General features: G+C 33.5%; 20 protein-coding genes and 1 non-coding gene across 37 annotated transcripts in view; 7 read left to right on the plus strand and 14 right to left on the minus strand.

The window, feature by feature from the left end:
- Positions 1–209: 209 nt before the first annotated feature.
- On the minus strand, positions 210–3180 carry LOC105966530 (Stress responsive alpha-beta barrel domain protein). 2 transcript variants are annotated; one of them, XM_012991090.2, is made up of 9 exons: positions 2920–3180; positions 2673–2790; positions 2133–2260; positions 1430–1566; positions 1244–1312; positions 1005–1143; positions 803–865; positions 659–702; positions 210–534 (listed from the first exon to the last, which is right to left on the minus strand). In XM_012991090.2, exons 1-9 carry the CDS (start codon positions 3047–3049, stop codon positions 448–450), a joined length of 915 nt encoding a protein of 304 aa, XP_012846544.2. In that variant the 5' UTR covers positions 3050–3180; the 3' UTR covers positions 210–447. The 2 variants fall into 2 exon arrangements, with proteins under 2 accessions (XP_012846544.2, XP_088674215.1); XM_088818089.1 differs by having other exon boundaries at positions 2909–3047.
- Positions 3181–3691: 511 nt separating this feature from the next.
- LOC105966522 (transcription initiation factor IIE subunit beta) lies at positions 3692–6796 on the minus strand. Of its 2 annotated transcripts, none has more exons than XM_012991082.2 (5): positions 6736–6796; positions 5882–6142; positions 4942–5073; positions 4680–4796; positions 3692–4227 (listed from the first exon to the last, which is right to left on the minus strand). In XM_012991082.2, exons 2-5 carry the CDS (start codon positions 6140–6142, stop codon positions 3880–3882), a joined length of 858 nt encoding a protein of 285 aa, XP_012846536.2. In that variant the 5' UTR covers positions 6736–6796; the 3' UTR covers positions 3692–3879. The 2 variants fall into 2 exon arrangements, with proteins under 2 accessions (XP_012846536.2, XP_012846535.2); XM_012991081.2 differs by having other exon boundaries at positions 6671–6785.
- Positions 6797–8881: 2085 nt separating this feature from the next.
- On the minus strand, positions 8882–9880 carry LOC105966523 (protein P21). The gene has a single exon (XM_012991083.2). It carries the CDS (start codon positions 9781–9783, stop codon positions 9100–9102), a length of 684 nt encoding a protein of 227 aa, XP_012846537.1. The 5' UTR covers positions 9784–9880; the 3' UTR covers positions 8882–9099.
- Positions 9881–15119: 5239 nt separating this feature from the next.
- On the plus strand, positions 15120–20491 carry LOC105966531 (transcription factor MYB3R-3). The gene is made up of 11 exons (XM_088818109.1): positions 15120–15219; positions 15361–15477; positions 16123–16274; positions 16355–16421; positions 16908–16965; positions 17460–17554; positions 17631–17734; positions 18071–18199; positions 18359–19424; positions 20026–20084; positions 20261–20491. The coding sequence occupies exons 3-9, from the start codon at positions 16150–16152 to the stop codon at positions 19413–19415; spliced, it is 1635 nt and encodes a 544-aa protein (XP_088674235.1). The 5' UTR covers positions 15120–15219; positions 15361–15477; positions 16123–16149; the 3' UTR covers positions 19416–19424; positions 20026–20084; positions 20261–20491.
- A 588-nt stretch (positions 20492–21079) lies between these two features.
- On the plus strand, positions 21080–23037 carry LOC105966519 (CASP-like protein 4A4). The gene is made up of 3 exons (XM_012991078.2): positions 21080–21320; positions 21414–21549; positions 21653–23037. The coding sequence occupies exons 1-3, from the start codon at positions 21085–21087 to the stop codon at positions 21836–21838; spliced, it is 558 nt and encodes a 185-aa protein (XP_012846532.2). The 5' UTR covers positions 21080–21084; the 3' UTR covers positions 21839–23037.
- On the minus strand, positions 21869–24383 carry EMB1586 (P-loop containing nucleoside triphosphate hydrolases superfamily protein). Of its 3 annotated transcripts, none has more exons than XM_012991077.2 (2): positions 24245–24383; positions 21869–23898 (listed from the first exon to the last, which is right to left on the minus strand). In XM_012991077.2, the coding sequence occupies exon 2, from the start codon at positions 23733–23735 to the stop codon at positions 22056–22058; it is 1680 nt and encodes a 559-aa protein (XP_012846531.2). In that variant the 5' UTR covers positions 23736–23898; positions 24245–24383; the 3' UTR covers positions 21869–22055. The 3 variants fall into 3 exon arrangements, with proteins under 3 accessions (XP_012846531.2, XP_088674226.1, XP_088674223.1); XM_088818100.1 differs by lacking the exon at positions 24245–24383 and adding an exon at positions 24132–24235; XM_088818097.1 differs by lacking the exon at positions 24245–24383 and adding an exon at positions 24100–24221.
- Positions 24384–26738: 2355 nt separating this feature from the next.
- Positions 26739–28527, plus strand: AT-HSFB2B (winged-helix DNA-binding transcription factor family protein). 3 transcript variants are annotated; one of them, XM_088818131.1, is made up of 3 exons: positions 26739–27047; positions 27309–27595; positions 27705–28527. In XM_088818131.1, the coding sequence occupies exons 2-3, from the start codon at positions 27329–27331 to the stop codon at positions 28386–28388; spliced, it is 951 nt and encodes a 316-aa protein (XP_088674257.1). In that variant the 5' UTR covers positions 26739–27047; positions 27309–27328; the 3' UTR covers positions 28389–28527. The 3 variants fall into 3 exon arrangements, with proteins under 3 accessions (XP_088674257.1, XP_088674263.1, XP_012846526.2); XM_088818137.1 differs by having other exon boundaries at positions 26739–27019; XM_012991072.2 differs by lacking the exon at positions 26739–27047 and having other exon boundaries at positions 27078–27595.
- Positions 28528–34836: 6309 nt separating this feature from the next.
- On the plus strand, positions 34837–36075 carry LOC148772639 (uncharacterized). The gene is made up of 4 exons (XM_088820596.1): positions 34837–35127; positions 35215–35352; positions 35447–35656; positions 35738–36075. Exons 1-4 carry the CDS (start codon positions 34837–34839, stop codon positions 36017–36019), a joined length of 921 nt encoding a protein of 306 aa, XP_088676722.1. The 3' UTR covers positions 36020–36075.
- A 118-nt stretch (positions 36076–36193) lies between these two features.
- LOC105966529 (uncharacterized) lies at positions 36194–37520 on the minus strand. 3 transcript variants are annotated; one of them, XM_088818148.1, is made up of 4 exons: positions 37127–37520; positions 36785–37014; positions 36337–36376; positions 36194–36290 (listed from the first exon to the last, which is right to left on the minus strand). In XM_088818148.1, exons 1-2 carry the CDS (start codon positions 37460–37462, stop codon positions 36793–36795), a joined length of 558 nt encoding a protein of 185 aa, XP_088674274.1. In that variant the 5' UTR covers positions 37463–37520; the 3' UTR covers positions 36194–36290; positions 36337–36376; positions 36785–36792. The 3 variants fall into 3 exon arrangements, with proteins under 3 accessions (XP_088674274.1, XP_088674278.1, XP_012846543.2); XM_088818152.1 differs by lacking the exons at positions 36194–36290; positions 36337–36376 and having other exon boundaries at positions 36576–36889; positions 36920–37014; XM_012991089.2 differs by lacking the exons at positions 36194–36290; positions 36337–36376 and having other exon boundaries at positions 36576–37014.
- A 17212-nt stretch (positions 37521–54732) lies between these two features.
- On the minus strand, positions 54733–55553 carry LOC105966528 (uncharacterized). Its single transcript, XM_088818157.1, has 2 exons — positions 55145–55553; positions 54733–55041 (listed from the first exon to the last, which is right to left on the minus strand). The coding sequence occupies exons 1-2, from the start codon at positions 55478–55480 to the stop codon at positions 54838–54840; spliced, it is 540 nt and encodes a 179-aa protein (XP_088674283.1). The 5' UTR covers positions 55481–55553; the 3' UTR covers positions 54733–54837.
- Positions 55554–55585: 32 nt separating this feature from the next.
- Positions 55586–58221, minus strand: LOC148772640 (protein FAR-RED ELONGATED HYPOCOTYL 3-like). Its single transcript, XM_088820600.1, has 5 exons — positions 58180–58221; positions 57823–57928; positions 56718–57720; positions 55885–56632; positions 55586–55591 (listed from the first exon to the last, which is right to left on the minus strand). Exons 1-5 carry the CDS (start codon positions 58219–58221, stop codon positions 55586–55588), a joined length of 1905 nt encoding a protein of 634 aa, XP_088676726.1.
- A 5582-nt stretch (positions 58222–63803) lies between these two features.
- LOC105956166 (F-box protein At3g07870-like) lies at positions 63804–68481 on the minus strand. Its single transcript, XM_088818163.1, has 3 exons — positions 68356–68481; positions 64170–66983; positions 63804–64040 (listed from the first exon to the last, which is right to left on the minus strand). Exons 2-3 carry the CDS (start codon positions 65380–65382, stop codon positions 64012–64014), a joined length of 1242 nt encoding a protein of 413 aa, XP_088674289.1. The 5' UTR covers positions 65383–66983; positions 68356–68481; the 3' UTR covers positions 63804–64011.
- Positions 68482–69811: 1330 nt separating this feature from the next.
- LOC105956176 (DNA topoisomerase 4 subunit B (DUF810)) lies at positions 69812–86500 on the minus strand. Of its 2 annotated transcripts, none has more exons than XM_088818176.1 (26): positions 86090–86500; positions 85600–85664; positions 83873–84101; positions 82900–82977; positions 82566–82713; positions 80779–80946; positions 80207–80299; positions 79861–80070; positions 79674–79775; positions 78746–78976; positions 78544–78624; positions 78124–78210; positions 77863–78048; positions 77621–77773; positions 76266–76358; positions 76015–76086; positions 74967–75084; positions 74073–74245; positions 73433–73517; positions 73200–73334; positions 72606–72712; positions 72052–72129; positions 71860–71955; positions 71022–71117; positions 70750–70933; positions 69812–70324 (listed from the first exon to the last, which is right to left on the minus strand). In XM_088818176.1, the coding sequence occupies exons 3-26, from the start codon at positions 83953–83955 to the stop codon at positions 70173–70175; spliced, it is 3009 nt and encodes a 1002-aa protein (XP_088674302.1). In that variant the 5' UTR covers positions 83956–84101; positions 85600–85664; positions 86090–86500; the 3' UTR covers positions 69812–70172. The 2 variants fall into 2 exon arrangements, with proteins under 2 accessions (XP_088674302.1, XP_012835467.2); XM_012980013.2 differs by having other exon boundaries at positions 82900–82966; positions 86090–86490.
- A 968-nt stretch (positions 86501–87468) lies between these two features.
- On the minus strand, positions 87469–92168 carry PES1 (Esterase/lipase/thioesterase family protein). Its single transcript, XM_012980015.2, has 14 exons — positions 91308–92168; positions 91167–91218; positions 90967–91022; positions 90716–90874; positions 90525–90629; positions 90329–90435; positions 90053–90174; positions 89755–89863; positions 89378–89508; positions 88919–89288; positions 88699–88812; positions 88215–88306; positions 87811–88123; positions 87469–87724 (listed from the first exon to the last, which is right to left on the minus strand). Exons 1-13 carry the CDS (start codon positions 91735–91737, stop codon positions 87820–87822), a joined length of 2151 nt encoding a protein of 716 aa, XP_012835469.2. The 5' UTR covers positions 91738–92168; the 3' UTR covers positions 87469–87724; positions 87811–87819.
- A 4553-nt stretch (positions 92169–96721) lies between these two features.
- On the plus strand, positions 96722–99872 carry RFC2 (replication factor C 2). Its single transcript, XM_012979989.2, has 7 exons — positions 96722–97022; positions 97773–97879; positions 97964–98065; positions 98254–98449; positions 99076–99204; positions 99300–99494; positions 99585–99872. The coding sequence occupies exons 1-7, from the start codon at positions 96858–96860 to the stop codon at positions 99693–99695; spliced, it is 1005 nt and encodes a 334-aa protein (XP_012835443.2). The 5' UTR covers positions 96722–96857; the 3' UTR covers positions 99696–99872.
- An 867-nt stretch (positions 99873–100739) lies between these two features.
- Positions 100740–103506, plus strand: LOC105956178 (RHOMBOID-like protein 2). The gene is made up of 5 exons (XM_012980016.2): positions 100740–101283; positions 101778–101941; positions 102185–102348; positions 102859–103109; positions 103206–103506. The coding sequence occupies exons 1-5, from the start codon at positions 100970–100972 to the stop codon at positions 103315–103317; spliced, it is 1005 nt and encodes a 334-aa protein (XP_012835470.2). The 5' UTR covers positions 100740–100969; the 3' UTR covers positions 103318–103506.
- Positions 103507–104080: 574 nt separating this feature from the next.
- On the minus strand, positions 104081–106669 carry LOC105956151 (uncharacterized). The gene is made up of 2 exons (XM_012979990.2): positions 106033–106669; positions 104081–105166 (listed from the first exon to the last, which is right to left on the minus strand). The coding sequence occupies exons 1-2, from the start codon at positions 106639–106641 to the stop codon at positions 104348–104350; spliced, it is 1428 nt and encodes a 475-aa protein (XP_012835444.2). The 5' UTR covers positions 106642–106669; the 3' UTR covers positions 104081–104347.
- A 13024-nt stretch (positions 106670–119693) lies between these two features.
- On the minus strand, positions 119694–123365 carry LOC105956180 (protein IQ-DOMAIN 22). The gene is made up of 4 exons (XM_012980017.2): positions 122777–123365; positions 121186–121386; positions 120857–120940; positions 119694–120526 (listed from the first exon to the last, which is right to left on the minus strand). The coding sequence occupies exons 1-4, from the start codon at positions 123194–123196 to the stop codon at positions 119936–119938; spliced, it is 1296 nt and encodes a 431-aa protein (XP_012835471.2). The 5' UTR covers positions 123197–123365; the 3' UTR covers positions 119694–119935.
- Positions 123366–128177: 4812 nt separating this feature from the next.
- LOC105956181 (PAS domain-containing protein tyrosine kinase family protein) lies at positions 128178–133334 on the minus strand. 5 transcript variants are annotated; one of them, XR_016031214.1, is made up of 15 exons: positions 132774–133334; positions 132211–132574; positions 132007–132105; positions 131627–131731; positions 130714–131086; positions 130578–130618; positions 130416–130484; positions 130219–130319; positions 130060–130138; positions 129859–129957; positions 129695–129763; positions 129511–129580; positions 129331–129412; positions 128819–128913; positions 128178–128701 (listed from the first exon to the last, which is right to left on the minus strand). XR_016031214.1 is itself a non-coding variant. In XM_088818202.1 (15 exons), the coding sequence occupies exons 1-15, from the start codon at positions 133079–133081 to the stop codon at positions 128599–128601; spliced, it is 2037 nt and encodes a 678-aa protein (XP_088674328.1). In that variant the 5' UTR covers positions 133082–133177; the 3' UTR covers positions 128178–128598. The 5 variants fall into 5 exon arrangements, 3 of the variants coding, with proteins under 3 accessions (XP_088674328.1, XP_088674326.1, XP_088674332.1); XR_016031213.1 differs by having other exon boundaries at positions 131627–131740; positions 132774–133177; XM_088818202.1 differs by having other exon boundaries at positions 129531–129580; positions 132774–133177.
- A 1208-nt stretch (positions 133335–134542) lies between these two features.
- Positions 134543–140356, plus strand: part of LOC105956182 (putative NOT transcription complex subunit VIP2) — a 5865-nt gene continuing 51 nt past the window's right edge. Inside the window, exons 1-15 of one of the 4 annotated variants that reach the window (XM_012980019.2) lie at positions 134543–134950; positions 136310–136405; positions 136640–136751; positions 136853–137031; positions 137182–137230; positions 137326–137472; positions 137923–138132; positions 138228–138320; positions 138664–138770; positions 138853–138993; positions 139093–139413; positions 139535–139587; positions 139670–139711; positions 139948–140092; positions 140173–140356. The exon at positions 140173–140356 is cut by the window's right edge and continues 51 nt beyond it. In XM_012980019.2, the coding sequence (XP_012835473.2) occupies positions 136388–136405; positions 136640–136751; positions 136853–137031; positions 137182–137230; positions 137326–137472; positions 137923–138132; positions 138228–138320; positions 138664–138770; positions 138853–138993; positions 139093–139413; positions 139535–139587; positions 139670–139711; positions 139948–140092; positions 140173–140241 (1686 nt within the window). In that variant the 5' untranslated portion in view covers positions 134543–134950; positions 136310–136387 and the 3' untranslated portion in view covers positions 140242–140356. The remainder of the gene's footprint in view (positions 134951–136309; positions 136406–136639; positions 136752–136852; positions 137032–137181; positions 137231–137325; positions 137473–137922; positions 138133–138227; positions 138321–138663; positions 138771–138852; positions 138994–139092; positions 139414–139534; positions 139588–139669; positions 139712–139947; positions 140093–140172) is intronic. The other 3 variants (XM_012980021.2, XM_012980022.2, XM_088818223.1) reach the window with 3 other exon arrangements.
- Positions 136668–136748, minus strand: LOC148772641 (small nucleolar RNA snoR35). The gene has a single exon (XR_016033005.1). It is a non-coding gene; the product is annotated as a small nucleolar RNA snoR35 (small nucleolar RNA).

The raw sequence follows: 140356 nt of genomic DNA on the forward strand, positions 1-140356 counted from the left end.
TATTAATGCAGCAAAACCAATACATCAAAGTACAATTAACAACTAATCGAGTTGGTTTAAGACACCGACTTAACGTAAAATTATATTAACTTAAGCTGATCTAAACAAGTCAAACAACCATATTATATAACTAATATAGTAGTAGCTAATCTTTCTTTAATATCTTCTTATATAATTTTTTTTTATTTTTTTTAATAATGCAACCAGGCTCAACAGTCAACTGCAGGTTATATTATTATCAATTCTTGTCATTAAAAAAGTAATTAATCATACAGACAATAATACAATGTCTTGTGTCTACTGTCTGAAAGTCAAATTTAGGTATAGGGGTGTAGATTATAACATAAATTTTGAGTTCTACTTACTTTGATCCGAAAATTTTGCGATTTTTGCAATATTTTTTTATTTGAAAATAATTGAAGTGCATATGAAAGAACCTGACCTCAGCTACATAAGCTCTTTGCCGACAGGGTCGACGGAAAAATGCAGGGACAACGCCTTTTGGACAATGGGCTCGAATTTAGATTTCCATATCTGCTTTTTTTTCAAAAATAATAAAACAAGCAGAAAAAATCGTATATATTAGTAGTTTCTCAATGACAAAAAAAATAAATAATAAGTAATGATAGTAAATAAATAAAATCATATATGTTATTACAGTATTGTATTCTGAACTGCTCATGAACATCTTGAATGCCTCCGCTGTTATAAAGCAACAAAAGGTTAAAAAAAAGTAAAATCGTTAAATGAAATTGCTTTTCGGCACAATGCTGAACAGACAGGACACACGCATGTAACTCACATGACCGAAATCGTATTACTACGCCATGCGTATATTCCGAATTGCCCGTATTCACAATTGGACCTGCAAATAATGATAATCACGCCATGATTATGAAAACAATATATTATCCTATAAAGTAATGCATTGAACTTCAATTGCATCGAGCAATTAACGAGTTAATTTCTATGAGATGGAATATTGATTCAAAATACACCACCACCTTTAGTAGCTTGAACAATTAAAGAAGGGAACTCCATTGTTAGGTTTGCCAGCGAAGCCATCGCATTTTCTGTGGGACCATCCAAAGAACTCCCATTAAATTGTAAAAGAAGCACAAGCTCGACTCCATAGTTAAACTCCTGCCAGAAAAAAAAAAGTATTTCATCTTCAAAATGCATTTCACACGTATCACAAAATCTTTTCTTTAACAGATGCATGTATATTTTTTCAGCTTCGAACCTCTCCCTTACGAAATATTGCTAGGATATCGTCTTCTACTTCAGATTCATAGTCAAAATTGACAAACCCCTGTGAGCCAACAACAAAAATCCAAAAATTTGAGAAACATTAAAGGTAGGCTCTATCGGCAGAAACTTTAAAGAAACAAATGACTCGAGATATTGGTGTTTACATGTCAGAGCATACATGGCAGTAAGGGTTCACATGTTCCTCAAGAACTCTCAAATAAAAAGGGTTCTCGTAGAACTTGGCAAGTTCCTCTTTTGTCTGGAAACGCATAAAGATCGCGTGGGTATATTGTTCGGGATTTTCAGAAAGACGTCCTACAGTAATCAGAAGATTCCATATCGATACTTCAGAAGAAGAAAAAATCAGATAATGCATCGCATAATGAGTTTGGTAAATAATATATCAGAGCTGAGGAACTGAGAAGTAAACTGAATAACGTTATTAAAAAGATACCAAATTGACAATGAGCAATTATGTAAGAACCGAAATATCCTTTTTACTTTTACCTTCCAATGATCACCTTATCCCAATTGTTGAATTACACGTGGAAAATAACAAATTGGAGGAGATTAGTCGTCAATCATAATAACGAATTGGAGTATACCATTGGTGATATTGCATTATTAAATCAAAGCATTGATATGGCGCATTCAGTTATATATGATTCTTTTTCTCTCAAAAAAAAAATTAAAAAATCGAAGCATCAACTTTTATTTCTTAGTATGCCAAAAACAATGTAAACAAATTTGCAGTCAGAAGATTGGATTTCATAATAGCAAATTAACTAGGTTTACTGTAATAAACCATCAAGCAGAGTTAAAAGTCAATCATATAGAGTAGAAAACCTAGGATTTTCTATACTACAAATTAAAATGGTCACCTAATGATATGGCAATGATGCCACGCATCTGATATTGCGTCGTATAAAGGTAATCCAGCATGTCGTTCTCTTGCTCTTCAGACAAATCTTCTTTTGCTTTGACTAGGCATATATGTTCAATAACTTTTCTGCAAAAAACGTCCGTATAAGGTCGGTATTACTGCTAATATATGATTTATTAATTCTTGCAATACAAATTCTTATGTATTTGTACACAAACCAAGGTAGAAAAATATTATCAGAAACAGGGGGAAAATATAGTCCTAGCAAATCACGAATTTTATTAAAAACTTTTGCCAAATAGTAAGAAGAAAAAGTATTTGCCTAAATAAACATCGACAGATATTCATGCAAAGTCCTCAATTAGCTGCTAATAATTTATTTATTAAACTAAAAAAAACAACTTTTTATTAAACTACATGAATGCCCAAATGATATCATATACAGAAATATTCTCCCAATCCCTTTTTGATTTTAAAACACCATGAAAATGAAAGAATTAAATCGAGTAAAAGAAAGGGGGAAAAAAAAAAAAAGGACCTCTTTTTTTGCACGCCAGTACCCAAATTTCCTTCCCCAGCAGCTGAAACTACAGCCATCTTCTCCTTTTTACCCCAATGGCATAATTTATTTCTCGAATCGACAAACAACAAGGAACCTGATAAAACAATTGTTAAATTGATTAATTCTGAAATTTAACCCATCAATTCACCAAATAGAAACGACAACAAAATAATAAAATTCAAATATAAAAATAAAATAAAAAAATGATCGACCGATTTCTCACCACCGGCGATCCATCTTCTCTTCGTATTTAACCCCAACCGTGTTCTCGAAAATGCTAGGGTTTTGTAGAGAGAGCAACTGCGGATTAGAGGAAAAGCAAAAGGAGTGAAAATCTGATTCAGTATCTGCATTTTAGTTACTTCACTGAATTTTCTTCTCCGATTTTTCAGTGTGTGTGTGTGTGTTTTGTGGGCGTCGGAAAATCGCAGAGATACCTTTTGTAGGTGTGGAATGGGTGGACTGCGTGAAACTGCTATTTTAAATGGAGGTGCTTATGTTGGCGCCTAATTATGTTTCTTATTTTACCTAAATGCCCTTTTGTTTTTTTGTTTTTTTAAACTTTTTTTAAGTAGATTGGCATTTTTTCGATGCACGGGATAACATTTCAAAAGTGAAAATAATGATTAGTTTAATATATGACTAATAAATTTATTAGTGATATAGGTAAGGTAACAACATTAATATTTATACAAATTTAATATAAATTTAATAGCTGCAAAATAGAATATATATATACATATATACAAAAAATATTATTTTTGTACAAATGTGTCATTCGAGTTTTTTAGGTTATCTTAGCGTTTCTTTCTTTTATATATAAAGATTTTTGATTTTTAATATTTTTTGGTAATTCGGTAATTAGCAAACCGAATATTTCGGTTCGTTATTGGGTGCGAAATTTAGTCATCACTTTCTAGTAACTAGAGAAGTGGTAAATTATTTCATTGCATAAAGCTAGTAAATTACTTAATTAGATGACAAAATCAAGAATATAAAGTCACAACAAATTCCATGTATAAACTATAAAGGTAATGTTATAAGAATTACTTGAGCCCACTTCTTGATAAGTTCTTTCTATTCGAAGAGATTAGCCAACCGGCACAAAACGAACTCTCCATAATTTTTTATAACACACAAGACACCGTTTAATACGAATAAAAGACTTGCAAATCGAGCATTTTCAAGAACCGGAGGGCTTAAGATGTTGGAAAAGTTCCGGAAGATGAGCATTAGTGAGCTTAGTCCTCTTGCTAATCTCGTTCTTCTTCTTCTTTGTCTTGGGCTTAGTATCGATGCCGTGAATCTGCGCCATAGCCCTCCTCTTGGCAGTGTTCGTAGCAGGTTTCATTCCGTTCTTCTGAAGATCCCTCTCGATGTCAAGCATATCGCGGGGGAGTTCAATCCCGCGAAACAGCTGTTTCAGATCATCGTCCACTTTAATTACAGCCCTTGGATCGTTCGGGTATGCTATGTCCTCTTGCGAGTCGAAGTTCGATAGCAGCCAAATTTGTCCAGATGCTTTCAAAGCCTGCAAAAAAAAAAAGTATTCTTGAATTCGTCTTATGTTTCAGATTTGTAATTATACAATTCTAGTATTTGGTAATATTAGTTGTCGGATTAGGAGTGTGTAACAATTGGGTTGAGTTTGGACTAAATATCCTTCATATGTTTGATCAAAATCCGGGTCGATTTTTTTTTTTTTTTTTTTTTCATGGGATGTGTAACATAAATCCCAAACATTTGAAAAATCTTGATTATATTGTCTATCAAGCTTAATCATAATTTCCAGACAATGGGGTTTTTCGGTTTGGACCTAATATTCATTATATGCATGATTAAATTTCGAGCACTTTTTCTATCATGGGATTGAAATCTAAACCTCGGACATTTGACAAGGCTTTAATTATATTCTGTACAAGGCTAATCATAATTCCTGAACAAGGGCCTCGAGAATTTAATATACGGGAACAAACAAGTTACCTGTAAGTCATCCATAACTGCTGGGTACGAGTCCTTGAGATCAATGACAGCAATACCCTCCGGAAACTTCCGGATTAAGACAAGAAGTTGGCCCTTGTCTTTCAAGTCGTGTTTGGACTGCAAACATATCGTAAAACAAGGTAAAATTATCCTAGGAAACAAAAATTAAATGAAGATGAAAAGTCGTCATTTAATTAGATTAGGTGATTTACATAGTAGCCCACTAAACTGCTCGGTGGTTTTACTCGAGTACCAATATTACCTTGTAGGTGAACCGTTTCCCGTCATATCTCACTTTCGGGTTGTTCCTTAAACTGTCGAATACGGATTTGTTTGCATTTATATCCACGTAGCATGCTTCGTTTATCTGCTCGGGAGTGTAGAATTGCCTTGTCTGGATACGAGAATTTATTAAGTTAGGAGATGCTCTAAATACGCTTTTAAGGTATAGAATACCATGAAATCGAAATGACAAATGTAACATGATAAGGCATGTATATTTATTATTTAATGACAATAGTATGGCAGGAAAAATATCCGTCGAGTGAGTTTAATAGAGCCAAAATTATAGAGAAAAATTTAACTCGAGAAATTCAGCTGAAGGAAGTACTATCCAATTCAATACATCAGCATAACATGAACCATCTTCTTCTATTCTGCTCGTTAGGTCTTATCCAAACAAATTGAGACAGAGAGATTATTTCGTTGTCTCGAGCAGGTTACCATATCATTACATATACTGGAATTTAAACCTCAGCCAACACAGCTAATCTATTCATCCAGTTAAGAAATATTTGACGTCAATCGAGCACCAGGTGTAAATAGATTACCTTCTATACATGGCTTTTTCAATACATAAAAATAGCATAAAACGTGGCCACGTAATGAAATAGCAAGGAGAAAGATTCTTTTTTTTTCTTTGTAATAGACACTCACGAAACGATGACAAAGCTGAAAATCGAGAGACGTGGCAAAGAAAAAGAGCATGTAAAACCCCTCTCTAATAGCGATCTGCAAAATGCTTCACAAGATTCGCTTTGTTTCCGATTAAACAAAAACACCATACACTATATGCGGAATAACACCTTACATTCCCCATTTATTGATACTGTTACCAAATTTCTCACCGAGATCAAGAATCAATGCATTTAGTTCGTAAGTGCCGTTAATAAATATACAAGTAATAACGAGACATGTGGTACCTCGAAGAGCAAATTAATAACACGTTTGATTTGAGCCCCCACGGGAGCTTTCCTTATGCTATTTATATGTTGAAGCCTTTCTGTATCGTTCGAGAATTTAACTTGTGGTGCAGCTGACTTTGCATTTGCTATGCTCGAGTGCGCAGATTTAGAAGCATTTGCTTTCGAAGATCCCGCCTTAGCTGCAATGCTCGTAAGCGTCGACTGGCATTTCTCTTGCTGTTTCTTGAATTCCGACAGCTTTTCTTGCAATGACGCCATCTAAACAAAACAAGCGAAACGTATCGTAAGTTATTTTTTAAATAATGCAAACATCGGAAACAATAATCAACTCAAAATTCCACCTTTCCACCATCCCCACACCACACAAACATGAATTGGTGGCTACTAAGTTCTAAATTTGTAATTGCAGATGAATGAAATGAATCTTAATAATTGAATTATATATCTATTTCAATCAGGGGAAAAAAAAATACCCAAATCCAAAATGCAATAGGATAGAAATAAAAACCCTCGATTCGAAAATTGAAATCTAGACAAATTGGAAGATGATCGCCCTCAATTCAAAATCGAGACAATCGCCATTCCCCAACTGTAATTACTCGAAACAATTATTCATAAACGATTTTTTTTTTTAAATACAAATCAGAAAAAAAATTCAGATTGATTCAGAAAAGGGCGATTGAATCGAATTACAGAACTTTGATCGTTAAAATTCGATACCCAATTTTCAATTTTGATAACCAAAAAAAAAAAATTATATTTATATTCCAGAAATTGGATTTATACTTCGATCAACGGCAATTTTTTCGAATCGAGTTGGTTCGATTCTTTCTTCTTAGTGATTCTCTTACCTCAGGCAACAATTCTGGAAGAGCACCTGATAATTTTTAGGAAGATTTTCAGGAGAGAGAAGAGAGAGAGAGAGAGATCTCCTATTGCTTTTACACCGTCGAGACAAGCGATATTATATTGTTCTCACTTTGCACTCACTCCGGTTCACTTAGACCGGCTGCAAGAACCGGACCTACACTCTTTGGGTCTCTATGCCAAAATCCTAATTTGGGCCGCCTACTATTTCTTAACAAATTTAACAATAAGTAATCTGGAAAGGAATTGGGCCCGTTGAGACAAAAGACCACTGAAGAAAGGCCCAAATGGAGGAAGCCAAAGATCCGGCCCTCTTCGCAAGGACCAAGTCAGCCGGAAGATTAGCACCCGAGGGGTCCGAGCGGGCTACTCGCTCGGGTGAGGGGGCGCAAGGGCCCCACCATGGATGTTCATGGCGACCGATGTTGAGGTTGCATTGATGGAAGACTGACAATCATTCTTAATGCCCTCATCGGCGCATTAAATGCTCTGACATCATCATTAAATGATCTGACATCAGCATTTAATGGTCGAATAATCAGAGACTGCCGCTAACAAGGGAGACGTACGGGCCAAGCTACTCCTGGTAACTCGGTAGAGAACGGCTGTAGTTGTCCCGAAGGTAATGATGAATCGAGTTGCCCGGTAAAGGTATGAGAGCGGCGAGTTACGCCTTATTTACGCAGAGCTTATGTCAAGGTATTATAAACACGGGTTCACACACTTCAACATTAATGTTCCATCTATCTATCTCTTTTAAATCAATATAACGAATTCCACCTTAAAAATATCTTCGATTCGTTGACTTGACCGTCAGAGTGCTAACTCCGACGTCAGTCCGATTCTCTTTTCATTCAGAGTAAAACGGACCAGGTTACTCGCTAAGTCCCCCATTCACACTCAAATTGCAAGCAGTCAAGGCGGTTTTAGGGCGGATCAATAAGCTTTCTTCTATTTATATATATATATATATATATATATATATATATATATATATATATATATATATATATATATATATATATATATATATATATATATATATATATATATATATATATAATACTGAATATTAAGTGCCACAATTGGGGTGGAAAACGTTCTTTTACATTTAAGTATTTTATGTAGTATATTTGGGAAGGGCCGGGCCGGGCCTTGTCGGCTGCAACTCGAATGTATATATTATGTTATGTCGTTTAACCATTTCACATCGGTTGTAAAATTTCGAACATTGTTTAGGCCTTAGGGGATTTAAAATCCTTCGTAAGCTACGTAGAACAGCCGATACGATGAAATGAAGAAACGGACTCGGTGAAAAGACATATCCCAAAGATCGGGAGATGGGAACTTGGGGGGAAACGTGTAAATATTAAAAGCACAGGGGTATATTTATAAATTTACTATATATACATATATAAGTTTTTATTTATGTGTGCATTCGATTCAAATATATTCAAAATAAATATTATTATCAACTATCAATTTGCAATTGTTCATTAAATCATGTAAATAATTAAGGAAACAACAAAAATATTTAAAAATTTGTTATTCAGACATATTTCTAAGTTTCATAAATTACAAAATGATCCATAAGCTGTCCGACAGGTGTCCTAGAGTATCAACGAAACATGTTCGAAACGCGAATATGTAAAGAAGTTGAAGTTTTCGTGCTACATAATTGATAACTTAAAAAGACATGCTTTAAATTATTTCTCATCTTACGATTCTAGTGAATCATTATCTCTAAAACATATTATATTTTTACCATTCATAATTTTTAATTAATTGAAAAATCAATTAATGGCATGAGCAATTAATGATATGTAATATATTTTTTATGTTATAAATTATATATAATCCATATATATTAATCGAATTTCCTAATACGTACGCAACTAACAACTAATATGGGACGAAGAGAATAATGAATTTCTTAGTTTCGATAGAATTTCATCGTTTCTTTTTCTTCTTACAAATAATTAATATTTCTTAAAATTAATGATTGGTATTTCAAGCATTTCCTACAATTTTCTAATTATTTAAAATATATATATATATATATATATATATATATATATATATATATATATATATATATATATATATATATATATAGACACACACTCACCATAGCAATTTATACTCATCAAAATTGAAATAGTGCACAAATACAAAATAAAAATTACCAAGAAAATCCGATACACGTCACAAATACATTAGTGACGTGATCAAAGGCTTATTGATTATGCACGCAAAAAGAAAAAAGAAAAACAACCACATAAAAACAAAATCAAGAGTAATTAATTAAAATAAAAATAAAAATAAAAATAAAAATATTATTAATTAATTTAAGGACAGAAAACAACTCTATAACTGGTGGCCGGCGGGCAAAGGAAAGTGCTAGTTGGTTCATCCTCGGGAAACGTAAACGCGTCTTTGCATCTAGTCTTGAAAAAGCGCGAAAGATCCGTTGGGTGGCATGGTCCAGAGTGGCAGCAATACTGCGTCGTTTTGAACACCGTGCACGGGTTGTGGCACCCGCCCGGGGTCTTCAGCTGGGTCGGGCACTGACCCGTTATATCGCCCGCGCACCTCACGGGTCGGGTGCACCCGTTGTTCGTCGGGGTGAACTCGATCGGCACGTTGAACCCCTCCATCACGGACACGTCGTAGTAGTCGTGGTGGTTGAACGAGTTCAGCCCGTACTCCGCCAGCGTGTGCGGCGGCGACCCGTAGGATTTGCACTGGAGATCGCCGTTGCAGTCGCCGGTGAGGCATTTCCCACGGCCGGAGGTGTCGAAGGTGCAGTTGGTTCGGGCCCAGATTTTGGCGAGCTTGCACCGGCTGGGGAAGCCGAGTGTCCACGTCTGGCCGGAGTCGAGGCGGCGGCCGCCGCCGGGGACGGCGGCTGGCCAGATGGTGTAGGGGCAGTTGTTCTTGATGTTGAAGATGATTGCGTGGGTGGTTTGGAGGAAGAGGAGCGACGGCAGGAGGAGGAGGGCGGCGGCGGTGAAATAATTCATTTTTTGCATTTTTGTGAATTTTAATTAATAATTATAATCTGTTTGAGGTTGTGATTTGTGGTGTTTATATAATGATGTGATTATTTATTTATTTATTTATTTATTGGGTAAATTACGAAAATACCCCTACATTTAGCCTAAATAATGAAAAACGCTCTCACGTATTCGTAATAACCAAAACCCCCATCTGATCAACTGTTCATTGAGTTTTTTAACTAAAAAATGTGTACAGTCTATACCTTATGTTAAATATGTGAAAATTGAGAAATAAAGAAAATATCTGAAATTGTGTAAAGTTTATCCTTAAATAAAAGGAAAATCCGTGAAAAAATCACATTGTAAGAGGTTGGTGTAAGACGGAAACAAATCTCAGGGGTTTTTTGGGTAATTACGAATAGATGGGGTGTTCCTCGTTATTTAATCTAAGTTAAGGGGTTTTTTCGTAATTTACGCATATTTATTGTGCTTTTGAGTGGACTAGTCAAGAGTTGGGGACGATGCCATTAAGTCATTAACTATAGGTTTTATTATTTTTTTATTATATACTTATTTTTTATATTAATAATTAATTTTGGTATCGAGAAGCTTAATCATATCTTTTGTTTGGTAAATTATTCATTATATTGGTGATCAACAATAATTATGAGCATCTGTCGTACTTCTAATAATAATTATGGTTGCAATTGGAAAACTAATTGATTATATAATTATATTTACCTGTCCACGTGAACTATTTTATGCAACTATGTTTTATACTAATTAATATTTACTAGCATTTTTCCCCCGTGCGATGCACGGGATAGGATATTATTTTAAAAGTGAAAAAAAAATCAATTTAATACATAATAAGAAACTATATTACACTAAAATAGTAAAATTTAATAATGTAGTATTATTTATATTTTATATAACATTAGTTTTTTTTAAATCTTACATATTAAGATTTATAATTCAAATAGATTTAACAAATCGAATTTCTACCTTTATCTCTTAAGATTTGAGATATATTGATGAAAAATAGTAGATTGATAATTGTTGAACATTATAGTTGGAAAATTAGTAGAGAAAAAATATTACAAATAAATAATTACAGAAGTACCATTATGGTAGGATTCTTCACGGTTAGTTTCAATTTTGATAATTGTTAAAAATTATAGTTAGAAATTAGTAGAGAAAAAATATTAGAAATAAATAATTACAAAAATATCATTGAGGTTTTTTTAGGGTTGCCCAGCGTTTCTTTCTTTTATATATAAGATATATAAATTAATTGCAATATTAATAATGGTGTGAAAAATATTATTGAGTATGTTTTGATTCAGCAAACGGATCATCTTTTTGTAGCAGCCTACGCACACGCAATTGGAGCTTTTCTTCTTTTCATTTATATTTTATTTTATTAAATAATTCACGAGATTTCAACTTTATTTTGTGTACCTAACCATTTCCCTTGTCTGCATCCATATAATTATTAGTTTATAATCCAACCTAAAATTCAATTAATAAAATTTAGGGTAAATTACAACCAACCCTGGAGGTACGGTCAAATTACGAAAACCCTCCTTTTGTTTGAGTAATTACAACTACCCCTTAACTATAAATCTTCTTACACGTCCACCCTTGTTGTTTCAAATTTAGTGGAATCTTCGATATGGAATATTATTACTTTTGCACCCACTTTATCCAATTCGAACTCCACATTTTGAAGCAAGATGATCATAATATGTGTTTTTTGGCTTGTATATATCAGATTGTGGTGCATCAAAAACTGTATTTTTACACACAACGAGTACAAACTAGACCACATTCCATGAAATCTAGATGAATATGTTTCGTTTGACACCATAAGGGTGTACGTGTAAGGAAAAATCATAGTTGAGAAGGTAGTTGTAAATACCCAAACTACATGGGGGTTTTCGTAATTTAACCATACCTCAGGGGTGGTTATAAATTACCCTAAAATTTATCATAAATTGCGGTGACCCTTGATATAAGGTGAAATTACGAAAAAAAAAAAATCATTTTATTTGGATAATTATAACCACGCCTCAACTATGGAACTTCTTACATGTCCATTATTATGGTGTCAAATTCAATAGAATTTTCTAAATTCTATAGAATGTTCTCTAGTTGTAATCGTTTTTTTGCAAAAATTCAGTTTATGATGTACAACAATCTGATATTTACAAGCAAACAGATACTTCTTACGATCATCTTGTTTCAAAATATGGATCTCGAATTGGGTAAAACGGATACAAACTGAAGAATAAACCACTAAATTTAAATACACAAAAGTAAACGTGTAAGAAAATTCATAATTGAAGAGATAATTGTAATTACCCAAACATAGCAAATTTGTTTTCTTATAATTTAACCTTAATTCAGGATAGTAACCATAATTTACCCTAACATTTATTTACTTGAGTCTACTAGTACATATAAACACTAAATAATATCAATAATTAATTTCTCAATTGATATTGATTCAACTTTCTAAACACGTGTGCACTGATCAGTCAATATTCTCAGAAAAAAAAATAATAAAAAAGATGGCTGGTAAAGTAAAGTAGGAAGAAATTAGAAAATAAAACAATTTATTATTAATTTAATCGAACCTAACATAAAACCAGCAGCCATCGTGCATGTTCCATGCATGGACTGGGAACTCCAATTAGCCGCCGTGGGGCCCAATAAGAGAATAAACTACTTTATTTATTCTCTTAAAAATAATAATTCTTTTGAATTATGTATATTTTTAATTTGTCCTCATTTTAATTATTTAAATCCAAATTACTTTATTTCCTTTTTGTCCGGCTATTATTGTATTTATTTCTTTGTATCTATATTTTATTATTGTCGCGTTTGTCAAAATCCCATGTTCGCCAAATCTTGTAATGATTATTTCAATCTCAATTAGACAATAATAAGTAAGATCAACGGTTGATATGCAACATAAAGAAATAGAAAAGTATTTTTTGAAAAAGAAAAACTATATCGTATTATGTAAGTAATAAGTTAAGTCAAAATAAGTAGGACTTTTTAAAATGACGGGACAACCGTGGTCATCTTTTGATCTATGATGGCTGGTCGACAAATCGACGATGACGGTCAAATCAACATGTGTATTTGTATATATTGAATACTATTTATATTTGTGATTGAGTTAATATATGAGCTTGGAATATAATTAAGTTAATTAATTAATTTAAAAATAGGGTAAAACTTGTGAATTAGGCCTCCACTTTATATTTATTTATTTTAATACGTTTCGGATTTCCCCTTTTCAAATACTATCATAGTATCATGTTATATATTTGATTATTTTCTATTGTTTTGCAATAAATTATGTTCTTTTCAAAAGTGTATTTAAAGGTGGGCAACGAACTTTTTTGAAGTTGTTTTCGACCATTTAATTTTCACCGGTCGACAATTGTGCTACTCCTCTAGAAATAAGTTGAAAATGGTAAAAGCTAAAAGCTAAAAGGTAGTTTAAGTAAAACAACTTTATTTTACTTATCATATATAATTACAAATTCCTTTGAAAAAGTGATAATTCAATTAAGGCTCAAATAGTAGATAACATAATTTTGTAATTATCATTACCATACTGTATGGTACTGAATTTTTGGTATTACTTGATTTTGGTATTTTTTGGTAATGCAGGAACCCGCAGCCAACCATATAGGTGCACTGGGTAAACCTACACTCTCGTATAATAGCTTGCAAACCATACGAGAGATGTAAACCACACTAGGCTAACCATGTGTGACAAGCTCGACCTAGCGACCGTTGGCAAGGGGATTCGAACTTGGGTCAATTGACCCAAGCTCTCTTGCTCCAACCGCTAGGCCACCCTTGCGGGTAGCAGCGAGTGTATCTCAATTCTTAGTACGATAACAATATTTAATTTTTTTTTTTTTACTCAAAAAAGAAAAAGAAAAACAATGTTTTATTTTCCAATGCCACAAAATTTGGTTGAAACTAAGTGGACCGAATTAATTGTAAAATCCATTTAATTGGGCCTATCGTGTTGTTGGACTGAGTGGATTGGGCTGGGTTTATGCTTAATTGTTGAATTCTTCTTTTATTTTTTATTTTTTGTTAATTTATTGTTTGGCATATTTATAATTTTTTTTTTTTTAAAATAACACTACCTAGTTGATAAAAACACTATGTTAATGAATGAGAGGTGGAACTTAAACTCTTGAAGTTATTTTAAAATTTAAAATAAACGAATTCATTATTTTACACAATAAATTTTGTATTTTTCGGTGATTCTAGTCATTTTTTAAAGGAAGTCCGATTTACATCATAGTTAACACTTCGAGGAAGTCCGATTTACACCGATTTACATCGATGTGTCTTAGCTTTTAGGAAGAGTATATCAATTTCTATGAACATGAGAAATCTTAGCTTTTCTAGGACGAGGGTTTATCCTATTCATATTATTTTCAACGGAATCCCAAGACTTCCCCAAAATCGGGGTGAGCGCATGCCTATTACTGATTCCGACGCTGTTTTTACCAACTTTCCACCATTCTCGGACAGTCTGGGCCATCATTTATAGCTAATTAGTCGTTCGCCGTCTAATCATGCTCTAGGCCATAGCCTTTATGATATCCGTATCTTTTCCCACTTCCCGATCGTCTCCGGTCATTCGAGCATTAAAAGTTGGTGTCAGTGCATTTAATGCACCTGTTTTGACATTGTCTGAGTCATTGCGGCACCCCTCCTAGCGCCCTATACTCAACTCAGCTCTTGGTGATATACTTTCCTTCTCGATCACTGTGGCGAGAAAATATTTCGTAAATGAATTATCATTTTTAGGCCGTACCTATCGACCAACCTTAGTGGACTGGATCTCTCGATAAATGGGCTTTATTACAGAGCCCTTCACCGTCGGAATCAAATACATTATAAAATATTTATAGTCATTTAATTTAAATTGCCATTCCTTCCAACCTATTATCCATTGATTGGCTTAAAACAAGTTCACTAATTACCACGGTGCACCAATTTAAATTAAATTTAGCTTTGAATAAATAATGACCGGTGCTTCTTTACATTTTCTATCAAATACAATTTATTTTCGAAACCAATAATCACGAACTAACAATCCGAGCTCGTCGCACATAGCTTGACCAGTGCAATTTAAATCTTTTTTTACGAGATTTATAAATTATTGCACGATAATAAGGTAATTATAATTTATTTATTTTTTCCTTTTAAAATTCAATAAATCCTATTTTAGAAAAATAAAAAAAAGGGGTTTAAAATTTAAATAATAAATATAAAAAGGGAGGGCGAGTATTTATAGGAGATTCTGTCAAACATTAGCTGGCTTTACAAATATTTGGATTTTCCCGCTACTTCGTGTCGATCTTTACCTCTTCCCTTCTCTCTCGTCACCGTTTCTTTTTCTCTCATTAAAACCCTAACTCCACAGTCGGTTACTTTCTCTCTCCTCCTCCCATATCTCTCTCTCTCTAAAACGTACATTATTTAATGTATCTATAGCTGCATTTTCCTTTTCCGGTTGTTTTATATACGTTTATTTTTTTTACGCTGTTCGATTGACGGTTACAGACTCGTCTCTGGGGGATTGCGAAGCTCGAATTCAGTTGTCGGTGGGTTGATTCCCATTCGTTTCCAACTGTTACGGCGGAGATACTGGCCGTAAGTGAAGTGGCTGATGGGAGCTAGGTGAATTCCCCTCTTTTCAATCAATTAGTTTTTTTTTTTTTTTTTTTCATTTATTGCTATTTACTTCATTTCTATGTTTTGCCCCTGTTCGTATTTTAATTGATTTATTTATGGAAAGAAGCTTCATTTTTGCTTGTGGATTGGGTGGGTAGGATTTTGCAACGGTTCTGTTTGTGTTTCTTATAAAGATGTAGTCTTTCTTCTAACGTATTGTGTGCAATGGTGAATGAGTGAGGATTGAATTTTAGAGCTGCTTTGTAAGCCGGATCGGTAAATTCAATGAGTTTTTTCACTTTTGTCTTTGCGATTTTGTGTAGATTTTGTATGTTTTGTTGACTCCTGATTTGATCTGGCCTTATCTGTCTAATTTTGTTTTGATTTATTATATACGAATGGCAGCATTAGTAGATAGCTTATTGTTTGGTTCATTTCTTAATACACTGAGAAAATCCTTTTTTTTTTTTCTTTCCCCGGTTATAATTTTGATGTTTTCTTTTGATGGTCTATGCCTTTGGTTTGTGGTTAATTTGCTTGATTATGTGAGTAATACTTATGAATATACTGAACACTTCCAATTCTTACAAAAGACATGGCTAGAGTTCGCTAATGAGAAATATCTTATGTCATAATTTGCTTTTTACGAAGATTGGTTGGTCCATTGGCAAGGAAGTCATGGTCCACGTCAAGAAGGAAATATGTACACCAGAGTCAGCAAAAGAAGTCACATTTGTTTCATATTCCTCGTTTTCCGAGAGCAGTTCTGATATTGTCACTCCGAGATGTTCCTCTGATTCTGGGTATGTATCTCTTGTTTTATATTTTAACCCTATGTGGTATCATCTCTAACACGTTGTTTTTCTTTCTTCTTCAATGTCAGTTTAAGTGTTCACAGACGTACTGGTCCTGCTAGACGTTCATCACAAGCTGGATGGACAATTGAAGAGGTACATATCTAGTTTACAGACTTCAAGAATCAAATAATTTTCTCCGGTGAAACAAAATATCTCACTCCCCCCCTGAAAAAGATTGTTTGCTTCTTTTGTTTGGTTTCCGGACTCTTGTCCAATTTATTGTGTTCGTGGAATCAACTGCATTGTACAACTTTCTGATTCTTTGAACATCTGGATTTCTTTTTTTGGATTAGAAATCTGTTGTTTTTTCGATATATAATAGAATATTTGTGCTTGTTTTCAACATAGAAGTTAATTTGGATAAAAGGCATAAATGTTGTTGTTGTTCTATAAACACTGTGATATAAATTTCCAATTTACCAGTTTGAGTTATATTATGGGCTCTTATGTATCATTTTTTAGGCTGACAAACTGACTTTACCATAAAATTGGATTCTTTGAATACAAAAAGAGGACAAAACATGTTCCACAGTGTTTATTCTTGTTTTCTGTCAGATTCTTATATAATATTTTTGGCAGGATAAGCTGCTCACTGAATTGGTACAGCGGTTCAATGGGAGGAATTGGAAAAAAATAGGTGAGTGTGCACTTTCGTGTCACTATCTGCCCTTTTCGTATCATTTCTTTGATCAGGTGATTTGCAGTAGCTTTTGTAAATATTTGGTTATCCTTCCTTGACAATGTCAATTTTCATTCATCAAATCGGGTTTTTTTATGCTGGGCACTAGTTTGGAAATGTCTTTCTTTCCCTCAGAGATTTTCAATATTCCAATTGGAGTTTGCTTTCTTCTTCATCTTTTCCCTTTGGGATCATTCCTAATAACGTGGATAAAAGAACGATAATATTTGGTGTCTCATATTAATGGACTCTGCTGCCTTGTTTCCTATTGAGTGTCAAAATAAGCTTCTAAGCTTCAAATAGCTTTAGTTTGATATCTCTTATCATGTCTTATCATATTCAGTCCAACATGTGCATGCGTGGTGGACATATCTATTTCGATCCAACCTGTTTCTTTTATTGCTCTGAACTAGCTTTAGGATGTTGACTTATTGACATTTTCTCCTATGCAGCTGAATACATGTCCGAAAGGACAGATGTCCAGTGTTTGCATCGTTGGCAAAAGGTTCTGGATCCAGGCCTGGTCAAAAGCCCTTGGACAAAAGAGGTAAATAATGTTAATTGGTGTGTGTCGTGCCTGTAATCATTCATATTCAAGGATTTGTCTTTTTCTGAAACTTTAGGAGGATGATCGTATTACTGAGTTAGTTGCGGAGTTTGGCTCTAAGAAATGGGCAGCTATTGCAAAGTTTTTACCTGGTCGAATTGGCAAGCAGTGCCGAGAAAGGTGAGTTATACACGCTTGATTAAATTCTTACATGAATTTTAAAATTTCGCATGCAAGAATAAGAAGGGTGTGGTGATGCATATGCTTCACATATAATTTCCAAATTTTCAAATGCAATAGTGTTGGATAGATTATCGAAGATATGTTTTAAGCAGCTTCCTTGTTTAGTTGTTGAATAGATATTTTTATTTAGATTGATTCCCTCTTGTGAACTATGGATGAGGTTAATTTTGCTGTATGTTTGGTTATTGAAACTGTTTTGTTACGTATTCCATGTTCTAATAACAAAGTGAATCTTTTTTGTCGTCTGAAGATATGCTCTACATAATTGTACAGGTGGCATAATCACCTGGATCCAGCAATTAGAAAAGATCCATGGACTAAAGAGGAGGAAGCAATTCTAACTCACTACCATCAAGTACTTGGTAATAAATGGGCAGAAATTGCAAAGTATCTACCTGGAAGGTATCTATTTTAGAGTTTCGTTTCCACACTATATAAATAGCTGGAATATCTACAGAAAAATTATGATTTATTATTGTTTAATTGGGTTGGCTAGCACATTTTTCTTCTTCTCGTTTTACCCACTCTCGTTATTTATTAATCTATTTTTCGCATTGACAGGACTGACAATGCTATAAAAAACCACTGGCATTGCTCGGTGAAGAAGAGACCTGATTTAAATTTGCCTCGAGTCTCTGCGACAGAATTGCAAGGAAGTACATCTCTTCATATCTGCAAAGCTGAAGAAAAAGTGCAACCCAAGCGCTCTGCCCAGAAAAGGGCCCCTCAGAACACCGGTGGTGCCTGTTCAACAAACTTTGCCAATTTTTTTGGGGAAAATTTCGAGACAAAACCCGTTTTCTTGGGTATTGGCAGATCATCTGAGGGAGTGAGGAATCTAATCGAACTCCCAAATCAAAATCAGTGTGACAGATCTTCTCTCATTACAAGTCGCAGTTCTACCAAACCAGAAACCAACTCACTGAATAATACCATGGATCCTTGCTTTTACGTCAAAACAGGTCATGCTAATCTTGATGTTCCTCCAATTACACATGCAAGAACATTGGAGTCTCCTAATAGGTGTAGGTATAATCCATGTGGAACAGGTGACATGTCTGATTGCTCACCTATTGGTACCCTTTTGAGTTTGTCATTGTGTGGATCTACTGACGAGAGTCAACGAGCTGGAAAAAGATTGAAATTTTATGAGCCATCCCAGTTAACTCCATTAGATGTTAAAAATGTCAACAAAAACCAAGAGCTTGCTAGTTCCTATCCCAGTAGTAACCTGTCATTGAGTATCTCTAGTAATGATTGTAGCCCCGAACTTATGCTGAAGACTTCGGCTATGAGTTACAGAAATACGCCTTCAATCATAAGAAAGAAATTTGTTACAGAAGCTGAACAGACGATTGACTTTAGTAGTCTCAGCACGCCTCCATCTGTTATTTCACTTCAGCGTTCTTCTGATGGTAAAGATGTGAATGCTTTAAGCTTGATGAGTGAGAAAAGTTGCTTGCATTCGAAGCTCACGTCGTCTATTAGTGGACAACCTCTGGAAAGACGTCTGGAATATGCGTTTGATTTGGAGTGGGATTCAGCCACTGGTAGACGTTGTACTCCTGGCTCTAAAAGTGGTGCTAAATTTGATGCCAAGACGATGTTGACTCCATGAAGAAGCTTGGTGAGTGAATTCAGTACTCCGTTGAAGTTATTTATTTATTTATTTTGGTTATTTTGTCTGAGATCACTAGCATCGGGAGTACATATCTTAAATCAGCATTCGGATAAATATGCTCCACATTTCAATTCGGTTTTGCAGGACTTTGCATATAACTTTTAGAACATTGCTGTCTGATGTAAAAAAAGAAAAAGTAAATGGAAATGCATGTTTAGCTTCGTGTTTGAAGAAAAGTATTATCGTTCCTTCTTCGGAATATAGTCAAAATGTAAAAAGCTTTGAATATTTGAATTGTTTGCCAATGAATTCAAAATTGAGACTTTCTTCTGTTCTACCCTTGAGATTTTCTGAAAATTATGAATTTCATTCTTTAACTTGTCAATAATTTAATTATTTCAGACTGTAGTACTCAATTTCACCTCCTTCGAAATGTTAGCTTCCATTTGAGGCATTTTATGGTTGACCCGTGACGTATATCAGATGAATTATTGTTATTCTGCTTGTATATATATGTTATTCACTACCTTCTTAAGAGTTTTCGCTTTCGTTCACTTTCATCTGTCAGCTCTGTAAATTTATTTATTTTTGTTTCATTTTTTATCAGGTGTCCTACAAACTATCATTATAGAGCAGATAGACCATCCCGCATGCGCAATAATAAAGGTACGTCATATCGTTTCTTTTCTTACCTACGTGATAAAATAATCGAGCTGCAGACATTTTAAGAATTCGTTATTTCATTGTCACTGGACAAGAAACCATACAGATATTTTGTTTTTGTTAGAACAAAACTCTTGTTTTATATTGTGACAGAACTCGTGTTTATAACCTTTTTTCAGCTATATATATATCAAAGGAGGCGATGAACATAATAAGAGTCGAGACTTGGTGCCGTATACATGAATTTTGAAGTGTTTCATACGAGAGCATTTCTCTAAATAATTCCTGAATGCGTAAGATTCCAGGAGGGTGATCTAATGACTGTATACAGGTTGCTTGTAATTAAACAACAATAAGAACATCTAGTCATTATTATAATAGTCAAAATAATCTTTCGTGGGTTTTCGATATAATTAAACTCGACATTTTTTATGCCAAATGTTTGAATGCTGTTTAATTTGCTTATATGTTTGATAGAACTGATGCAAGTTTGCAATTTCTTTATATAAACAAAAAGGAATTTAAAAGTATGTAACAAAATAAAAGAAGATAGCAATAGTAGAGATACTTGATGTATAAAAATGCCCAGTTTAAGTCGAAATTCATACGTAAAAAAAAACCAAGTCGAATGGCGACCCTTTAGCCTCTTCGGTTTGTTCGAAAATATTACCAATCAATTCTTATGAGAGTTGGTGACCAACTTTAATTGTTAAAGCCAATGGGTTGACACAAATCTCTTCTATTAGTTACTCATTTAGAATAAGACATGAATTTTTATTGCCAGAAAATAGAGTTGCCTAGAAAATTGGCACAATTTAATACTTACTTTTTTTTTCTTAATTTCTTGTTTTGGAGAAACCGTTGACCCTCCTTGTTAGATAAGATAACTAACTGATAATTCACCTAACCAATCTTTACAAAAAGAAAGAAAAATGCAAAGGAAAAACAAATGAAACAAGACAGACAAAACTACCAGTATACTAGCAGAACTGTAGATTAATCAATGTCCAGTGCCGCCGTTTCGCCCTTCTCACAGGCACAGCCACCGCCGCCAACACCATCACCGCTCTCGTTTTCAGTTGCTTCGACACGGCCTCCATTTCTCACAGCCAATCTCTTCCTCCGCTTTCTCACACTCGTCCTCTCTGCCGCCACTCTTCTCTCACTCGCTGCAACTTCACCGACAAATTCAACGCTCAAGAAACACTCCACCACCTTCTGGGATTACTCCCAACTCGTGTAAGAAATCAACAAAAAACTGAAAGTAGATAAAAATCATGTCTTTGAACATATACATATATTCTTCTCGGTTCTAACAATTTCCCCACACAGATACTGCTTCACAGCCAACATACTCGTATTCGTTTACACGCTCTTTCAGCTCTTCAAAGGTATTTGCGACATCGCCCACAGAGGCATTTTCATCTCAGACAAGGCATCTGATTACATCAGCTTTATTCTTGACCAGGTAACTCACTAACTTAACTCTACTCGTGCCCGTGAATTCTTAATAAAAAGAACGAAAAATAAAAAGTAAAAAAAAAAATACGCACCTTATTGCTGGTTGACAGTTGGCAGGATACCTCCTCGTTTCAGCATCTTCTGTAGCTGTACAAGCCATAAAACAGATGCACAACGGTATTCCACTTCGAAAGGCAGCTATAGTCTCTCTATGCACGTCTTTCGCTTCGTTCGTAGTTGTTGCAGCTAGTGCACTCTTATCAGGCTACAGATTTTGTAAGAGGATCATATGGTAATAATGTATAGTTAAAACCAAAAAAAAACAGTTCTACTGAATCGAAATAAATTTCTACCTCAAGAAAATGTTCAAACTACACAAGTACTAGAAAACGGCACAATTATATATTAGCTATTAAATTTAATACGTTGGAGTAATTAAGAAGCTTAAAAAAAGCTCCTTTTTCTTTCAACAAAAAAAGAAAGCAATAAGCAACATAGTAAGTAAAATAAAATCTAGTGTTTTTCATCTTCACCAATGACTAATTTGCCCTCGACGAAATCGCAAGACTGAATAACAACCCCAAGCTGCTTTTCCATCTTCTTCGCAATGAACACTTCAGATTCCTCACATATGGTGACCACAGTTCCTACTCTGCCAAGCCGCCCTGTTCTTCCCGCGCGGTGAGCATAATGAGTCGAATCAGTAGGCAACCCCAAATTAACCACAAGATCGCATTTCGGTATATCCAATCCTCTAGCCGAAAGCTCATTGGTCAGCAAAACCCTCACATCTCCATTTCTGAACTTCTTCAAGATAGTCGATCTCGAAAGCTTGCTAAGATCTCCGTGCAGCTCCGCAGCTTTCATCCCACGAGCCTCCAGCTTAAATACCGCGTCTTTTAGTTGCCTCGTGTTGTTCATGAAAGCTATCACGCAATTCGAATCGAGCGCGTGCACACACCTTCTCAGCATGTCAACCTTGTGCTGTATTCTTGCAACGGTGTAATAGTGCGTCAGAGAAGGTGGAAGGCTCTGAACTGGAGCCTGAGCCTGAGCCTGCGCATTATTTGAAACGGGATTTTCATCAGAAGCCGACACTTGTGACCGCCCGAATCGTGGAGGAGGAGCAGGTATGGATTCGAGCGGGACAATGCTTTTGGCTTGGACAAGAAGGGGGTCGCAGCCCCAACTCCTAGCTGCTCGAATAACCGAAAACGGAACCGTTGCAGACACCATTATAGTCCTACGCTCGGATCGCCTGGCTTTAGGATCATTCGCTACCTTTGGATTTGCACCGGATCTTTTACCAACATGCTCCAATATACGATGAATATCCTCCCTAAAATTAAATGCAAGAAGTTCATCCACCTCATCCAAAACCAAGTAACGGCAGTTATGAGTACGAAGCTTCCCCATCGAACTCATTTCCGCAATCCGACCGGGCGTACCGACAACAATCACTGGCTTATTCTTTTTAAGCGCCTCCTCTTGCCTTGACTTGTTTGCACCTCCAACGAGTTGTTGTACGAATCTCTTATCTACTGGTCCAAGAATCTTTTCGATTTCCCTCACAATCTGCATTGCGAGTTCTCTAGATGGGGCCACAACCATTGCCTCTATATCGGAGCTGGTTCTTGGTTCAATTTCCTTCTTGAGTGGTCCCACTTCGGAGAGTATAGGAAGAAGATACGCCAGTGTTTTTCCGGAACCTGTGTAGGATTGGATCACTACATCACGATCCATGAGTATTGCAGGGATAGCTGCTGCCTGAACATCCGTTGGAACTTTATAGCCTTCATACTCTAACCTGTCAACTAGTGAAGGAGGAAGGCCGAGCTCAGAAAAAGACTCGGCTGCAAATGGACCCAATGTTGCTGCTATGTCCACTCTCTCCTCCTTCTTAACTGGAATTGTTTCTCTTCTAAGGCCAACTTTCTTTTCTTTCTTTTGGGGGAACTCGATTGTGGAAATCCCTTGATTGAGTTTGTTTTTCTCGTTTCCCTCTATCGTCCGTCTTTCGCTCTTGAAACCGAGAGTTGCAAGAGTGAGAGGCTGGCTCTCGTTAGTAACCCGAGTTAGAAACCGCACACTGCCGTACCGTGGAGCTACTACGCGTGAAAATCCGTAGAATTTTCCAGACGATAAAGTATCGGCCACGAAAAGAAGTACTCTGGTTGCAGCTAAAGCAGGCATTTTTTTTTTTTTCGTTAAGAGTTCAATCAGCGGTGAAATAATCAACTCCTTCCAGTTTCAGCTACGAAAAAACCGACCGAAGTTCTTGAAAAATGGCGAAATTAAATTTGCATACTCAGATTCTCAGAGCATCATCTGTGTGGAGTCAATTTCTGCTCTTGCCCTGAAATCAAGATAGAGAAAAACAGATAAAGCAAAACACTGAAACGCGAATCTTCAATCAGGAAAAAAAAAGTGAAACTAATTGGAACAGAATCCAATCAAAGCATTTATTTACTCATAGAGGTTCAGGAAATTCAGAGGTTGAAAATACATTAACTCGTTATTCAGGCATTTTATCAAACAACTAAACTACAAGCCGCACCTCATAAGTAACTCATAACATTTGAGCAGTACATCTATGTGTTCCCCAAACGTAAATGCGTACGAGGGAGTAACCCTCTATGCGCGTCAGTGTGTGTGTTGTGTGTGTGAGAGAGAGAGATGAGAGAGAGAGAGGAGAGAGAAACCTTCAATAGACGATGGCACAAATAGCGGTAGCAGTGAAGAGATGGGAGGGCAGAGCAGAAAAGATAAACCCCAGAATACTAATTTGCACTAAGGCCCCTAAACTTTGTTGCATCTGAACAAATGGTGCAAAACATTGTTGTTCATTGACGTTAAGGACATCGGACACCAATCCAATTTCAATTAGCATTTTTCAAAATAATCGAAATCTATTTATATTTTTTTTTTTGAAAAATGAAAAAGTAATTCCAATTCCGTCGGAAACTAATGTAAATACCATAACATTTGTAAGTTATGGTATACGAAAGTTTCAAAACGTTATCGTAGCAAGAAATACGGTATATCGATTGGTTTACCATTACTTATAGTACTGCATATTGTTGGTACGTGGAACTCTATCGTTTTCTTATATTAAATTAAAGTTGTCAACAATTTCCAGACCATGAATTCGTAAGTGAAATGCTTTTTGGGGTTTGAAAATTGCTATTTGCAGTTCATCCCTCAAAAAGCTCTCTCTCTAAAAAAATTCAAAAAATTCGAATTGAAGCAAAATCAAGTAAAATTCATCGAAAATTTTATAGTATTTTCAACTCCTAAACGTTTTAATTGCATTGGGTAGGAAATTTCGGTTGTAATTGCAAGCAGCCATACAAATCAGATTATAAGGTTGTGTTTTGGGGGAAATAAGCGCTCGGTGAACTGGGCGTTCACCAGCATTTTTCACGCCCGGTTTGGGCGTTCTGTTAGACTATGCGCACCTGGTCTGGGCGTCCGGTTCGAGAATGGGCGCCCGATTTGGGCGTTCGGGTCCGATTTGGGCGTCCGGTTTGTGCGTTAAGCAGTGTTTTTTGTTTGGGTGTCCGGGTCCGCTACTTGCGTTTTGCACACTCGTTTCGGGCGTGGATCGTTGGTTTGCATGTCCAACTTGGGCGTGTGTTACTGCTTCGGGCGTCCGGGTTGGACGTTTGCCCTTTCGGTCCAAATTTTTCGAACAAAATGACGAAATGTTTACCTCGTTGTGATGTGTGTCCCGATCTTCATCCGATGAGCTTATTTATGTTCATATATCACTTCAATAAAAATGATTTTATGTCAAATTAGCTTCTATTGTTAACGAGAGAGATTTTTTCTAGAGAGAATAAGAAAAAAATAGGTTTGAAATCCAAATAACAATTTTCATACTCCAAAAAGTAAGTCCCATTCGTAATGTAACAAATTTATATTGTTTGAATGAGTATTAAATGTTTAACGAGACAAATATTACACATTATTTTTTTTTTTTTGATCAGTATATTACACATTAGTTTCATGAACGTATATTTTTTAATAGCCGAAATACATGAAAAGCCCATTTAGGCCCAAGTTACTAAACCAATTCTAGCTTGAAATCTCCTATAAATACTCCATCAAATGTTCATTTACAAGGTATGTAAATTTGCCTTTCTTGAATTCTCTTGATTGATTATTCATCTTTGCCATACTACACTAACTCGAGCATCGGAGGGATTCGTCGAGCCCACGCTCAATGACGAATCTTAAAAACAAAGTCGAGTTGTTAACCCTATAGTTGAATTGTCCCTTGACCTAACAAAAAAGTCCAAACTCGTTTAAAAAGATGAAATGACGCTGACAGGGTCAAACCGAGCTAAACCACATCACTTACCTAAATTTATTGTGAATACAAAATTTACCAAAAAATAGAAAATAGTGCACAATTTGTTGAAGCCTAGCAGCGTCAAATCACTAAAATATAACGACGCGTTAGTATATAAACTAATGAAATTCTTCCCAATACGTTTTTATGGTTCAAATAAGCTCGACACTGCTTTAATTAGCATAGTTGCAAGAATAACTGAAAAGATCAGTCAAATAATCCTTAGCAAATGAAAATTCGACCGCACATAGACTTTACACGTAACTAAAATTATATATCGCTTTTGCTAATAAGCTATACACTGATACCTATTTGTTCCTCTATTATTTTATTTATGACAAGCTCTTAGATGAAAACTATCATATGCAATATATTAATATTAATTTCTTAATATTTGAAACTCATCTTCTTAATTATAATTTTCTCTTAATTAATACTCCCAATATTCTAATTCGGGCCATATGACATCAGCATTCTTATCCAGTTACACTCCCATAATCCTCATGACACGTAGATAAAAAAGAAATTCCACAGTACAATCACTTAAATTCAATTAAAAAAGATAAAAAAAAAAAAAAAATAATAATCCACTGCCGCAGCTATAACTATATTCCTTTGGTTTGTACTCTTTGAGACGTTGTTCAAGACTAAAGTCAACCTTTTCAATCAAAGGTACAACACTCACGAAGCACAAGTTGCAGATTACTCAACAAGGCGCGACCACACTGAATAATAACCCTACGAAGAAGACCTTCTGGTACCTTCATCGTGGGACCCACTTGGCCCATTTTCCTTCTCGAACTTCCGGCAAAGTTCTATTCTCCCATTATTAATAAATTAAATCACCTTTTTTTAATATTTCTTTTTTCGTTTTTTTTTTTTTTTGAATCAACGGATTTTTCGTAGAGCTTCTCTCTGGAAGAACGTTCTAGAAACATACCACCCCCACCATCACCACCAGCCATTCTCTCACCTCCACTGTGTGTATCTACGTGTTCTTCAGATTTTCGTCCGTCTGTCGTCATTCTTCTGCCGTACTTTTTCATCAACTCTTCTGAAAATCGAAAAGCTGATATTAATCAGCGATTAAATCAGCAGCAACAACAATTGAAGCTCTTTTTTCGTAATCGTCTTTTTTTTTTTTGGCTCAGGTAAATCCAGATTTGTTATATGTATATATATTATATAACGATTTTTTCATGAACTTGAAATTATTCCGGAAGCTTTGGATCCGGCGATTTGAATTGTTATTATCGAAAGAGAATTCGATTATTTTGTATTTTTTAGAAATTTGATCTGATGCAATTTTGTGTTCAGATGATTCGTTGATTCGAATTAATTTCATTTGAATCGTTTGGTTTTGATGTGGAAGACTGAATTTGTTTTTTTTTTTTTTTTGATTTTTAAATCAGCGGCGTTGTGTTTATGCGACATGAGCAGCGAGGGTACGACCGGCGGCGGCGGCGGCGGCGGCGGTGGCGGGAGTAGCGGAGGAGAGTCGCACAGGTCTGTTCCGACGCCGTTTTTGACGAAAACATATCAGCTTGTGGAAGATCCGAGCATTGATGATTTGATCTCGTGGAATGAAGATGGAACAACCTTCATCGTATGGCGGCCGGCGGAATTTGCTCGAGATTTACTGCCTAAATATTTCAAGCATAATAATTTCTCCAGTTTTGTTCGTCAACTCAACACCTATGTAATTTTTTTTCTTCTTCCATCTGTAATTGATTTAACATTTTCCGTAGAGAATTAGCAATTGGTGAATATTAGATTAATTGATGTTTTTTTGGTATGTAATTTTGCAGGGATTTCGGAAAGTAGTTCCAGATAGGTGGGAATTCGCGAACGACGGATTCAAAAGGGGGGAAAAATCGTTGCTCAGAGACATCCAGCGTCGGAAAATCTCCGCCGGCGCCGGCGCCGGCACGCCGCTGAACGCGGCCGTAATAGCCAATGCACAGTCGGTGACGGTCGCACTGGCGCCGGCCGCGGCCATCCAAATCTCGCCGGCAAATTCCGGCGACGAGCAGGTTCTCTCGTCCAATTCATCGCCGGCGGCGATCGCAGTAGTTACCGCCGCCGCTCCGCTGCGAGCGTGCTCGTCGACGACGGCGGAGATATTGGAAGAGAACGAGAGGTTGAGGAGAGAGAATGCCCAGCTGAGTCAGGAACTGAGTCGGTTGAAGAGTTTGTGCGGCAACATATTCACCATGATGTCGAGCTACGCAACAAATCAAGGTGAAAGGGCGTCGCCGGAGGGGAGATCGGCTGAATTGACGCCGGAAGCGGAGACCACGGCGGCGGAGGAGGACGGATGCGCCGCCGTGAATGAGGAGGTGGAGGAGATGTGCCCGAGGATATTCGGAGTCCCGATCGGCGTGAAGCGGTTGAAGAAAAGCAGCGACGATCAGATTCATCCACGTGGATTTGATTGCAAATCAGAGCCGTCGGATCCGGGGAGTAGTCAAGAATTTGATGACAAAATGTGAACTGAAAATGCAAACACGTGTTTGAGAAAGGTTGTAATCTGTACTCAATTAAACGTACACCCACTAACTTTTTTAACATGTTTTTTTGTCATAAATCTAATTGTTAAATTATAAAAGGTGCTAACGTGTTTTAATTTTACTAGTATTTAATTTTGAGTTCACTTGAATTGATTTTCTAATTCAATTTAAATCCGATAGGATGTCGAGAGAAAATTATGTGTAGTAAGCATCAAGAAGAATATTTCAAAAATTTACTCCAAATCTGATTTTGACCATCTTGCGGAAAGTTCAAAAATTGAAGCTTTGTCCCTTTGAATTGACTTTCTTACTCAAATTTGATTTAGTGAGAAAGTTGTGCATAATTTTAGATCTACGGTGATTGTAATTTTGAAACAATATTTTGCATTTCTTATGTGATCTCGCAATTTAGTACGCCTCCTTGGTTTGTCGGAAAAAAACATTCGAAGAGGAGCTTCATGTCGGAGTTAGGGTTTTCTCGAGATAGTTATTGAAAGAGAACGTGTGTCTTCTGTGCATATTTCTGAATGAATAAAACTCTGTTAAGCCGATTATATATATAGGGATAGAGTTTCCTGAGTCCACCGCTAGTATGTCTCCCTTTTCCCTAGTCATGAGATATATTTTCTTTAAATAAAAAGATTTTGCTTATTCGAAATTCCTATTTTACAGACCATTCTAATGTTATAAGATTGGATATCTAATGTTATAAGATTGGATATGCGATATCTTATAAATTTTTCATCGAATAAACTGTTAAAAAATTAATTAATAAACTATCACATCTTATTTGTAGAATTTCATTTTAAAATGTTTGAAAGATGAGCTTTTAGTGATTATAAAATTTTAAACAGAATGATAGAGACACATGTTTTGAAAAAAAACAAATAAAAAAAAAAACTAGAAGAAAATTGCTTGCTACATGAAAACAAGACCCATGATGAAAAAGTCAATTAATTGCAATGTAGTCTTTCCAGTTTATGGTATATAAATTAGCTTGAGCTTTATTTATCATCTTTTCGGATTTTTTAAGTGCACAGTTTCCAAGTTCATACTATATAGAGGATTTATTGAGGAATTACAAAAAAATCCGATGTAATAGTTTATACTATGTGCACAGTTCCTTAGATATAAACCCCTAAGGTATGGTCAAATTATAAAAATATCCCCATGTTTTGATAATTACATTTTACCAACTCAACTATGAATTTTCTTACACCTCGACCTTTATGGTGTCAAATTCAACATAATTATCTGTATTCCGTGGAATGTTCTCTAGTTTGTACTCGTTTTGTGCAAAAATACAGTTTCAGATGCCCCACAATCTAATATATATACAAGCCAAAAAACACATCTTATGATCATCTTGCTTCAAAATGTGGAGCTTGAATGCGATAAAACGGGTACAAAATTGAGAAAATTCCACGAAATTTAAAATCACAAGGGTGGACATGTAAGAAGATTTATAGTCGATGGGTGGTTATAATTACCCAAACATGAGCAGTTTTGGCCATACCTCAAGGGCTTGATTGATATTTACCCATATATATATATATATTCTTGTACATAATTCTCAAGTTGGTAGGTGCACGCTTGATATTTTGATGGTACATTTTGAGTCATTTGAAATCCATAATTCATTAGTAGATGTGAATTTTTAGATAAATTACTTCCCTAAAAGTGTTTTCGGGAGATTTGTTCGCCATGTTAGTAAGTTTCTCAGGATTAATGCATAATAGAACATTCAAAGTAAATGTTGATTATGCAATTAATATCAGATCCACGCTTTATATACATTCTGACCAATCATTAATAATCCTCTGTAGTGTTTAGCACACAAAGTTAATTGTTGATTCTATATGATAATAAATAAAGCTCATCATTATTATTATTATTATTATTATTATATATAATACAATGATAGAGAGGTAGTTGAGGCTGCAGTGTCGTACATAATATGCATTGATTGGTTTGAAGCTGTGAGTTTTGAGGTATTGTTTAGAGAGAGAAAATTAATTACAGAGAGAAAAAAAGAGGGGGATATAGTTGCAGATTTTCAGGTTGTCTTTTTACCTTTCTTTAGGCTGTCGTACGATGTAATTAGGAGACACAAATCAAAATCAATATTTTTATTTGGATTATTTTATTTATTTATATATATATATATATATATATATATATATATATATATATATATATATATATATATATATATATATATATTGATCCGGAACGGAAACCCCTAAGGCCCAAGAAGGCATTTCTTAGCCCAAATCAGAATATCTTGTGGGCCCTCTTACCGTTGGGCCCAATAAAGGATGGGTCAAGGCCCACCCATCTCCTCCAGAGCGTTGACCCCCCGAGGGGATTAGCTCCCGAAGGGCTCGTGGGCCCCTTCCGAGGTCCTTTTAGCGGCGATGGAAAAGACCACATTAATGACGACTGACAGTTTCTCAGTAGACTGGCTCCGGCGCATTAATGGCCCTGTCAAATCGCATTTAATGTTTGAATGACTAAAAGATCCGCCGTTAGGGAAAAGTCCCTCGTTGAGGCTAGTCCGTCCGGTACGTAAGGGAGCCGCTCTAGCCTTCCCGAGGAAATGATGTCCGACGCCGCCCGAAGAAAGGGGAAAAGTAGCCACCTCGGCAGTATATCCGGTTTTCCCGGGAGCACCGGGTTGGAATGCTATAAATAACTGCCCACGTTCAATAGGTAAAGGCAAGTAAGAATCCCAAATCAATACATGCATTATACACCCCTCCAAACCACTGAGTTTTATCACTGACTTGACCGTCGGAGTGCTAACCCCGGCATTCGTCCGGTTAGCCCCCTTTGTGGATACAGGTCAACAGGTCGGTAGCCCACGCAGAAGTCAAACACTTCAAATCGTACTGCCGAGCACCCTAGGTGGTTTCGGACGGATCATATATATATATATATATATATATATATATATATATATACTCATTGACAAATAAATCATAAAGTTTTTTCTATATTAATTAATTAAATCATTAATGAATATGCCAGGTATATTCGCAAAATAATAGTGGATTCATATATATATATATATATACTAGGGAATTGACCGGGTCACAGGCCTGTACACAATGCCCAGAATAAATCAAATTACACAACTTCATATAACAAGCTAAGGGTAAAGAAAGGCAAAAAAAAAAAAAAATATAAGCGCAATTGTCAATTGCAAGATGATGTTAAGAGAATTAGAAACATGTTATTACAAGATGAATTAGAAATTCAGAATTTCACCACCAATGGAAAAATACAACTAATAGATGAAAGTTTAATACTTGAAAATTAATAGCAAATGCTCAGAATTTGGGTAACAGAAATATACAGAAATACAAACTATTAGTTATAAAACAAATATATAAAATTAAATATCAATACAGAGGCTAGGGGTTCGAACCCGTGACCAAATAACAAATGAAAGAACATCTTTACCAACTCAACCAACTGCTTTTCTTGTTAACTTATGTATAACGGTATTATTCAGTTAACATCAAGGGTGTGCAACTGCACACCCTAGACCATAGCTAGGTCCGCCACTGTGAGTACTACAGTACACTCTTCAACTGTAGCTTTATTTTTTCTTTATTTGCTGGTTCTCATTATTAGCCTACATCTTTATAGTTATGTAATATATATATATATATATATATATATATATATATATATATATATATATATATATATATATATATATATATATATATATATATATATATATTTAAACAAGATTCTAATATCCTTGCTCTTTCTTAATTCCATTTAACTTGTTTCATGTTTTGAATAATTTTTCCATGTCCATGTATCATCTCAAATATGATTGACTTATTATTTTAATTTAGTATTTCAGGACCCTTTATAATATATATGATTGACTTCCGATATAATTTAGATTCAAAGTTAATTTTTATTTTTCAGTACTCAAAAGTGATCTTGTTTAATTTTTAATTACATCTCGAAAAAAAAATTTAAAAAATGTATCACTAAATATTGTATTAATATTGCTGTTTTTTTTTTTCATTAAGAAAATACAGGTTTTGTCCCTTACTATTTTAGGAATATAGTGTTTTTTTTTTCAATTTGACCAGGGTTTGGCATCATTAAGTGTCTTGTCTGTGTTTTTTGCCTATATATATATATGCCAGAGCATTTATTAAAAAAAAGAAAGAATTTGCACGCATTTATTAACTCAGACTGTAGTAATGGTTGCTTGTAGTTGTAATGCATATATATATATATATATATATATATATATATATATAAACAAGAAGATGTTTGATGAATACTCTCGGGGCATAACAGTCAGTACGTATGTTCAGCTCACATTGCAGATTTTTGTTTCTCTCTCTACACTAACACACACACACTCTCTCTCTCTCTATATCTCCCTCACTTAAAAACACACACACACTCTCTCTCTCTCTCTCTCTATATCTCCCCCACTTAAAAACACACACACACACACACACACTCTCTCTCTCTCTATCTCCCTAGCTCACTTAAAAACACACACACACACACACTGACACACACACACTTTCTATTAGCTTACACGTTAGAAACCATTAGAGACTTTCGAGATATTTCTTCTATCTACGTAAAATCAATCACGTAAACTTGTTAGGTATAATTTAATCTTTGCTTTTCTCAGTGAGTTTATAATGGATATATATATCCGATCGATCTTATTTTGGTTATGTTTTGTGGCAGGTTATTCATCCTATGGCTGATCCTTGTATTTTGTGATTAGGGCAGCAGGTAATCTTATAGCTTCCTTCCATTCTAATAATTTTTTTTTGTTTTTGTTTTTGGGTAAGGTCATATATTTTTCTTTGTATCTTCTTCTTCTTCCATTTTACTTTTTCTTCTTCTGGGTTTACATAAATATTTATCGAAACAGGTATAGTATAATGTTTTCTTCATTTTCTTTATTCTTCCATTTTACCCCTTTTTCTCTTAGGGTTTTTTATGATTACCTTTTCTTGTTTGATTAATGCTCTAATTTGTGTGTTCTGTATGTTTGTATTACTTTTATATTTTACTCTCATGTGCTAGATTACATTTTCCTGTTTGATTCATGCATGGGCTATTTTTTATATATTTTTTTTTTTACTATTATTATTATTATTATAATTTTTTTAATGTTCGTACGTTTTATGTTTTGCAGAAATTTCTGGGTTAGACCTATCTCTAAAAATTAATTAATCTTTGTGTTGAGGTAATTTTTCTTAATTCTAATTTGCTCCATTTTCATTCTTCTCTTTCTTAATGGGCTACATTTCTCCCATTTGGTCCAAAATTACAGGCCCAAATAGTAGATTACATTTCTCCAATTTGGTCCAAATTTACAGGCCCAAAAAGTAGATTGAATTTCTCCAATTTAGTCAAAAATTACATGCCCAAATAGTAGATTAAATATCTCCAATTTGGTCCAAAATTACAGGCTCAAAAAGTACATGAAATTTCTCCAATTTGGTCCAAAATTACAGGCCCAAATAGTAGATTACATTTCTCCAATTTGGTCCAAATTTACAGGCTCAAAAAGTACATTAAATTTCTCCAATTTGGTCCAAAATTACAGGCCCAAATAGTAGATTACATTTCTCCAATTTGGTCCAAAATTACAGGCCCAAATAGTAGATTACATTTCTCCAATTTAGTCCAAAATTACAGGCCCAAAAAGTAGATTACCTTTATGTTACTACACTTTTCAGAATCGATCGGCATCTTTCGTGTTTATTTAACTAATATAAGAAATACCTTTGATGAATATGGATTATGAGTAATTTATTTTTTCATTGCAATGTCTTTTGTAAAATACATACGTGAATGGTTTTTTTTTTTTTTTTTTTTTATTATATCAGGTTATCATTATGCCGGATATTCCTGAAGATTTTGTCGGTTATACACTCCGTCCGTCAGCTGCCATGTTACGAATTCGATCCCAAAAAGGATTCCGTACGTACTAAATACTGTTCTCTAATATATATATATATATATATATATATATATATATATATATATATATATATATATATTCATTAATAAAAATATTTATTAATTTCAAACTGTAAACAAATAAATGCAGAATACTACTAATTATATTATCAAGAAATGGAAGTTCAGAAAATAATTTAAAATATTATATCTAAACATATTATCTTTTTACGCAAATAATTAAATAAGGCCTCCTCGCCTTATTTTTTAATAATCAATGAAAAAATAACATAACTTTCTACATGTGAGCATCTTATTTTTAAATTTTTATGACCTTTTTAATTAAAAAATTTCAGATATTTTCAAATAATTCATAAAATTTGTTAGATAATTTCTCACATCATCTTATTAATTATTATGAAATTATTATGAAACAGCAACCTGTGCATTTAAAGCAGCAGCTATGGCGTTAAGTTTTGATTTGAGATTTAACAATCCCGACATCAATGATTACGAAGTTTCATCTCAGGAGATGATTAACAATTTTTATTTAGAGTATCCAGGTTATGTTGTGCCTTACAAATTTAAATTTGATGACAATAACTCATCTGAGAAATGTTCAATAGAAAATATGAATTATTATTCTATTAACGGTGCTGATGAACTATTTGAGTATCTTAAGGTTCATGGATCGTGTTTGGAAAAACACCGTAAGTATGTTGGAACTGTGCAGAAAAACCCAAAGATGAGTTGGGTGAGTAATTAATAGCTTAAGTGTCTTTTTATGAGAATAATTTATTTAAAACTTATACTAATAGTTTCTAATGTTTTTCATTACCAGGGTCCAAAAATTAAGATGGATGATTTTATATACACAACTGACACTTCCCCTCTTGAGATTAAGAAGATATTGGAAAATGGACATCCAGTACTAGCTTTAGTCTTTGCACCTCCCAGCTTCCAGAGTCACATAGGAGAGGTAAAGTAATAAAAAATCATTATTTTCAAAATAATTCTTTATACTGCAATGTAATAGTATATTAATTATTTCTTTTTTTGGTTTTGTTATTTAGAATGTTTATAGAGCCGAATGTGCAAAATCAATTGATGGGTTGCACATGGTAATGCTTGTGGGAATTGATGTAGAGACTTACCAGGGTAAGAAAGAATTATACTATGAAATATTAAACTCGTGGGGGAAAAAGTGGGGCTATGGCGGATACGGAAATATTTCAACTGATCTAGTTTACCCTCTTGCTTACTTTGTCGGAACACACCTTCAGGTATGTTTAATAGTCACTTATTCGTATATTTCATTATCTTTTATTTCGTTTATTTGATGATCCATTGTTTGTATTATCGAGGATGAGGATTACGAGGTAGAAAAACACGACTCCGGGAATGAGGACTACGAGAGGGCCAAGGCCCATAATGTTCTGTGGAATTACACATTCGACATGAGTGAAGCCATTAAAGACGAGAAGATAGCATCGAAGCTTGGGGCAGATGATAAGAAGAAAGTGGAGGATTGTATTGAGGCAGCTTTTCAGTGGATGGATGCTAATCAGCTTAGGAGAATTGTTGAGTTTGAAGATAAGCTGGAAGAGCTCAAGGGCATTTGGAACCCCATTATTGCCAAGCGTTGACTGTCTTTTACTTGGAGACTATTCTGTTTTTATTTTTCATTAATCTTAGTTTAAATTTGGACCTATTCTGTTTTTATTTTTCATTAATCTTAGTTTAAATTCGGACAAGTAAAGTGCATTAAAAGTTAATTTGACAACCACAAAACTCGCAAAACTAAACAAAACAAGAACCCGAAAGAGAATAAAATATATAAAAAAAGATTCTAGGTTCATAAAAATAAAGTCACAGCCCCATCACATGTAATTCAACACAACTTAATATTCCACAGGCATATATATATATATATATATATATATATATATATATATATATATATATATATATATATATATATCTTCTCTGAAGATGGAATCACCTGCAATTGAAAAATCCAAAACCGTGTTAAAGTGTGTAAATTTCTATAACAAAAACTGCAAGAAGGTATATACATACTTTCAGACACTCTGCTTCCACTTAATTCTGCCTTTCACATGCTTCATGCTAAATATCATCATATAAATACAGGTACCATGCCCAGAAGCAATGTATCAATCAATACATGGTCAGGAGAAATAGTTGATCCGTGTGTAAAATGCGTGCGACTTTCCCCGACATCAATTCATATAAAACACAATAACTTCGAATTATCAAATTTCCAACAACATATTAAACATCCCAACAACTCAAAAGACTAAATATCCAACATCTAACTTAACTAGTAATTATAATTTTAGTAAGGATTCTTCATCATTGAAACAAACGAGAAAAAACGAAGTAATTACCTTTTTTTTTTTCAAGTAGAGAGCATGGTAACAGCAGTTACTTCAGTGGGTCTGACTCCATAGTAAATATTAGCTTTAAAATTTTTGGCACCTTGTTCATCTTCATCTTCATCTTCATCTTCATCTTCATCTTCATAATCAGCAGGCTTGGCGGTAAACCTCAAATCAACTAAATACCCATCCACCAAAAGTTGCGTTGCTTTCACCAAATCCACCACACAGTATTTGATGGGCTACACAAACATATAACAAATGAATTAACCACTTAACAATCAAAACTCTGACCTAAAAAAAAAAGACAAAATTGAACATAAACAAAGGAAAAAAAAAAGAAAAAAAAATTACCTGTCTCTGATTGAACACATCAATTGACAATTGGGCAAAACCTAGGAGCCTCTGAAATACTTCGGTAGAACAGGAATCGGGGATATCTCGATCATACATTGGCAGAAAACCTGCATAAGCATTCCACATGGCAAGTATCTTCTTTACATGTTCTGGTATCTCTTTACGATTATTCTTCTTCTTCTCCGCTTCTTCCAATTTCTTCTTCTCCTCCGCCGCTTCCAATTGATCGACGGCGGGTTCAGCTATCAGATTCATTCTTCCCGCACAGTTGTTACTCAACGGTTTCATCTCTTGCAATTTATCGACGACGGATTCATAACAAGCCATCTCCATCTCTCTCTCTCTCTCTCTACTACTTTCTCTCTCTACGATCGAATTGAAACCCTAGTCGTTTTTATATATATATATAGAGATTACAGGGTAATGAATGGGCTGGATTATATTAGTGGGTTGGGCTGCAATATCAGATTTTGTTTGGTAAATTCCTCCGCCAATTGACTTCTATTAAATAAAAATTGGGTAAATTACAAACACCCCCTGAGGTATGGTCAAATTACGAAACCCCCTCCTATTTGGATAATTACAGCTATCCCTCAACTATAAATCTTCTTACACGACTCATCCCTGCGGTTTCAAATTTAGTGGATTTTTTTTTATTATATGAAATATTCTTAATTTTGTAGCCGTTTTATCCCATTCGAGCTCCACAATTTGAAGCAAGATGATCATAAGATGTGATTTTTGGCTTGTATATATCAGATTGTGGTGCATCAGAAACTGTATTTTGGCACAAAAACCAGTAAAAACTAGAGAGCATTCCACGAAATCTACATGATTATATTGAATTTGACACCATAAGCATGGAGGTGTAAGAAAAAAATCATAGTTGATGGGTAGATATAGTTATCCAAACAAAAGGAGTTTTTTCGTAAATTGACAAAATCTTGAGGGTGGTTGTAATTTACCCTTGTTTCTTGGGTGTTGCTATTTGCAGCGGACCTTTTATTGAATGCAGCGAAATCTTTTCCAATTTTTTTTTTTTTTGAAATTCTCTCTCCTACTCCCAAACTCTCTCAAGACATTCGAATTTCGGAAATTTTTTCAACTTTGTATCCGTAGCAAACGATGCTCGATTCCGGTAATTTTTCAATATCCCACTACTTTTAATTAGTTTTATCTACAATTTAGGTAAAAACACATGTTAAGGATTAGATAGCCAATTTTCAAAAAATAAAAATAAAAAAAAATTTGAAGCCACCGTTCTAAAGAGCACGAACACTTGAAGAAACTTCAAGTATACGTGCTCTATAGAACGGAGGATTCAAGTTTTTTGAACTCCCCGTTCTGCAGAGCACGAAAACTTGAAGTTTCTTCAAGTGTTCGTGCTCCTAAGAACGGGAAGCTGAAAAAAAAGATTTTTATTTCAAAAAAAAAATAAAAATAAATTAAATATGATTCCCCTGTTCTGCAGAACACTGGAACTTGAATAATCTTTATGTTACCGTGCTCAGCAGAACGGACGACTCAAAAAACATGAAGTTCCCATTCTGCAGAACACGGGAACTTGAAGATTCTTGAAGTTCCCGTGTTCTGGCAGAACGGAACTTCATGTTTTAATTTTCTTTAATATTTTTTTAATTAATTAATTAATATATTTATTTTTTATAGATGGCACATTAGCACAAGAGGAATGGGATTAAGAGTGCTTCTTCAAGTTCAGCAAAAGTCCTGAAGATTAAATTTCGATATGGCGGGAGAGACGGGGAAGCTAAGGCTTTTTTTTAAATATATATATATATATATATATATATATATATATATATATATATATATTATCAGTTTAAATGTCAAATTTTGTAATTATTTTAGGAACATGATAACACATATTGGCATTATTGTACTCGTTTGCATATTCTTCGTCAAAATCACCATCTCCACCCTACCACATAATACTAAAGGAATAAAGTAAAAAAAAAAAAACTAAACTAAAACCTAGGTTTCCGTCCTCTAGGGGACGGGTACTTCAACTTTTTTCTTTTTTTTATCCACGTGCTACACAACACGTTTCCCCCCCAATAGATGACACGTTAGCACAAGAGGAATGGGATTATGGGTGCTTCTTCAAGTTCGGAAAAAGTCCTGAAGATTAAATTTCGATATGGCGGAGGAGACGGGGAAGCTAAGGTTTTTTTTTTTTTTTAATATATATATATATATATATATATATATCTATATATCTACCAAATAATACTAAAGGAATAAAGTAAACCAAAAAAAAAAAAAAAACTAAAACTTAGATTCCCGTCCTCTAGGGGACGGGTACTTCAACTTTTTTCTTTTTTTCTACCCACGTGTTGCACAACACGTTCCCCCCCTCTTCCTTCGTATTTACCTTGTAAAAGTAATATGGATCGGCCATACAAAAAAAATGTTGTTGTTTAGTTTCGAATTTGTCGAACGACCTTCAGATTCTAAGTTTTCGATTTTTTTTAGTTGAGAGAGTTTCGATTTTTAGAAAGTTAGAAAATTGACAAATGAGACTATCGCTGCAAATAAGCCAATTTCAGTAAAGTCCCGATGCAATTAACATTTCAGTTATTTCTTTAAAGTTATTGTATTCATTTTAAATAATATAAGAATTTCTATATTATAATCCATTATTTTAACGATAAAACCGTGTTAGGCAAAAATTACCTTAAAACTTTCTGAAACACGTGAATTATTTCCACGTTTTATTTTTAACTCTCTTATTTTTTAAACTAAATTTTAGTTATTGAAAAAGTAGTGCTTAGTGGGTTAAGTATAGTACTTAGTGGTTAAGTATAGTACTTAGTGGGTTAAGTAGTGCTTAGTGGATTAAATTGTGGATTTTATCTTAACTTCTAAACTAACCCACTAACCCATGTTCTTGAGTGCTCTTGTAGTTGGTTTTCTTGCAGATCATGGGCTGAGGAGTGGAAGCTTGAAATGTCTATAAATACCGATTTCAATACTCAAGGAAATTGATCGATCCCGAAGAAATAAACACCGAGAGCTGAAAAGATTACATAAGTGTTTTAGTGTGTTTCTAGAATCGGTTGGTTGTACTCCTCATGAGTACAATCTTTACGTACTCCTTATGAGTACATTCTTTACGTACTTCTCATAAGTACATTCTTTGTAGTCTAGATTGTTTAGTATATATGTTTCTAGACGTGGTTGTAAGAATGATCAAGATAGTGATACATTCATAAGTTCTTTACGTACTCCTCACGAGTACATCTTTGAAATCTAGAATTTTTAATATTTTTCTTTTAGTATCTAGATTTGATTGTAAGAATGATCATGAGAATGATTCATTCATAAGGAAGAAGTTTTCGCACCTCTTCTGTTTGTATTCTTGGAATACTGTTTTAATATATTTTTCCGTCCTGTAAAGGGCAAGTTCACAAGTCTTTACTTGTGAACATTTTTAATTCTGAGTATTGTCTTTTTATCTTTATATTTCCGCTGCATGTTTTCTCAAGTGTCATAACACTTCAGATAACATCTCTGTATTAAACGAATTCGGGACCATAAATTCTTTCACTTTCAATGAGATTATATTTTTGGGATAATTAGCAAGAACCCCCTCATCTAGGAAAATGAGTTAAGAAAACACCTCATCTAAAAAATAATTAGAGAAAATCCTTTTTGTTGTTAATTTGAATAATTAATAAAGCTAATCTTCCAATTATACCCTTACTCTTAACCCTAAAGTTTAACATGTCCCCGCTGTTATCTCTTTTCTTCTCATTTTCCCTCTTCTCTTCTCTCGTTTTTGTTTTTTCTTCTCGATCTGCTTCTTCTCTTCTCGATCAGATTTCGGCCGACGCCGTTAAATGCTGTTCCGATGAACATTGGCAGACATATTGGGTGAAGAACTGCTACAACCATCATGATTGGACATATTGGGGGTGGAGCTCTGGCCGCGAAGGCTGACGACGACGAGGTTTCGGCTCGACGATATGAAGACCCCGTCAAACAAGTTGTTGCCGATGCGGGTTGTTTTCTTTAACTGATAGATTTGTTTTTATTTTAAATTTATCATCTCCATTAAATTTTGATTTTGAATACTCTGCAACATCACTTTTTGTGAGTAAAAATTGATGGAGTAATTAATTACTGTTTGTTTTATTATGATTTTATTTGTCGAAGAAATCACGTTTCTTAATCAACACGAATACTATTGAGGATTTTCTACAACAGTATGAATAGTGTGATGTGGCGGCAGTGTGGTGACGATGGGGAGACAGATTTAGGATTTTTTGGAGGATCGGGTGGAGGACGGCGCTGGTAGAGAATTTCGCGCATGCTGAGACCTTAATCGAGTATGTACATGTTCATAGTCGGTTAAGCTAATTGACTATGCTATGGCAGTCGATTAAGGTCGATCAACTCCATTTTTTTTTTATTTTTTTTTGAACTTTTTGTTTATTGATTCCAAATTGTATAATCTCATTTCTAATATTTTTATATTTTTTGCTTTGTAATATATAGTTGATTTTGTATTTTTTTCGCAATTGTGATTTGTTATTTTTATTAGCAGATTCTTAATCGACTACGCTTCACATCATAGTCAATTAATATACCTCATATAGAAAAAAAAATATTAAAAAACAAAACATAAATAAAAAAATAAATAATTTCCTTAATCGACTATGAAGCATAGTCTATTAAGGTTAATCGACTATGCTTCATAGTCGATTAAGGAAACTGATACAGAAAAGACGGGAAAAAAAAAGAAAAAAAATAAAAAATTGTTGAGCGCGTGAGCAAGTGTTGATGTGGCGGACGGGGGCAAAGTTGGAAAACATAATGGCTGAAAATGAGTGTGGGCTTTTCTCAAATAGATTAAAATATTTTGGGTCTCCCTCCATTAAAAAAAATAGTGAGGGAGTTTTCTCAAAAAGCCCCTATATTTTAAATAAAAATTGTTATATTTTAAATAAAAATGGTGATAGTTCTCTTTTATTTTATACATTTTTTAAGAATACCAATGGATAATGTTTAATGGCATTATTATTAAAGTTTTCTCACTTCAATATCAAAAAAATAAAAATTGGATAATAAATAGGTAATGACATAAATACCCTTGATGAAAATCAATGCCATAAAAACATTAAAAATCTCATTTTTCTTTCTTCAATACCAAACACACAAAACCCATTAAACTCATTTCCTTCTTCATAAATCCCTTAACCTCCTTCTTCTTCCTCACAACAAACCCTCCTAAAAAATCTCAAAACTAGAAAAATTAAAACCTCACACAACTTACAAAATGGAGTCAAATGACAACAAAATGATAGTTTACGACCAATGAGAATACATTAAAATATGTATCCATGTCGTTTTTTAACTTCGTAGTTTTCTTTTTTGAACCCCGCCGACAATTTTTGATACATACATGTCGAATTTTTGGTTAATTTCCGACACCAACTTGTCGAAAAAAAAAATAATTTCGACACATACCTAATTTCGACAGGTATGTGTCGAAACAACAGTGTTGGTTTACAAATTTTTTTTTGCAGCAGTGATTTTTCGACATGTATATGTCGAGTCGACGGGTTTTAAAAAAAACTTCAAAATCAACTTCGAAGCTAAAAAAAGACATGGACACATACTTTAATGGGGTTTCCTTCCATGTATACTACCATTTTATTGTCTTGTGACTCCATTGTATAAGTTTTGTGAGGTTTTGATATTTTTGAATTTGAAGATTTTTGGAAGAATTTATAAGAAGATGTAGAAGAAGAGAGGGTTTAAGGGGTTTGAGTTTGGAGGAGAACAAGAGAGGATTTGTTTTTCTTTTTTTATCCTTGGTATTGAAATGAGGGAAAAATAATTTTATTTGTATAAATTGTATTTTGTTTGATGAGAGGTATTTTAGTACTTTGCTAATAATTTTTTTTATTTGTAGTATTAAACTAAGAAAACATTGTAAAAACTTTTATAAAAAATGGTTTCAAACTTAGTGGTATTGAAGTATAAAAATTTGGTAATAGTTTTAACCGCCCCTTATAATATATTCTAGGGGCAATTTGCTAGAGGTCCCTCTATATTATAATTTATATTTGTAAATTCAAGCCAAAATTTAATGTTTTAATAAATTAACTAGTACTTCACCCGTGCGTTGCACGGATATCAGTTTTAAAATAAGAAAAATAATAATATTTAAACGAATATCTTTTTATAACAACAGAAATTCAAATAAAACAAAATGGAAGTAAATAAAAAAAATTATCTCTTAATTCAGAGTTATAACATATAAAATTCAATTAAATATTGCAAAGAAAAATACGCGAATGGCGCAAAGCAGGATATGAAGATTAAGTGAAATAATTTAAAACATATGGTATAACTCTATTTCATGGAATGCAATCTATTACACCATTTGATTCCTCTGCAAAATAACTAACTTAACAACAAACACAATAGTATAGAGGTAACACAATAGATATTCAAATAACCTGCAAGTTTATAACTAACAACATTCAATTAGTAATGCACATTACTCAAACAACAAAACAATTTATAAATATTGCAAAAGAGATAAGATGTATACGCCAATACCAATAATAATATCAATACTAATACTTATACTTATACTAATACTAATACTAATACTAATATTAATACTAATACTAATACTAATACTAATACTAATACTAATACTAATACTAATACTAATACTAATACTAATACTAATACTAATACTAATACTAATACTAATAATAATACTAATACTAATACTAATACTAATACTAATACTAATACTAATACTAATACTAATACTAATACTAATACTAATACCAATTCTATACTAATTTTAATACTAATATTAATATTAATACTAATACTAATATTCATAATAATACTTATAATAATACTAATATTGATAGTAATGATAATAGTACTACTGATATTAATATTGATACTAATACTAATACTTATACTCGTACTGATACGGGTACTCATACTGATATTAATTCTAATCCTAATACTAATCTTAATACTAATACTAATACTAATACTAATGCTAATATTAATACTAATACTAATACTAATACTAATACTAATACTAATACTAACACTAGCACTGATACATATTTCTAACGGATATATTTGTTAGAAAATAGTTTTTTTGGTGTAGTGACTACTAATACTAATACTTATTGATATTGATACAAATAGTGATATTGATACTGATATTGATACTGGCACTGATACATATATTGATATTGATACTGATGTTAATACCGATGTTGATAGTCATATTGATACTCATAGTAATATTAATAATATTACAATACTGATATTAATATTGTTACTCATACTGATACTGATGCTAATAAAAATACTAATATTAATACTAATATTATACTAATAATATTGATACTAATATTAATATTGATGTTGATACTGATACTGATATTGAAATTGATACTAATATTGATATTCATATTAATTTTGATACTGAAATTGATACCGATACTGATACATATACTAATATTGATACTGATACCGATACTGATACTAATACTGATACGAATATACTTATACTGATATTAATACGAATGTTATTACTAATACTAATGCTATTACTAATAGTAGTATTAATACTAATATTGATACTAATACTAATTTTAATGTTAATGATATATATATATATATATATATATATATATATATATATATATATATATATATATATATATATATATATATACTAATATCGATATTGATACCGATACTAATAATGATACTGATACTGGTACTAATATTGGTATTGATACATATTGTGGTACTGATACTGATACTTATACTGATACCGATAATAATATTGATACGAAAACTTGTACTTATGTTAATACTAATACTTGTACTAATACTAATACTAATACTAATATTAATACTAATACTAATACTAATACTAATACTAATTATACTAATACTAATACTAATACTAATACTAATACTAATACTAATACTAATACTAATACTAATACTAATACTAATACTAATACTAATACTAATACTAATACTAATACTAATACTAATACTAATACTAATACTAATACTAATACTAATACTAATACTAATACTAATACTAATACTAATACTAATACTAATACCAATACTAATACTATCACTAATACTAATATTAATACTAATACTATTATTAATACTATTACTAATACTAATATGTTAATATTGTTAATGTTAATGCTAATACAAATTTTGATGCTAATGCTAATCTAGATAAGCTAATTATTATGCTAATATTAAATATGATTGTAATTCTAATATTATCCAAATCCTTATCGTATTCCTAATTCTATTCGTCACTAATAATAGTTCTAATCGTAATCCTAACCATAATCCTATTCCTAACACTAATAATAAGCCTAATAATTTTAATACTAATAATGCTAATATTAATTCTAATTCTAATCTTAATTATAATTCTAATCCCAATCCTAATGTTAATCATAATTCTAATACTAATGCATGTCACTAATTCTCGAACTAAGCATAATCATAATCTTAATTATAATTCTAATACTAATATTAATCATAATCCTAATATTATATTAATCATAATTACAACCTGAATCCTATTTCTAGTATTAATACTAATACTAATTCAAACAATCTTAATTATAATTATAATTTAAATTTTAATGCTAATAGTAATCACAAATTCTGATTTTGCAACAATTGTTTTTGCAATGATCTATTATTTAGTATAAAAAATAAGATTTATATTCAATCTCGAACCTTTATATCAAATTTAATTTCTTATGTGTGGTAGTTGAACCATAAAAAAAACACATATGAAATATATTAGAAATTAATATTTAATTATATTATTAAACTGACATTAAAATTATTTAAAATATTATAAGGGTATAGACAAACGTTAAGACGTAAAAGAACAATAATCATTGTTAATAAAATAAATTATGAAAATCCTTCTGAACTTAGGCTAAATTATAGAAAACACCTCCACTTATCGGTGATTATACCAAAACCCCCCTGATATTTGTTTCTGTCTTACACGACCCCCTTATAGTGTGATTTTTTTACAGATTCTTTTTTATTCCATGTAATATCCCAAAAAATATGGAGTCTACCCTTGCAGACGTGACATTTCTTTTATCGTACTTTTTAAACTAAAAAAATACCCTGAGGGTTGTCATGGTAATAATAAAAATTTGTGAAAGTGTTATTTAAGAAGAATAAAGATTTCGTGTAAAGTTCACCTGAGGGTCATTTTTGTCTTTAAAAAGTACCATAAAGAAATGTCGTGTGTGCAGGGTATATATAATAAGCATTATTGGAATATTCCACATAATAAAAAAAAATTCCTTGAAAAATCATACCATAAGGGGGTCGGTGTAAGACGAAAGCAAGCATTAAGGGAATTATTAATATAAACTATTTACAGCAAGAGCACTTCGAGTGGGATTATTAAATGAGCTATCAAAACATTTAACCACCATTTTTATACTCCAAAATAGTAATTTTTAATTATTATAGAGTTATGAAATGTAGTATTTTAATATTTCATCTTTCAGAATGTAAAAATACATTATGCAATCATGCACAATAAAATATCAAACATGAGTTAAATAACATGTGACAATTAGATATATTTAATTAACAACTATTTAATATCTATGCTTGAAGCAAATACATTTAGATAAATATCAAAATAAAATATTAAATAGCACATAAATATTTGCAAACTCATTTTGATACTTTTGAGTTGGAGTTGTTGTATAGATATTTACTTCATTATATTTATTAGAGTTATAATGAAATAGTTATCAGTGGAATACAATATATAGTATATACGATCATTATTTTAAACAAAAGAATTGATATTTTTAATGTTAGCCATTAAATAAAGTGGATAAACGAATTTAATTCCAAATATTTAGAATTATTATATTTTGAAATATATAAAATCAATTCGTTTTTTTTTATTATATTTTTAGGTTATTCAATTTATTAGTATTATCATGATAAAATTTGTATTTTAATTAGTATATAATTTAAAAAGTTAAATCAATTGTAAAATTTATTGTCACTACATTCAGTAAAGAAAAAAATAATTATTTAAATAATAACATGAAATTCATGTAGTATAATTTTTAATACGGTAAATAATTGGGAGTACATTACTCTACACATGGCATAACAAATAGTGTCAATTTTCGCAAGATAGTAAATTCAAACATGTATCTTTCTTTTTTACAGATAATATTAATATATAATATTAAATTAGTAAAAAAATACATATTCTCTGGTCATGTTCATGTAAAATGTATAATATCAAATAATTTATTTTGCAATATGTTTTTTTAATATAAATCCAATTTTATGAATTAAAATTAAAAAAAAAAATCGTAACACTACCAATCATGCAATTATAATAAGGGAAAATTTTAAATCGAATTTAACTAAATTCAAATTAAATTAATTATAAAATTAAATTCATAAATAAATTTATGTAGGGTTTCCAGGAAATTTGATATATTTAGAGCACTTTATAAATGGTAGCATATAAATAGATTAATAAAATAATTAAATATATTTAATTACCTTTAATTTTGGAAAATGATGACATGTTTTTTGATGAATTATTTCCACCAATCAATTCGCCACATAGGATGAAATTAAGGACATGTCATCAATTGAAATTGCCAAATGTCAATCAATTAGCTATGGAATTCAACTTTTATATATTATATAGATATAGATGGTAAATACAATTTTATTTACAATAATAATAAAAATAAACAAATAAATATGATCCAAATTTATTAAAATAAAATTATAGAAACTAATATAAACGTGTAAATTAATAATAATGTATGTACATATGAACAAAATAGATAAAAATAAGCATTACGAATGGACACAAAAATTAATATTTTTACAAAAATATGTAAACGCTAAATAATCTATTACATGCTCATTAATCAAGTTCATTAATCTCAATTTCTTTTTCATCGAAACCAAGCTTACAATCATCTCACGTATAATATACGCGGATCATATTTATACGTGCTATACAACGTCGCAGGGCTTCTCTCTTGCTAATGTCGCCGCGTATAATACAAACGATGATATCCATGGATCTGCAAAAAGAAAAAAAAAAAAAATAATAAAAAAAAAAAAAAATAACATTAGTTAGATTGTTATATGTACGAATAACATCATAAATATTCAACGACAAATAAATGTTTCAAGCGAACACATTGATAAATACTAATTACATTATAAATTTACAAAACAAAAAGAATAAAAAAAAAAGAGTTTTAGATGAGGGCCTTAGTTTAGCATGTTTGAATCACCGATATTGAAAATTTACCAACCAATATGTACATATATATTACTGTATTGACACATGCATGAATTAATTATATACTAAGTATATATACTAATACGAAAAATAAAATGTAAATAAAAAATGCTTGGCCTATACGATGTATAACTCAAATACAAAACATATATATTTTATATATGTTGGTAACAAATCGTTATTCAATAAAAGGCCAAGACTAAACAATAAGTACAAACAAATATGAAAACAACAACACAATTGCAAATTCAATTTTTGTTGCCTTCTTTTTTTCAACTACTTTGAATGCTGGACTGCAATATAATCTCCCTAGGAATTTTAATTTCACTCGATCATTACATTTGATCCATATAATGGTATTTTAAGAAATAACATAAATAGATAATCATTGAGTTAAATAACGTAATGAAATACTAAATAAGTAAGAATAAAGATGATAAAACATGGAGATCATTATTGTCATTCACATTCATATATGGCAAACTATTGTTTATATTTACATAGTAGAACGAACAAACTTTAAACGATTGCTATCAAAAGTAAAAACATAAATATATAATTAATTCAAAAAATATTAATTTTAATCTCATCCAACTTTTAAAATTTGATGAAAGAAGAAATAGTAGTATCATCATTGCATAATTTATGGCCATTATACGTAGAATATTCTGCATTATCAAGATTAATACATTTATGGCAACTTTAAAGTTTAAACGTAACCTTTTGATCAATTAAACCATCAAAACTCACAGGATATTATGTAGGATCTTCACCCTTTACAATAACCACGATGAAAATAAATATATTGACATGTTATAAATATAAATAAAGTATGACGAATCATTAGGAAAACCAAATCAAACTAAAATTAAAATGATATATAACAACATATATGTGCTTAAATAAGAACAATCAAATCATTATATGCAAATAATAAATTAAAAGACATTGAAGCATTAATAATCTAACGAAAATGAAAGGCGAAGAAATCTTTTTGGCGAAAATGTATTAACTCTAACAGAAAAATGGCGAATGTTTGATGGATATAAAAACTGAGGAGGAATGGGGATATTTATACTTGTGAATACTATGTCGTTAAGGAAATACATATTTAATATAATAATCTTATAGAAATAGTGTAATATATTTTGCAAGTGATTGATATTTAAAAGGGGAAAAAATTGACTTACTTGAAATAATTAGAAATTAATATAAACAATTCAATTGATCTATATGGAATAAACTTTAATATGGTGACAGAAGTTAATGTTGATAAATCATTCAAATTTAATTTCCAAATATGTATTAATTAGTATTCAATCATAATTATCTGCAAATAAATAAGTAAAGATGAAAATATTTAAATTTGGTCAAAAAAAAAATTGGCCGTATATAAAGTTGGATTGATTTCATAATAATTGTCGGGTATGGAGTTGATTAACTTATTATTTATGAAACAAAAATCTAAGCCACTTACGGAATAAATAATTAAGGAAAAAATCATTTATTATTATTAATTTTGTATTTATTGAATGTAATGTATATATTGAATAAAATAATGTGCAATGTATATATTCATAAATTGTGCAATCCATTGAAGTAAATATTGTCAAAATCTACATAACTATGTGAGGATATTGTGTACATTGGAAATAAAATATTATGTACCTTCACATACATAAAAATACAAAAATATAAACATAATAGAACAAAAAAATCGAAATTATATATATAACATAAAAAAATTGAATATTCATATAAAATAGTCGGATCGAGAGCTGAAAATTATATTGTTTATAGCATGGTTATTATTATTTAATTTTAGAAATATTTTTAAAATTCAAAATTTGAATTTTAAAATAAGCAGCAATCTAAAATTTTGAAATCATTGATTATATAATTAAATGATTTGATTTGATTTAAATTGATTTGGAAACAGTTAATTGAGCCACCTAATTCGAGAAAAGTTAAGTCACATTAAAATACGTAAGTTACCTTATTTTATGATACATATAATATGGAAAAAAAATATATGGTTATGAGAAAATTTAAAAATTGTTCTTATTTGATAAATACATAATCCGGAACAAAATAAAAATTAATTTGAATTAATTATATCTTAAAATAAAGATAGTTGAATATATCATCTATATATAATATTATTGTTTTAGTTTTGCAAAGAGAAAATAATACTCATACGGAAATTTTATCTCTTGCAAAAAAAATAATTCTATATATTTTTCAGAAAAAAAAATTATATCTATAAAATCTTTTATTTTACATTATTGTATTTTATTAATAGATCATTATATTTTATAAAATAAAATAATAAAATAATATATATGTTGTATTTTAAAAAAATATAATTTATTGAATACATATTCCGAAATTCTATAATTACGATTTATTATTAAAATAAATCGATATTACAAGGAAAAAAAATTGCTAAAATTTATTTGAATATTCATAAAAAATGGACATTCAAACAAATATATTTCAAAAATTAAAACTGTAAATAAGATAAATATTTTTCGAATTTATACATGGATTAAATGTATTAAAGAATATATGTATATGTGGTAATGTTTAGATGATTGTGCAAATAATAAATGGAAATAACTTAAATACATACCAAAAATGAAAAATCAACTCATCAATTTGAGATGCCACATAATCAATTGAACTCCAACTAAACAATTTTGATAAATGACATCATCATTTGCCACATGTCAATCATTGAGGGTATAGATCATCTTTTTATATTATATATAGATAATATTTATTATGGCAAAAATGCCCTTAATTAAATCAAATCAAATCCCCAAAAATCTCTCTATCATAACAAATTCCCAAACATCTCTCTTCCAAATATTAACCAAAACAAATAAATTAATTCATAACAAAAATATACAATTTATTTTACAAACTCATACTCTAAAAATATCACCGCAACCCCACCACCACCTATGATCCGGGAACTACGACGTACTCCGCGAACTGCAAATAGCAAACTGAAAATTAGATTTTATATTATTGAATTGCAAACAACAAAATACCTATGATTTCGCCAAATGCATACAACAAACTGAAAAAACAAAATTCATAATTTGTATTACTAAATTACAAACAAAAAATTACCTATGACTTCGCCAAATGCAAACAGCAAACTGAAGAAAAACATTCAGCAAAACTTGCATTATTGAATTGCAAACAATAAACTACCTATGACTTGGCCAAATGCAAACAGCAAACTGAAAAAAAATAAAAAAAATCAGTATCATTAAAAACATCAACCAAAAAATTGTTTATAGAACAGTTTGCAAACAACAAAAATATTAAACAAAATGTTTGTAAAATGTAACTTAAGACATACCTTGCAAATTGTAAGCCAGATGAATCGAATCTCAACATCAAACGCAATTATTCAAACAACAAACGAAATTAAACCAACTGCAAACGGAAATTGCTAACAACAAACGATGGGAGGTTCTACATACGGAAAACACAATGCGAATTTGGCTAGGATTCTGGATTTCTGATTTTTTTTGGAGGGGATGTTTGTCGTCCTCTTTAATTCTTTCACAAAGAAATCCTCTCATAATCTAAAAAGATCCTTGTTTTTTTTCATCTCTATAATATTTCTTCACTAAAAAAAAAAAACGAAAAAGAAAAAAAAAAGAGAGAGAGAAGCACCAGAGAGAGAGAGAGGCATGAGAATTGAGTTGCAGAAGGAGAGAGATGAGGAATTATATAGGGGGAAAGTAACAGAAGGAGAGAGATGAGGAATTATATAGGGGGAAAGTAACGTGAGATTGGAGAGAAAAGATATATAAGATTTGTTTTCTTATTAATTGAGGGTGTTATGGTCTATATACTAATTATTTTAATTTATTTATATTAATTTATTGGGTCAAAGGACCTATGCCTATATTCATCTAACAACTAGGATCTCTAGCCATATAAGTCTAAAATAAGGGGTGTCTAGCAAATTTCCCCTATATTCTACTTATTTTATATATTTCACAACCTCGAGAGAGTCACTAGTCACGCGCTTTCTTTTGCATTCCATATTAGATCTTGCAGTTTAGTACGCGACCAAGTTTCCTTTTATAAATTATCATTAGAAAAGTTTCCTTTTATTAAAGGCTTTTATAATCATCCCTTTGGTTCGTGGGAGAAGACATATGAAGAGAAGATTCCCGTTGGAGTTAGGGTTTTCTCGAGATAGTTATCAAAAGAGAACGAACGTGTATATTTCAGAATGAATTTAACTCTCTTCAGCCACCGCTAGTAGGTCTCCCCTTTCTCTGATCATAAGATATATTTTCTTTAAATAAAAGGAGTTTGCTTATTCGAAATTCCAATATTACGAGCCATTCTAATGTTATAAGATTGGATATGCGAGATCTTAATAATTTTTTTACATTTAAATATTTAATAAACTATTTAAAAATTAAACAATTGATAAATTATTACGTCTTATTTATAGAATTGTGTTTTAAAATGTTTGATATTATAATTTTTTTTAAGAAGTGGGGACACGTGTAATTATTACCCAAAAGAAATTAGAAACAAGAAAATTGCTTGCTACACGAAGACAAGATCGGCTTTTGAGATCCTACACCGGGTGACAAGATCCATGAGGCTAAAGGTGGTTGGCATGGGGGTGAGGTTCTCGACGACAAGATCCATGAGGCTAAAGGTGGTTGGCATGGGGGTGAGGTTCTCGACGACAACCGGCGCCTCTTTCCCGAGAAGTCGATCAAATCCATCGATGGACGACGAGCTTCATCTTCAACTTATGTTGCATATCAATCAATGGTTTCTCCAGCGGCCTCCGAACATCTTCTTCTTTTTCTTTTTGATCTTCTTCTTGTGTAGCAATTTCAATCAAGGGTAATTTATTCCATCTTCTTGATCTCGCAGTTTAGTACGCAGCCTAATTCCCTTTTATAAATTATCAAAAGAAAAGTTATCTTTTATAATTATCTCTTTTGTTCGTCGGAGTTAGGATTTTCTCGAGATAGTTTTCGAAAGAGAACGTGTGTCTTTTGTACATATTTCTAAATGAATAACTCCTCTCCCTTTTTCCTAATCATAAGATATTTTCTTTAAATACAAATATCTTGCTTATTCGAAATTTCTGTTTTCCGGGCCATTCTAATGATATAAGATTGGATATGCAAGATCTTGATAAATTTTTACATCGAATAAAATCGATTAAAAAACTGATAAACTATTTCGTCTTATTTATAGAATTACATTTTAAAATGTTTGAAATATGAGCTTGTGAGCTACTTTTAGTGATTATAAAATTTTAAACAAAAAGATGGGTACACATGTAATTACCAAAAAAAAAAAAGCTAGAAGAAAATTGCTCGCTACATGAAGACAAGATCCATGAAAAAGTTAATTAATTGCAATGTAGTCCTTCCAGTTTAAGTTATAGAAATTTACACTATTAACAGCTTGAGCATTACTTAACATATTTTCGGATTTTTTATGCAGGCTGATTATAGTTTCCAAGTTCGGAGAAGATAAGGAAAACCTGCGCCAAACCCCTGTTTTTTTTTTCTTGCGCAAGAGCCCTTCTTTCTTGCATGAAATTTCCATTTCCGTTAATAGTTAACACCATTAGTGTTTTTTTGTGACACAGGGGGATTTAGGGCATATCTTCTACAATACAAAGGAGTTTTATGCAAAATTAATTTATTCTTTCAAAATTCAAACTATTTTATTAAATTAAGTTGCATACGTGTGTGTGTGAATATATATATATATATATATATATATATATATATATATATATATATATATATATATATATATTCTATGAACCTGGAATCACCTGCAATTGAAAAATCCGAAAACGTGTTACATGTTAAAGTGTATAAATTTGAAATTTCTATAACAAAAACTCTGGTTCCAATTAATTGAGTTATAGCAAATGTACAGTGTTCAATAAACTAGGGAAAATTCTACCTTTCACATGCTTCATGCTAAATATCATATAAATTTGAGAGACATAAATACATTAAACTTCGAAGGTCACCGAGAAAAGAGTTGATCGGTCTGTATTGCAAGTATATTCACCACATTCAAGAGGAGCAGTATAAATTGCGAGTGACGTTCCCCGACGACATCAATTTCATAGAAAACACGATTAAATAAAAAAAAAAAAAAAAAAAAAAAACGCAAACTAGTAAACTAATTATCCAACATCTAACTTAACTAGTAATTATAAATTTTAGTAAGGATTATTCATCATTGAAACAAACGAGAAAAAACGAAGTAATTACCTTTTTTTTTTTTTTTTTTAAGTAGAGAGCATCGTAACAGCGGTTACTTCCGTAGGTCTGACTCCATAGTAAATATTAGCTTTGAAATTTTTGGCACCTTGTTCATCTTCATCTTCATCTTCATAATCAGCAGACTTGGCAGTAAACCTCAAATCGACTAAATGCCCATCCACGGAAAGTTGCGATGCTTTCACCAAATCCACCACACTGTATTTGATGGGCTACACACACACAAAATTAATAATCAAATCATGAAAAAAACTCTGACCTAAAAAAAAATACAAAATTGAACATAAACAGAGGAAAAAAAGGTAATTTTTTTACCTGTCTCTGATTGAAGACATCAATTGACAATTGGGCAAAACCTAGGAGCCTCTGAAACACTTCGGGAGAACAGGAATTGGGGATATCTCGATCATACATTGGCAGAAAACCTGCACAAGCCTTCCACATGGCAAATAACTTCTTCACACGTTCTGGAATCTCTTTACGATTATTCTTCTTCTTCTCTGCTTCTTCCAATTTCTTCTTCTCCTCCGCCGCTTCCAATTGATCGACGGCGGGTTCAACTGTCAGATTCATTCTTCCCGCACAGTTGTTACTCAACGGTTCCATCTCTTGCAATTTATTGACGACGGATTCATAACAACCCATCTCCATCTCTCTCTCTACTTTCTCTCTCTACGATCGAATTGAAACCCTAGTCGTTTTTCCTCTTCTTATGTGGACTGTCTTTTTATATAGAAAATGCTCTTTACGGTTTAACTATTGCTATTTACCGTTCAAAGCAAAAAACAGTTTATCTCTCTAAAACCCTTAAAATTCGAAATTCTCTCCAAAACCACCCCATTCCAAAATTTTCAGAAATTTTTTTTTTTTTCGAAAAACATCGAATTCAACCAATTTCAGGGCTTGGGCTTCGATTTTTTCAGGTAATTTCAACACATACATGTGTTATATGCAATGGGTAACTCGATTTTGCAACCAATTTCATGTTTAAAAGCCCTACAAATCGATTTGTAGGGCTTTTGAAATTTTCGGAAGTTATAGCCAAACGCCCAAACCGGGCGCTGGCTGCATGAACCGACGCCCAAAGTGGGCGTCCGTTCATGCTGCCAGCGCCCGGTTTGGGCGTGAAATGAGTGCTTGGACGCCCGGTTTGGGCGTTTCCCGGGAAATAATGGAAACTCATGCCCTGACCAATCCCTCTGTGTAGAGTTCGTCCGCGGTCTACCTCTCGGGCAGGCTAGTACTGGTGGCTCATTCATTTCCATAGCCCCGGGATGCATTCGTTCAAAAATGACATCTGTCACGTCCGTGATCTCAATTTCTGACCGCTCACGCAAATCATTCATTAACCCTTCTAGCCTGCCAATAGCCTGTGACCTGTGGTCGGGAACAGAACCAACACTTTCATCTAGGGAATCCCCGAATCCCGAAATAAATGTCCTCCAAAAAATGTGGACATCCTCTGCATAAAACACACCACGTCGTGCATTCATCTTTGCACGAATTTCATGTCTGCATGGGAGTCCAAGACATTTCCTCATATAACAGACGCAACCGTCTATGTCTTCATCCTTCTCATCGTCCAACATCTGCAGAGCATTATGTGTTACAATTCCACTGGACAATATTTTAAATACGGGCACGTTGATCGTCTGGGCCCGAATCCTCTTTGATTTTGCAAAATCGGCTAGTATCTCGTTAAATTGATCTTTCATCATTGAGTGATACTGTGCCCAAAATGTGTCGAAGCCACCCGTCGACGATTCCAACCATCTCTTCAATGCTCTATGGTTGCTCTCCACCCTAATATGTTTAGAATATGCTATGTTTCAATAAACTACATGACAGTAAGTTAAGTATATATATTTAACCACTTATAAATAAATACCTGCTTGTCGATGTATTACCCAAATGGAAAATTAGATCCGTCCATGCTTTTACAAATTTCTCTTTGTATACGAGCCAAGTGTATTGGAGATACTCAATCAAATCTGGATAATTCGCGTACTCGTCCAACAAAGCTGTGTAATTCATGGCGAAATCTTCTTCAGACACTGATTTTACTAAAGTTTGCCACGTACCAAGTACAAAAGTCGTGCCGCGACGCCTACTATTGCCGAGACATCTTGAAGCACGACGCCCCACATTCATGTTAATGTGCCAAAGACATAAGAGATGAGGTACGGTCGGAAATACATTCTCTAGCGCCTTTATGAGCCCTAACTCTCGATCCGTCACGATGGCACTAGGTAGAGTCTGAGGGGGGAAAAGTCTCTTCAGCTTTTGCAACACCCATGTGTAATGGTCTTCATTTTCATGGCGCAAAAATGCGACTGCAACAGTAATTTTTTTCCCGACAGGAGTAACACCAACAATCTCCAACAAAGGCAATTTGTACTGATTGGTTTTGTAAGTACTGTCAAGTAGTAATACGTACGGAAACTTACTTAACAATTCGACAGATTGAGGGTGAGCCCACATCAAATCAGTAACTGCATGTGTTGTTTCATCAGTACGGAACCACTTGTAATAGTTATGCTCCTCAAGCAACCCAATCAAATGTTGCATCACTGTACGGTCACCCCTAGATAGTCTTTTCAATTTCGCCTTCTCATTGTATATTTGTTTCGAATAAGCATCGAGACCCAAACCATTTTGTCTCAAGTTAGCCAAAATCTTCTTGGGCGGCACATGACTTTGTGACAGATCACTAATGATCTTCGCCTCCTCCTGAGACAATGCACTCATCCCATGCCCGGACTTGTATATCGGAACATGATTATGCTTCCCGTATATTACTCTGACCTCCCATCTATCATCCCATCGTAGCTCTCCGACAATATGAAAACCACAGCCTATTTTTTTTCTACCGGTCCTTCTCGGGCGCGCGTCTGGATTAGTTGATGGACATTCTCGTTTTTCCCCGTATAGGTCACAAGTCAAAAAAATCTTTTTTTTAGGACTGCTTCATTTTACTATTTTCACAAAAAGACCTCTAGCAACGAGCCTCACCCAAACCACTACCTCATCCTTCGAGTCAAACAACTGAGTAGTGGTAAAATAATCGGTATGATCAACTTCAATTGTAGACGTATCGTCCTGAAAAAAACGTAAAAAAATTGATTTAAAAAAAAAAAAAATAAGGGTTTAAAACCCAAAAGCCCAACTCGGGCGCCCGACGGTGCAGTGCACGCCCATGTTGGGCGTGCAGTTGGCTGTTACACGCCCAAAATGGGCGTGTAACAGGCAACTGCACGCCCAACATGGGCGTGCACTGCACTGTCGGGCGCCCGAGATGGGCTTTTGAATGTTTAGCCCCGTTTTTTCGATCGAAAAGACGGAATTTTTACCTCGCTGTGTCCGCTATCCAGATCTTCATCCGATGAACTCATTTATGTTCCTATATCACACCAATAAGAATGATTTGTGAAGAAATCGTCTTGAGAGCGATTTTTTTTAGAGAGAGAGAGAAAAAGTATCTTTGAACGGTAAATAGCCTTTTTCAAACGGTAAAAAGCAAATCCCTTTTATATACATATATATATAGAGATTGCAGGGTAATGAATGGGCTGGATTATATTATTGGGTTTGGCTGCAATATCAGATTTTGTTTGGTAAATTCCTCCGTCAGTTGACTGCTATTAAATAAAAATTGGATAAATTACAAACACCCCCTGAGGTATGGTTAAATTACGAAAGCGCCCTCATGTTTGGGTAATTACAACCATCCCTCAACTATAAATCTTCTTACACGACCCATCCCTGCAGTTTCAAATTTAGTGGATTTTTTTTATATATGGAATATTCTCAATTTTGTACCCGTTTTATCCCATTCGAGCTCCACAATTTGAAGCAAGATGATCATAAGATGTGGTTTTTGGCTTGTATATATCAGATTGTGGTGCATCAGAAACTGTATTTTGGCACAAAACCAGTAAAAACTAGAGAACATTCCACGAAATCTACATGATTATGTTGAATTTGACACCATAAGTGTGGAGGTGTAAGAAAAAATCATAGTTGAGAGGTAGATATAATTATCAAAACAAAAGGAGTTTTTTCGTAAATTCACCATACCTTGAGGGTGGTTGTAATTTACCCTTGTTTCTTGGGTGTTGCTATTTGCACCGGGCCTTTTACTGAATGCAGCGAAATCTTTTTCAATTAATTTTTTTTTTGAAATTCTCTCTCCTACTCCCAAACTCTCTCAAGACATTCAAATTTCGGAAATTTTTGCGACTTTGAATCCGTAGCAAACGAGGCTCAATTCCGGTAATTTTTCAATATCCCACTACTTTTAATTAGTTTCATCTACAATTTAGGTAAAAACACATGTTTAGGATTGGATAGCCAATTTTCAAAAAATATTTTTTTTAAGCCACCGTTCTAAAGAGCACGAACACTTGAAGAAACTTCAAGTATCCGTGCTCTATAGAATGAAGGATTCAAGTTTTTTGAACTTCCCGTTCTGCATAGTGTTAAGTGTATATTTTTACACTTTATCTATCTTTTTATTTGAGCTTTTGGTGTGTTTTAACAATAATTGGTGCTTGAAAAGTTGATTTATTGTATTTTAGGTACAAATTGAAGAATTGGAAAAGTATGGGGTCAAAACTGCAATTTTGGCGAAAATATGGGTCAAAAGTGAAAATATCAAAATTCTGAAGGCTCGGACCCCCGTCCCAGTTTTAGTGCAAATTATGGGACCCCCGTCCCATACTCCGAAGTTGCGCAGTAAAGGGATTTTAATTACACAAGGAAACTGCCTTCTTCCCCAAGTTCTTCACCCTATATAAGACCAATCCAAGCACACAATTGAGGATCTTTTTACGCAATTTCAAGAGCAACAAAGCAATAACGAAGACGAAGAATTTGAAGACTTCAAGCATAGATTTATCGTCTATGATTTATTTTATTTGTGTTTTTCCTTTAATCATGAGTAGCTAAATTTCTTATTTCTAGGATTTTATTTGGAACCCTATGTGGGATTTATGAACCCAATTCTATGATTTTATGCAAGTTTTAATTCCAGATTATTTCTTCTACTTGTTTTATTAAGTTCATGAAACTGGCCACTTTATGCGCTTTTATGTTATTGTTAATCGCATGAATCGGAAGATCGGGTTAATAATTAGAACTGTGGTAGAAGAGCCTTTGTGGTATTAACATAGGAATATAGTTAATCTCTTAGGTAGCCATTATTGAGATTTGTGCTTAATGCTGTGTTCTAGAATTAATTGCATAGGAATATAGTAATTGAATCTAGAGTATTAGAATCGTAATACACGCGGAAGCGGGTTATGATTATTTTAGCATCTCAGGTTAATAATCCGGGTTAATTGCTTGCATAATTGAAGGAATTGGGGGAATAATAATCACATAGGGGGAAGAATAAAATCTTAGGCTTGTTTACTCTGATAAATCTTCGTGTTTAATTTGCTTTCTTGCTTTGTCGTTTTAATTTGCCTTTTAATTTAATTTAGTTAATTCTCTCTATAGTCGACTGTGTAGGGTGGGCTTGATAATAATTGGTAGAATTTAGCGTCTAGGATTAGATAATTAAATATTCCATGTGGGTTCGATATCCGGACTTTTAGTCCACTATATTACTTGTACGATACGTGCACTTGCGTGTAGGTTTTCGCCCAACACAGAGCAGGAAAACTTGAAGTTTCTTCAAGTGTTCGTGCTCCGAATAACGGGAAACTAAAAAAAAAAAGATTTTTATTTTCGAAAAAAATAAAAATAAATTAAATATGATTCCTCTGTTATGTAGAACACGGGAACTTTAATAATCTTCATGTTACCGTGCTCAACAGAACGGAGGACTCAAAAAACATGAAGTTCCCATTCTGCAGAACACATTCTTCAAGTTCCCGTGTTCTGGTAGAACGAAACTTCATGTTTCAATTTTTTTTTTTAATATTTTTTTAATTAATTAATTAAGTAATATGTTTATTTTTTATAGATGACACATTAGTAGGGCTGGCAATCGGGCCATGTGAGCCGAGCTTGGGTCGGTTCAAGCTCACATACCATCGGACCTCATTACTATAGGCTCAAGCTCACATGTTATCGGGCCTCATTAGAATAGGCTCAAGCTCGGCTCATGTATTTTTTCGGGTTCCGGGTTTATATCGGGCCCTATTACTATATGATTGTAATGAGTAATTTTTTTTTTTATAAAAATAAGTGATGAAATTATGGCTCAAACTCGGCTCGACTCAATAAAAATTAGGTTCGGCTCAAATATAATCGGGCCGAGCCATCGGGCTTCGGTTAGGCCCGGCTCAATTGCCGGTCCTACACATTAGCACAAGGGTAATGAAATTATGGGAGCTTCTTCGAGTTCGGAAAAAGTCTTGAAGATTAAATTTCGATATGGCGGGGGAGACGGGGAAGCTAAGGCTTTTTTTTAAATATATATATATATATATATATATATATATATATATATATATATATATATATATATATATATATATATATATATATATATATATATATATATATATTAGTTTAAATATCAAATTTTGTAATTATTTGAGGAACATGATAACACATATTGGGATTATGGTACTCGTTTGCATATTCTTTGTCAAAATCACATTACCACCCTACCAAATAATACTAAAGGAATAAAGTAAACAAAAAAAAAAAAGAAAAAAAAACTAAAATCTAGATTCCCTCCCCCACCCTGGTTTTTTTTTTCCTTCGTATTTACCTTGTAAAAGTAATATGGATTGACAAAAAAAAAATGTTGTTGTTTAGTTTCGAATTTAACGAACAACCTTTAGATTCTAAGTTTTCGATTTTTTTTTAGTTGAGAGAGTTCGATTTTTAGAAAGTTAGAAAGTTGACAAATGAGACTACCACTAATAAGCCAATTTCAGTAAAAGTCCCGCTGCAATTAGCATTTCAGTTATTTCTTTAAAGTTACTGTATTCATTTTAAATAGGGATTATTAGCAAGACCCCCCTCATCTAGGAAATGTAGTTAAGGAAACCCCCCTCCTAAAAATAATTAGAGAAAACCCCCTTAGTTAGGATTTCACCAAATGTTATTTTTATAATTCCAAATCTACCCTTATTTGTCAATGTATTATTTTGAAACCCTAATTTCTTTCTTATTTTTTCAGCATCTCAGCCCCTCACACCCACCACTGCCTCTCCCCGCCGTCCACCATCTCTGCCCATCACCACTACCACTATCTCTCCCCCGCCGTCCACCGCCACCTGCCGCCCCCGGCGGCGCTCCGGCGAACGTGGCCATCGCCGTTGCCAGGCTCGGCGGGAAGGCCGCCCTTCTCGGGAAGCTCGGCGACGACGAGTTCGGGCACATGCTCGCCGGAATCCTGAAGGAGAACGGCGTCTTCGCCGACGGCGTGAGATTCGACAAGGGCGCACGCACCGCCATGGCGTTCGTGACCCTACGCGCCGACGGAGAGCGTGACTTTATGTTCTACAAGAACCCCAGTTTTATTTTTTTTGGATTTTTTGTTTATTGCTTTCAATTGTATAAATCATTTATAATATTTGTATATTTTTTTGTTTTTGTTATATATAGTTGATTTTGTTTTTTTTCGCAGTTGTGATTTGTTATTTTTAGTAGCAGATTCTTAATCGACTATGCTTCACATCATAGTCGATTACTATAACTGATATAAAACAAAAATTAAAAACAAAAAAAAAATTAAATAATTAAATAATTTCCTTAATCGACTATGAAGCATAGTCGATTAAGGCTTAATCGACTATGCTTCATAGTCGATTAAGAAAAAAAACGGAAAAAAAAAAAAATTTGCTGAGCGTGACCCAATGATGATGTGGCGGGTGGGGGCAAAGCTGGAAAGCATAATGGCTGAAAATGGGTGTGGACTTTTCTCAAATGGACTAAAATATTTTGGGTCTCCCTCAATTAAAAAAAGGGTAAATTACAAACACCCCCCTGAGGTATGGTCAAATTACAAAAATCCCCCTCTTGTTTGGATAATTACATCTACCCCCTCAACTATGATTTTTTCTTACACCTCCACCCTTATTGTGCCAAATTCAACATAATCATCTAGATTTCGTGGAATGTGCTCTAGTTTGTACTCGTTTTGTGTAAAAATACAGTTTCCGATGCACCACAAACTGATATATACAAGCTAAAAAAAAACACGAAATTAATAAAAGTAGTTATATATTTCGAAAGAAAAGAAATTACAAACCGCGTGCGACGGAGGAAGTCCATGTTGCCTTTATAGAGAGCTCCTAGCACCAAAAGACGGACACGGTCACCCTCTTTGTATTCGATGAAGAAGATTCGGACGCAACAAAGAAACAAATATGCTATTAATTTGTTGCCGGTAGATTTGCCGCCCATTAGAACACGAACCTCCCAGTCGATGTCGTAGGACGTGTAAGGTGTCGTAATATAACTGCACATGAGTTTTTTGGTCTTGTTCGGACCCACACCTGGTGTCTGTATATAATTTGTTGGGTCTCTTGTTCCGTCGTCCACAAATTCGAAATCGATCCTCTTTCCCGTTAGGTTTATCAATTCAGTCATAAAAACAGTCGACAGACTGATCGACATATCGATCTAATATCGATTCTAATACTTCAATCAATTTCTGGATTAAAAAGTTAAGAAGAAGAAGAATGTAATTTTTTTTTTTTGTAAAGATGAGATGATTTTTAGGTCATACAACAAACGTATCATACCATATATATACACACATATAGTTGTAGAGTTGTAGTTCAATTCGTAAATACTGTATCTTGATCGTCTTCTTCTACATATTCTAGGATTCTCTTTTATTCATTCTTTTATTATTATTATTATTATTATTATTATTATTATTATTACTAGTAATAATAATAATAATAAAAAAAAATGAATAAAAGAGAATCCTAGAATATGTAGAAGAAGATAAAGATACAATATTTATTACTAGTAATTATAATAATAATAATAAGTATTATTATTATTAGTATTATTACAATCACAAATTTTATAACAATCACAATCATTCAAACACTGAGACCTCCGAAAAAAAAAGACCGAACATTACATAAACACAGTACCAAATTTAAGACACAATCAAAAGCAACATAGGAACACAAGAAACAGTACAAGATTCAAGACAGAATACCGAAATACATATCGCAGATTAGGCACCGACTTTTGCTCGGAAATTATGGATCTTCACTCGGATGCGGATCCTCTGCCAACAAACAGGACCAACAAATTGTTATATAAAACTCATAAAAATTGTACAAATCTGATATTAACATGAAATGTATATAAGCATATTTATTTTTATGAGTAAATCAAACCATAAAAAAGATCGTACCTCGAGGCATATTCTGCACTACCAAATTGTCGACCATGAGAGATTCCTTGAGAGGAACGAAGGTAGGAGTGTAAGGAACAACCTTACCGACAGTTCTAACCCCACCGAAATCAAGAAACCGAAACTCCTTCTCTTTCGGATCGTAGCAAACCAAATTATCACAATTCCACAACATCAGAATCTTGCCGTTATTAAGAAACTGCAGAGGCTGAAAAGGTCCGTCGATGGGTTCGCCCGTATGAACCGCCGAATCGATAACAAACTCCTTTGTCCAAGAATCTCGATTCCCGAATTCCTTCATGACCCATATATCGAAATGAAAAGTATCGTCAGTCACGCAGAGATTACCTCCAAGAACTCCGATATTCATGCTCTGCCTATTCAACGTCTGGTCCACCCCATAGCTAGGCGGGGGCAAAATCTCGCCGAATTTCTCCGTCTCGAAATCGAAGAAAACTATGAAATTCGATATGTCTGGATATCTGCAGAGCCAACAAACAGTTTCATTCAACAAAACGGAGCACGTATCCCAATCAATGTACCTCGAAGGTGGCCTGGCTTCGATATTTCTCCAAGAAGACGATCCAACGACATGCACTTGTGCCCAAAATTCCTGCACAAAACCAACTTCCCAAGGCCGACCAATAGCAGTGCAGTAAATTCTAAGTACCTTATACTTATTCTCCACCTCGCTGAATCCGAGCCACAAACCCATCGTCAGCTGCTGCCCGTTTTTCTCCTCGTCGTAATCGAGGACCGTAACGTATTCTCTGGTGATGGGGTTGCAAATAAACGAGCGCTCGCACACAGTTTGTTCGGCAAAGTAAACCAACCCCTTGCACGAATTCAGCAGGACGAATTTATTTTTATTTCGACCGCCACCGTACGCACGGAATCTTCTGAAGTACTTGACAGGGTATTTTGGGATCCGAAACATGGGGTTGATTTTGAGTCTCGCGCCGTAACGGGACGAGGTGGCGATTTCGGGATCGACCAAGTGGATTGATCTTGTGGGCTTGTACGTGTCTCCGAATTGGACTAGGAGACATTGGGTTGCGTTTGAAGAGTACAAAGAGTTGAAGTACGGATTAGAGGAGGGTAAATCAAGAAACGTTTTGCAAGCGGATTTGCTTACAAAGATGCTCTTTATAGGGAGCCTCGAAAGGATTTCGGTTAGGATGTTTGGAGGTAGATCAGTGAGAGAGTCTTCCATTGCTTGCAGCAGACGCGCACTGTAACTAATGAACTCGAGGGTCCGATTTATAATAGAGACATTTATTATACAGGAGAGCGTTGGGATTAAAGGAAGGCGGATGAATTAAAAGCAGCTCAACTATAGTTTGGTGCCTGATTTTGAAAGTTTTCGCAGCTTAAATACGGAGAAACAAGGGACTGTAAAGAAGAGAGAGAGAGAGAGAGAAAAAGAAATATTGCTCCGATTGGATTTGGCAATTGAATTGTGGTTTTATGTTCACTCCTCCAGCCCGTATATATACCCGAAGGATAGGCTTGAAATTACTTCTCTATACATTTACATACGACAAAAGAGTCGACGTGTGTCGTGACGTGTTCGGGATTACAAGAATCTTGTATCGAAAATCTGGTGGAGATTCTTGTAATAGTTAGGTAGATTTTGTAAATACTGAACGAACAACGAATAAATTGCGGAGGTTTCTCGTAGCAAAGGGAATTTAATACCACGCGGAAACTTCGTACTCTGTGTGCTCGGAATAAAATTTTCTCAATCTTGAAATTCTCATACTCTCGAGGCTCGTTTACTTTGGGATAATAGATAATATATCTTTTTAATCCAACATATGAAACGTGAAATAAATTGCATTAATAGTCCAATCCTTGCATGTAATCCTAATATTCATTAATACTATCTCATCCCATGCCTAAACGTATCCCATAATACGTTTAAAATTACTTCTCGATAAATTATACACGTCAGAAGAGTAGACGTGTGCTGTGACGTGTTCAAAATTACATAAATCTTGCACGAAAAATCCGATGGTGATTCTGTTATAGTTAGGTAGATTCTGTAGATCTGAACGATTAGCGAATAAATATGAGAGGTTTTGTGAAGGAAATTTCAGAGATTAGCGAATAAATACGAGGGGTTTAACGAATAAATACTATCTCATCTCATGCCAAGTAAACGACCCTTTTGGTGCATTTTGACCTATCCATACTTACAAATCTACGATCATCGATTTAACAAATTGACGAGCACTTCAGATATTACATTTTGCCATGGAATGTCAAACACACGGTGAACGATGTATATTCCTTCGTTTTGTACATACTATTCCATAACATTTCAGTAATACTATCTCGGTATTCTCATACAATAAGTGAGTAATACTACATCCCATTATCTGTACAAAGGAGAATATTGGTCACAAATTGGTTGAGTAAATTTTATGAAGACACAAATGCCGAATTCGAGAGCAGATCGTTACTTCCTGACTAGTCGTATTTGATCTTTTAGACCATTGATAAGAACTAACGCAACGGCAACAAAACAAAATTCCAGAAAATAGTATCGGGAAATAGAAATAAGGATATCGTGGACTAATAAAATATTGTTCTTCAGATAAGCTAGCAAGCAGTCGTAATCGGAGACGAAAATGATTATACTATTCAATTTCGACTCAAGATATCACAAGAACTAAGTACTTAATCAATATATATTGACATTAAATTAAAGTATAATTTAGAACCAGCATACACGTTCGTACCTCGGCCTTACATTCAGCACCTTCTGTTCGGCGACTCATCGGAGCATTCTTCGGCAAACATAGCTAGCTCCTAGAAAAAAAAAAAAAAAAAAAAAAAAAAAAAAAAAAAAAAAAGGAAAATCAATTAATTTCACCACAGTAAACTAATAATGATCGAAAACAATCTTCATTTTTAAAATCACAGGAAAATCAATTACAGTCAAATCTAAATAACCAGTAATTCATCCCTGCTGATAATCAATAATGAATAATCAGTAATCAGTAAGATGAATTTGTTTACTCCTGACATGGTGTATTTTAAAAAATCTAAAACCCTAACAAGCAAAGAAACGGCGTCGTTTTGCAATTATAATTTGGCGAAGAAGAGAAATTCCATAAACACGAATTTAACGAGGAGAAAGAAAATCTTCATTACCAACAAACAGAATTACTTACTTCCACGAGCGCTGTATGAAGTTCGAGTTTGAAAATCAAGTCTTTCGCCATTCTTTTTTTTTTTTTTTTTTTTTTTTGATAATTAAGTCTTTCGCCATTCGTTTAAGAGCCTGTTTGGCTAAGCTTATAAGCTCCTAAAAACATCTTATAAGATGTTTAAGAGCTTATAAGTTGTTAAAAAGTGTTTGGTAAAAAAATTACAAAAGATCTTATTTTTTCTAAAAATAAGCTGTTAGGGAGCTTATAAGATGTTTTTTTAAAAGTACCTCTACCCCACCTTTTTTCTTTAAGATCTTATTTGTTTCTTTACTAAAACACTTAAAATACAAAATTGCCCTCAAATATTTTATTATATTACATGAATACTAATAACATTTATATTTTATCAAAACAACGTATTCTTGTAATCAAGATTAATACTTAATTAAAATATAATTATCATAATAGTAAAAAAAAATATTCTCTATTTATATTTTATGTATATAAAAATATCCGAATATTCTTATTATCACAATAATAAATTATATTTCTTTTGTCTATCAAAAAAAATTATATTTCTTTTACAACCTTTATTTTATATTAATATATTAATGGGACAAAAAAGTAAAACTTTCACGTTTCATTAAAATATTTTATTACACTTCATTTATTTTAAAAAAATAGTCAAATATATCATATCAAAATACATAAAAAATCATTTAGTTTATTTAATATATAATTTAATATTATTATTTTTATTTGAAAAAATAATTTGTAAATATTATAATAATATTTTAGGAATAAAAGTATTTGAGTCAAATAAATTTAACAGTTATAAACTTATAATGACGTCATGTACTTTTTTGTCATTATAGCGATAAACAGATCTTTTATTTCCAAACACCTGAACAACTTATAAAAAATAAAAGTAACTTATAAGCTACATATCCAAACACCTTAAAAAATAATTTTTAAAATAAGATCTAACAGCTTATCAGCTCCTAAAACATCTTATCAGATGTAGGAGCTTATAAGATGTTTTAAATAAGCTTAGCCAAACGGGCTCTAAGTTTTAACTGATGAGAGAGAGAGAGAGAGAGAGAGAGAGAGAGAGAGAGAGAGAGAGAGAGAGAGAGAGAGAGAGGAGAGAGATGCACACGAATAAAATTGTATTATAAATTTGAATATAAACTAGAAAAAATAATGATTAATTTCTATTTTGACTAGCTAATAAAACATGAATGAAACTTTGGAACAAAGTTAAATTACTATTTTGACAAGCTAATAGCATACTTAGAGAGACTGTTTGCCAAAATCTAAAAATTGCTGGCACTATTTATTGACGCCTTCCTCAACGGCATGTTCGTTCCGGTCCCATGCAACAAGTCGTGAAACGACGTTGCTTGCCCCTTCCTTCACCAACTCGAAAGTGGAAATGTAAATAACCAAAGTGTAGGTAACGATTCTTTAAGTTAAAACGGTAGTTAATTTCGTTACATTGCATCCCTCTCTCTTTCTTGAGCAATGATTCGTGGCTTGAAAATTTGGAAATTTCTTCTTCATTACCTCGGTTTTCTCCCATGTAGCTTCTCCTCCTTAAGCAAGTGAGACTAACGAATCAACCATTGAACGAGAACTCTGCATTGTTCTTCTTCATCATTCTTCTTACTACCACTTGCAAAGAACAAGAGCAAAGTCAAGAACACCCCTCCAGTAAGTCGAGCCCTCTTGATGATGAAGATATGTTCTCCGACTATGATTGTATAGCGGAGATTTTATGAAAAATAGTTTTTTGTTCTTTTGTTTTTGTTTTTTTTTTTTTTCCTTAACTTTTTGAACTGGTTTAATTTCTATTTTCTTTTGGGACCGTAATAGTTATGTTATTTTTCTACTTTTGTGTTTTGGATATTTCTTAGCTATCTCATATATTATGCTTTGAGCTTATTTTGATAAGTTTGTGCCCGCATGGAATTTATTGTGTTACAACATTTGTATGTTGCAACTCCATTTGTATGGCGCTTTTATTGAAGAAAAACTTATCAAAATATTCGAACTTTGCTAGGGCATTCCATGGCGCAGTAGTGTGCCCTCGTTGTTGTTGTGGCAACACTGTCATGTTTGTCGTAAAGATCTCGGGAGAAATTATCCGCCATATGAACTTCAAATTATGAAAGGAGTTTTACCTTGAAAAAAGTTCAAGGAAGTACGAACAAAGGAGATGCATGAAGAAACAAAACATTCGAGTTGTGTATCTAAACCAGTGAAATCTTGTTTGCAGCTCCTCGTGGATGTTGTAGGTCACTTTTGTGTCCGAAAAATATTAATTTCTCGCGTTATTTATTCTGCTTTTAGTAGTTGTAATCTGGGTTTACAGAAGAACTATAGTTGCAACATACTATTGTCCTGACAAATAAACTGTTTCAACTAAGATTGATTTATATAGACATATAAATCAACAAGATGAACATCTTCAAGACCATAAAGTTTTTGCTCGTGATATATATATATCACTTTGAATAAATATTTTTTTCTCATATTAAGAAAAATATTTGAAGCAGTTAGTTACACACAATTAACCAATAAGCATACTGAAACAAGATCATTCTACGTGATTAGGAATTCCTTTTTTTTCTTTTGGCTAGTTTCTATGTAAAATGGCGAGATTACCCCCAGCAATTCTCAAAATACCTCCTTCCTTATGTATGCCTTTGTTGCGAGTATGCTTTTCATTGAGTGATCTCGGTATTCACATCGTGTTACTGCTCGTCTCCACGAGTTTTTGTGCTTCACATGAACCAACGGTCTGAATGCTTCCGATTTATAACACAAGAGCTACAATTTATTACTATTTCCAAGTTGCTTCTTGAAATTTCTTCCTCATAGACCTGAAGCTGCTATGACCTTTATCGGACCAGCGAAAAGACATACTTTTTTTCATGATATCTGCAACTAAGGGTGAACTGAAACTCGAATTCTCCACCGAAGTCTCGTCATACTCTGCAATCAATTAATAGGAGGATTAAAAAAAAAGGATACTTACTAAAATGAACGTTCACGAAGGGGTGCAATCGTAAAACAATTAAATTGCAATCATATATCATGGATGCCATCCAACGGTCTAGATTTATTCGAATCAAGGGCCACGGTTTACTACAGATGGACACCAAGAAGTCTATACATAGATTAGCCCTCACTCCATCATTCATGTCCCACGATCGATTGATTCAAATTAATTAATTCTCTCTCTTGCTAAATTGATAACCTTGCTATATTATGGAAACAGATGAATCATTTAACCTTAGAAACATAACATCATAAATCAATAAATACTACAGGCTTGTATTAACTTTCGAATTGCCTTACAAGAAAAAAAATAGATATTACCAATAAAAAGACGAGACAAACAAGGAATGAATAGTTACCGGAAGACGGGGGGAGCCGATAATGCCTTTTCAAGAACTTGGATGCTTCCTTATCTTTCTTGTGGCATAATACTCGTATTAAAGTATGAGCATCTCCTAGATACCGTTGACCATACTTGTAATTATTCACACCTACTGAAATGCGTTCACTGGATGCCATCAGCATCTGGATCAAGGATTCAGTCTGCCCGATATTTTTTGGAAAAAGAAAATATTAGGGATATCGGGAACAATTGAATTTCTAGCAATCTAGAAAATGTGAATCATCAAACCTCGAGGGAAAATAAGCTCAGAATTTTATTGCAAAATTTTGCTTCCTCCTCAACCAGCGAACGAGGAAGGCCTTCCCCATCAGCAACAAACAAGTCCTGTAAGATGACGAACAAAAATGTGCCGCTTACATAAAATTCAATATATCGAGGGATATCTCCATATATATAAGTCAGGATATTTAAATGTTAGTATGAAAATCCATGCATACAATTTTTTAATTGACGAAAGACTAGAATCCATTTAAAGCAGGAATTCAACTAATAACTTCATGAAGAAAAAACAGATGTGATGTTACATGATCTCCACAAACATTTGCATTACTTGATCCATAAATAGATATTTCTATGATGTATTTTATTAACTGCACACTGTAACTGGATTAAAGCCTGTGGTGCAATGAATTAAGATTTTGATTTTGATTTGTGTAATTATAACATCTCCAAGTTACAAAATTGTGCAGTTTGTTCTAGACAAATTGGAGATTACCACAATTAGACAAAACACACTCTCCAAGTCACAAGATCATGTACTTTGGCCATTATTAAGTTCTTGACAAATAAGAGATTACCATAGTTAGACAAATTCCACCTTTGGTGTTTAAGGCTCTCCTTCAATCAGTTTACGATACTTTTTGCAAGCAAAACGAAAACTAAAGAGAAGAATAATCAGCAGATAGTTTCGTTTCTTTGTGATTTTTACTATTTCAAATTTGTGCAGAAGAATTAATTGTTTGCTGATTATGCAACTCGGACTTCTAGTAGAAATATGATATGTATGATATTGAGAAAAGGTTTGCAATACTAATAACATTCTTCGGATGGTGCTACTGGGATTTACCTTTAACATAGTAAAGTCTTCTTCAATCTTTTGAATATCGAAATCGGAAAATGCACGTGAAGGGCCGCCGTCAAGCAACACCCACATCAATCCTTCCTATTGAAACAACATGCAGAATATCAGAAATAAAAGAAAAACAAAAATAAATTAAAAAAGCTGAGATGTATACAGATATCATGAACGAGATCATACCAGTGACGCCTTCCAAATGCTTGACACCACGAGGTCTCTAATTGTACCGTCAATCAAACCACATATATTGTTGAGGACCTATAAACAAGTTTCTGAATGTTAGAGAATCAATAAAATAAAAAAAAATAAACATAAACCATTTGGTTTGCTTCTCCTCTCTATGTTTTAGCAGAGGGGTGGTGCATTATAAGTAAGTAATTAATTGTCATATATTATAAGTTTCAGAACCAATAAGACTATCAATGCTATCTGAAACCAAGTGTCCGACTGTTAGGAACTATCGGTCATTTCAGTGCGTGACTTCGAGATTCATAGTAGTTTCAAATGGATTTCTTTTAGTGGTAATCCTAAAACGATGTCTACGTGAAAATTCAGTTATCAGATAATATGAAGCCACGAACATGGACTAGTTCTGAAAATGGTTCTGAAGAGTAAAAGAGAGGAAAAGGATCATGTCTGCCTAGATTTAAAAGTGTGCATGTGGAGGAATATTTGTATCCAGAAAGAAAACTGATAAAGACAAGAACAGAAGAAGTGATGCTAAATATTCTTACTTTATCAAACTCTGGAAGTACGCCTTCAAAGCGATTTCCTTCAACCCCGCCATGATACAAATAGTACAAGAATGAATCTCTCATATCCCAGAACACAATTTTGGCCCCTGGAAGTTCAATGACAAAGACATAGGTATTGGTTAGGATGTTTTTTAAGTAAATCAAACAAAATGCAATATATATATATATATGTGTGTGTGTGTGTGTGTGCATATGTGTGTGTGTGTCTTTAAGTCCCATACCCAACACTGGAAATGACCCCTCATTTAAAAGTCGAAGTTTTTAAAGGCAACAATAAATATTATTAAATGCTTGCAGCAAAAGCAACAAACAATTGATCAAATGTCACTTGCATAAAGAAAATAACACTCGTAAAGTTCACATATTTTATTTTTGTCATATTCACAAATAGTGTTACACTTCCTAAAACGGTGAATTACCTACAATACTGCTCTGACTTAAAGTAATGATGAGACAGCCACTAACTTTCAGTAATTACTTCGAATCGTAGAGAATAGAGATACAAATTAAAACACACATTTCAGATGATTGGCAAAGGTAAAAGATCAAAAGTCAGATCTCCCCATAACTTACCGAGAAAATCGCTAGTCTTCCTAATAGCATGAGCAGCAGAATCCTTGATGCAATCCAGTGTAGCAACAAAAAGCTCAGAAACTGATTCACCATTCACATCTGTTGTCTCCAATGTCTCGGGAGTTTTTTCTATTGCTGAATGAAATATTAACAAAATAATATTAAATAACGAACAAAACTTTGTTTTAGCTCGATTAAGCTTAGTTGCATGCTTATATTCCTCAAGAACTTACAGTGTCTATCTATCTGATATAATTTCACAGATTCCCACGACTTCCTAATGCCTTCTTCAAGTACATCAATTTGCTTTTGAATATACTGCAAAAGACAAGTAGCAGCATCTGCAGATATTAGTGAAAGTACAATATCAATACAGACAATAGCAGCACCTTCTTCTAACCTATGTATCATATTTTACAAAGATAAATTAACATGAAAGTATACTAAGCACAACAGTGAATAAAAAAAGAGTACATAAAGTTGTGTTTTCCCTTATTAAAGTGGTTCATGAACTTAAGTTTATGCTGCTAACATGACCTTGCTTAAGTTTAATACTTCTTTGAATTTACTCTAGTTTTGTCCCCTTGCTTCAAGCAACATCCCCGTAAGACAATCTCAAAAACCAACATTATCAAGATTTATATTTGACTTCATTCTGATTAGAAAGTATAATATCATGCAAGTTTCATATGAGTACTCTATAGAGCAACAAATTAAATAAGTGTTGAAACTTATAGAAATTGTAATTATTGCAGCTAACAATGATTTAAACCAATTAAACAAACAAGTAAATGAACAAGTCAATAAGGAGAGAATGGTATCTTGAAATTCATTATAAACGAATCAGATACTCAGGATGAGACATGCACTTACTCGATAAGTATTCAATATAATACATAGCTTCGAAGCTGTCAAATTATCCAAGTTTTTATATATATTATCATCGATGATCAAGCTCTCTGCCATCTTTTTCTTCACAATAGGAAATGTCGCTTCCTTGTAACGAGTCAACGGAGGAGTAGGAGGATACAGGTTTTGCTTCTCAACTGCACTAGAAAAAATGCATTGTTATTTTAACCTTATTTTTAAATAGGTCTTCAGCATTCGGCTGCAAAAGTTTAACAAGTGCGCACTCAGAGAATCTTAAGAAATAATTCCTGAGCAGAACTAGCCCCGAAAAAAAAGATCAATTAGGCATGTATGACTGGCACAAATATTTTTTCACTTTTATATTTTGTGGTAATCACTTGTTGCAGCTTTTGTCTCTCCGAGAACGAATATAATTTCATCTACTCACTATAGAGAAGTATTCAAACATAAATTTCAGTACATATCAATACACTGGAAGAATCAATTCTACCTTAGTCCAATTTCCATTTTTTGTCCTTCATCAGAAAGCTGGAATAAATTGCAATTCAACCACAAGCTAGTCACGGAAGGATATGAGCAAATTTAGTAGCCATCGCAACATAATCCTAAGAAGGAAAAATTGAAGTTTCATATTAAGCTCCTTGGAACTTTACTTGTCAAAATTTTCTCACTTGGTTTCTATCTTTTGGCCATTTCCTAAGCCAATTTCTCAGCCCAGACTAGTTATATAGTTGACGGACTGTCATCCAATAGTATATGAAATGTTGTGTTACTTTTCCAACAAAAGGAAAGTAAGAGTCAAATTGTAGAAATAAACTGATTTAACAGCTCATGATAGTTTGCTCTTAGAGCTTTACTGATATCAGTAAAAATTAGCAACTATCAGAAGGTCCTTACCTAACTGGCTAACCACTTTCGACAAATAGGCGTCAAGGCTGTGGAAAATTATGGATAATAGAGCTTGTAAATGAGTGATGTCCATTGGAATACTCCACTCAAAAAATAGATCCACTGTCTGCAAATTAAGTGACATGTTATATCCACAAATAAATTATAAAATCGAATAAGAAGTTTTCAGTAAGTATACGAAAAGACAATATGCCAAGTACATGGTAAAATTACTTCACCACAACTCAACAGTTAACATTGACAAGAAACAAGAATGAAAATTAACAAATACTTCCTCGATTCCATATTATCTGTCACTTTAGACAAAAACAAATTTGTTCCATATTATTTGCCACTTTAGAATTTCAATAATGCATTAAATGCATTTTTTCCTGTTCTACCCTTGTTAATTCAACTCTACTAAGCATTAACTCTCTCATATCACATCATTAAATAGTAAAGGTTATTTTAGTCTTTTTTATGTGTCTTCTTAAAATGCGTAAAAACCTTAAACCACAGTTATTATGGAACAGAGGGTCTAGTAAACAATGAAAAGATCACTCGCTTCGTTTTGAGACCCGTGGTTTTCAATAATCAGTGATGGTTATTTCTACCCCATTTAACTGCATACTGAGTCATGAATCAGACATCAACACCCCAAGAAAAATTGGTCCTTTCAACTTCACTACAGGGGAAGAGCAGGAAAGATGAATGAATCAATGGATAGCCTTAACCCTTTGAAAAAGATAAGGATCTGAACAAAAATTAGCAATAAAGCATCTTGGAGCACTTAAAGTTTACACCCAAATATTGAAATTAGATATGCTGTCAGAATTTAAAACTGATTGAACTGATTATATGAAGCCTGAGAAATGTTGTCTGAAACTTATCTAGCTCTGACAGTTTGCTCACGAAAAAGCTTGTGCTGAAGGTTTCCTCGCGCAACATTACACAAATGATTGCAATGGGCACAAATAAGCATCTAACTCTTAACACTTTAAATCATATGATTATGCCATGCAGAAAGTATCAGTTACATTGTCGAAACAACGCATACCTCCTCTATGATCCTAAACACTTCGACAGCTGAAGCTGCCTGCTTTCGCTGAGATGATAAAGGTTCCCAGTCCTGTAAACAGGGAAAACGTAAATAGTTTCAGACCCATGTGAAAAGATCCAAAATAGTGCCATGTTTACATTTCATGTATGCCCATGAAAAACTGAAATGGTGCGACATACTTCATGTATTTGCTATATCATAGTACTGTAAGTGCAGATCGCATTGTCATAAGCAAGTGTGAAACAGACCTCAAGATCAAAAGTACGCCCAGTCCATTGTAGAATTCTTTCGTGTTGTGCAACTACCCAATCAAGAATGAGGGACCTGGAAATTTCAGCAATCTGGGCGAGAAAGAACTAGAATGAGAAATAATGTGTATCCTAATTACGTTAGGAGCAAGTACGGAAATTAATGTAAGGAGATAAACTACATCTATCAAATTCTTTGTGCTATTTAACATCTTCCCATCTGAAAAATGATTGCACAAATTGCAATGCTTCACTTTAGTGTTTGCCGTGCAGGTGATGCAAAATAAACGCTGAAGTAACTACCATGGCAGTATTCGTTGTGCTTTCTAAAAGTTTCATCATGAAAGAGCAAAACCCATAAGCAGGAGAATGTGTTTCCTTAATTTGATTCCACGCACTCTATAATAACTCAGAAGCAATCACCCATATTAGCTTGCTTAGACTCAACTACAAACTTAATTTGTTCTAACAAAATCTTCCAGCTACTAACCATTTCTGTTAACACTTCCAGCATAATGTGAAAGACAATCATCTTCGAGCACCAAATAAGTTCTTGGGCTTGATGTTTAAGCAGGAATTCAAAAAAAAAAAAGAATCAAAGTCAACCAATTCAAAAAGTGTTTGAACTAATAAGAGAGTGTGTGTGCAAGTTGGTCAAAGGACACCATGAAAGAATACCTCTAGTGAGGTAGTTATTGACTTCTACATGAATTAGTAGCACACATTCACACAGAACCATTCGGAGGAGGACCGGACATCCAATTACAGACGTCATAAAATCCAGCAATATACTAAAGAAGGCTAGATTCCTTCACCCCAAAAACCAAACTGCAGAAGTACAAAAACATAATCTCCTAGTATTTCAAATGATGTCAATTTCTAGTAGTATTTCAAAACATAGGTAATTGCACCCTAAGAAGGCCAAAGATGATTATTTTATTATATATTAAAAAAATGGTGATAAACGAAGGAAATAAAAAAAAAAGGGCCATGTACATAAAACTAAGATGATTTATCTGTGCAATCACATTGATCTGTATACAGGACCACCTGGAATTCTTCATACAATATAAAATGGAATGAGCAGAACAAATTCAAGAACTAGCTGTTATTTGTTCCATGAGACAGAACATGCAGCCCTAAGCAAGACAAGCCATTCAAACAGGGGTGTCGTATGATACAATACGCTTTATTCTGTTGTGAAAAGGGGGTGTTTCATGGAAAAAAAAGAACTCGCAGCAAGAAGGTCGTAACACTTTCCAGGATCAAACTTCAAATCATTTGCATAACAACTAATCCACAATAACCAAATCAAATGTGACAGGTTCTGGGAAATGAAAAAAACAAATACGAACCGGGTAATGCTCAAATTCTAGGCCATGGTGTGAGTTACTTCCTTTACAAGCTGAAGAATAGAGTTCAATGAGGCGATGCTCCAACGCATAAGCTGCAGGAAGCACTTTTCTGACATCCTCAGTTGGGTGTGTAATATTCTTGACAAACGGATTCTAAAATAAGAAAGGGAGAACTTTAATCACTAAATAACTGACAGCTGAAAAATATTTAGATAAGAAAATAATTTTCATCAAAATAAGACCAGTATTTCTCCATAAAACTGATGCAACGTTCTGGCTGAGACCATAGCGCATTGAGGATACCAACGATGTAGGACTGGACTGAATATGGAGAGATCCTTCTCAGCAATCGATTTTAGTTCACCTGCCAGGGTAGCTAGGGGATGCGTCTTATTTTTCATAGACCCATTAGTAGCAACTCCAGTAACCTGAGACATGTACGATATCAACTTTATAATAATTAATAATCACAAAAGTTAATGATTTCTAACAAACAGGCTTACCCTGTTGCATGCTGCATCCAAAGTCTTCTCAATATATGTTCTAATCTTTCTAGTAACAATCTCATTTGGAAGCCGATATCCTGTAAACTGACAGGTTGGCAGAATTGTTTCAAAAATAAAAATAATTTTCTAATAATCAGCGTGAGACGGCAGTATTGCCAGAGAACACATAATTGTAAAGAATTGGAAGAACCATACTTGAGTAAGACAATGGCAACGTGAAAAACACTAGATACAAAATGAAAGGAGAAATATGAAATTACCAGCCAGCTAAAAATTTTGTCTACTCTAAAATCCACCAAAAAACATAGAGAAAACTAAATGCAAGTATGTGACAGTGTCTCAATAGTTTAATATAGAAGTTATTTTATTCAAACCATAACGAACAAATTTGAAAAGATTAATCAGCAGGATTCCCACCTCGCTATTTCCATGTGGAACAAAATCTTGAATCCCAGTGGATAATCCCATTTTCAGCACCCTCTCAAAGAACGATGGGTTCTGCAAATTGATGATCACTTGAGACAGTAAATTTTAATGCGGCAGACTTGTAATTTTGTTCCAACATCACAAAATTAGCAAACAAATCATTGGTAGTATCAAGTTATAAGAGGAGAAAAACCTGACTAAAATGTAGATGATAATCCTGCAATTTACTGTCACACCAAGAGCTAATTGACGAAAAGATAGATCGTAGCAAATCCAATCTAATTTCACATTCGTCCCGAATAGTGGAACACATCAAGCTCTTCATGTAATCCACCTCTTTTTCATTATAAACTTCAGTAGATAGAACCTTCTCGACTTCACAAATTGCATAGTCCAATAGTACTGCCTCTTCGGTTGCAATGAACTTCCATTACAATGAAATGTATTAGAAACTTCATCAGTAATAACATTGCAATGATATATGAGTCGAGATTCCAGCAGTGATCAAGAGGTAGAGCAATGAATTCATAAAATGGAAAAATGCATTGAAGCATACGTTATGTTTTTATTTACTTCTGAAAAACAAATATGCAATGAAATTGTTTTAATTTTCCCATAAAAAAAAGAACCAGCACATGTCCAAGAGAAATACTGTGGGAACAAAAAGGGTTTGGGAATCCAGATCTGGTTTTCCTTTCCTTTTACTAAGACACAAACACACTTTTTTGAGATCACAAAATGCTCTTATGTGTTTCAGAAATATTTATTGACAAACAAACTATGAGATGCCCAAAAAAATGCCTATACTCCATCCAAGTTTCTGTATCTCCCGTCAAAAGTATATAGTATCAAAACTGTCTCCAGGAACATACAAGAAATTGTCAACAATACAACACGATGGCTTAAATGGCTACAAAATCAAAAAACACTTTTCTGTAACCGTTTCAGAAACTTGTTTTTTGAATCATCTATAATCAAAACACTCAATGGCGACCATAAACAATTAGCATGATAGTGAAATTATTTGGTAATCAGAACCGAATTATTTTATTATTCTTATTTTTAGTTTTTTTTCGTCATCAGAACTAAACTGCAAATACCTTTCACCAAACAATTTATACCTGTTGAAAAAGCACCCAAGCAAATAATGCATGATGCAGCCTCTCTGTGATGCCCAGCATTGACCAAGTCAACCTCGCAAAGTTCAGGATCTCTTTTGCTTCCTGATACAGAACTCAAATACTATCATCCATATAGACATGTATTCATAAAAAAATCAACCTAACTTCCAAAGACAAAAATCCAAACCTCTATAAGCTTCCCATCTTCCAGAACGTCAAATACACCAAAGAGCAGCTTCTCATACAATCTAATGTTCAAATGATAACCAGTGGTCCAATAGTATGTTTCTCCCTCCACCCCAAAGCGCACTGGTATGGATGTGAATGTCAAAGCAACTTGTCGAAGAGTCAAAAGAACATCACTCCTTTCAGAAGGAGACATCTTAATATCCCATTCCTAACAATAAAAAAAAGCACATTGCTGAAAGCAGAATCATTGGGTGCATGTGTTGTAAGGACACGTAATAAGGCCAATTTATTTATTGAAAAAAATAGCATTGATGTTGGCAAAACAAGGCAAATTCAAGAAATACCTCTGGATTTCTAATTTTGGCAAGTGAAGCGCGGATCATCTGCTTTTCGGTCTTTTTATGATCAGAAGAAAGCAGTTCTTCGAGAACATTTGCCTATAAAGCATTTAGCAGGAGTCAAAAACTGAAAACAACTCCAGCACCAGGAAACTTGGATTTCAAAAGGTTGAACACTCAAACAATGGATGTTTAAAAGTTACAATATAGTTGATTAGTTCACTGAGGTGAAACAGAGTGAAACATTCGACACCATTGACCCAAGTCACTTTTTCTACTCCATTATCTGACAAATAGAGTGAACCATTTCACCCCATTCAAACACTTGCCTCATTATCTCCATCCGAAATGAGTTTGGGGTAAGTAATAGGAAGTCTAAATTCCTATATTTCTTACACACAAATATTTTGTTTCTTAACACAACATAAGAATCAAGTAGAGGGAAGAATAGAAGTTTATATTATCCTCAACTACAAAGTTGTGCTCGTAGCATTTAAGTAGGAATGTGTGAACAAGAAATGAAAGAGAAGTAAGTACTGCAAAAGGAAAAAAAATAAGAACAGTCAGTAGCAAATTACTTGTCTGTTCTTCCAGTGGAGGTACGACTTCTCGCTTGGAAAATCAGTCCTTAATAATGCAGTCAAAAGCACTACTGACAATTGTGGAACATCAATTTGTCCGTAAGATTTTCCCATCGCGAACTGTGTCAATCTTCGTCTAATAAATGTATCTGTTGCTTCTGAAATCTAATGCAGAATATGCAGATAATTACTATGTCGTAGCAATAGAAGAATAATAAGAGCTCATATGGAGAACAGATTGACATTCAGGAAATAAACAAGTACAATCAACATAGTATTCAACTCAAACAAGAAACTACAGTTACATTAATATGTGGTGGGATTGACAAAAGTGAGATCTTACCCCTAATTCGACCAGTTTCATATACACAACCATTTTCACATCCAATACTAATTACAAAACCGACTTTTCTATTCATTCTAATAATATTCATTTCTAATGACTGTTCTTAATGGATGACAAAAATCATAATCAGTTGATACTGTGTGCATTTATACTTTAGCATAAAGGAGAGAAACTGATGAATGCATTGAAATAAGCCAATCTAACTTAACACACAATTAAAGGTCGAGGAGCCTACCTGCTTTATATGATTTTATGTTCCCAACTAGACAACGTAACACACAGCTTATGCAATTTTTGAGACAAAACCTTCTCAAATATATATATATATATATATATATATATATATATATGTGTGTGTGTGTGTGTGTGTGTGTGTGTGTGTGTGTGTGTGTGTGTGTGTGTGTGTGTGTGTGTGTGTGTGTGTGTGTGTGTGTGTGTGTGTGTGTGTGTGTGTGTGTGTGTATGTGCGTGTCCATATTGTTTTGTGGGCTAAGTTTAATTATCATTACTTGTTATTTATTAAAAAATGACCAATCGTCCCTCTCATCCACGTGATTTGAGTGTTATGGTTAGGTATCGTGTAGGGAACAACTTAGTCTGAGTATCTACAGGCCAGAATTGACAGAGTCTCCACTAACGAAAGAATGGGATTCCGTGTAATGGCCTTTCCAACTCAGTCACTTCGTTGAAGGCCAGAACGATATGTTATTTCCCATTTTATCATGTTGGTCAATGTCAATCATATGAGATTGCTGGAGAGGAATGAACTTGTACTCGTTTTCGTATAATGGCCTTACCTGCGTTAATAATTCAGTAGGCACATATAATGCTCAGCATGGGCACAAACCAAATTTTGTCAGTGTTTACCGGAACAAGTTCGATCAAGATAGTTTGGTTGTGTTTTTTAAAAGGAAAAGAATGGAAACTCTCAGTCAGGTTCTTGGAGGAGAAATCCTGGAGAAACTGCATGTAACCAAGAATTTGAAAATAAATATAATAGCACACAAGGTTTCTTCAATCTGTGTAGGGCAGAGCAGGAAATTGCTAAAGTTTACTGTAAGCTTCCGTTAAATATCTTTTGGTTGGAACAACTAGGTGCAAAGGGATACAGGAGGATGTAGCATAATTGTTTTCTCTACTTGTTTGTCAATGGAAGTGTACACTCAAGTCTGAACAAACACTGATTATCCTATGGGGTTGAAGAAAAATCATCTTCCAACTTGAAGTTGGGCATAATAACTCTGTTTGCCTATGTCCATAATGGATACTGCATTATTCCAAAACTAATAAAGTATAGGGTAAAGAAGAGAAATACTGCCAATGTAGAAGATGAATGGTGAGCATAACCTGACATTAGCAATACATGAACCATATTTTGCTGAAGTGTATCGATAAAAAGAGTCTGAAGATTAAGAGAAAATAGAACAGAGTAACCTACCTGCATTTGTATGCGGATTGTGTCAATGATCTTCAGATGTTCAGTAGATTCAGATTCTACATGTCGTTTATCTCTTTTATTCTTTAACCCAGAAAGAAACCTAGAACTTTTTTCTTTTTTTCTACGTTCGGTCGAGTAAATTTCTACCCTATAAGAACAAGAAGCAAAATGTTAGGCAAGGGAACAGAAAATGAGATATCTTACTAATATTGAAAGTAAGATGACTGTAGTACAGAAGAAAAAAGTTGAAATTATTGTTTGAAGAAAAAAAAACAAAAGCCAAACATAATCACAAATAGATTGCTTAAGTTCACAACCAGATACGAAAGGTTACCCGGAAAACAGCATACATGCAAGGACCACTTCATAAGCAGATTCCCGCAAGTCGTCATCCAGTAAACCTTCATGAATCCTAAAACCATGTATCAGTTTACTCAAAGAATGAATTTTTTTACTTAAGAAACAAAGAAATAATATATCAGGAAAAACTACACTAAGCTATAAAAATAACAACTTTTTAATCCAGACGAGTTCAATAAATTTAGAAACATTCCCTGACCAACATGATCCTTCATCATCCGGTCCTCCTGAAAGTAATGTAGGAGGTAGAAAGAACGAAAATTTGCTACACCATCAGTGAAGGACCTCATCTAAAAGTACAACCCCCTCACGTACAGTTGGACTATCTTTTTAGTGAAGTCTGGCCCTTGGACTTTTCATAAATATTGATGGTGAGATTCTAAATCAAGACTCTTGTTGGCTTGCTCTAATTTCGATAACATATGGAATAGCTACCTCATCTAAAGACTTGGGCATTAGAGATGTGAAGCATTTAACATTTAGTAACTTTAATAGAAGTATAGAGCTGATACACTAAATGTTACAAGTAAGATAATTAAGTTGAAACAAATCAACATTGATGTTATGAGAAAATCATAAGGTGGGAACGTGAAGTGAATTTACCAAGACTTTAATATCCACCATATAGCTCAAAAGAAACGAAATGGAAAAAATCTTGTCAGACAAAAAATAGCTATTGCATTCCTTTCTTTCGTTGAATTTCCCTCCTTTTACACCAATTCATGATGCATGTTAACATTCGAAATTTATTTCTGGAAATGTTTCCATTAAAATATAAAAATAAGAGTCACTTGGTTCTTGAGCAAACACTTTTTGACATTTTAAAGGATCAAGAAAAGGAATAATATCTCAAAGTAAATGTAGACACCGCTTAATGTTCATTTACATGCTACTTTTTCGCTACACATGGTGTATTGATGGGAGACACCACGATGAGGGATACACACCTGTTTTTAAGATTGGTAATCCCACTGAAAGAAAACATGCATTGTGCAGAGAATTTACATCTGGAGCTGCGGTTACTTCGCATCTGTTCCTAGTTTCTCGACTTGAAAGAGGTGATTGTTCACTAGCTCTCTGGCTTCTGGTGATTGGTGGAGGAACACGACGGGGTGGAGATCCAGCTGAGTCTGGATCCGAATGAAGATAAAAAATGTCTCTTGATTTCAAGTGACTCTGCAGAAAATAATATTGTTACGTTTTCCAAGAAAACAATGAACTAGCAAAGCAGAAGCCAACTGAGGATAAAAACATCAAATTTAATATGCTAAAACTTCCAGAACAAAACACAAATTTGAATATATATATATATATATATATATATATATATGTGCCCTTGTGGTTGAAGGAATACCCACACGGTCATACCACACACAGCATACCGTGCATGTGCATATACTGAGGCTAATATGATTGCCTAGAGATACTTATTCATGCGCAAAAGAAAAAACATAACAAAAAACATATGCATAGATATATTCACATGAAACTAGTACAACAACATACCCAGTGTTCTCCGTTTCATGATATCTTTTGTCATTTACATTCTAAAGTTACATACTGACTCATGTAGGTTAAACTGTCTTCATAGAACTTTAAGCATGTTTCATAGGAAATGATCTGTGTTCTCAACCTTTTACACAACATCTAACACATAAGAATAAAGAAAATTAATACTATATGGAGAAATAGAAATACAAAGGATGAAGAAAAGAAACTCCGCTGTTGCTTTTTCTGTTACGAGAAAGAGAAATAAAATTATAGAGGCAACACTCTTGCAACAAGAAACTTTATCACAGTTTTTGGTCAATGAGCAACAACCGTTTAACTAGAGTAATTAATCCAAAATTGAGATATCCAGAAGAGGAATAAAAACTTCATTTTTTTCTGGACAACTGGAATACTATTATGATTTATGGGCTTTCCAGATAATGGAATACTTTTATGCACTTTTCGATCAGATTTTATTAAGGTCTTTGCTCATGCCTCCAGAGTCCGGATATCAGAACATAGAATCATCCAAGAGGACGAGAGAAAATCCAAAATATGATGCTTGAAAGATAGCAACTGACAATGATTGGTGGCCTGAAAGTTGAAACCTATGTAACGAAGATTTTTTTTTTTTCCAAAATTTTATAATGTAGGATAAGACTTGAAATTTGGAAAAATGGTAGTGTTCGTGATTCTGCGTCACATTTTTTCCACAGCGTTGTAGTGTTGTTTTCTCAATTGTAATCGCCCATGTGTAACCCGATCAGTGATTAACGTTTACGAGAAGTTGCTCACTATAATCATCCCAGTGGAAACTCAATGAGTGATTAACATTTAAAATAACTACAAATACGTTTCCACTCATATAAATGCCAGCTCAGCCAGCAGACAGTTTGTCACATGTACTAATATTTTCCCATCTCGTGATCTGCTGTCGAAACCAAATATAGACACCGCTTAACACAAGCTAAGACTTTATGCAGATTGTCCAATGCATAGTCTGACTTAGTTAGATACATGAAATTGTCTGTTCTGTCGATTCTTCAATGCACAATGTTATTTCATCAGTATCACAATTTTGGCGAACATTGACACATAAAAGATGAATGAAAAATACTAATAAATGGATTATATACAAAAGGAACAGAGAATACTAGGAACAATCTTGTTCTGCATTTCTTACCACAATCGGATGTTTAGACTCTCTGTAATATCTGTTTGTTGCTTGGGAAACATCAACCACGCCGCCTACTCAATAACAAGAATCATCGTCAATCCAACAGGTTGAGGATAATAAATTCATCAACGGAACAATAAAACCCAACAAATAAAATATGTGCCGGCCGCATATCGACACTGAACGGTAAACTTGAACAACATATAGCATATAAGATAGTAAGATACTGTGGTTTTCTACAAACAGAACTCAAAAAGAAGACCGCTGTTCAAATCAAAAGCTAAACCCACCAACTGTTCGACGCATTGTCCAGCTGAAACAAAAATAATTATTCAACACTGATTTTCACTTCAGCCAGCACAAAATCAATTCCCAGAGATAACAATTAACAACTAGCTGGCGCACATATCTTTGTTCAATCAAACACACACACACACACACACTTACACACACACGAAAACACATACACATAGATGAATACATTACACATACATACCGGATTGAATGCATTCGAGAACGTAATCGGTGCTGATGGAATCAAAATCAATGTTCGAAAAGGAGGTGGTGGGGCCCGCCGGAGTGGTAATTTCTTTGATTAGGCCGGAGGATAACAGGAACTCCAGGAGCTTGCGGCGATCGGAGCGGCATCTCCGCAACATAGGATTCGAAAACTCCATTCAGCAAAAAGGGGGAAAACAAATTCACATACAATACAGGGAGAAAAAAAACTCTTTGTTCGGTGTGAACAATGATGAAAGCAGAAGTGAAAATTGTTGTTTGGGCGGAAGAAGAGCTGTCTTCTCTTGAGGAGCGCGAAAAAGCCGACGGCATAAAGCCAAAGTCTTCTTTCTCAGCTTTTTACTTTTATTATTTGATTTTTTCTTTTTTCTTTTTCTTTTTTTTTTTTTTTTTTTTTTTTGCAGTTGTTTTTTAAAGAATCGGGTCAAGATCCGGGTGAATCTCCGGGTCGGACCTGATTTAATGGGTTTCGGCCAAATATTTTTCATGGTCGCCCTTTATTTTTTCAATTTAGGTGGTGTTAGCTAAAATTTATTCAAATATATAAGTTAGTAATTACGAGTTGAGTTGGTATTATTTATTTATTTTTAAAAGTTAAGGGTGTCTGTAAATACGTTAGAAAATCAACTTAACGGAAAAATAAGGTCTAGGAATATTTTTTAAGAGAAATAAAAGTAAAATTTAATTTTGCAAACGCGGCCAATGGATCTAGTTACAAATTATCTTAGTTTGCATGGTATTTAGTTGCCCAATTATATTTCCTTACACATTTTAAAATGTTAAACATTGTGGAGATTTTTACAAATTTAAGTTTAAAAATTTTAAAAACAAGTCAATAATATAGTAAGTAGTAACACTCCTACTCAATGCATTATTTGGTTTTGAATTTTCACTAATAGCAAATACTTTTTTCATTATGATTTTTGACCAAATATACACTATAAATAGGCCTCTACAAACTTACAAATCAATTCATAGCCTTTCTTCTTTTCTTCGTGAATAAAAAAGTCAGTCGAGGCCATTTTGTTTGAGTTTTATCTTGAAAGTATGATTTGCCGTCAATACTCTATAAATAGCGTCTAGAAACTTACAAATTTATTCATAACCTATCTTCTTTTGTCCTTGAATAAATAGGTCGTCGATGCCATTTCGTTTGAGTTTTATCTTGAAAGTATGATCAGCCATCAATACTCAGCACGAGTGCGACAATCGTTTTCTTAGTACAATGTCTTGTATCACTACTCCCAAATACTTAGCCAACCATTTATCAACATTTTTTAAATGTGTTTACAAAAATATTAATTATATATCTTGTGTGATTAAAAGTATTACAAGTATTTCATTAATTTTATCAAGTTGTTTTCATCAAGAAATCAAACTTTCCACAACTTTTTTATAGATGAAGGGTTTTTGGTTCAACAAAATCAAGCACATCTCACCTAAACCCAAGTATTACATATAAGAATATCATTACAACAAATCAATGTATCTATATATATATATAAATAAATATATTCAATAAATCCACCACCCCCCCCCCCCCCCCCCCCCCACCTCCTTTTACACACATTAGGCATGTCCATAAATCCATTGACAATATTGTAATCCCCCCCTGCAAAACCAAATCTCAAATATCACAATTCCACGTCGAAGAATAACAAAGTTCGCTACAAGAAAAACCGACAGCTAGTTAGTTACCTCTGTTGATTATAGTTCAAAAGTCGGAACAATCTGATTCGTCGGATCTTGCAAAGCCCTATACACCGTCCGATCAACAATGCTCCTGTAAGGATCTTCCTCCCTCTTCTTAAGCAAATAAGACATACTCGATTCGACTTCCGATTTTATCTCCAAGTAGAGTTCTTTCGCCTTGTCTTTGTCCTTCAACATCTCCTCTTTTCCCTTTGTATGAATCGGCTTCCCGAAAAGGTAGTACAATCGGCCCGGAATCTTCGGTAGAAGGGCCGGAATGTATAAAGCTTGATTCGCCACCTCACCAGTCGACCCGGCCCTGCATTAACATTCGTCTGATGATTAATAAAATGCAAGTTTTTCTTTTCGTCTTATGATAGCAAATTAACATTTACGACATTAAATATTACCTCACGTTAAACTGTTCGTACTTCTCGTTCTCCTTTCTCAAGTGGTCGCCCCAAATCGGGATTTTCATGAGGTCATCATAGTCCAAAACTAACTGAGATTAAAAAAACCAATTAATATGCATGGATTATATATATATATATATATATTAATATATATATATATATATATATATATATATATATATATATTATCATAAATAAGTAATGTATCGTAGTATTTATAGGTGTATTTTTCGGAAAAAAATCGAATTATTTCGGAAATTAAATCCATTCGGAAATCGGAAATTCCAATCTTTTTTTTTATATAATTTCAATTCCAATCCAAAAAAATCAGAAAAAATCGAAAATTGGAAATTCGGAAGTCAGAATGAAAAAAGTTATTCCAAAATTGGAACTTTTCGGATCAGAACCGGCGGAAATTGGAATTTCCATTCCAACTTGCACGTCTAATATTTTTTTGTAACTGGTAATAAGTAAAATATACCTCAGCTATGTCATCCTCTCCAACAACTCCAAACGGTACGATCGTTGCGCCAAATCTCGCAGCCATCCTTACAAACTCCGGCTGATCTGGCCAAAATAACTGATACTGTTCCCCCTGATAATAATTTTATTTTTTAAATGTTTATTTAACATTCGAGGAAAGAAAAAAGCAGATTTGAAGTTAAAAAATAAAAAAAATATATATAAAAAAAAAGACAAACTTTTCTGTGCAGAGCCTCGCGAGCGCCACCAGGATAAAGCAGCACGTGCGATTTCGTCTTGAACAGCTTGAAGAAATTGGATGCGCTCACCGGCAAAGCACCGTACAATCTCAAATTGTCGAAAAACGAGTACTCGTTATTTACACTCTCGACGTGAGGCGAGAACAAAGTGGGGTGCGCTATGCCGTGCACCATGATTTGCTTCTCGCTTAAGAATTCTTCGACCAACGGCACGAGTTCTAACCCCATAAGCATGTGGTACCCCACCAACAAAACGGGGCCCTCTTCCGGAACCCCGCCTAGGCCCCGCACGATCTTCCCTTCTTCATTAGTCGACAGCATTACGGGGCCCGCATAATCGCGGAACAATCTGTTTCATTTCATTACACTCGGTATGAAAATATATGTATGCATATATATATATGATGAAAATCGAAGATTATATATGTAGATAGTTACTTATTTTGTTGGAGTGTTTGCTTAAACTCGGAGGCACTAGGAGGTATGAAATCCATGACGTAATCGCGTTTCGATGAGCGGCGATAGGTGCAAGTACATTTAATATATGTTAGAAGATTTACACCGTCCTCCTACATTAACAAAAAAATACAGTCCGCAAATTAAAAAAAAATGAAACAGTAAAAAGTAAGCTCGATATTGGAATAATACTAACTAATGAATGATCGTAATCTTTAGAGTAGTAAGGAAATTATGACCGAAATGCGTATGAGTAAACTTTAGTGCAAGGATAATATAGTATGTGAAAGTAAAATATTTATCGGAACAATGTAGTAACATCCATTAAAAAAAAAAAGCGGGATAAATTGCTCACCTACCAATAAAATGGTGTGACCGTTGTCTTTGAAGTATCTGACTTTGCAATTCTGCAACGAGCTCATGAGCCTCCAAGCTTCGTCTCGACTAGGAAGCATGTTATCTTTGCCACTGAGATACAAATGCATCATTATTATCACAATATATTTATTAAAAATTTTAAATTATCGTTAAGGGATGCAATCAGAAGAAAAAAAACTTGTAAAAGAAATATAAACAATATATATATATATATATATATATATATATATATATATATATATAGAGAGAGAGAGAGAGAGAGAGAGAGAGAGAGAGAACCTAGCAAGAATAAGTACTTCGGCTTTAACGGCATGGAGACGAGAGTTAGCATAAGCAGCACCTGTTTTGAGCAGCTTCAATTTCCAAACCAGTGTTTCTTTAGGTATGATGTCAGCCAATCCCTATCCATATACCAGTGAACGAAAAGATAAAAAAAAGTTAGCGCTTGATTTTTCGTGTCTTGATTCCTATTTTTTTTTTTAATTCAAATCATGCTACAAAATTGCAGACAATACAAATTACGGATCAAAATTGAAATTAAGGAGAAATGTGTACCGAAAGACGGGGTAGCAGACCAACGAGATTGCCAGCTAACTGTTCAAAATATTGTGCGGGAGAAAGCAGCGAATCTATATTAACCGCAGCCATCTTCATCGGATCACCTGGTTTTCGGAAAAGGTATATAATATTCATTAATATATTATTTTTTATTTTTTATTTTGTCATTAACTTTATTGAATAATCGGTGTACCCATAACGAGGCCTAGCAGATACGGTATGGTGATATGAAGCTCGGAGGGCAACGTTTCCAATGAAGGCAAGAATGGCTGCAGTTGTGACCTGTCAAACGAAGTTGCTGAAAGAATGAATAATCAGTTACAAAAATTCCCTTGAAAAAAGCCAATTTTATTTACGAATCGGAATAAATTAAATTAAACAGACCTGGATTAGCTAGTATCAAAACAAGGTCGACTTTCGGGTTTCGTGCCGCCACTGCAAGTGCCAAGCATCCGCCGAACGAATCTCCGACCAGATAAATCGGTTTCTTCGGAGATGAAGCGTGCTCTGCCCTCACGGTTTCTTCAACCCACTTTACCAAATCTGTAAATCTCGAAAAAAAAAAAAAAAACCGAACTTCACTAAGTGCACTCGAAACTTGTAATTCGAAAAGGCAGTAACAAAAGTTAAAAGACCTTCAAATGGGGTTCGATCCTGCGTCGGGATATGCATGCACCGAACATCGAAGACCCTAAATACCAAAAAGAAAAGAAACAAACCAAACCGACGAATTACTACGAAAGATAAACGAAACAATTCATTTACGAGATTCAACTGATCACAAAAGCGTACGTATTCCAGATTTCGATCGTCGAAACATATAGAGAGGACTTACTTTCCGAGAGATTTGTGGTGCAGAACAAGGCCCAGTCCAAGACCATCCATTCCTGCATGAAACAGGGTACAAGAAATCAAACTCTTACTCGTGGTTTACATAAAAACGCTTTTTCTAGCAGACAAATCATCAAACACTTACCGGGCAAGAAAAGTAGGATAGGCGAATCCTTCAAATGGGGGCCGCACGAAGTAGGGGTGAACCACCGTACAGGGCCGCCGTCTGGTTTGATTATATCCTTGGCGTAATCGAGATAATCTTTAACGGTTTCCGTCCCATATCCGTCATCCCACAAAGGCTTCAGCTTTCCGTCATGAAACTCCTCCTCCTCCTCCGTCTTCTTCTTCTTCTTCTCCACCTCGCCGTTACCAGTATCAATTGAAGAAACAGAGGATATTATTCCGTTAACAGCGTCGTTAACTCTGACGGAATTCAAAGACAGAGCAGCAGCTGTTGAATCCCTGGTAGCTGAACACCTAATCGAGCTTCTGGTATGAACCTGAACCCTCTTGTCTGAATTAAACGCGAAAAACGGCGGTGATAATCCGAACGCCGTGAAAGTTGAAGCCATGGTTGGTGAGCTTCAAGATTCACACACACACAAATACACACACAGAGAGAGAGAGAGAGAGAGAGAGAGAGGGGTGCCCTTATAATTAAAAAGGGAGGCTTCTTCAGTTACGAGATTCATAAAGATGTACACAGGATATTTATTTAATGTGTGTGTGTGTGTGTGTGGTGTTTGTGTGTGTTCGGTGTCGTTACATAGAGCTCAGAAAAAAGAAGAGAGAAGTGTAGAGAAGTACGCAACAAAACAGAGTGGAATTGAATGAAGGAGTGAGTCACAAAAGAAGTATTGGGGGAGGAACAAACGGAGGAGAAAGGAAAGTGTGGATGCTTTTCTGCAAGAAATGGAGATATCTATCTATGGTGGGTGTGTGTGTGGGGTCGTTTGTTTTCTGTAACGACAAATCAGCCATTCTGAGCTTTCCTTAATTCATTGAGAAAGAAAGAATGTACGGTCACTTTGCTGCACTTAATGCAATTGTTGCCCACAAATTTGTAAATTACTTTTCATTTAGGCCCTTATATGCAATTTAGGTAGAAATTATGTAATTTAGTATTTTATGGGGCCAATTTGCTTTAAAAAAAAAAAAAAAAACCCTAACGCACTAATATCTTTCAAATCAGGACAATCATATTTTTATATTTTTCCTTAAACTCCATCGGACAGCTTATATAGAAAATAGTCGTCTTAGTCTGAAAATAACTTTCCCTTCCAGTCGGCGACTGACTAAATTCAGTCACGACATCATTGAAAAAAATGTTTATTTTCAGTCCAAATTTTCCAACTAAACTGCATATTTTTAGTTTAATTCCAATTAACTCTTCAATTAAGTTTTATTTTTTCAGTCTTAATTTAACTAAGTTGTCCAATTAAGTTGGCACGAGAAACTTATGGCAACATTAAAATATTCAGAGGGATTCTCAATAATACAAAATATTTTTGAGGGACTTATAGCTAGTTTTTACTTATTTTGTATTAAAATATCCCCATACTTTAGGGACGTGTGTGGGAACAATTTGGTGAGTGCCCATAAGTTTATTGTCCAAGTTGACCACCAATTTTCAGTTTGTAATTTATTAATATAAAAATAAATAATATATAAATTTAAAAGTAGGAAATAGTAAAGTTAGTTTTTATATTTAACATATTTACAATAAAAGATTAAGTTTTTAATTTATTATTATAAACATATCCTTGAAATTTATTTGAAGTTTATAAAATGTACCTCATTGAAAAGGTGCTCGTAAAATAAAGATAAATCTCAATCGGATTTCGGCGATTTCAAATTTTAGCGAAGATTTTTATAATTAGACAAAACCCTTATGGTAATTTTTTTTTAATTTTTGTAATGAATCCAAAAACTTGAAGCAATTAGTCATAATAAAAACATGATATGTACTTATGAATTATGATGATAGTTTAACACTTTAACTTGAATTAGGGAGTAGTAATTAAGTAATTAATGTAAAAAAAAATGATTGGATTATTTTATCTTCAATATTTTACAGTCCGAAAAAATACACGTGCGGATTTGCTTAATGAATACATTGGAAAGTGTCAGAATTTATTATTGGGTGACGTGGGTAAATATGTCACCATGTAATATTTAATATATATTTTTATTTTAATATATACTAATATACAGGAAATTATATAATAGTTAAAAAATAAATATTGCAGAAACTTTTATTCGGGATTCATGTCTGCTTACGACAGGGGTAACGGGGAAAATTATTTTCCAGCCCTCAAATTTGCATCAGTTTTACATTTGGTCCCCTATATTCAGAAAAAACACATTTGATCCTCATGTTTCAATAATTTAACATTTTTGGTCATTTTTCGTAACTTTGCCGTTAGTCTGTTAGTTAAGGTAGTGTTGGACAGTTGACAGATGCTTGATTTCGTTAGTAGTAACGGAAAATTGATGGAAGTGACTAAAAATATTGAATTTTTTTTAAATATAAGGAGCCAAAGGTCTTTTTTTTTTAACATGAAGGACCGAACATGAAATTCGTGCAAACTTGAAGGATGAAAACTATATATTTTGCCGGGATAACTGCTAAATCGGCCTACGATCAAACCCAAAGAAGGTAAAAGAAAGCCATGATTTAATACTACCCTCGTCACGGCATAACAATTGTCGTGTAAGGGCATACAATAATGCTCGACAATTGCCTCCGAGACTTAATTAACTATTTTTTACTATTTAAAACAATAATTTGTAGTAAAGTAATAACCGTGATCTACTAATTCAAACAATAATTTGTAGTAAAACAATAATTTGTAGTAAAGTAATAACCGTGATCTACTAATTCAAACGTCTTCAAATTAATGTACTTGTTCTTGTATAAACGAAACAAATCAAATTACACAATTAACTAAATTTAATCCAAAAAAAAAAAACACCCCTCAATTTCGTAAATAAAATCTAAAGTGTGCATTTTCGGGTTTCACAACTCGACATTCCAAGTCGATAATTGTTGCTTCATTTACAATTTTATGAAGAAAAGAAAAAACTTCAAAATATAGAAAAAATTAGGTTTTCAAAAATGTAGTTGTGACAATAGTTTGTTGTCTACATTTATAGCCATTTAATTTTTTTGATAGATCTACTTGAAACCCAGCACGTTGTCGTTTTGGTGGTAGTCAAATCCAAAGTATCATTATCACAGCTATATTATTGTATTGTAATAATTAATAAAAAAGTCCTCGTCATTAAATTAGGTTTTAGCGTGACATCTAATTACTAAACAAATTCCCAATTGAGATAATTACTTAATTAATAGAGTCCCACTTATAAATTTGTTTTCAGGTAGGTAACATGGGACTACATTAATTGGTAATTAATTAATTAGTTATGTAGCACTGTCATAGAATCATGAGTATCTAATTATCTATTAATACATTTTATTGCATTGCACATGTGGTTGCTTAAGTGTCCATACTCCATTGTAAAAAGGTGTTAGAAAAAAAAAATAGAGGGTATATATTTTAATGGATTCATATAAGTTTATATTCTGAAATATTAAATGTCGTTTTAATTTTATTAATATCGCTTTGATTTTGACTCTTTTCTAGCTTGATTTTGACAAAATTCAAACTACGGATAAATTGTATCTCTTTAAATTAACTTTATAATGCAACTTGAAGCAGCTAAATTGAATGCCACGTGACAATATTATGCATAAATAATGAATTTTAAATAGTTGAAAATATTAAATGTGTGGACAACGTTCATTGATTAATTCATATATTTCTCACCAGACACACAATCTTGGTGATTCGAAAATTGGTATAAAAAAAACTCATTACAAATTCAAAAAAATTAGGGTCAAAATGGGCCAAATTCGGAAATTTGAAAATTGAGTTCACCTAAAATATAATATACCTAATGATATTGATATTTTAAGTGTGATACTCCGAAAAAAAAATCAGATTTCTTGAAATTATTTTCGGAAGTTAAAATCGAATTGGAAATTGGAATCTCATATATATATTCCAGTTGCGATCCATATAATTCCGGAAAAATCGAATCTCAGAATTTTGAAATGCAAAATTAAAAAAAAAAAAAAAATATTCCAAAAACGACAATTTTCGGACCGAATCGGCGAAAATCAGAAAGTGCATCACATTTTAAATGCATATACGTGTCCATCATATAGTTGTTGTAATAACAAGTCATCGATCACATGCCGAGTTTCTTGAGATGCTGAAAATATTCGTAAAGTAATACAGAACGTGAGATGCGCTAGTCCACGCGAGCTAGTGATCAACTTGGAGATTGATACATGGTCGTGTAAAGAGGGAGACTATTTCTCCAAGTGCTATGCTTGTTACAATCAACGTGAACTAAGTCGTGGATTAATCGTCGAAACAATTTTCTAGTAAAACAAATTAATTAGATCTCATAAGAGTTTAAATAGTAAATATCATTTACCTTAATTATGATGTGTTTGAAAGATATTTTTTTTAACTGAATTTAAAGAATTTTTGTCGGCTCTGCACTTTTTATGTAATAGTTAGTTGGACCACATGGGTTGGGCCCAAAAATTTATTCATCCCAATTGGATCCCCAATGTAGTATATACATATGTGTAACCACAATTTTTTGCTTACTTTTTTGATTGAATCTGCCGAATTGCCCCATTAAAATTGGCTTAATATCACCTTGCACCCTTAAAATAAATTAGTAGTACTTTATATCCTTAAAATATAATAAATCATTTACATTGCACCTGAAATTGCATATATTAAAAACTTAATGCGAACAAGGTCATATTTTGTTGGTTTTTTTCAAATAGAGAGTATATAATAACAAATTAAATTGTTATTTTTCTTCTACGTGCTACCTAATTTCCAGCTTACAAAGTGCGGAAATAAAAATCACACACAATAAGTGAAAAACTTTATTTTATTTCAAAAAATGAAAATCAAATTTTCTCGATCATGAAATTATTCGTTTGATGGATTTTTTTATCGCAGATAGTGAAAATATTTGGTACAACTGTTTGGAAAAAAAATATAATTTTTAAATAACTTGATAACGAAATAGTTTAAGGATTTTTTTTTTTAATTTGTGATTAAAGATATACTTTTTAAATATGTTGATGAAAGATGTATTTTAATTTTTTCACTTTCTAGTTTCGAAAGGATTGGTGAATATAATTTTTTGGCATGATATGAAATTACATTCGTTAGCTTTAAAAATTCATTCGAGCTGCATTATGCATGATTTATTGTGTTCAGAGGGTGTAAAGTGCTATTCATTTCTTTTGAGGGTGCAAAGTGCAAGCAATTATATTTGAAGGGTGCAAAATGGAATTAAGCCAATTAAAATTACAATATGGTATAATGTATATACATATATGTAACGCAATTCAATTTTCCACCAATTTCAATTTTGGATTTTAGAATAACAAAATCTATTAGGAGTGATATATAATTTGCCAAACTATAGTAATATATTTAAAAAAAAAATCACACATGATTGTCCATGGACAATTATACCCTCAAAGTTTCTATCAAAATGTAATTTAAAAGTAAAGGAGAAAAAGCAAAAAAGAAAAAAAAACTCCCGCCCCTTTCACTATTAGGGCACCTTCGAAGGTACAGAGAAATCGGTCATGGCTTCTTCTTCATCTCCGGCGGTGGCGGTGGCGGGACCGGAGATACCATGGGTGGAGAAGTATAGGCCCTCCAAGGTGGCGGATATTGTGGGGAATGAGGACGCCGTATCTAGGCTCCACGTCATTGCTCGCGACGGCAACATGCCTAATCTTATCCTCGCCGTAATCTTTTTCCCCTTCTTTTTTTAATTTCAGTTTTGCTCAATTTTGCTTTGTTTATTATGTAATTTTAGTTTTTTGATTTGCTAGAAAATTGATATCGGAGAAAGTATGCCGCCAAAATTGAGAGTAGGTTTTGAATTGGGGTTTTTGTTTAGGGGTTGTTAATTGTTCACGCTACTGCATCTCGGAGTCGTAATTTATGCTTTAGCACTTGTACATTCTGATGTTCCTTTTTCTCCTCAAGTGTTGAGTCTTTTGGTTTGGTTGCTTGTAAGGGTTGAGCTAATTAATACCCTTGCATAATTGGGACTTCGATTTGTTTAGATATTGGTGCTTATTTCCCGGTTTTATTTCGATGGATCAAAATTTAGTGTCTACTTTTTAGTGAATTGTTTAAGTTTACCAAGATATTTTCTCGCGAAATGCAATTCATTTGTATTGACAATCAAGTACCTCCCAAGCTGACCATTGTCTGTTGTCTAGTATTCGGTATTCCAGTCAATGTAAATTTCGAGGGGACAATTCTGGAATCTGTATGAAAATTTGATTTGGCCCATAAATTGATGTTCTTTTATTGTGTACGTACATCTTTCTACTGACTTCCCATGCACCTAACGAATAGAGATGTTCCAACAATTAAGACTAAATCCTTTTCTATACATTTCCATGTTTAAGTGATCTAAGAAATTAAACATGTTTTTCTAATATATACTATTTTGCATGGCGTTAATTCTTGGATACTTTTTGCAGGGTCCTCCTGGAACCGGTAAGACTACTAGTATATTGGCCCTAGCTCATGAACTTCTAGGACCAAATTACAGAGAGGCGGTTTTAGAGCTGAATGCGTCAGATGATAGGTTCGTAAATAATGTCATCACTTTGATTTTTGCTAGTTTGCTGTCTCTTTTGTTTATATTAATATGCTACACATTCTTCTCCAGAGGAATTGATGTTGTGAGAAACAAAATAAAGATGTTTGCTCAGAAAAAAGTCACGTTGCCCCCCGGAAGGCACAAAATAGTAATTCTGGATGAGGCTGACAGGTGATCTTAGCTTAAATGTTCTTTATATATATATATATATATATATATATATATATATATATATATATATATATATATATATATATATATTGCATTTTGTATATGTAACAGTATTCTTAATTTTAAATCGTTTCCTTATATCTGTTGCATAAGTGTTTTTTTTTTATGTAACCATGTTTGTAAATTAGCATGACATCTGGAGCTCAACAAGCGTTGAGGAGGACGATGGAGATATACTCAAGTTCGACACGTTTTGGACTGGCTTGCAACACATCTGCAAAGATTATTGAGCCTATACAGAGTAGATGTGCCCTTGTCCGTTTTTCTAGATTATCCGATCAGGAGATTCTTGGACGTCTCATGGTGGTCGTTGCAGCAGAAAAGGTGGGCATGCTATCTGTTTCTGAATAATAAACTTGTTTTTGCAATATTATACTTTCTTGATTATCTGGCTTATTTCGTGACTCATGCATCCCGAGATTAATATTATCTTTAAGATTTTAGCATATTCTTACAGCATTTCTGATATCATGGATATTTAGTTCGAAGGTGGAGAGTTCTTATTGGCCAACCACTTCATCTATAACATGTTATCTTAAATGTTTTCAGAATGAGTGAAAAATACAAATATTTGCATTCTGTTTGTGATCGTTCTAATATCCGCAAATATGACCTCTATTCCGTGCTTCTTATCTTCAACTTAGAAGGAAATACGAAAATAAAGTGCATTAGGCATATAATAGTGGTGCAGCATCTGCTTCAGTTGGTGGCAAATTTAGCCACTTAGCAAGTTCATGTATATGCATATGTCCTCTGGTAGTAATTCTTGCCCGAAATTACATGTATACGCTTGCTTACTGACTCTCCAAATAGTTCGAGCAGGCCGAATTCTCTTGTTGCGAGACTTCATACCATTTCGCGCAGCCCATGTATTTTCATATTGACTGACTAAATTTGGAATTCTGCTTATATCGGTCCAAACCTGATATAGTTTATATCGATCGATGTAGGTACCTTATGTTCCAGAAGGTCTTGAAGCAATTATTTTCACCGCCGATGGTGATATGAGGCAAGCTTTGAATAACCTGCAAGCCACAAACAGTGGATTTGGATTCGTCAGTCAAGAAAACGTTTTCAAGGTTAAAACACTTGCACTCAAACACCTTTTCTCGGTATATACCAACTTTCGAAACTCCAATGCCGTAATACTGTTTGATATTTGTTCGGTGGCCAGGTATGTGACCAGCCCCATCCTTTGCATGTGAAGAACATGGTACGCCAAGTAATCGACGGGAAATTTGACGATGCATGTGCTGGAATGAAGCAGCTTTACGATATGGGCTATTCTCCAACTGATATAATCACTACCCTTTTCCGTATCATCAAGAACTACGACATGGCAGAGTATTTGAAGTTGGAATTCATGAAGGTTTTTCACTTGGCGTCTCTTTCTTTTTAATTCTTTTGAAATCGAGTTAAAAAATATTTAATTTTTATATTTTTTTCGATGAATTTGCAGGAAACTGGATTTGCCCATATGAGGATTTGTGATGGAGTTGGTTCGTATCTTCAGCTGTGTGGTTTGCTGGCGAAATTTGCGATCGTTCGCGAAACAGCCAAAGCTGCTTAATTAACTGAATAATGGAACAGTGAGTGATGTTTTAGTCGTCATATGCATTATGCACCGTAGATATATTTGCCTAGTTTGTTGAGATGTTATGTTTTGAGATCGAATGAATTGTGGATGTTTATTTGTTAACATCATCGTAAATCGTTTTCTTGAAGTGCAAGCTATTTGATGCATAAACTGTTACAGTTCTTTAATTTATGCAACCTTAAAACTTTTGTTTGAGTTGCATTTGCAAGACTACAAGTTGAACGTATGGGCAATATTCGACTCGATTTTGCAAAATTTCCACTCTTCCCTAAAATTATAAAATTATGTTTACTAATCTTTTCTGTTAGTATGGCCTCTGCAGTGGAGGCTCGAGAGTTGGTCGAGTCATAATCGAATGTTGTGGCCGCTTATTAAGGTATTTCTTGTAAGGTATTTCTGCAGTGTAAGGTTTATTGTCTCTTACCTAACTGATTTATATGTAAAAAATAAATAAAAAATCATTCTTAGTTGAATATATATATATATATGTGTGTGTGTGTGTGTGTGTCTCTTAGAATACAAGAACTCGTTCACCTGTAACATCTTTGAGTTAAAGTCACATTATTTAGACAGATGAGAATTGTCCTTGTCATTACCAAAATATGTATCTTTGCATGTATATTTATAAAATAGTTATTTTAAAATTAAATATAATTACAAAAAAAAAAAAAAAAGTTGAACTTGATTGAAATGGTCCAAATGTAATATATATAGAAAGTAAAATCCTAGTTGCAATATTGTAATGAAGTCAACGTTATAGCTCCAAGAACTGTTCAAATAAATTTACAAGTTTATTGAATGTCGCATAATGATTATAATGATAATAGTATAATAAAAGCAATAAGATGCTAATTAATTAACAACTCACAATTATAAAATTATATTTTACGCGTCAAAAATAATATCTTTAATTTTTGTTATTTTATTCGTATAAAGAAATTGTCTTTTGAAGTAAGCATCTCAATCATGCAACTACTAAACAAATCTTTAATTTATTAATTCATGGAATATTAATTTAATTTCTACCGTAATTCAAAAAATAAAAATGAAAATAGAGAGACAAGCAACTCAAAAGAAATCTTCAAATAAAACCCATTCAAATTAACAAAACTAAACTCTCTCTCTCTACTCCAATTCTTGAATTCCTCAGAAGCTACTCCACCCCTTACATAAATAGAAGGAAACTAAGTACACAGACTGTAAACAAAATCATACGCATACATAATACACAAACAAGTTTAAAGAAAATGATGGGTAGCGGCGATGTGGAGAGAGGGAAATCGGCGAAGAACAGAAACAACCAGAGCTACTACGCGGCGACAGGTGGCACGTACGGCGAAGAGTATTCCGACAGCCAGTGGACTTCTTGGCTTGTGCCCATGATTGTTGTCGCGAATGTCGCCATGTTTGTTTTGATCATGTTCGTCAACGACTGTCCCAAGAATATTAATAATAATACGGTTCGCGGTGGTGGTAATGGCGGTTGTGTGGCTAAGTTTCTTAGGAGGTTCTCTTTTCAGCCGGTTAGAGAAAACCCTCTGTTCGGCCCTTCTTCTTCTGCGTAAGGTTTCCCCATTCTTTTATCTGATTTTTCGTTAGTTTGATGATTTTTCAGAACGTCCGCATTCTGTTTGATGATATGTCTGAGTGAGGTTTGTTTGTTTGATTTGTAGATTCTTTATTCTTTTGCTAGTTTATGTGTTTGGATGATCATGGTTTGTGAACAAGCTCCGTTGACTTTTTGCTTTGGCCTTTGGGTTGACCTTGTTTGTAGTTTATTATGTGGGTATTTTTTTTATTAGTGTCTTGCTGTTTTGATTTGATTGAGATACTTGGTTTTTTTTTCTGAGAATTTGCTTCTGAATTTCGTGTTTTCCGAATTTTTTTTTTTCATGCGAAAATTTTGGATTTACGATATTGTAAAGATTTTTGGCTTCCTTGTTCATTCTAATTTGTTGGACTTCGTTCATTTTCTTGATGCCCAAATGAAATTTTATCATATTTCTATTAGAAGAATTAAATAAAATTAACAGGCCTTACGTATGCGTTTTGCAGATTGGAAAAACTAGGAGCACTCCAATGGGACAAAATCGTGCACCAACACCAAGCATGGAGGCTCGTATCTTGTATCTGGCTGCACGCTGGTGTTATTCACTTACTTGCAAACATGATAAGCTTGGTGTTTATCGGAGTTCGTCTCGAGCAACAATTTGGATTCGGTAACAATAATCTCGATCTATAAATATAAGGGATGTTTACATAATAAATTCAGCATTTGTAACACTATAAAACGTATTCAATTCCGAGCCTGCACTGACAGCTATTTTCAAGAATCCCTATAGGCTATATCCGTTTTCAAGAATTTAATCTACAGTGCTTATCGTTCATGTACTTGATGGAAGTTTCGTTTTGTTATCTTAATTCTCACACTTTTGGTTTTTTTTGAATTGTGCTATTTGCAGTACGAGTCGGGGTTATTTACTTATTGTCGGGAATCGGTGGAAGCGTACTATCTGCCCTATTTATTCGGAGTAGTATCTCTGTTGGAGCTTCTGGTGCTCTCTTCGGACTTCTTGGAGCAATGTTAGCCGAGTTACTTACCAACTGGACAATTTATACAAATAAGGTAAATGCTGCCGATTCTTGCACTTCTAATATCAATATATTATTGTTCATTTTATATTTTAGGTGACTTAAATTAGAATTTCAGGAATCTGCCGATTTGGATTCGAAAATTTCCAATTTTGGAACAAGTTTTTTTAATTCCAATTTTAATTTTTTTTTTTTGGAAAGGAATTGGATTTAGTTTTTCACTTCCAAAAAATCATCGGAATTTTTCCGAAAGTAGTAATTCCAATCCGAACCGTCCGTTTTCCACCCCTAGGATGTTTTGTTAGTAAAATAACTTTCCGGGCCGGTCTGCAATTGGGGAAAAGTTATTCCAATCTCGTTGGATTTTCATTAGATTATTTAATCTTGGGACCAAACGAAGCCCTAGTATAAGATTTCTGCAGGATTCTATTTACGTACTAGCTACATAAACATAAGAGTCTCTTGATTTGTTTTCATTTTCGAGAAATTCAAAATACATTTTTCTTTTCAACTCATTATTACTATTTTTCGTGTTCTTGTTTAGGTGGCAGCTCTGTTTACTCTAATTGTGATAATTGCAATTAACTTGGCCGTTGGAATTCTTCCACACGTAGACAACTTCGCACACATTGGAGGTTTTGTAAGTGGGTTTTTACTCGGCTTTGCATTACTAATCCGACCCCAGTATGGTTGGTCGGGAAGTCGAAATCGCCCATCCGATACTCGACTCAAGTCCAAGTACATGGCCCACCAACTCATTTTATGGATTACCGCAACTATTTTGTTTATTGCGGGGTAAGCTTTTATCGTATATCTCTCTTATGAAGTTACTATATATGTTTCGTTAATGTCGAAAACTAAAATTTATTTCGTGTTTTTTACAATTTGTAGATTAACGGTGGGATTGGTGATGCTGTTTAAGGGAGAAAATGGGAATGATAAATGTGGGTGGTGCCACTATATCAGTTGTGTGCCTACATCAAAATGGAGCTGTGATAACTAACAATTGAGTGTGCTTCCATTTGTTCTATTTTTTTTTTTTTATTTTTTTTTTGATTGTTGTTTATATTATATATGTATAGCCATTCATATGTTTTTTCTTGTTTATATCCTGTGTTGATAAAGGCTCTGCAGATCTTGTTTGTATTGAATATATTTCCGATATAATGCCGATAAATTTGTATTGAACATATTTCCAATCTTGTTCGGAATCGACAAAATTTAGAATATTCGTTCCAATTTACACCCCTAGTATAGTATAATGGGGACTCTTTGGTGTTTTTTATCTTCCAATTTAGAATATTTCAGATCATCTTTCCTCGTCATCTTCATCACCAACCCAACCCTCGTCAAAATTACTCGAGGGTTTTCTTTAGGGCTGGAAGAACACGATAGCCATTATTCGAGATATTAATATTAAATGATACATTTCACTAACAACTTATGCTTTTGGTTGAATGAGATTAGTAATATATTTATAAAATTAAAATCTTTAAAGCTGGGTTTAATTTTTTTTTTTCTGGGAAATTGCAATTCAGTCCCATTATTTAATATTTGATTAAAATTTTGAAAATTGCAATTTATCCTCTTTAAGTTTCTGCAATTTTTCAGAAATTCAATTTGATCCCATAATTTTTAAAAATTACATATTTAACGGAGGTGACTTTCTTGTTCGCAAAAACCTCCCGAGGTATTTCAGTCTTTTCACAATAAGTCAACGGGAAAAAAGATAAATGAGTCGAATGTACCGTCTAAAAATAAGTATATGGGGGTATTTAATAGTTATTTATTTATTTATTTATCACGAGGGAGAAGCACATTTGCAACTTTCACAAAGGATAGTAAATACAATTAACTCCAAACAATAAAACAAAAAAAAAAAAAAAAAAAAAAAAAAAAAGATGTACTTTAGCAACACCAACACATTGAAACAACTACACAAATCAAAACATAAGAGAAAGAAAGATAAAACAAACCAAAAAAATAAAATAAAATACAACAACAACAACAACAACAACAACAGCAGCAGAACATTATTCCTCAAGAAGTGTCGAACTTGTTGCTGCAGCACTCCTCCCCCGAAACGTCTTCCTCGTCTTTTTAACCATCCTCACTATCAAACGAACTGTATGGCCAACGAGGACGAGAGCCATCAAGCCGATCCACACCAGTATAACAGATCCTATCACACTATCTAAAGTTGTGTTTGTATCGGGCGTCAACACGGTTATAGAGACAAGATAAGTGAGTGCAATAGCCGTGATCGCGATCCACGTGATCACCATCGGAATCCACATAAAGAATCTGCGCCTTATCGGCAATCCACTCATCAGGAGCAATATAATGCTCAGAGACGCAATGAAGCTTATCGTGTTGATCATATAGAATCTCGGGTACCCCTCCGGGTACTTACTTGCGTATACAGAAAACCCCGCCCAAAAATCCGCGGGGTTTTTTTGAGGGTCGACTGGTGGTTTATCGTCTTGCCAGACGCCGCCTGGGGGGTTGACTCCAACTTGAAAAGCCATTGTTGCTATTAGTGAAGCCACGATCATTAATGAGTCTTTCTTCCTCTCCAGCCATTCGGATTGCTGCTTGAGCATCCCGTTCCAGGTGTTGTCTTTCTTCCGCATTTTTGTCGAGGATGAATAAAGAGTACTGTAGTTCATATGTCGTAGTGGCGGCGCATTTCTCTCCAGGTTTCCGATCCCTCCGCCTTTTTTAAGCGACTCTTCGATTTCCGTGTCTCGGACATCCCGGCGGCTTTGAATCAAAACGTCCACCGCTGTCTCCCCGTCGAGGTTCAGCGCATTCACTTCAAATGCAGGCACACTCAACAAGAAGTTGATCGTCTGTTTTAAAGTAAGATCGTTTTCAACAACTTTAAATTAATAACTCGGTTAATGGAGATATACTATAAACCTCTATAAATTAATATCAAAATCAACCAAATTCTATTAATTTATCGAAATATTAATTTAACGATATATCTTTTAACACATGTGTCTTCAAGTTGAGACGTGGAAACATATTATTTAAACGAGTTTATTAATTTATCGAGGTTATATATATATATATATATATATATATATATATATATATATATATATATATATATATATATATATATATATATATATATATATATTAGAACCTCGATAAATTAATAACCTTACTTAAATAATAAAATTTTCCGGTCCCGACTCGGGGGCAACGTCCTAAATTAATAAATTGTTAAATTTATAAGATAATACACATTCGAAAATTTTAAGAAACCACATATAATATATATAAATTAATAATGCATAAAAATAATTTTTAAATTACATGGTACAGTACATATTTTATAGATCTATGAAGGCTTAACACAATATAATTTAATTGTCGTTTGTTTCTTATTGAAGTTCACATTACCATCAATCCCGCCCCTCACTTTTCTTAACATAGGTATAACTTTCGGTATAGTTTTCTCAAAACTCAAAATAAATCGTCCGTGAAACGGGCTCTATAGTGCATTGAACGAATTGTACAATGAATAATATACACATAAAAAAATTAAAATAAATGTATTTATTGAAAATAATAATAAAAGTAATTTCATAAATTAATAAGTTATTAATTAATTTATCGATAAGTTAATGTTCCGCTAAATTAATGAAATTTCGATGGTCCCAAGTGTATTAATTTATAGAGGTTTAACTGTATATATTACATGTACCTCGACTTGCTTATCCGCGACGGCTAAATGAAGGAGAGTGTTTCCGTCACTGTCTTTCGAGTTGATGAACAGAGGATGGGCTAAAGCAGTCGTCACCAGGAGCTTCAGTGGCTCTAGCCGGTAGTGTTTGACACACAAATGAAGGATGTTTTCTTCTCGACGGCCGTACTCCGTCGCCACTTGTGCTGCTTCGGGCTTCGCCCGAAGCAGCGTCTTCATGACTTCGATATGGCCTTTGAGTGCCGCTAGATGAACAGGGGTTAGCCCGTTTCTGTCGCGGGCGAGGCACGATCTATGATCACCGACCGATAGTATGGCCTTGACCACATCCAGGTGGCCTCCAGCCGAAGCTAAATGAAGAGGCGACGATCGGTGGGAGTTCGACTCGTTTATGAGATGAGGTCTCGCGCGTACGATTTCCTTCACGAAATCGACGTGGCCCAACATGGCTGCCACATGAAGAGGAGTGTCCGAGAAGCAGTTAACTGAAAATCGATCAAGAATCAGTGGATCTTCGTTGAGCAACTTTTGCAATGAACCGACACTCCCTTCCATTGCAGCTTCGAACAGCTTAGTCGCTTCGATCTCAACTAAGCTGCCGCCGGACATGTTTGTATTATTGGAATATATAATTGACTGTTGTATCCGAAAGGTGAGATATATATATATATAGGGTATATTACAACTACCGATGATGTATGGTCAAATTACGAAAAAAATCTCTCATGTTTCGATAATTACATCTGATCCTCAACTATATATGAATCTTCTTACACCTCCACCCTTGTGGTGTCAAATTCAACATAATCATCTAGATCCCATGGCATGTTCTCTAATTCGTACTCGTTTTGTGCCAAAATACAGTTTCTGATGCACCACAATCTGATATATACAAACCAAAAAACACATTTTATGATCATTTTGCTTCAAAATGTGGAGCTCGAATGGGATAAAATGGGTACAAAATCGAGAATATTCCATATAATCTAGAGGATTCCACTAAATTTGAAACCGCAAAGGCGGACGTATAAGAAGATTTATAAGTTTTCGTAATTTAACCATACCTTAGGGGATGTTCGTAATTTACCCATATATATATATATATATCAATCAATGAGTTGCATGCGGCCAAAGATCGATGACTCGGTGCAAGACCAATACAAGTCACAAAAGCAGTGGGTTGAGGGTCGTCTTGAATGAGTTGCTATATGTCACTGTTTAATTAATTAATTGCTTGACTTGGAATTGTGGTGATAATTTAGGTCGTCTTATACGGATAATTGCATGGGATACGTTTTGAATGGACGTGCTAAATTATCGTCTCAAACGTATATTATATGGATCATTGCATGGGATATATTTTGAATCGACGTGCTAAATTAATTCATCCAATGAATTATATCGTCTCTTGAATAAATTCAGTAAAATAGACTAGACAATATATATATATATATATATATATATATATATATATATATATATATATATATATATATATATATATATATATATATATATATATATATATATATATACCACCCCTCAACTCCTCAAATTTAGTGGAATCTTCGAGATTATATGGAATATTATCACTTTTGTACCCGTTTTATCCCATTCGAACTCTACATTTTGAAGCAAGATGATCATAATATGTGTTTTTTGGCTTGTATATATCAGATTGTGGTGCATCAGAAACTATATTTTTACACAAAACGAGTACAAACTAGAGCACATTATACGAAATCTAGATGATTATGTTGAATTTGACACCATAAGTGTGGAGATCTAAGGAAGATTCATAGTTGAGGGGGTAGATGTAATTATCCAAACAAGAGGGGTTTGTTTGTAAATTGACCATACCTCAGGGGGTGTTTGTAAATTGCAGTGTTTGTTCGTCGGACTGTTATGCTTCGGATGGGGATTTTAACGTGCTATTCAAAACTCAAAATACCTTAATAAACTTAATAAACTTGGGAAAACGATCGTTTTGCTGAAAAAATAGAAAATGAGTTAAAACCTAATTATAAACTAATATGTATATTTCCGAAATTGAATTTAAATAGATTCATAGATTTTGAAATACTTTAAATACAGAAGGAGTATAAGTTTATTTAACTTAAATCAATGATATTTTAAACCCACATAGATTAAGAAATTAAAATTTGACATATCTATGTGGCATCCTACACATATCCTACGTGGAATTAATTATTCCATGTACTTTCTATGCATACCCAATCCTCATTAATTATAAATATTTATTATTTGGTAACATATTTAATGCATATTTCTATAATATTAATAAAAATTAAAACATTTCCTTATAAAATTTGTCATAATTTGAAAACTAGTATTATGATAATATAATTAGTTATTTAGTATAATTTGCTATATTAATAATATTCTAATCTTTTAAATTTACAAAATATACGTGCTTTTAAAAATGCGTGATTTGCGCTGGGACTGTTAGACGACGATAAGGAGTACATAACTGGCACAAGTGAGGCAAATGAGTGGGCCGATGGTGACTATGTGAAACGATTACTTGTTGTGCTTTTGATTGCGGATAATATGAGCTGACCGGAATATGTATGGGAGTGTAGCTGGAAGGAATTCGCGGAGGACAGCGTACAGACTACAACAACGTTGCACCAATTTAGGTATGACACTATGGCTTACATTATTCCACAATATACTACAAATGTTTGAATTAAAAGTATATACTTTTAAATCGCCACTTTTTGTTATTTTTTTTATATTATACTATAATGAAAGTCCACATGTTCTATTTTATCGTAAACTAGAGCAGCTTTTGCAATGAACTGACACCCCCTTCCATTGCAGCTTCGAACAGCTTAGTAGCTTCGATCTCAACTAAGCTGCCGCCGGACATGTTTGTATTATCGGAATATATAACTGACTGCTGTATCCGAAAGCTGAGATATATATAGATAGGGGAAATTATAACCACCGCTGGGATATGGTCAAATTACGAAAAAACCCCTCATGTTTGGACAATTACATTCAATCTGCTCAACTATGAATCTTTTTACACCTCCACCTTTATGGTGTCAAATTCAACATAATCATCTAGATTCCGTGGCATGTTCTCTAGTTCGTACTCATTTTGTGCAAAAATACTGTTTTTAATGCACCACAATCTGATATATATACAAGCTAAAAAACACATTTTATGATCATTTTACTTCAAAACATGGAGTGCGAATGGGATAAAACGGGTACCAAAATCGAGAATATTCCATATAATCTCAAAGATTCCACTAAATTTGAAACTGCAAGGGTGGACGTGTAAGAAGATTTATAGTCGAGGGGTGGTTATAATTACCCAAACAGGAGGGGGTTTTTCGTAATTCAACCATACCTCAGGGGGATAGTTGTAATTTACCCATATATATATATATATATATATATATATATATATATATATATATATATATATATATATATATATATATATGTTGGCTGAGTCTGTCAATGAGTTGCATGCGGGCCAAAGATGACTCGGTGCAAGACCAATACAAGTCACAAAAGCAGTGGTTGCGGGTCTTGAATGGCTTGTTACAATATGTCACTGTTTAATTAATTAATTAATTAATTAATTAATTAATTGCTTGACTTGGAATTGTGGTGAAAATTTAGGTCGTCTCAAACGTATATTATACGGATCATTGCATGGGATATATTTTTGAATGGACGTGCAGAATTAATTGATCCAATCAATTATATACAGGGGCGGAACCAGGATTAAAATGTAGGGGCTAACTAAAATTTTGGGATTCGAGGCAGCGCCTCGAAAAAAAATTTAGGTGCACAAAACATTGCAAAGAATAAGTTTATATAACTAATTTTTAATTAAAATATCATATATATTATATATATATATTATATTTTAATCATCACAAAAAAATTTAAATTAATTCAAATTATTCTAATAATATACTGCACTTAATATTTCGGAGATTCATGGCACGGTCTCATTTCTTTTTTAAGGCGTTAGATAAAAAAAATTCAAAAATAAGTAATATTCATAAATTTTATTTAAAATAATACAAGTTTTAACCATCTTATTTTATATTTTATATTAAATATGATATATTTATCTATAATTTATATAAGATCTTGGAGAAAAAACAAAAAAATTAATGGATCCAGATAAATATTTACAAAAACTTTGGGGAGCCAAAAGTAATATTCAAAAAATTTAGTACCAAATATCTATTTTTTTTCTTGGGGGGTCAACGCCCCCATGCCCTATAAAGTTCCGCCAGTGATTATATATATCTTCGATTTATTCAGGTTGAGATGCCAATATGTGGATATTGATAAAACACTGCAATTGAATCCTACAATTAATTGCACATATGTACAGGGAAAAAAAGGGGGACAATTTTAAAGAAAAAATAGAAAATGAGTTGAAACCTAATTTTAATAGAATTCACAAATTCCAGGAACAACTCAGTTGAGGGAATCCTCATATAATGTTTCAACGAATTGATATGATTTTTCTAAAATTTTCTCAAAATAGCAAAATTTCATTTTTAAGTGACGAAACGACGTCGGATCACCGAAACCTGACGTGATTCGTGAGCATAGCTCAAGAGTTTTGTTCGTCGGACTGTTATGCTTCGGATGGGGATTTTAACGTGCTATTCAAACTCAAAATACCTTAATAAACTTGGAAAAACGATCGATTTGCTGAAAAAAATAGAAAATGTGTTAAAACCTAATTATAAACTAGGGGAAATGAGTAATAACCCCCTAGTTTTGAAAATATATAGGGATAGATCCTATGTATTTTTATCTCCTAGTCAAAAACCCAAAATTTGGATCTTAATTAGTGAGAACCCCAGGACAACTTGAAATACCCATTTTACCCTTTTAATTTTAATTTAATATAGACTCTAACCCTAACATTCTCTCTCACCCACACCCCGACGTTACATTAGTCCTCTCTCCATCTCTCGTACACTCTCTTTTTCTTCTCAATTAACCACAACCAGATCTGAAAAATAATGGGAGGCAGCCCAATAAGAGCAGCGGCGAAGGTTGCGGGAATCACGGTGGGGACGGCGGTGTCTGCGTGACTTCACGTCGTCGGAGCACCACCCGTTCTTCTCCGCCACCGATCGGAAATTTCTTCTATGGTGCGTTGGTGGAAGACGTGAAGCCGGTAAAATCGATGTCTCTGGGTGGCGTGCAATCAGCGTCTCCGGAGATAGAGGACTGGATTTTCGCCGGGGAGAGGAGGAGTCGACATTATGCGAATCCGTCACCAAGCAGAGGGTGGTCGTCAGAGGCGCTCCGACTCATCAGGAAGCCAAAGCGGCTACTTCCGAACTCGCCGTCGCACTTGAAAAGTACGTTTCCTAATCCTTTAAGCTGAAAATGAATTCATTCGAATCTCCTGGTTAAATTGTTGACCATATGTCAACAGAATAACTTTTGGATCGAAATACTAGGTTAGGTAACAATTGGGGATAGTGGTAGTAGCTGTTGTGATTCTCATTTATCTTCGTTGTTTGATAATAAGTGTTGGTACATATTCAACTATTAAGTGTTAATGAAGTTTAATTGATTTTTACTATATAGTAACATATAGTACCATGTAGTCATGTATGATTTTTACTATATAGTAACATGTAGTCATGTATGAGTTATACAAGGAGTATATGCTGGTGATGTGCATATATATCATGTCTGTTTGTTTTCTCAGCTCAAATTCTTCAAATTTCCTCAAAATCCCAATTACTAACTGGGAAATTTTTTATCGATTTTGAGTTTTTTTTTAAAATTTATTTTAATGGATACAACAAGTAGAAGGGATTTAATGGTCGATTTCACAATTAAATTGAAGCAATCATCCCTTCTCTGGTTGGAGGGTTTCAGAGAGGTTTGTTGTCTTCACCTCGTCGTCATATAGTGTCTCAGTTAATAACAATTAACCTTTGATTTCTCTGATTCTTCGATTAATTACAATGTTGTCGGAACTGAGTTTGACTCGTCTTTTTTTTTTTTTTTTTTGTTTACTGTTTGTTTATTGGGGGTTTTGGTCAAGAGAGCTTGCAATCCGTACTGGGGCAGTGTATTCTGTTGAATGACTTCATTTTTTTGGGAAGGTTCGTTCACCATTCTTGTATATACATACATACATAGACATAATTGTATATGTTTTTTTTTAATATTGTTGTGTCTGCTTTATATGTTACGAGGAGGACTATTTTGAAAGAAAATATCCAGTAAAATTTGTATGTTTATTGGAATTATCTTACCGGTTCGAAGTTCGAACTCGATTGGGAAAATCATTTAACATTGGTCTTTGGTCTAAATTGTTGTACCTAATTTGGCTTTTAAGGCAGCAGTTTAGTGTGGCAAGAAAAAAAGCATGTAATGATAGCTGGACTGATGTATTTTCTGGAATGATCTATCTAGTTACCTAGATTTTCAACGATACGGTGTTATAATAAATTATGCCAGCACGATACGGTGTTATAATAAATTATTCAATTGTGAACGTTTGTAGATGAATTTTATTTATATACATATATAGTCACATGTGGTCATATACATGTAGTCATATATAGTCACATGTGGTCATATACATGTAGTAATATATAGTCACATGTGGTCATATGCATGTAGTCATATATAATCACATGTGGTCATATACATGTAGTCATATATAGTCACATGTAGTAACAAGAATGAACATAACTACATATGACTATAGTTGACTACATATAGTCATATATAGTCGTATGTCGTAACAAGAATGAAAATAGCTACATGTAACTATAGTTCACCAAACTAAATTTATCAAAAAAAATTGTTTCATTGTTTTTTGTATTTTTCATGTAATTTAATTCACTTTTTCATTTTGTTCTTCGTTTTATTTAACTCGTATTTTTTTGTCACAGGTTTTGCATTGTATAATTTTATGAGATGCAAAGAATAAGATGCAAAGAAGTGCCATGTGAAGTTGCATTCATGCTATAGTACTCCAGACTTTATGTCACTCCATATAACTATAGATAATTGTACATAATTATAGTCACATGTAGTAACATATAATTATATGTATGCTATGTGTTTTTTAATGTATAATAATGCGTGTTTTTTTCATTTTTTGTTGGTTAGTTGATTTATAATATCAAGACCCAAATTGTGAATTTTGTTGTTAGTGTAGATGAATTTTGGGGTAAAAATACAGTACATGATTTCATATAACTATAGTCATGTATAGTCAAATCCGGTACAGTAAATTAATCGAAAAAAATTAAAAAAAATGAAAAATGAAAAAAAGAATAAAATTAAAAATTAAAAAATTAAAAAATTAAAAAATAAAAAAAAAATATAAAAAATTAAAAAATTAAATATATAAAAAAATTACAAAACTGGGTATATATCAAAAATAATAATAAAATAAACATTTATTTTTTTTATAAAAAATGCAGGCCCAAAAAATCTGCCCGAAATTAATATCTGCCCCACAAATCTGCCCCACAAATCTGGAATATATAAATTGATAAATGCAGACCAAAAAATGCTAAATATAATTGGGCAATATGCTGAATGCAGGGGTGAAATACTGAATGCAGTTTGCTGAAAATAACAATTAAGGGCACAATAGTACTTTTGCCTCTCCAGGGGGTTATCTCAAAGGAAGAATTTTAGGGATGGACCTATCCCTATATATTTTCTATCCTAGGGGTGTATATCAAATGGACCCTATAAACTAATGTGTATATTTCTGAAATTTACTTTAAATAGATTCATAGATTTTGAAACACTTTAAATACGAAAGAAGTATCAATTTATTTAACTTAAATCAAAGGATATTTTAAATCCTCATAGATTAAGAAATTAAAATTTGACATATTTATGTGGCATCCTACACATATCCTACGTTGAATTAATTATTCCACGTACTTTCTATGCATATTCAATCCTCATTAATTATAAATATTTACTATTTGGTAACCTATTTAAAGCATATTTCTATAATTAATAAAAAAAGTAAAACATTTTCTTATAAAATTTGTCATAATTTGGAAACTAGTATTATGACAATACAATTAGTTATTTTAGTATAATTTGCTATATTAATAATTTTCTAATCTTTTAAATTTACAAAATATACGTGCTTTTAAAAATGCGTGATTTGCGCGGGGACTGATAGACGACGACAAGAAGTACGTAATTGGCACAAGTGAGGCAAACGAGTGGGCCAATGGTGACTATATGAGACGATTATTTGTTGTACTTTTGGTTGCGAATAATATGAGCTGACCGGAATATGTATGGGGGTATAGCTGAAAGGAATTCGCGGAGGACATTGCATACATACTACAAAACCGTAGCACCAATTCAGGTATGACACGACGTCTTACATTGTTCCACAATTTACTACAAATGTTTGAATTAAAAGTATATACTTTTAAATCGCCACATTTTGTTAATTTTTCATATTATACTATATTGAAAGTCCACATATGTTCGACGATACTCTGAGAAACTACTATTTGATCTAAATGGAAAACATATGATAAAGAAGCAACAAAAACTTGAGTAACTTTCCTCCCAATGCCGATCCGGATTAAATTGATGACGGACGCGACGGTAAACAGATTGATTCTCGACGAGTTGGACTATGACGTTGATGCGATGCATGAAGAACTTAATAAATACCTTTCATCCATTACCGATAAGTATAAAAAAATGTTCGATGATATCCTGGATGTTATTACAAATAACAGAGGTTGACTTTTTTTTCTTATGGGCATGGAGGAACGGGAAAGACTTTCATATGGAAAACCTTATCAACTGCTATTTGTTCCAAAAAGCGAAATAGTTATAAATGTTGCTTCTAGTGTCATTGCTTCACTTCTACTTGTCGGTGGCAGAACTGCGCATTCGAGATTTGGACTACCAATAATTTTACATGAGAGCTTCACATGCAACATCAAACAACAAAGTCTATAGGCCGAATTGTTATCTAAAACAAAGCTAATCATATGGGACGAGGTACCAAAGATGCACATGTACTGTTTCGATGCACATGACAAGACAATGAAATCGATATTTGATTCAAATATGCCATTCGAAGACAAGACTGTAGTTCTTATAGGGGACTTTGTTGTGTTGAAAACATCGAGACAAGACATTGTTCATGCTACAATCAATTCATAACCATTGTGGAGACAATGTAAGGTTATGAAGTTGAACAAGAACATGAAACTTCAGTCGTCCACCTCTTCAACCAATGCAGATGAAAAAAGAGAACTTGGGGAGTAGATATTAAGAGTCAGCGATGGCGATGCTGGCGAGGTCAATGATGGTGATGCTACAATTGGAATTCCCGATGACTTGCTGATTCGTGATTCTGCAGATCCCTTTTTGGATCTTATCTAGTTTGATTGTCCCGATCTGGTGAGTAATCTGTTCACTTTTGAGTATTTCGAGGGCAGAACAATTCTTGTACCGGCTAATAAAAGGGTTGGTTTTGTGAATGATCATTATTTTGTCCATTATATCTAGAGAGGAGAAGGTCTATTTCAGCTCGGATAATATGTGCAATGAGAAATTAATACTAGGGATGGCCATGGGGCGGGTTTTGCATTCCCGCACCCGCCCCGTTAACAACCCCGTTCAACCCGCACCCCTACAAATTTTCTCAACCCGCACCCGCCCCATAGAAAACCCGCGGGTAACCGCCCCGCCAAAAAACCCGTAAAGGTGAAAAAAGTAAAAAAAAAAAAAAAAAAATTAAAATTTTCAATAACCCTAATGAAAACAATAATTCAAAATCAAAATATCAAATGTATTATAAAATAAAATAAAATAATATATATATATATATATATATATATATATATATATATATATATATATATATATATATATATATATATATATATATATATATATATATATATATATATATATATATATATATATATATATGTTGGCTGAGTCTGTCAATGAGTTGCATGCGGGCCAAAGATGACTCGGTGCAAGACCAATACAAGTCACAAAAGCAGTGGTTGCGGGTCTTGAATGGCTTGTTACAATATGTCACTGTTTAATTAATTAATTAATTAATTAATTAATTGCTTGACTTGGAATTGTGGTGAAAATTTAGGCGTTCCAGTTAATCTCATTAAAAATATTGACCGAGCTAAAGGAATGTACAATGGAACCACGCTTCAGGTTATTAATATGGAAAAACACTTTCTCAACTACAGGATCCTTCTCAGTAAGCATGTTGGCGATATGGTGTTCATTCCTCGAATGACTTTGGTACCGTCTAACTCTGCATTGCCTATTAAATGCCAGCGACGCCAGTTTCCGTTGATGGCCTCGTTCGCAATGACAATTAACAAAAGTCAAGTATAAACTCTTTCTCAAGTAGGATTGTACTTGCCCAGACCTGTTTTCAGTCACGGATGGCTCTATGTCGCACTCTCGAGAGTTAAGAGTCGAAGTGGCATAATGATTTTGATCAACTCGAAATCTGGCGAAACGACTAGCAATACAAATAATATTGTATACAAGGAAGTTTTTCAGCGCATATGAAGGTAATAATGTATAAAATTTTATACAATATTAAATAACGACCTTGACCTTATATGTTTGTTATTCCTCATTTGTACGTTTATTTAAATTGTACTACTAATTTGCTATGAATGTAATTTTTTTTAGATTTATTTTATATCACTAAACATTTATATTGGTATTGTTTTGGTAACGTTTTACCTATTCCGTATGATCATTATACAAAACTAGCATTTTTTTCCCGTGCGATGCACGGGATCGTATTTTAAAAGTGAAAAAACATGATCAATTTAATACATAATAAAAAAAACATATATAATATACTAACATAGTAAAATTTAAGAAAGTTGTATTATTCATATTTTATATAACATTAGTTTTTTTAAATACGTTAAGAATTAACAAATCGAATTTCTATCTTTATAGATACAATGCAAACATTATATATATTTTAGTAGCTGTATTTTATATATTGTAATAACAAATAGAGAAAGAAGAATATCTAAAATTACATAAAAAAATAAAGAATAAAATAAACATAGGGGAGGGGTAAAAACACATATTTGTATAGCAGTATGTCAAAAATAATATTTAGGAGATAAAAATCGAAAATAATATTTAGGTGATAAAATTTTGATAAAATTCGAAAATAATATTTATGAGATAAAAAATCGAAAATAATATTTAGGAGATAAAAATTGAAAATAATATTTAGTAGATAAAAATTTGGTAAAAATCCAAAATAATATTTAAAATAATATTTCGGAGATAAAAATTTGATAAAAATCGAAAATATTATTTTGGAGATAAATATCTGATAAAATCGAATAAATTTAAAATAATATTAAGGAGATAAAAAGTGAGAAAATTCGAAAATAATATTTAAAATTATATTTAGGAGATAAAAATTTGACAAAATTCAAAAATAATATTTAGGAGATAAAAATTTGATAAAAATACGAAAATAATATTTAAAATAATATTTAGGATATAAAAGTTTAATAAAATTCGAAAATAATGTTTAAAATAATATTTTGAAGATAAAAATCGAAAATAATATTTAGGAGAACAAAATATAATATAATAAGAAAATAATATTTAAAATAATATTTGGGAGATAAAAATCTGAAATAATATTTAGGAGATAAAATTTTGGTAAATAAAAAAAAAATTACAAATATGCCATTAGGGTTTTTAAGTTGCCCTAGCGTTTATTTCTTTTATATAAAACACTAGATTTTGGCCCGTGCGATGCACGGGATTGAAGTAAAATTAATGCAAAGTAAAGTTCAATTTAAACGACAAAATTGAAGTTTCAATTCATTTTGATATTTTGCTATATATATTGATGATAATCCTCCATCCATAAACTTTTTTTGCCATATTTATTAATTTATATTTATATTTTTGATGTAATATGGTTGTATATTTATCTTATCACAGTTAATGTTGAAGTTTGACGAATCTTCTTCTTTATCACCCATAACAGACCTCAGTAAATTTTCTGTAGATCAATGATGTCATTAAATCTCAAGAGTTTATGAGGAGCAACTTTACTTTTATTAATAAGATAAGAACCAAATATTTTTCTAAACAATTAAATAAATTTTCCATCAAATTAATATTAAGTAAAAATGACAATTTTGGTGGGAAAAGATACATAAATTTGGGCATCAAATTAATATTAAGTAAAAATGACAATTTTGGTGGGAAAAGATATATAAATTTGGGGCGAAAAAGTCTGGATACTTAACGGATTTATTAAACTTGATTATATTAAATATAGTAAAACAATAAAATTAATTAATTAAATAAATGACAATTATAATTTATAACTACAAAATGAGCGGGAAAAATTTCATAGAGTTTAGCAGGAGCAACCCAATTACCTTTATTACTAAGGGCTCGTTCGGTTATCAATATTGGATTAGATTGGATGACATGAGATTGGATTAATTCCCTACTGACTAATTAATTATATAGTTAGTAGCATGTTCGGTTTCTTAGATTAGATTTTCTATTAAATTTGTTAAAATCGGTTATTATATATGAATTGTCTATAAAACCACTTAGTTACAATAATAATATATGAATTTAAGGATAAAATTGTCTTTTTCCTTTTTAGTCACCCCCTATCAAATTAATCTCGGGGGAGGGGTGCTACTAATTTAAAGAAATAGTAACATTTAATTGCGGGCTTTGATTTTAGTAGCGGGTTTGAAAAAGTGTGAATCTTACCAACCGGACATGCTATTAGCCCCTACTATTTAGTCAATAGAACCTTATAGCGGTAACCGAACGAGCCCTAAGAGAGCAACTTTACTTTTATTAATAAGATAAGAACCAAATGTTTTTATCAGAAGTAACATTACTTTTATTAATAAGATATGTGGATTTGGGGTCAAAATATCTCGATACTTAGTAGATTTATTAAACTTAATTATTAAATAATAAAAATAAATAATTAAATAAATAAATAAAAAATATAACTATCAATTGAGCGGGAAATTTTTTCTAGGATTTAGCAGGAGCAACCTTACTTTTATTAATAAGATAAGATACGTGGATTTGGGGTCAAAAAATCTGGATACTTAGTAAATTTATTAAACTTAATTATTAAATAATAAAAATAATTAATTAAATAAATAAATAAAAATTATAACTATCAAATGAGCGGAAAAAAATTTCTAAGGTTTAGCAGAAGCAACCTTACTTTTATTAATAAGATAAGATATGCAGGCCAATTGCACAGTATTGGATTCATTACATGCGTTTAGGGCGGTTGGTATCAAACACTGAACACTGATTGTTTAGATCAAATTCAAGTTTTGAACGTTCATATGTCATTATGGTTGTATAAGTTTGGGACCAACGATATATTCACTCTTTGTATTCGAAAATTAAAACCTTCAATGTTTAGTTTTTTCATTTATTTCAACACTTGCACCATACAAATTAGTTTTCTTTTTTGATATTTTCTATTTCTTTATTTATATTACATATCGACAATTAATTTTACTATTCCAAGAACCATTTTATTATTAAGTATTTGCTTTTATGATGAATACCATGTGCATCGCACAGATGTCTTACCAGTGCTAATAATAAGTTACATTCCACATAAATTAGAATTTTTAGTACAATTAGTTTCATGCTAATGTCATAGCAATTACTTACCACTAATCATGATTACACACTAATCACATCAAAAACAGTCATTCCCTTGACCTTTTCTGTCAGTCACTACACACTTTAAACATTATCCCTCAAAACAATCTATCCAACTACAATTAGTAATCAGTAAAACCAAACCCAACCCCAAACTTTCCCACTAATACCTCTGCCAATAACCACCACCACCACAACCACTAACCTCCCCTCTAATCGGCATACCGAGCCTATCCAACCGGCCCGAACCAGGATAACCCTTGGTAGTGAAATTAGCGTGAACCGAGTACCTCTTCGTAGAGCTAGTCGACCTCTCTATCTGAACGGGCCTTTGCTTCGGTGCACTAATCGACCTTGCCTTAGCTTTGGAAGATTCCGTGTAAGCCATGTAATTCGGATGGTCAGAGTAGCCGCTCAGGCAGCTTCTAGAAGCTTCGCTCTTCGTGGGGGTGAAGGCCCCCCTCTTGGAGCTCCCGCCCCTCGAAGAAGATGCGGAATAGTACGTGGGACTATTGTTATTGTTGTTATTGTCTTCGATTTCTTGTTGGAATTTTAGAGTGCTTAGAGATTGAACTTCACCGGACGAAGGGCTTAGAATCGAATCTTTTGACGTAGAGAAGCTTCGACAGTGTTGGGTGGGGCCCGGGGTGAGCTGGGCCGAGTAGAAGAGGCTCCTTCGTTTGGTGGTGGCGGCGTGGGGAATATTCTCGGTATCCATTTCGAGAATCTTGTCGGTTCTGTTTGAACCGTTTCTCTACATTTTTTTAGCATGAAATGTGTGAGTTTGTGATGATTAAAGGATACGAGAAAGAGGGTGTGTTTAATAATGCATCCGTGTTTACTCTAATTGTTAAAAAAGTCGCCGTGTTATTAATGTTAGCATAAAAGACCCACTATAATGTAGTTTGTTGTAGCAAACTACCCCCTTAAAACTTCACATCTAGGGGTTGTGTGGTTAAAAAAAATGCATTATGGGGTTCCTTTTTCTAATATTAACAACACGAGAATGTTTTTTAACAACTCGATATAATACCGGGTGCTGACTGCAATAAACTCTATGAAAAAGTTTCAAGAAGAAACAAACCTTGAGCATCGTAATTAAGTGTTGTTCGTGCTTCATGCTCCTAGCCCGAATTACATGCTCGAATTTCTCGGGAGTTGGCGGGCCCTACAAATTCATTACTTATCAAATTATATTCTTTAAAAAAACCAAAAAAGAAATTAAATAAAAATTTAAAGTATATAAGTTATGAATTTTAAATATAAGCCATAAGGTCTAAGAAATGTGTAAGTCAAGAAGAAATGGTCCCCTTGTACTTTACTCAACACCAACCTTTGTGTTTCATTTATGCCATTGAAAATTCAAAACCAATTTAAAACAATTAGGAGGGAAATACGAATACATATACATACATTACAATTGAAGTGGGACGATTTGATGCTCGAATGAGGGGAATCAGAGCTGAGGCACCGCCCGGCCCGGGCCCGCACTTGAGCTCGAACGAGGGCCTGCAAACGTCGAAGAGTATACGCAGTTTGCTTCCTAACGAGATGACCTCTCACAAGCGCTTGAAGCTTAACCAATGCTTTTAGTGCCCTCAAAGCTCTTCTTGACTATAACAATATTTTTCCATCACAATAAATTAAATTAAACAAAAATTAAATTAAATTAAATATTTTATTGGAAATAATTTGAAACATTTCTTGGCGCCACTACCAAAGTTGAGAATTCACTTTTTAAATTTCTTCTGAGGTAAAAAAAAAATAAAAGAAAATAAAAGGTCTGGCATTATAGAAGACAGTGACGTGTCATCAGACTAGTAGTACTATAAAGTGAAGAAAAAGTGATTTCAATAAGCTTTTTATATTATAATGTATCTAATGTCATAACTCATAAGCATAAAGCAAACCTAACTCACCCAACTTTTTATATAAATCCAGAAATTTTTGAAGATATTTATTCTTGGATTGAAGGTTAGACCAATGGGAGGTTTTTTCTATAGATCAATAGATAATTTATTGGTAAATAGCACTTAGCCCCCTGTAGTTTGAACTTTATGCACATGACCCCCTTTACTTTAAAAAATTTCATCTTTCAAATGAGCTTGACTTTTTACCAAGCGGAATACTATAAGGGGGTTCGTGCATATACTAAAAGTACAAGAGGGTCATGTGGACAAAGTTCAAACTACAGGGGATTATGTGCTTATATTGAAACTACAAGGGGTTCAGGTGTAAAAAGTTCAAACCACATAGGGGTTAAGTGTTATTTACCCTAATTTGTTTATATATTATTTAATGAGCATGTAACTTTCCACTAACCAGTCCCCACATCCAAAATAAATAAATAAATCAATCAAAATCAAAATCTATAGAAATTGAAGAAGTCAAGAAACTAATGGATTAAATAAATGTCAAAGGATTAATCAAGATAGTGTGAACATTTGACTTCATTAGTAGTAGTACTATACAACAAGATATTTTAAGTTGGAATATATATATATATATATATATATATATATATATATATATATATTAAATAAATTAAATAATTATATATTTATATATTTATATGATGCTATTATAAATGAAAATTTGCACCAACCCAAAGAACTACCATGTATGCAAATATGGGCCAACCCCAATTTAATAAACTCATAGTAGTTCAATAAATTCAACAAAGTACTATTTGGAGATTGTTCCAATTTTCTGCAGGTGCTTCAAAAATCATAACTAATATTTGCATGAACTAAATCAATTAAATTAAAATTAAATTAAATAAATAAACAAATTACCAATTTTTAAGAGCAAAAAAAACACACACACACACACACAGAGTGAGAATTATAGAAACAGATAAAGACAAAAACTGATTATGTATGTTAGCAAGATGAGATGTTTGGACGAAACGGCGTCGTTTTCAGTACATCTCTCTCTACCCATACTCATATTATGTAGATATATAGATACACGCGTATGTATGTATTTAGGGGAGGGGGGTTACCAGATATCCACGGAAATGGGACTGAATCGTAACTGCCGCCCACTCCTCCCTGCTGCCGTGGAGTACGGCGCTCCGAGAGGTCCGCGCAGCGGTGGGGCCCGCGCCCCAACCGCCGCCGGCCGCGGTGGAGATAACCCGGCTGCTGCTAGTGAGCTGGACTACGGACGCGGCCGCCTGGGCGGCGGCGACGGCAGCGTCGGCGACTGCTGCGGTGGCGGCGGCGACGGCGATGGCGTGCTTGCTGGCGTCGTCGTCGTCGTTCGGGTTGCCGCGGTGCTGGGAATTCCGGGGATCGGTTTCCCGGTGGGGCTTGGCGAAGCTCCATTTGCGCTTGGGCGGGGGTTTCTGGGTGGGGGCGGCGTTGGCGGTGGTGGTGTTGAGTCCGAGGAGACCTCTGAACCATTTGGAGGCTTTGCCCATTTGAGTTTTGAGTGATCGATCTCCAGTAATGAAAATGGCGAGAGGAAGACGAAGAGTAGAGAGAGAGAGAGAGAGTTAGAGAGAGAAAGAGAGAGAGAGAGGCGAAATTGGTGGGGGGAGTTTAATAAGATGGAATGTAACTCATGGGATCCATTAATGGCGATTTTTACAATTGAGGAAATAAATAATAGTTAGCACCATTTTTTTTTTTTTATTTTTTTTTAAAATAAATTATGATGAAATTTTGCTACAGAGTTTCTGTCAAAATGTAGTGTGAGAAATTCCAAAAAGTAGAAAGTACACATTGCGTATTTATTTATTTATTTATTTTTGTATTTATGCTAATAGGATTGATTGTAAATAAATAGGGGGTTTCACTCCGACGACGGTAAATCGATTGAATCGAACCTAAAATTCGGTACGGTGCTACATATCGAATCGAACATTTGGTTTGATATTTGGTAAAGTTTTTTCAGAATTTCAGTATTTGGTACGGTATGTAGTATTGATATTTTTTATATAGTACTGTACCGAATACTATAAATATTTATCTTTCTTTTTATTTTAAATTATAAGATACTTTAAGATTAATATTTTCTTTTTCATTATTTATAAATTAGCATTTATTCGTAATAAGTTTAGTTTTTATAGCCGATCATTAAGATTTAAATGAAAGTCAATGAATTAATTAGTTTAAAAGAATATTCTACATTTTTAAAATATTAAAGTATACTTTCAGTTTTACCGTTATCGAAACGAACTAAATAGTTCGATTCAATAATGATACAAATTTTCGAAGTACCAAAATTTCGATACGATATTACGGAACGAACACCCCTATGGAAATTATGGGTTACTTATGGTCCCATAAATAAATGTTAAATAGTATAAAAATTAATAAATAAATAAATAAATGTAGTGAAATAAACAGATCCAAAGGGGTCTTGTGAAGAAACATAAAGGGAAAAAAAAAAAAAAAAAAAAAAATGTTTATTGCAGGACAGGTTCAAGGTATGCCAGGTCAGAGGGTACCCCTTATTATACATACACTACAGTAATAGCCTTGTCACATCCAAATCAGGCATTGGGAAATTAACATCACCATTTCTTTCTCTAAAATAAATTATTTTATTAATTCATTCATTAATTAATAAATAATGTCACCTTCTTATATATATAAAAAAAAGGGCAAATTACCAAAACCCCCTGAGGTAAGTCTAAATAACGAAAATCCCCCCCATGTTCTCGTAATTACGAAAACCCCCCTGAGGTATGCAGACGTCTTACAAATCGCTCTAACGGTGTTAGACGCGATAGAATCTTTTTGATTCTCCCGAATATTCCTCCGATAATACCAATTTTGCCCTTGTACACAAAATTAACCTTAGGGGGGTAATTGTAAGCATTTTATTTAATGAGGGGTCATTATGAATGTACAAAATACTTATTTTTCTTAAATTAAACCCAAATATAATCAATCATTACGAATGTACAATGTATTTTTATTGGATTAAAAAAAATCAATGAATGAGATTTCAAAATTTAATTATTTTTTATATATAAAATTAAATATTTTACAATTCGAGAAATACAACCATGCATCATTCAAGCTAAAAGCATAAATCCGTATGAATACTCCTCTAGATAAATAAAATCAATTAAAATATATAAATAAAAAAAATAAAAAATTATAATATCAAATTATCAATACAAATTACAAAGTAATAAATAAATTTATAAAAGCAATAAAATCATCAACTGAAAGGGATGCCAGGGGGGATTTTCGTTATTTAGGCTTACCTCAGGGGGGTTTTGGTAATTTGCCCTTTATTTTTTACATATTTAACAGAAGGATATAATAGACATTTCACGTTTTCGGTTAAAAAAATTCGGTCAACCGTTAGTCAAGGGGGGTTTTCGTAATTACGAGAACATGGGGGGGATTTTCGTTATTTAGGCTTACCTCAGGGGGGTTTTGGTAATTTGCCCATAAAAAAATTATAAGATAATGTCACCTTCACCTAATTCTTGTTTATTTAATATTTAGTTTGAAACTTTATGACTAAATGCGTATCAAACTTTTTTTCCATCAATAATATTAGTGTTAGATTAATTATCGAACGACTTTTAGTAAATGTAGTACATTTTTTTTTTTTTGGCTTTTATCTCCATTTTAAGACGCATTTAAGTAGCTACAACATTTTAATATAAAATTAATTCCATTACTACTTATATTAACTATCTACATATATACATTTATTTCGATTTTCAGCCTCAAACACATCTAAAGAAAACTCTAAATTTATTTATCTTTTATATTCGATATTGAGTATAACAAATTTGTTTGATTTCTAGATTAGTATGTTGACTTAATTCATCATCACTCTCAGATGTATTTCATAAATCAATAAATCCATATTCTTCATGATTAATGATATGATATTTTCCAAAATAATATCAATGAAGACATATAAATAAAAAGTTTGAAAAAAATAAAATAAGATATATGGGTTTTGAAATTTTAAATAAAAATGTCTACGTTTACTTAAACTCTTGGTGTGATGTCGTTGAAAACTTAAACAAAAAATGAATTTACAAATTAAAATAAAATACTATCTTACATTTACTAAAACTCGTTTTGAGTTTATATTATCCCTAATTAAATGTCACATTATTAGTGACAAGAGATATAGATAATACCGAATCCGCTCCCTTCGTTTCCTTTTAAGTGACGTTTTAAAGGAAAAATATATATATTTTGTATTTTCTGTCGCGAATAAAATATAATTTGCGTTACTTTAAATAACATTATTTATTATATTAAAAGTGTAGAAACGTCATTAGCAAAAGCTGCCAAAAAAGAATATGGAGAAGTTGCCGACATACAAATTATAGATTTTCTCTACTAATTTTAAATTCACATGACAAAAATTGCAAATTATATTAAGTTAATCATATAGGTCGAATTAAATCAAAATTATTTTAAAAATATTTATCTTTATTATTTTATTTCATCAACTAAATCACATCCTACCCACCACTTCTTATAAGTTATTTTGGGGAGTCATTATTTTTTTTGTCTGACTGTTAAATACTGAACAAGTGCTGTTGAAGTAACAAATATAAATTCCTATTTGGTAACATGAATTATGTGAGGGACACACAAAAAAAAAAGAGTATTAAAAATAATTACAATTTCTATTGTTTATAACTACAATAAATACAAATAAATAAATAGCAATATATGAGTAAATATTCAATACAATTGTATTTGATTTTGGTGGTGCGTTGGTGTATACAAATAATTAGGGGCAGATAGAATAAATTTGGTCAACGAAGAGAACAAGTCAGTCCAATGGGAACAACGCCAGAGTCAAACAAAGAGGAATTCGTCCCTATTTTGATTTCATTTCATTTGTAGGACCTTAGTCGGTCGGTATACACTCACTATACACACTATCTTCACAACATATATGAGAAATATAATTAATTACCAATAATAATTAAAATATGTTTTTCTAAAAGAAAAACAAAAAAAGAATTAAATTAAAACAAAGCATAAATATTTGCGGCCCACACCCAAAATGGATATGCGCGACGAGCTGATTTCAATTGTAATTTTGACCGTCTTTCAGTCCGAATTTGAAAAAACTTTAAATATTCTCATTTGAATTGTGTTTTTAATCAATGTTGTTAGAACCGATCGAACCGGCCGGTCGGACCGGTTCGACTATGACCCGGCAATAAAGCGATCCGGTCTGACATCGAAAACCGGAAAAATCGAAAACCGGGGTCAAATGTCCAAAATCCGGTTCGACCAGGTAAAACCCGAGAACCGGCGAGTCAGTCAAGGAACCCGGGTTTTTGCCAAAACGTCTCGAATCACCGCTGAGTTAGTTATTTGTGGCTAAATTTGAGCGAACCTTCACTGACTTAGTAGTGGATGGCCGGATCTAGTCATGAGTGGTCGAAGGATTGTCACATATGATCATGGGTGATCGAAGAGGGTTGACCGATTGCCGAATTTGAAGAATAAAAAATGAAAAACTATAGAGTATAAGCAATAAAATATCGTATAAAGTGAGGTGAAGTAGATAAAAGTAAAAATAATAAGTGGGAGATTAAAAATATAAAGAAAATAATATTTTTAAAACATTAAAATTAATAAAATAATAGCATATTAAGAAAAAATCAAAAACCCGGTTGAACCGGTTCGACCCTATAAACCCATGACCCAAATGGTCGTCCGGTTCTATAGCCGATCCGGTTCTGAAAACATTGTTTTTAATCAAATTTGACTAAGCTATATTAAAAATCGAATAAGAGAGTAATGCATTCTTGAATAAATACTAACCCAATCCACAATGAGTCGACTTGAAACGTGATTTCGAATTTCCACCCGTATTTTAGGAGTAAGAGTACAAAAATTGAGAAAAAAATATAATAAGTACATTAATAACTAAATTTCTAAAATAATAGATAATATATAAAAAAAAATCCCTAAAACAACAACAATTAATTTGATTAGGAGAATTTCTCTAAAAATTGCTCTCAAATGTGTGGGGGGTGTACAAGACTCCTTGACCTAATGAAATCACCTACTAAACACGTGCCAAGAAATAGTACAACTCTCTCTCTCTCTAGACTATATATATGTATATATGTATGCATATATATATATATATATATTGAAAAGACACAACACCTAAAAAAGGATTGGAAAGTACAGAAAAGGCAGAGCAACTTTTAATACAAGTTTGGTAAATTGAAATCACATGCATCCATTTTGTGTCTGTCTGCACACACACTATCCCCTAGTCCTACCATAGGGGGACTAGGAACAACTATATTTCTTCTTTTTTCCCATCCATTTATTATCTCTTCTATCACCTCATCACGTCTTCTTTTCTTTCTTCTTTTTTATTTATTTCATAAATATCCAATTTGATTTTAATTTAACAAATAAAATCAATATCCCAACTTGGAAAATAAAAGCAATGAATATGATTATATGAATATACTTCTTTTTTTACCTTGACACATTAATTGCAGATGTTTTTATTAGATATAGGGTAAAAGTGAAAACTGTGCCAACATGATGGACTGAAAATGCAATCACCCCAAAAGCATTGGTGCAAAGTGCAAATTCAAAAGTACAATTTTCTACACCCAAACCCATCACACCAATTCAGATTAACTGAACTATTTAAAAACAGAACCATGCTACATTTCTATCCCTGATCTATTTCATGCAAGAATATTCCCTTTTTAATTTTACTACATTATTAACTAATATTTTTTCCCTTTACTTATTTCCCTTGTTCCGTTTACATTCCAACTACTTATCTATCTCGGCAGAAAACATATATAGCTGCTTGCTCTTCGTGTTAGTGAGGACAATTCTAAGACACGGATGCTGACCTGGCACTCAGTCCGGCGCCCGGATGTACCAACTCTGTCATTTTGAGGATGATGTCTTCAAATGACGGACGTTCTTCAGGGTTGCTGCTACCAAGTTTGCGATGCATCAGTTACCTTCTTTTTGGTCTTTTTAAATATTATAATAGCGTAAAAAAATGAAGAAAAAAAAAACTCGATAGAGTCAGTTACTAAATTAATTACCTTCGCCAACAATCAGAGATGATGGAAGAAACTTGAGGATCAATGTTTGATGGAATTTCTAATCTCCGATCCATGAAGCCGACAACTCCAACAACCTTAACGAACATTTGTAACAAAACGTGTCAAATATTTGAGAATGATGTAATGTTTGTATCTTAGAGTCGTATATTGCAAGGATACATTTTGCTCCATAGCAGTCAAAACATAATCATTCCTGTGTGTTTTGTTGAGCTTCTCAATTCAATTCAAATCAAGAACCAAGATTTAGAGATCCTTAAAAACTCGTGTCCGAGTGTGTGATTTGACTGCGCCACAGTAACAAATTAATTCTTGTTTTGTACTTGAACGATAGACTTTTAATTTGTTACTGTGGCAGTCAAATCACACACTCGGACAATTTTAAGGATTTCTAGATAGTGATTCTTGAATTGAATTGAGAAGCTCAACAGAACACACATTTTCGAAAAAGGAAACAGCGCAAATTGAGTTGGAAAAAAATATATATATATTACCTGTAAGGAATTGAGGTCGTCCCATGGAACACGTTGTGTCATTAGTTCCCACAAGATGACACCATAGCTAAAGACATCTGACCTGATAAAAAGACGAATACATAAATATAAAAAACAATAAATAATACTAAGATATTAGATAATGTCAAAAGCTTCAGAAATATAATCCATTGCGAATACTTTTGGTTGCGGAGGATTACTTTTCTGTTGAAGGTTCATTCCGAAGGACTTCTGGTGCCATCCACTGAGGCTGCAGTAATTCCAAAAAACGAGTACTAAAATCAGACAAAGTGCAATAATATATCTACGAGATTAAACAAATTGGATAAGGATTAGGACATAATTAGTGAAGAAAGATCTTAACTGTGCCTCGCCCGGATTTTGCAGTTAAGAAAGTTGCACATTTCAACTTCGATAAGCCAAAGTCTCCAACCTGGGAAGTACCGATGTTTATGTAACTTGAATATTCAAAATTCTTGCGCTAATTCTAACAATTATTATTATTCCAATATGCCATAGAGAATATACCTTGACTGTCCAGCTTTTATCGACAAGAAGGTTCGACGATTTGAGGTCTCGGTGTACTATGGGAGGATTTCTATGATGCAAATAGTTCATCCCTCTCGCCTGTAGAACCAAGAACGAACCGAAAAACTTGTATCAAATAAATAAATAAAAGAAATTATTACAAAAAAAAAAAAATCTTTTTACTTCAGCAGAAAAACACACCACATCAATAGCCATCTTCAGACGTCTTCTGATGTCCAATGATTGGTTGTTCTTATGAAGTGCTTTGAACAAACTTCCCCTGTTCATATTCGAAAATGAAAAATAACCCAAACAGAAAAGAATTTTTCTTATTTTTTTTAATTAATTTATTTTCCAAACCTGGTCAAGTATTCGGTGACTATAGCAAGTTTTTCGTCTGTACACACCGCTCCCATGAACAGTAATACATTTGGATGCCTCAGTCTTCTCATTATATCAATCTGAAGAAGCACGTTCGGTTCTAAAGTTAGCATCGGTGGAGTTGGATAAAATCAATCCGCTGCATGGAGAATTCATTATATTATACATATATATACCTCTTTTCTGTAATCGAGCAAAACCTGCTCGGTGTACTGATTTCCGTAATAAACCTTAACCGCAACATCCTTAAAAAAAGAAAACCAAAACATTAATTAAATGGGCATCTATTATTCTTTATGATAAGAAATGTAATTCCGAATCAGATTCGGCGGCCCTACCGATCCGTTCCAGATTCCACGATACACAACCGCAAACGAACCTGAATTATTACATCAACACCAATCATTATTTCAAACATCAGCAAAACACACACACACACACATATCATTTCTACTACAATTACTTCAAAATTACCTTGCCCAACTTCCTCCTTCAATTGTAGATCACCCCATCGAATCTCAGAATCCACAACTTTGATCGATGAGTTTCCATGTCTAGTGTCGAAACTCTCTCCCGAATTTGGAGTCTTGCGAGAATTTGCATCTTCTTCATCGACTGATTTTGTAGTAAAATTCTCGTTATTAATAGAATGAGCCTCCTTTGTATAATTGTTCCCATTATTAAGTTCTGTGATATGAGAAGTATTCTCCATTGAATCTCTCTGCAAATGTGCTTCATATGCTGTCTCCTTGTTCGTTGAATTATCTTCCGATTGAAAGCTCTCGTCTGTAACTTTCTCTGAGTTGGTTACTGCTCCTATATGCAACTTCGAGAAGAACTTCGCCACCTATCATTTTCACGTAATACATCAATGAATATTTGTTCGGACAATATCCATCTCCATAATCCTAATTTGCAAATAGATCATATTGGGTGAAAATCGGATTGGTATTGCACTCTCACGAAAATTCCGACTTTTTTTGGAAGTGAAAAACTAATTCCATCAAAAAAAGAATATCGGAATATTGAATTGTGGATGAAATAATTAGCTCCAAAATCGGGAATTTTCAGAACCGAATCGGCGAAATTTGGAAAATTATTTTTTTTGGTAACCTACAATATAGAATAAATAATAATTTTGACATTATACATGTATGTTTTGAACCAAAAAAAAATGGATCTTCTGATATTAGAATATCGAAAAAATCAAATATTGTTCCAATCCCGATCCAAAATTTATCGGAAAAATCGGAATTCGGAGTAAAAAATATTGTTCCAGAGTCGGAAAATTTCGGACCTCAATGTACGAAAATCAAAAATTTCATTCCAACTCACACCGCCTAATTAATATCGAAAACTCATAAGGAAAATGAGGAAGATAAAGTACAAGTTTCGAAGGCTGAGAAATTTCAGAAGTTGATGCTTCGTTCTCCAATCTCATCACTTCAGCTCCATTCCTCCCCGCGGATACATTAGAAGCAGTCTTTGCAATCTGCAGAGACTGCATAGTTTAACTAGGAATTTTGACATAGCATTATTTTCGACAATTTTTGTCCTTGTAAAACGGGGGTACTCTTTTCCCTGTTATGGCCAACAGGGTTTTTAACGAGACCCCTGTGTACACTCGGTCGTTTTATATGATATAAAACAATTTATTTTGGCCAAAAAAAAAAACCTATCTGCAGAAACGCAATATTTTTCATCGTTTCACTTCCAACTAATTAAATCGAATTCCACAAATCGAATTAAAATTAAAAAAAAACTTACAGGGGTTCTTGGCGGTCTATCTGCTTTCACACCTGGAGTTTCTACTTCAGCTTCTTCGCTCACTCTTCTAGTTCTGTTCCGTAGTAGAACTTTCGAAGCCTGATCAATTTAGCAGAAAAGTATAATCTCTCTCCAAAAGGAGACACTTATAAACACGTGACGTAGAAAGACACACATATTTGAGATAATAGCAATAATAAGCACCAAATCGGAAATCGAGGATTGAATTTGAGGAAGTGCTGCAACGATATGCGGCCGTTGGTTCCTGAAATCTATCCTACCAACTCCCAATTTCGTTTCGTTGAACACAGATGCATCGCTCGACACAGTGACGATTCCAACAAGCCGGTGGTCCTCATACAACGGGCTCATTGTGACCATCGCCATGAAAGTTTGACCGGACCTCTTGTTGAGGGGGAGTTGACCGGACCAAGACTCCCCGTTGGTCAACCTCTCCATGATTGCCAGAGCTGAAAGATGGTGCTCTTCGCTGAAGATGAGTTTAACGTCTTTTTGTCCGACTACTTCGTGGTCTTTATATCCGTACAGTTTTTCAGCCGCACGATTCCTGTAACACGATTAATCTTCAAAAATGCACTACCCTATCCCAATTTGCCCTAATCCAAAATTATACTATATGTAAACATAATCGCAGTAGCATTGCCCTAATTTGTCATGTTCAAAACCCTAAAAACTGAGAATTAAACGAATGAATTAACTATATTAGCTAGAAAAATTTCGATTGATTGAGAAATGAATACACATACCAATAAGTAATCTCCCAGGAGCGAATTCTGCTGCAGACATGAACAGCATGACCCATGTACTCCAGCACGTTTCTGTACGGACTCCCTGAGAAATAGGCCCAGGGGGGAAACCCCCAGTCGGGAAATGACGTCACGTCGCCGGAATCAGAAGCCGGCCCCTTCTTCGTGGTCTCCTCTTGCAGGACGACTTCGAATTGCTGCCGGAGTTTCTGCTGGCTTGCCTCGAGGCTCTGGAACCGATCCAGCAGGACGCGGTACAGTCCCGCCCGCGACTCGTCTCCTCCGCCGCCGCCGCCGCCGTCGTCCATGGTGGTGGAAGCGAGAAGTGGATATAGGTCATTGGCGTGCAGTTGGGGGTTTTGGGGGGTGAGGGTTTCTTGTAGGTGGGAAAACTAGTGTTTGATTAATTGGATTAAAAAATTGGTCTGTGACAAGTTGTAGGATTCGTGGGGGAAGGAGGTGCCGACACGTGGCAATTGCTGCGTTTTACTGCCTAACAAAGACTTTAACCAATGGCGGTTGAAAGATTTGATAGGCCGGTTTTCTGGAGTTGCTGTGGCCGGGTCGGGTTAGGATCCAAATTCTTGGAATTTTAAACTTTGGACTTTCTCTCAAAATAACCCTTGCTTTCTAAAATTACGAAAATATCCATGAGATAAGACCAAATTATAAAATTATCCTCTTTTTTTTTTTAAATTATATCTCACATTAATGTTCAACATAAATAGGGCTCGGATCAATTGGCTCAACTGTTTCCTCAATGGGCCTACTTAAAACAAATCATTTTATGACTACTAAATTTATTTTAAAACAACTGATAAGTTATTTTAAGAGCTAATGAGAGTTAAATCTTATTTTTAAAATTATTTTTTAAAGTATTTGAGTAATGATCTTATAAGTTATTTTTACTCATTATAAGATCTTAAGTACAAATGTGGGGTAGATGTAATTTTTTTTTTAAATATCTTCGCTTATTTTTTGATCTTTTAAGATTTTTGTTTAAAATAGCAAACACTTTGAAAGAGCTTATAAGCTATTAAACATATTATAAGTTTATTTTGACAATTTATAAATTTAGTCAAACACTCTCTAATTCAAGTCCATTAAAATAGATTTTATTATTTTTTGGTGTTTTTATATGTCACACAATTTTTCTTTTTGTACCAACGTCGTATAGTTATATGCTTTATAAATCGTTTATACTTTCCATTTTTTCTGCATGCCCTTCATTTATGTAAAGTTTTATTAGGTTTTGTCGTGGTTTATATATGTGGAAGACGTTGATGAAAATTTAACAGTGTATCTGATTTGTAGATTTTTGTGAATTTAATTGAAGATGAACTGTTTTGCTAAACGACAATAAAAACTTTACCTAAATAACATTGAACATTACCTAAATATAATTAATTGCATAAACTTAACCTCGTCGGTGGTAAAAACTTCACCCAATTGATAACAAATGTGAATGACAACAAGTTTTCGAACATTGACAACAAACTTAAGAAAAGTGAGAATGAACTTCTAAAAATTGAAAGCAAATTTTTTAAGATACGAGAGTGATTTTTCTAAAAAAATGCTGAAATAAGCAAAAAACTTCTAAACCTTGAAGGTGAACTCTGAAAGGAAACATACAGTCTACGGTGCGCGTTGCACTGTTCGCATAACGCGCCGACATTGTTCCCACAGAGTTTTAATCGATAAAAACGTGCAGATATTTTGTGAATCAGACGAACGATAGACTTTCATCGGAAACAAAATCCACAATCATTATTGCCAATGAAATCAAGGACTTTTAGCAAAATTCTCCAAGAAAACAAATAGAACAAGGAGAAACGCATTTTGTTTTTTGAGAAAGAAAAAAAAAAGATTTTTATTTATTTTTAATTGATAAGAAAGAGTTTGCCTATTGAGTCATCATTTTGGGAGAGAGGGGGAGTTATATAGTACAACGCGCACAGGCTAAAAGCTTTAGACAATTCGGAGGCGGACACCTATATAAATCGACTCTCTCACATCAACTCCAGCAGGTTACTATCACATACACCACGCCCCCTCGGAGCGCCTCGTATCTCTCTCTCTCTCTCTCTCTCTCCTCTCTCTCTCACTCTACAAGATTTTTCTCAATTCATCAATCGAAGTGAACTCATCGATATTCAATTTCACCTACATTGATACTGGTATTTCATTTTTTCCCCAATTTTTCTGATTTGTTCGATTGCATTTCATTTATTAAATTTTTCCTTTTTCGGTTACTGGCCAATCGAATTTGGTGGTTCGTGATGGAATTTGTGCGTTTTAGGGTTTTGTGACTCCAGATGTGGACATGCATGCATTTGATTGTATTTGTCTGACCGAGTGTCGATTTAATTTTATGGGGTTTTTGTTCTGTTTGGATTTGTGGATTTCAATTTAGCAACTGCATGCCTTGTGATTGGAGGTTTAGTGAATTTTAGTTTACATATATGATTTCGTAAATTCACCCTCGCCACTGATTGATGGGAGAAAATGATTTGGACTACTCGGATTCGATTGGGTGAATTGAAGAAACTGTTTGTGGATTGGTCAGTGGTTTTGGATAAAAGAATGAATCACTCTGAATTGAAGAACTGATATTTGATCTACAATAAATAGGCATTTGTTTTCCAAATTTTGGAGAATGTGGAATAAAGGTCAAGATTTGCTCCAAAAACCTCGTTCTCTAACCCAAATGTTAATTTTGTTTAAAAAAATCCGTGCTTTCCAAGATAAGTTAATTATAGTTGCCGCGTTCTGTTAAGATTGTGGACTGTGGTTGTAGTTTATTGACTATGTGAAGGTAGCAAAACCCCGATCAAACCCTTGTCTGTAGCATAACTGATGAATGCGATTCATTAATATGATAGGTGTTAGAGTATATCAATTCATATATGTGATAAAACAAGATCAGGAAGGTGATTTTTAAATATCTTCTTATTTGGTAATCTTTTGATCATTATCTGCTCCTTTTTGCCCCTTTTGGTGATATTCCGTCAGATGGAGAGAAATTTGTAATTATTGCGGGTACAAGCCGAGAGGAAACAGTTGAGTAAATTATAGCGATTTACTTGGACTGCATTAACTTAAGATGACAAGGTGTATGGATTCCAAAGGTCAACCTATGGTTGACAAATATATATATAACTGGGGTTTTATTTCCCTACATGTGGAACAAGCAATGCAGGAAGTCGACTTAGCTGCATAGGTGGTTTGGGCATGTTACTTGTTTTGACCATGTGGTCCTAAGTTGTCCTTCGTTGTTTATTTTCTCTTAGCAAATTTGCCAATGAGGTTTCATTGATATTGTTTTATAGTTCATACAGTTGAGGTTCGAGAAAAGTACTAATTCCTATGAAGAACCTACTTTTGGCACTAGTTCAAGTTTTTGAGTTAAACAAACTTTGAAAGTCACACACATGTTATTGATTTTCCGATGAAGTTATAAAATCTGAAATCATTATTTAGCGGTCTAACTATTCCCCTTTGGGGCCTCTAATTATTTCTGTTCCTATCTTCACCAGGTTAACGTAAAGTTATAGTTTATCGGAGGTCATCTTTGGAGGGGAATGACCCTTTGCCTTCTGTTTTGAGGAATCAAAATGTCAGGGATACTCAGTGTAAGTCAGTCTTTGCTTCTTCCCTGTACCCTTGATTATTGTTTGCGTGACTTGTCAAATTTAAACACCTCGAAAAATAAGAAAAAAATAACCTTTTTGAATCCTCATTTGCTTTACGTAAGATTACTTAGTATGCAAGTCAATTGCAAATAGCTGAAAAAAATATGGATATATGTATTGTGTTCTTTCGAACTATATCATCACTAAATTTACATTGAAAATGTGGATATGCAGTCAGGATTGAATGGATCAAATTCAAGCCTTCCAGATAACACTGGAAGAGCTTTCGCAACTTCCTTTTCTGCCCAGTCTGGTTCCTCCGGCGCTGTTTTAAATCAGTCTGGTGGTACACACTTTATGTTGTTCTTAATTTAAGATTTATTTGATTAAGAGTATAAAACAAGCTTTTGGTATGCACTTTAAGTAAGGTGGTGTTCATATTGACAGGAAATATTCAAGGACTTCATAACATCCATGGTAGCTTCAACATGTCAAACATGCCTGCACCATATGCATCAAGAAATTCAGCGAATCTTAGTGGTATTCCAAACACTGTCCAGCAAGCTCCAGGGAGCGTGTCAAATGGGAGATACGCAATAAATAGTCTTCCAAATGCACTTTCTCAGGTATATATTTATGTAGATGTACAACGAGAAAATTCTCTTGAACATTTTCGTATATGTGCACAATAAAGAATCGTATATGCGTAATGGTGCAATGTTCCACTCTCGACTTTTCGTGGAGATCACCTTTAACTGATAGACCCTCTGATGCAGCTATCTCTTGGAAGTTCACATGGGCATTCAGGTGCTACAAATACTGGGGGTATTAGTTTTTGATGTCTGTTAATTTAGTTCACATACACGGTGCTCAATTTTAGAGTCTTTTTGCCTCTAATTTCTACAATTGCTTTCTTTCAGGCCCAGGTGTTCTTCCCAATATGGGAAATACAGGCCGAATTACAAATTCTATTGGTGGTCTTGTGGGTGGAGGCAACGCTTCAAGGGGTGCTAACTCTAGTGGGGTGGGCAATATTCCTGGCCTTGCTTCTCGCTTGAACTTGACTGGTAAATAATTACCTTTCTTTCTTATTTTGGTTTCCCAAATGTATGACAAAGTTGCTGGATGCAAGATTTTACAGCAGTGACATGCAATTACAATCGATGATAACATAAAATAAGAAGGGAAAAGTACAAAATGTGATGCAGTTGTGTCCTGAAAGTGAACCATCTTACTGGATGATTCATGTGCTCGTTTAAGCTTTTCAAAAATTTCATTTGAGAGGTGTAATCTTATGTGTGCTTGGGTAAATGTGGCAGCTTTTGTTCGCATGCTGTTATTAGATGTTAAGTATTGACCTAACCATGTATGAATAGTTTTCCCTGTTTCATGCTCGAGACAAGTTTGTTTTGAACTCATGAAATTGGAACCAAGCGTCAATTAAATGTTCAAACTTGTCTGCATGAACTCCGCCTCTTGACTTTTATTACTTTTTGAGTGACACCTAGTTTCTTCAGCTCCACAGGTGGTCTCCATGCTAGGCAATTCTTATTCTGGTTCTGGTGTGCCACTCTCACAAAACCAATATCAAGCTGGGAATAATAATTTTAGTTTTATGGCATTATTAAATGATTCAAATGCCCACGATAATGGTGGTTTTGATGTAAATGACTTTCCTCAGCTATCTGGCCGTCCTCCTTCTGCCGGTGGTTCTCATGGTCAAATAGGTAACTGAACTTAATTGAAATATTGAACACCAAATTAAATTGCTTTCACGTTATTAAATCAGAATAACGTATCTTTGATCTTTCATGCAATGAAGGTTTAATGCAAAAGCATAACATCGGTTTCGCCCAACAGAACCAAGAATTCAGCATTCAGAATGAAGATTTTCCTGCTTTGCCAGGATATAAAGGTTCTTAAATTTCTGTATTTTTCATGTATCAAGGAAGCCATTTCTTAATAATTAATCTGCACAAGAACGGATGTAGGATGTATACTTGAGAAAAGGGTAAACTAATTAGTCTTCAGAATGTAATGAGAACATTAAATAGGAAAATATATGCTTGAAATTTAAGTTGGAGTATTTGGCTTTTCAAAATTTTTTTCGGAAAACTTTTTTGAGGTAGTTTTGGCTTTTCAAATCTCTGCATTTTATTATCTGAATGGTATGATCACCGATAGTGGTAATTACTACGTTGGATAAAAAAATTGAAGGACAATTTCAATTTTTTGATATCATTTCTGTTTTTGTGCAGCAGGTGGTCTTAATGTCGGGGGCAATGCGGAATATACCATAAATACCCACCAAAAAGAACAGATCCATGACAGTATGGCAAATTTAATACAGTCCCAGCAATTATCCGTAAGTTACTGCACTTAAAAGTTAAAACACTTGGAACTTTTTGTATTTTTTTCGTAGTGATTAAATTTTATTTGTTTTTTAGATGGGAAGGTCTTCTGGATTCAATTTTGGTGGCTCATATTCGTCACATCATCCTCAGCAACATCGCGCTTCGTCAATAAATGGCACAGGAGTTTCCTATCTAACATCCGGCAATCAAGATCTTCATTTTCACGGTCCTGATGTACGACGCATACAAATATTTTTTTAAATTGTTTTGATTGTAGATTTTGTTATTTCTTAAATTTTATAATTATTAATTTGATACACGTAATATAAGCAGCAATATCAGCAATTCCAACAGTCGCAATCTCGTTTCATCAATCACCCCTTTAGAGATAAAGACATGAAATCCACGCAGGGATCCCAAACTGTACCTGACCAATACGGGATGCTCGGTTTATTAAGCATCATAAAAATGGTCAACCCAGCTTTGACCTCTCTTGCTTTGGGGATTGATCTGACAACTCTTGGTCTGAACTTAAACTCATCCGATACTCTTCACAAGAAGTTCGCATCTCCTTGGTCAGATGAACCCGTGAGAGGAGAGCCAGAGTACGTTGTTCCTGAATGTTATTATGACAAACAACGTCCTCCACTGAATGTGAGTTTTCCTATGTTCTTTCTTTTTTTTTTTAATTTAATTTTTATGATTTGGTTTCCAAAGGGTTCCATTTTTGACCATGCTCCCTCCTCACGTAATTGGTAAATCCCCTTTATTGCAGCAAGGTACCTTTGCGAGATTCCGGCCGGAAACATTGTTATATGTCTTTTACAGGTAAGTCTTTCAGGCTCTCCGATAATTCAATATGCAGTCTTGATGGCACTAACTCGTGTGATTTTTAATTCCTATAATTTAGCATGCCAAAAGACGAGGCGCAAATCTTTGCAGCAAATGAACTGTAAGTCCTTTTCTGCTGCATTCTTTACTTTCTGCAAAATAAGCGTATGAATATAGGGTTTTAGTTTCAACGCATGTTCTTGTACTAACACGTGATGCTTTTCCAATGGGAATATGCATGCATATAACTGAGGATTGTCTTGTATATACATACATGTGTATTATTCACTAGTTACAAAATTATTATATGTATATTGAGATAATCAAGAATGAAAAGAGTTTGCGTATTGTTTACAGTTACAACAGAGGATGGTTCTACCACAGAGAGCACCGGTTATGGTTCACAAGGGTGGCGAACGTGGAACCTCTCGTAAAGACAAACAGTTACGAGAGAGGTTCCTACATCTGTTTCGATCCCAATACCTGGCATGCATCAAGAAAGGTTTAAAACACGATTTTTTATTTTTATAATATTTATTTATTTTTAATCCGTGTCTTATTTCATTATCTGTTGAAACGCAGGATAACTTTGTCCTGCAATATGAAATGGTTGAGAAAAGGCCGACATTGTCTCAGCAGTTGCCGTTGTAGTTTTGATTTTTGTCCTTGTCGTCTAAGCTATTTAATTTAGGATTATATTTCGTCGGAACAATATCTTGTTGATAATATGCTGATTTACTTCGAACCACACACCTGTTTACCCATA

Source organism: Erythranthe guttata, chromosome 1, assembly GCF_056151865.1.
Source record: "Erythranthe guttata isolate IM_541 chromosome 1, IM_541, whole genome shotgun sequence".
Classification (NCBI taxonomy): domain Eukaryota; kingdom Viridiplantae; phylum Streptophyta; class Magnoliopsida; order Lamiales; family Phrymaceae; genus Erythranthe; species Erythranthe guttata.

Bases quoted from the DNA above. Each gene is read 5' to 3' on its own strand.
- LOC105966529 (XM_088818148.1), bottom strand. From the start codon at position 37,462: ATGGAGATGGCTTGTTATGAATCCGTCGTCGATAAATTGCAAGAGATG. The intron at 37,015-37,126 runs GTAATTTTTTTT...ATGTTTGTGTAG, and splicing joins ATGTGTTCAATCAGAGACAG to CCCATCAAATACTGTGTGGT.
- LOC105966523 (XM_012991083.2), bottom strand. From the start codon at position 9,783: ATGCAAAAAATGAATTATTTCACCGCCGCCGCCCTCCTCCTCCTGCCG.
- LOC148772639 (XM_088820596.1), top strand. From the start codon at position 34,837: ATGGCGTTAAGTTTTGATTTGAGATTTAACAATCCCGACATCAATGAT. The intron at 35,128-35,214 runs GTGAGTAATTAA...TTTCATTACCAG, and splicing joins AAAACCCAAAGATGAGTTGG to GGTCCAAAAATTAAGATGGA. The intron at 35,353-35,446 runs GTAAAGTAATAA...TTTGTTATTTAG, and splicing joins TCCAGAGTCACATAGGAGAG to AATGTTTATAGAGCCGAATG.
- LOC105966531 (XM_088818109.1), top strand. From the start codon at position 16,150: ATGGTCCACGTCAAGAAGGAAATATGTACACCAGAGTCAGCAAAAGAA. The intron at 16,966-17,459 runs GTGAGTGTGCAC...TCTCCTATGCAG, and splicing joins GAGGAATTGGAAAAAAATAG to CTGAATACATGTCCGAAAGG. The intron at 17,735-18,070 runs GTGAGTTATACA...ATAATTGTACAG, and splicing joins GGCAAGCAGTGCCGAGAAAG to GTGGCATAATCACCTGGATC.
- LOC148772640 (XM_088820600.1), bottom strand. From the start codon at position 58,221: ATGAGTTCATCGGATGAAGATCTGGATAGCGGACACAGCGAG. The intron at 57,929-58,179 runs GTAAAAATTCCG...CGTTTTTTTCAG, and splicing joins TGGATAGCGGACACAGCGAG to GACGATACGTCTACAATTGA. The intron at 56,633-56,717 runs GTATTTATTTAT...TAAACATATTAG, and splicing joins GGTAATACATCGACAAGCAG to GGTGGAGAGCAACCATAGAG.
- AT-HSFB2B (XM_012991072.2), top strand. From the start codon at position 27,260: ATGTGGAAGACTGAATTTGTTTTTTTTTTTTTTTTGATTTTTAAATCA. The intron at 27,596-27,704 runs GTAATTTTTTTT...GTAATTTTGCAG, and splicing joins TTCGTCAACTCAACACCTAT to GGATTTCGGAAAGTAGTTCC.
- LOC105956181 (XM_088818200.1), bottom strand. From the start codon at position 133,081: ATGGACGACGGCGGCGGCGGCGGCGGAGGAGACGAGTCGCGGGCGGGA. The intron at 130,619-130,713 runs GTAATTTTGAAG...GTAATAATTCAG, and splicing joins GAAGGAGGAAGTTGGGCAAG to GTTCGTTTGCGGTTGTGTAT. The intron at 130,485-130,577 runs GTAGGGCCGCCG...TCTTTTTTTAAG, and splicing joins GTGGAATCTGGAACGGATCG to GATGTTGCGGTTAAGGTTTA.
- LOC105966519 (XM_012991078.2), top strand. From the start codon at position 21,085: ATGTCCAGTGCCGCCGTTTCGCCCTTCTCACAGGCACAGCCACCGCCG. The intron at 21,321-21,413 runs GTAAGAAATCAA...TTCCCCACACAG, and splicing joins TGGGATTACTCCCAACTCGT to ATACTGCTTCACAGCCAACA. The intron at 21,550-21,652 runs GTAACTCACTAA...GCTGGTTGACAG, and splicing joins TCAGCTTTATTCTTGACCAG to TTGGCAGGATACCTCCTCGT.
- LOC105966522 (XM_012991082.2), bottom strand. From the start codon at position 6,142: ATGGCGTCATTGCAAGAAAAGCTGTCGGAATTCAAGAAACAGCAAGAG. The intron at 5,074-5,881 runs GTACCACATGTC...TCTCGTATCCAG, and splicing joins TTATTAATTTGCTCTTCGAG to ACAAGGCAATTCTACACTCC. The intron at 4,228-4,679 runs GTAACTTGTTTG...TTTTTTTTGCAG, and splicing joins CAGTTATGGATGACTTACAG to GCTTTGAAAGCATCTGGACA.
- EMB1586 (XM_012991077.2), bottom strand. From the start codon at position 23,735: ATGCCTGCTTTAGCTGCAACCAGAGTACTTCTTTTCGTGGCCGATACT.
- LOC105956178 (XM_012980016.2), top strand. From the start codon at position 100,970: ATGATGGGTAGCGGCGATGTGGAGAGAGGGAAATCGGCGAAGAACAGA. The intron at 101,942-102,184 runs GTAACAATAATC...TGCTATTTGCAG, and splicing joins CGAGCAACAATTTGGATTCG to TACGAGTCGGGGTTATTTAC. The intron at 102,349-102,858 runs GTAAATGCTGCC...GTTCTTGTTTAG, and splicing joins GGACAATTTATACAAATAAG to GTGGCAGCTCTGTTTACTCT.
- RFC2 (XM_012979989.2), top strand. From the start codon at position 96,858: ATGGCTTCTTCTTCATCTCCGGCGGTGGCGGTGGCGGGACCGGAGATA. The intron at 97,880-97,963 runs GTTCGTAAATAA...ATTCTTCTCCAG, and splicing joins CTGAATGCGTCAGATGATAG to AGGAATTGATGTTGTGAGAA. The intron at 99,495-99,584 runs GTTTTTCACTTG...ATGAATTTGCAG, and splicing joins TGAAGTTGGAATTCATGAAG to GAAACTGGATTTGCCCATAT.
- LOC105966528 (XM_088818157.1), bottom strand. From the start codon at position 55,480: ATGGAGATGGGTTGTTATGAATCCGTCGTCAATAAATTGCAAGAGATG. The intron at 55,042-55,144 runs GTAAAAAAATTA...GTGTGTGTGTAG, and splicing joins ATGTCTTCAATCAGAGACAG to CCCATCAAATACAGTGTGGT.
- LOC105956180 (XM_012980017.2), bottom strand. From the start codon at position 123,196: ATGGGCAAAGCCTCCAAATGGTTCAGAGGTCTCCTCGGACTCAACACC. The intron at 121,387-122,776 runs GTAACCCCCCTC...ATATTGTTATAG, and splicing joins CCCATTTCCGTGGATATCTG to TCAAGAAGAGCTTTGAGGGC. The intron at 120,941-121,185 runs GTATGTATATGT...ATGAATTTGTAG, and splicing joins CGTCCCACTTCAATTGTAAT to GGCCCGCCAACTCCCGAGAA.
- LOC105956151 (XM_012979990.2), bottom strand. From the start codon at position 106,641: ATGTCCGGCGGCAGCTTAGTTGAGATCGAAGCGACTAAGCTGTTCGAA. The intron at 105,167-106,032 runs GTACATGTAATA...ACTTTAAAACAG, and splicing joins TCGCGGATAAGCAAGTCGAG to ACGATCAACTTCTTGTTGAG.
- LOC105956176 (XM_012980013.2), bottom strand. From the start codon at position 86,270: ATGGAGTTTTCGAATCCTATGTTGCGGAGATGCCGCTCCGATCGCCGC. The intron at 82,714-82,899 runs GTAACCTTTCGT...TTGTTCTTATAG, and splicing joins GCATGTATGCTGTTTTCCGG to GGTAGAAATTTACTCGACCG. The intron at 80,300-80,778 runs GTAATTTGCTAC...AATGCTTTATAG, and splicing joins TCCACTGGAAGAACAGACAA to GCAAATGTTCTCGAAGAACT.
- PES1 (XM_012980015.2), bottom strand. From the start codon at position 91,737: ATGGCTTCAACTTTCACGGCGTTCGGATTATCACCGCCGTTTTTCGCG. The intron at 90,436-90,524 runs GTACACCGATTA...TCCGAAAACCAG, and splicing joins TCTGCTAGGCCTCGTTATGG to GTGATCCGATGAAGATGGCT. The intron at 89,509-89,754 runs GTAGGTGAGCAA...TTGTTAATGTAG, and splicing joins ACGGTCACACCATTTTATTG to GAGGACGGTGTAAATCTTCT.
- LOC105966530 (XM_012991090.2), bottom strand. From the start codon at position 3,049: ATGCAGATACTGAATCAGATTTTCACTCCTTTTGCTTTTCCTCTAATC. The intron at 1,567-2,132 runs GTGACCATTTTA...TGATTACTGTAG, and splicing joins CATCATTGCCATATCATTAG to GACGTCTTTCTGAAAATCCC. The intron at 535-658 runs GTAATAACATAT...AAAAAAAAGCAG, and splicing joins GCAGTTCAGAATACAATACT to ATATGGAAATCTAAATTCGA.
- LOC105956166 (XM_088818163.1), bottom strand. From the start codon at position 65,382: ATGGAAGACTCTCTCACTGATCTACCTCCAAACATCCTAACCGAAATC. The intron at 64,041-64,169 runs GTACGATCTTTT...GTTTGTTGGCAG, and splicing joins AGTGCAGAATATGCCTCGAG to AGGATCCGCATCCGAGTGAA.